Consider the following 144,179-nt stretch of genomic DNA (forward strand, 5'->3'; position numbering starts at 1 on the left):
CTAATAACATTTTAATTTTTTTCCCAAGCTCTGTGCCTCTTCCCATCAACATGGCCTGGTTGTAATAAAGGCTTTTATTCTTGGTATTATTCTTGTATTATTATTAATGTAAAATTTGAAAATTAAAGAATAAGTAGGGGATTTTAAAATTCCATTCTGTGAGGTTACCCATTTTTTTAAAATAAGAAAGATAAAGGTTTACTCTCTAGATTTCCCAACTTGATATCCACCAGATGGTTTTTACTCCCGTTCCCATTATCCCTGAATAAGCATGGCCAACATCCATACTGGCACAGTGGACAGTGGGAATTGATTGAACACATCTGGAAGGCACCAAGTTCAGGACAGCTGTTCTATTCCTTGCTATATGAAGCATTCTAATATGGAAATTGGTTAAAATACTGAGTCTCTAACATTGCCATAAATGTCTGAATGCAAATTATTTTAGATGGTCTTCATTTTGATATTGTCCATTAGCCCTATAGCTTAATCCTTCCTAAGATCCCAGTGATATACAGCAATATTACATTTATGAAAAAGAGTACGTGAAATTTAATACTTTTTGCTAAAATTAAAAGAATTTGCAGTCTGGAAATGCAGACCAATAGTAGATATTTCTAAGGACTATTTTATATATGTATCTCCGGATAGTACACAGGTACCAAATCAATCCCACCAAATGTGAAGTTCACAGCTGAACTGGTCTCCCTAGAAGACTCCTACTATAGAGTTGCTTAGGGTTGAAAGTTTTTATCTGTCTTCTGGTGAGAAAACCAGAACCTCAGCAAACCAGCCCAACTCACCTCACAGGGTTATTGTTGTGGGGAAAAGAGGAGGAGGAAGAAGTATTAGCTATGTTGGCTACCTTGAGTTATTTACAAAAATAATAAAGGCAGGATAGAAAATAAACAAACAAACCAGCCCAGGCTGGATTTTCATACATTCTTGTAGGAACTTTTTAACTTAGCACGTAAGGGGTTTTTGTATTCTCTTACTTTGCTTGCACTGTATCTGGCCTGCATCTTTGACCTAAAATAAACGAAGGAGTATCTAACACGGCCAGATTAGACGACCACAGCACTGCTGCGCCGCAGTGTCAGAAGCCGCAGAACTCAAGCGTGTGTGCGCGCGTGTAGGGAGCGTCAGAGTCCTCCAATCGCTGCTGAGTTCCCTGCCCCAAGGGGGCGGGTAGATCCTTTGATGTTGAGGGTCCCGGGGTGGTCACAGAGTCAGCGAAATTGCCACTCTTTCCTTCTTGTGTGGCACTGAAGAGAGCGCGAATCTGGGGGTCTGGCAGCAGGCAGCAGCGAGCACAGCGCAGACAGATCGAGCGGGAAGGAAAAGAAGGGGACGCCGCGGATGCAAAAGAGAACGGGGTGGGCGCCACAGGAACATGCAGAAACCTCGCACTCCGGAGTCAGCTCAGCCTGTGGAAAGCTGTAGTCGCTGAGGCAACATAGTGGCCCCCACCAAAAGCCACGGCGACGGGGAAAACGTGCAGGTTTTCTTCCAGAGGAAAGTGGGGAGACCATGCGGGTTCCGGAGGGGTTGGCGCCTCTGCTGTATTTTCTCTCCCTTCTTGCCACCAAGACGTGGGAAGTTCGTCTGCACCCCAAGCAAGGTAAAAGCGTGCTCGAACGGAGAAAATAAGAGTGTCTACGTGCGCGCAAACGCTCGGGTACCTAACGCGGAAACTTGCCCAGCTGCCAACAGCAGCTTTCTAGGAACCCGGGCTTTCGGCGCTGGGGTGGAGTAGCGACGTGAGGCAAGCGCGCGCGCGGTACGGGAGAGGGCTTTGCACGTGCGAGAGCGGGGAACTGTGAAGCTTGGCCAGAAAGCGCGTAACTGGTTGCTTTTCATTTCCTAAAATAGAGCTTGTGGGCTCCGTGCGCTCCCTTTTGTTCTCGATTAGATTATTTTTCCGTTCAAATTGCACCTATCCTACTGTAACGTATTGCCCTGAATGATAAAATAATTGATGTTCCCACGAGTATGATTAATTAATATATACATTTCAGGGCTAACCGTTTTCCAGCTTTAGGCTTAGCTTTTTGGCCGTTTGGTCAGTACAGTAGATGACTGGTGCCAATCTTCAATTGCTAGGCAGCAGTTAAGACTTTGTGCAAATAGAATCAGACTCCTATGCTATTATTTGTAATTGAAATTTCTGTTTGTGGGCTGGACGGATCAAAAACTTGACAGTGATTTATAACAATATTATTAACATATGAGATCCTTTCATTACCCATACTTGAATTTTCCCATAGGAAAAGATGCAGGAAATCTACAAAAACACATTTTTACTGTTGGGAAGATCAGACGTGTGTGAATTGGAGACATTTTAACATTTTTTGTTTGCTTCTCCACATACCCTCCTCAAAATAAGTCCTAGAAATGCAGTGTTAGAAATAATCTTATATGTTAAGCTTTGTTTTGATGTTGGGTACTATTTCTTGAATGTGTACAGCTTCAGTTTAATTTAGGGCGAGAAAGAAAAATAGTGTGCAAATGTAAGTGATGGGTAATACATGGCATTTGTGAGTGTCTGCATTAAAACACACATACCTATACACAAGTTGGATGGTACTAATTCACCAAGTCAAAGAGCAGCCTTACCTGATGTCTTTTAATGAGCTTTACAATGCAGATATTTATTGTATTTTGAACGATTGTTCCTTTATGTGTTGGTTGCAGAGACTTTGGTGAAGCATCTGTCATCATATGAAATAGTGACACCTGTACGAGTAAATGAATTTGGAGAAGCTTTCCCTCACACTCACCACTTCAAAAGGAGGAAAAGGAGCATGGAAACACTACTGGAACCCATTCCTTTCAGAAGCCATTACCAGTTTAGCGCCTATGGACACATTTTCCTGCTGAATTTAAGTGCTGATACCAGTTTCATTGCTCCTCATTACACTGAGGTGCACTTGGGGAATATAAAAACACATTCTGCCTCAGAACTGCACCATTGTTTCTATCGTGGACATGTTAATGCGCAAGAAATACACACCGCAGTCTTCAGTATCTGTGGTGGCCTGGTAAGCACTACACTTTCAATTGTTATTTACTTTAGGTGCCTTTTGCCAGAGAAGAAAAAGGAACTTTACCAATGAAGAGCTGATAAGTGGAAGCTTTCTGCATGGTATTTGACCCTATAGGACAGGGGTCCCCTATCCCCGGGCTGTGGACCAGTACCAGTCCGTGGTCTGTTAGGAACCGGGCTGCACAGCAGGACGTGAGTGGTGGGCGAGCGAGCAAATTTACAGCCTGAGTGTTTCCAGCCGCTCTCCATCGCTTGCATTACTGCCTGAGCTCCGCCTCCTGTTAGAGAAAGCAAGCCCATTGGCTGCTATCTCCAAACGGCGCGAAGAAAAAAGAATAAACGGTCAGGAAAAAGGAAGCACTTGAATCATCCCGAAACCATCCCCCGTGGTCTGTGGAAAAATTGTCTTCCACAAAACCGGTTCCTGGTGCCAAAAAGGTTGGGAACTGCTGCTATAGGATATATTGCTGTTGGTAGTAATATGGATGCCTTCAAGCTAGAAATTTTTTGAGATGCATATGAGACATGCGTATGAAATATCTGTGTCCAAGATAGTACCTGTATCTAAAATAACAGTATTCTTCTGAATAGAGTAAAATGAGAATGTCACTTACAAGTGACAAATACAAGTCACGAAACTGTACAGGTAGTCTTTGTTTAGCAACCACAATTGGGTTTGGAACCTGGTTGTTAAGCAAAGCGATTGCTAAGTGAAAAATCACATGACTGTAACTGTGCTTATGATTTTACTTCAGCTTTCCTTCACTTTACATCATTGAAGGATACAACCCCAAACAGCCAGGTGAGCCCAAATGGCAGGGAAGGTTTCTATAACTTGACTCACAAGTAAGCTGGGTGAAAGGGCAAATCTTATAGCTCGTTTTCCCCACTTCTCCATTGTTTGGAATGCTCACCCTGGCAGTGAGATAATCAGCAAGAAGAGAATGATGTTTGTATTTACATTCATTGGAGGGGAAAGGATTACAAGTCAATAAGCAGGCACATAATGGGGAATATACATAGAAAGGAATGCGCTAGCACCAGCTGTTAGCTTAGTGTTCTGCTTTGGAGGCAAAAAAAGCCTTTAGTGAGAAACTGATTAGGGTCTTGTCAGTGTCAGGCAGCAGCACCAGCCCACAGGAGGATTCTAATCATCTAATTTAGGTCACAGAGCTAAGCTTGTGAAGGTCATAAATGTGGACATTGGTCACAAAGTTACCTTTTCATCTCTATCGTAACTGCAAACAGTCGCTGTCTGAGGCAGTCGTTAATCAAGGACTACCTATATTGTGATTTTTAGTTGATAGCATAGGTATCTGGTACAAAACTTGATTATACAAAAATGTCAAAACATGAACCATGATGTGAGCCTTTTGTAGTTGCATTCCATTTTCAGATGCATATATAAGTCATGTAATTTGTGTCGTGGCACCTGTTTCATAGTTTCCTCTTGATATGCTCCAGAAATATCTATGGTCTGAAGAACGATGTTGGAATTTAGCAGGCTGTATTGCTAACTTCTAGCCTTTTCACTTTTTCCTTACTCTTCCTTTCCAGCCACTACTGCCACTATTTTTTATAAGGATTTGAAGGAGTAAAGCTTCTCATAAGTCTCTTATAGGAGACATGGAAAAAAGTAATTTTCACACCTTCAAGTCTTGTCCCACAAGGCAGACATTAAGAATATGAAGAAAAAATTAAGATTATAATTAAAAATTATAAAGTGTGATAATTAAATCAATGGCACATATAATCAAGCATTTTATTTTCATAGGGGCCAATAAGATGAGAAACCCACAACTTGGGTGTGAGCACAACAGTAACCTCCCACTGTTGATCTCCAGCAACTGGTATTGAAAAACATAATAGGTGTGATACTGTAGGTGATACATTGCAAGATCATGCAAAGTGTTCCATGATTTTTTTTTAATTGTATGGCATAGCAGTTCGGTGTTCATGCTGCTTTTTCTTGCTGGGAAATCCTTGTGAGGTCCAGCAGCCAGATGTGTAGACTATTTAGCCGTGACAAGTCACGTTGCCAGGGGTGCACCACGAGGAGGCTAGTCTACATTGCACTGAGTTGGGCTGAGAGAAGGTGACTGGCCCAAGGTCACCAGCCGGCTTTCATGCCTAAGGTGGGACTAGAACTCACAGACTCCTTGTTTCTAGCCCAGAACCTTAACCACTAGACCAAACTGGCTCTCAGTGTTCCATGACGTGTTGTTCTTACTTTGGGAAGGGCCATTCTCAATGCTTCAGAAGTTCTAAGGTTGTAGTTTTGCACACTCTTGATATTTTTATGGGAAACCAGCAGGGTTGTAGGTTGAATTGAAAACACAATTTCCAGAAAAAACAATTTCTAGAAACAGGCAATGACAAACCGCTTCTGTATTGTGCCAAAAAATTATGTGGGTATAAATGTGTCCATAAACCATCAGAATTTGAGCTTGATTTAATGGATCCTTTACTTCTTTAAATAGTATCATGATTAGTAGCCATGAATAATCCCATTCTCTGTGAATTTGTCTAAACACTTCTCAGTACAGTTTAGGTAGGTAGCCATCCATGTATGCTATTTGTGAATTGCAAATTGGAAGGCTAAATCTGTATGTTAAAGATGGAATTAAGTAGTGGCATCCCCAATATTATAACACACATAGAAGATGGATGAGGCTTGCATTACGGCATCACACTGTTGTTTCATCGCTGTGGCTATGTACCCCCTCCCCCGTAGACACCACTGTAACAAAAGCTGGATTTATGCAAGTTTATGCAATACACTTGACTACCTAATGTGTAATCTAGGATGGAAGTACTTGAACAGTTTTTTTTTACAGGCAGTTGATGGCCACTTGAAACAGGATTCTATTTGGGAGTTCTGTGTATCAACAAAATAGATTAAAATTTGTTGTCATTATTAAAGAGGGACAAAAGTCTTCTGAATTTTGGTCTGAGTTTCATGTTTCCAGAAATAACAATATATACCCATATATAGGTTTTGTATTGTCAGCAACATAGGTAAATTTGAGTTCTATGGAAGATTTGATATACAGAAACTGATTTTCTAAGTCTCTGATTATTAGGAGCTTGCAAACAATAGATTTCACAATACATTTTAATTGTGAACTTTTCCAAAAGATATACCCTGCAAGTCACCTAAAACAGCAGAAGTATTTTTAATCCAAGACAGTTTGACTGATTGCAGTGGCATGTGAGTTGGCTTGGTGTATTGGGATATCATGTTAACTTGCTTGGATAGCCTAATCTTGTTATAATTAGAATTATTACCACTCAATTTCCAGCTGTGTTTCACTATGCTTGTACTCACTGCACTAAAATATATTGAAAAAGTACCACATCTAGCTGATTGCTTATGTACACTGGTGGGCATGAGTAAGTGCCTGATAATTCAGATTTTTGCCACAGGAGGCTGGTGAGAGAATTGTCCATCATCAGTAGAAAACTCATTTACAATAATAGTATGTAAGGAGAGGAGGGATATGCAAAATAACTAGATTTACATTTTAAAATTTAAATATATAGTAACCAAACTTATTTCAGATTACCTATTTCATTTATTAATACAAAGTATGTAATAGAGTTCTCTCACTGCTATACTGATAGTATTGACAAAAGGTATTTCTTGCTCAGAGTGAATCAGGGTTCATAATTTGCATTTTAAGGACCTGTTAAACATGGAGACAAAACTTGAGAATTAGTCCTTAGCAATAATTTAAGAAATGTAATTGCCTTCCAGGTAGGATATTGTTTTGGTGGTTTTAGTTTGTCTTATTATAATTTAGCAAAGGTTTACTTTGTGGTTTCATTCTTGAATTTTCTAATTTTGAAGCAAGACAGTATGAGAAACTGGATCTGCTACACAGCATTACTTATGATATTCTGTGTATGTAATCTCCCGTCTGGACATGGAATTAGATAAAAAATGTTTAAAAAGATTGTTTGATGTGTTTATACAAAGATGCTTTTTACTACCTTATTAAGCAGCAAAAACATTCTCAGTTTAAGGGTTGTTCATGCACCATGTATTATGACTGCAGAAAAATGGAGGACTCTTAACTTTGCAAGCCCACAGAGCAGCAAGCTTTGTTATCGCCATCCTGTGCTTATTCCCAAGTCCATGTTGAAGTCAAAAGGTGCATCCAAGCTGTTATCCTCATTCCATAAGCCCCAAATAAGTCCTTGCAATTGCTCTACTGCCAACTGGAAGGAAAAGCTAATTAGGCTTGTTTGATTCTCTTTAGACAAGAGGATTTAAATTTGTATGGCAATATATTCCTAATCATTTAGAGAAAGACCCAGCCTTAACACATTTCTTCTGACTGTCAGGTAATGAATTCACAGGAAGGGAGGAATGAAAATATCTTATTTATATTCTCTAATTCTGTTCCAGTGACTTTCAAACAAGTATCACATAACATTTCATGTTTTATTTGAATGTATTCCCTTTCAGAAATACAGTATGTATTTCTTTATATTTCCATCATTTGTATTTATATTTTCCTTCATTCATGTTGAGTTCCATCTTGGTTGTGTCTCTGCTGTTACTTCCATAGGCAAACTGTGGCTTTTGTAAATCAAATCAAGATTTCAAGAGTTTCATTACATAGTGTTACATTATATCCAATCCAAGTTATGTCTTCATCATTATAAATTCCCTTAAAATAAGCCATTGAAAAGCAGTGTCATCTTTTACAATATATCATCAAGTATAGCTCCCCATACCTCAACACCAAAAGGAAAAAATATTTTATTTTTCTATGCCAAATGCTGATACACAAGAGAATTGTTTCTCTTCCATTATTGCTCACTATAAATCAAAAGCAAATAACATATGAGAAGCTTCTTTGAACCATGTGATGACTGTTATGTCATCCAGCTTCACATATCTGAGGGGGAACTGCAAAGGATCAATGCTGTAAATGTCAAAGGAAGAAGAAAAACAATACTACAGTACTATCCAGGCTACAGAATAATTACAAGTTAAAATTTAAATATTAAATAAAACTTTGATACAGTTTGCCTGAATGAATGGAATATTTATAATCTAAGTACTTTAATTTCTTGTCAGCTCAAGATTATTGAAATATAATTTACACTGAAATGAATAGAGCTGATATTATGGCAAGATTTAGGCATTATGGCTGCTGTCCTTTATCAGATATATGTGCTTACATTGAAAAAGATGAATATTTGTATTCATGCATATTCATTTGTCTATCTAGGCCAATGAAGTCCAAGATTCTAGTTCTATATAGATGTAACAAAATTAACTAGAGATATTGTTTAAAGCTACAGTAGGTTTTATAGTATATAAACATACATAGATGCAGGTAGCTCAGAGAATAGGACAGTTGATAGACTTAAGTAGCAATGGAAATTTTTTACCTATAGGTGTTCATATTCTAAGCATATGTTAGTAATTGAAAATGACACCTTGAAAATAATATATGATCATTTTCAGGCAAACATACAGTAGAAATCATTCTAGAGATGTAAACTAATGACATTTTTTCTAAGTTCTATATTTTTCTTTTACTTTCACTTCATTGGTCAGTTTTAGCTTCCTACAGACATGGGCAACCTGATCTCCTGAGGATTTCACAGGCTGCCGGTGGATCAAAGTGGTCTCTCAAACATAGTCCAGACAGAAAACGAAGAGGTAAAATACATTGATTGTTATTTAATTCAGTTTTTACCCAAGTTTGTTAAGAAATGCAAGATGTAAAATAAAAATGGACAGAATATTATATTTTTCAATTAAACAGTAGATTTTTATTTTGTCAAACCCTTAAGACAAGTCCTAGTTAAAGAAAAATAAGATTTCTAACACAAAAACTACAAAAGCAAAGGGCTTGTCTTGATTCATAGAATTTTGATGGATCATCTGTCTGTAATTAGAACAGCTTTTTGGCCAAATATTACCTCACTTCTTCGTGGCTCCAGATGTTGTAGCTCTTGTTCTGTTGTATATGGTTAAGATATATGCAATCCATGCCTAAATGTCTCTTTGAACCCCTGTTCTTCAGTAAAGAACTAAAATGACTATATTACTACTACCGCCCTTCCTATACTATGTAATTGAAATGCAGGTCCTGTAGTTTGCTAGATCATGAATAAAATGAAACAATGATACAGTCATGCTCTAAGTACTAATAGACTGAAGTAGATGGATGTTTGGGTGAATGGGCAACCATGTATGGGGGTTTGATGGCCAGTTAGGCATGGTATATATGGTAGTCAAGTTGGTTGTTAGATAAAAGTGTAATCATTCTTCTCATGAGTGTCATGGGGGGCTCGGAGTCCAAGTCAGAGGATGAGGAAAGGCAGCTGGGCCCTGGGGCAGCCTTGGAGGGCGAGCAGGCAGCGATGGGGGTGCCGGACAAATGGCCGCCTGGGCAGGCAGAGAAGGCAGGGCTGGCCAGCAAGCAGTGGGGACAGGCGCTGCTGCTCAGTGAAGATGAGGATGTGGAGTTGCCACCCCCACCCAGCCTGAGAGCAAGGAGAGTGGAAAGGAGAGCAGAACAGTGGAAGTTGGCGAGACGTCTTGCGAGAAAGCAGCCCCACCCTCCTAATTAAGCTCTACTGGGGTCTGCTCCTATTTAAAGGGAGTCGCAAGCCCAGAATGGTCATTGAAAACAACCGTCTGTTTACCCAGACTCCATGTGCCTTCACTTCTGATTGGAAACCTTGTGACTTGACTCGACTGGCTGACAAACCTCCTACAATATGTGGACCCTTGGACTTTGCTTGACTACTCTTGTTTTGGACTTGGAACTCTCTTAAGGCAAGCTCGCTGGACTTTTGGGGGCTTGTTTCATGTAGTGTGCGTGTGTTTGCGCTCGCACTTCCTTTGCCACCTGTTTATTTGCTTCACAAGTTCCTCAGCAAAGTTTGCAACTGCCTCCCTGATGTATTGTGTGTGACTGGCCTGGGACAGGACAATGAGCCAGTATGATGGAAAAAATGTAATATAGAGGAGACTTATGATTGGAGTCTTAGTTTGCTTTTCCACCAAAAAAAAAAAAATAACATGTCCAGTGATACTCACTTTTTAGTTTACTTATCTAAAGGATAGCCAGTGCTTAGCTATCCTTTTTGGTTTTCTAGTATTTTCAGCATCCTGGACGATAGCCACAGAATCAGGATTTTGTTCATTAAGCATAACAATAAAATAAGGACTGGCCTCCGGGGGGAAAGAATAGTGGTCTGAACAGCTGTGCTTGCAGGCTCCATGAGCAGAAATGACAATGTGGCAATTTTTGGGCTCAGTCAGGTTTTTCCTGAAGCCCAGGAGTGTTTTTCCAGAGAAAGGAAAACACTCGGAATTACCCCATCTGTCCTCGGGAAGGCTGCTTGTAGCCAGAAAATCGCAAACAGCATTTACAGTGAACTGGTAAGAGCAGCCGGGAGGCTGGGGTGTCACCATTTCCAAACTGCTCTGTAGCCTTAAAGGGACATTAAGACTGACCACCCCATTTCTAAATCACCCAATTTTTATCTTTCTTTTAAGTTTATGTACCCAAAGAGAGGCTTTCTACAGCAAGGAGAAACACGTTCTCTTGGTGCTTATTATTTTTGTGATTTTTTTTTAAGTTTTGGATTTTGCTTCCCATCCAAATATTAAGGAAGGTTGAGACTTTGTAATCATCTCCCTGCTATTATTTTTGTACTAAATTTGAAGTTTTTAGCATTTTCCTACACATTGAATCTGCTGTTTTGAACTTTCAGCTTCCTGTTGCTACTTTCCCTGGGGAACTGCCTATTATCATACTTTGACTTCTGTAAACACATTTTGGAATTTTTCTATTTCCTCCCACTTTTGCTGGTTAAGTACCTAGGGGGTGACATAATCTACTGTGTGAAACATGGAGGATTTCAAGCAGACTTTCTTGGATTTTCACAGAGACTTTAAACAGATGCTTTCTGAGTCCTGCCAAGCTTTTATGCAAGGTATTCAGGACATTGTAGAAAACAGGAAGTTTAAAATGTGTCATCTGGTTGGGGATGTCGTGGAAGAAATTGAAGAGCTTAACACCGATAGAAATGTTTCTTCTAATAGCGAGATCAGGGCTTCTGTTGAAATGCTGGATGAAGATCGGATAGTTGAGTTGAAGAAATTAAAGAGACAGATCAAATTGCAAGACATAAGTGGAATGGAATTGCTGATGGAATGTTATGGAAAAGAAGGGGTCATTATGTATGGGAGGCTTTTTGTTGAGAAATTGGAATTCTTGAGGGGGGCAGTGGGCTGTCTGATTTCCTTACGAAAACAGAACTGTGTGTACTGTGGAGATATGTAAATGCTCTGGTTTATTTTGAAGTGGGGTAAGGCTTAAGAATATCTGGATTGCTTCTAGGGCTGGTTTGGCTTCATTCAACTTTAACAATTTGGATTAAGATTAACAAGGTATAATAATAAATGCTTGGTTTTAGGCTTAATATGATTAAGATTATTATAATTGCTATTAATTATTGTGTTGGAGATGGGGGAGAAGAGAGTGCATTCCAGGCTGCTAAATGTTCTCACAGCTTGAAGAGCATGGGGGTGCCAAGGAAGAAAGTTAATCTAGACCCGCCCTAGATTTCCAAGAGTATTTTGCCTTTTAGATCAGTTAGGAGACCTTTCATCTGGCAAGATTCTGTATGTGGGAAGAACAATAAAGAAACTAGAGTTGCAAACCTGACTCAGCGTGGTCTCTTCACCAGTTCTCCTGACAATTATAATGGCAGGCATTTATATGCTTTTTAGTTTGATTTTTATTATAGTAGACAGAAATGTGTAGAAGTAGGAAGGAAATAAATAATGTTTTCTTTGTGGGGAAGTTGATTTGGATGGATGGATGGATGGATGGATGGGTGTGTGTGTGTGTGTGTATTCTTTTTCTTTTAATATAAGGGGAGGGAGCAACTGCATTTAGTGATTTTTGTAATGTGCCAATGGAATGACTTATAGAAATAATGCGATTTTGGTTTAATATAGTGTATGGGATTGATTATGGAAAATTCGTGGTATATCCTTGCTGTTAAAAGTCGGAAGTCAGCTCTTCTTGTAATTAAAAAATTTTTTTTCTCGTGTTTTCACTCTTCTTTAGTTTTTTTCTTTTTTCTTTTTGTAGTTTTTTGCTTTTTTGCAGTTTTTATCTTTGTCTTAAATCTAATAAAATTCTTTTTAAAAAACAATAAAATAATGACTGAACTCTTAAAAAAGTCTGGTGGAAGGTAGTTTGAGATAACAATTCCAAGAACAGATAATTACTGATGTTGCCTTTAATATTGAGGAATTTGATATATAAGCATTCACAGAAAGGCAGGAGTTATCTGTATGGAGAAGGGCAACCCAGGACATTGGGTTTGATAGCTTTTCCCTGTTCCATCCCTAGATATCATCCAGCCTATCAGGATTTGGCTTCCACCCCACTGTACAATGAATAAAACAAACTTTACACCATGCTGACATTTGTATTTATTTTTAAACCAACGTGAATATAGCTATTCGTCACACCTGCCAGCTGAAAGTTGAAAGCAACGGGAGTGGACACAGCTGTGCAACTTCACACTCTCCCCATTTAAATTTCTCCTCATTTAAATGGCGGAACACTGCTGTGGTTGAACTCCTGTTGTCTAAGAAGAGATACCGTTGGTCTGCCTCTTGTTGAAAGACCTTATAGTATAAGCCTTATATAAGCCTTAACTGTATTCTAAAAGACAGTAAACTTCTCTATGTCTGTAAACTAATGCTAAATAACAGTAATCCCAAAATTACAATGGCATTTACTTTTTGGCAGTTGTGCAGTTCTGCACATGACTTATCCTTTTGGTGCTTAACCTATTTTAGGTAATAATTTGTCTTTACCTTTTAAAATTTAATACTGTCTTAATATAATACAAACCTGTTTAATTCTGAATTCAAACATCACATTGTCAAAATGTAAAATACTTGAATACATCATTTTTTATTGTTGCTGTCATTCAGAGATTTAGAAGACATGCTTCTATTTAATATATTGTATATCTAAATCAAAGGGCCTTTGTCCTTTTTGTGCTTATACAACTTCCATTCAAGTAACCGAAATTTAAACTTGTTGATGGAAAGTCACAATTTGACCTCATGCCTTTGTAGTGGGCTATAAATGGTCTTTGATAGTCTTGGTCTGTTGATCTACAAAGGAGTTTTTGACTGATTCAGCTGATGATTTATCCCGCAGGGCTAAATTGATTAATGATGTGTGCATAGTTATTGCTTATTTGTACTTAGGGTTTTATCACAAAGTGCAATTATTTTAAGTTAGCAGAAATAATATTAAAAGTGTATTTGAAATGGACACTTTGAATACACCCACATACACACATAAGCTTCAAGAATAGAAAGCCCTTATCCTTAAGCCAATGGCCAAAAGAGATCTTAGCTCACTTGCTATATAGCCTTTTACAGAGTGACAATTTCTGTTAATTTTATCTTTTCCTTTTCTTTTTCAGTAATTCTATTGTCTGTCAATGTGGGTTGTGTCACTCAGGGATGATAATTTCTAAGAGACACAGACAGTACTTGACTCATTCACGTTTTTTGAGGAAAGGGCCTGGCTTTGTAAGCAGTTTTGATTTGCTGCCAAAGGACTACTGAGTCAGAATTCACCAAAATTCAGAGCTACTATTGAAAGCATGCAGAACTTTTACTACACTACTACTGAAAGCATGTAGAGAGTAATTACATGTGTGTATTTGTATAAAATAAAACAATGCAGACTCTGAGGTGAAAGGGACTAACTAGAAAGGGGGGCCTTGGAGACATGGTGGATAGCTCAGTGAAAACTGTCAGCCCTGTGTACAACAGTTGTAAGAAAAATGAATTCCTTGCTAGGAATCATCTAGAAAATAAAATTGCCAATACAAATTGTGCACTTAAATAAATTTCACGTTTGACTACACTTGGACTAATATATACTGTCTGGGTAAAAAATATTGTTAATCTGGAGGAAGAACTCAAAAGAAAAAATCAAAAAGTTGACCTACAAGAAAAGACTGCATGTATTTGTTTTAGCTGATTTGGAATACGTGGGAGTGCTCACATAGCACATGGCTACAATTCTTTAAAGCAGCTGTGTTTTTTCCTGGATTTGCATGGTAGCAAACCCCATGCTCGGAAACATATTTTTGAATGTAACCTACTGTATAGCTGTGATAGAGCAATGTACCTTAAATATCAACCTGCTAAGGAAGAAAAGTAGAAGGGATGTTCTGGATACATCTGATTGGCCACTCTGACATAATGCTAGACCAGACAGCTTTAGACCTGATCCAACACAGCTCCTTCTTGTTATGCTTCACATTGCCTATTGCCTGCTGCTTGGGGTTAAAAAAACAAACAAACAGTCTGTTTGTCCCACACCATTCCTCATATCAGGATGACTTAAATATTTTGCTAACTGGTTTTGATTTAATTTTTTTACTAATATCTTCATCCTTCCTATATTTGTACATGGGATGTCAATGTTTGTAAATGCCAATGTGTTTATACAGTATGTGAGTGCATAAGTGAAAGCTACCCATTATTTTACATATGAAGATGACACATTTGATATAACTCATAATAATACTATGTCAAAATATGTGAATATTTTTATATCTTAGAACCCTTGGTCTTTATAGCTGAATTGGAATTACATAGTTTACTTGTTGCAGACTTGATAATGATACTGTGTTCTTGTCCCTCACCTTTTAAACCTCTTTCTGAACGATTTGGCTCACGCCCTTAGCAGAGTTAATGGTCACCCCCCCCCAGTCTTGGCGGTCTTCCCACTCCACTGTTACTTTATGCCGACGGTACTACAGTCCTTTCTTGTTTGAGAGTGGGCTTACAAAGATAGTTGGAGGCATTTTATAATTATTGTCAACTTAACTCACCATTAACTTCTCTAAATCAAATATTCTCTAATATTTGCCAAAAGATGGCATTCGCTGAGAAGGTTCATGGGTAGTACAGAAATTGAATAAGTTAAAACTTTTAAATATCTTGGCATTACATAACTACTGTGGTATATGTTCTTCCACGGCTGTTTGCTTTTTCTAGGAAACACCCTATGCTGAAGCTTCACCCAGTGTTTGAGACCTTTTGTTTGTTTGCTTTCAGATGGGCACGTTTAGATCACATGATGGAGAATACTTTTTAGAACCTTTGATGGGAGCAGGTGAAGAGGAATATGAAGAAGAACACAACAAATTACATCTTATATATAGACATGAAGACGTGAGGAAAGATTACTTTCAGAATTCCTATATACCTTGTGAAATGTCAGGTATAGATGAACTCTTAACCTTGTTGTGCAGTGTATGTATAGCATTAAAATGATATTAGGAACTGCAATGGTTGTAAATGCAAGGACCAGTCACAAGTCACTTTTTTCCAGTGCCATCGTAACTTCAGATAGTTGCTAAATGAATGGTTGTAAGTTGAGGACTACCTTTATCTCTCAACTAGATTGTTTTAAATCTTGGTTTGTTAATTAAATCACAGTGGGTGTGTTCACACAGTATGTTTAGCTATATACTAGGGAAAGGTTTTTTTAGTTTATATAATTTGATTTTTGTGATACATGTAAACCCAGTGTTATGAAGAAATTTAGGCACAAATATATTGAATCTGAAGCAAGGCAGAGTGATCAGGTCTTCACTGGAGAATTAATAGAGTGGAATACTGAGCAATCCAAGCATAAAATTAGTACCAAATTAAGGACAGCACAGTTATATTAAAAGATTAATAATAAAACAGATGTTGGAAATTGAGTTTTTTGTAATCCTAAATAATCGTGTGTTGTAATTTCTTAGTCAATTAATATTTCATAGTCACATCCCTACGCTTTTGGATACTTAGCTCAAAGCAAGCATGAAGTGGATGTAAGAGATGAGCTCATGTTGAAGCTGTCTCATTATTATGGGTGAAATCTTCTAATCATTTTCATAGGACAAAGGCTTAAATACAGAATACAAACACAGAAGATACTATGGCATAATACACAGTACAAACAAGGCTGTGATTAGGTTGGCATCACCACCATGGCTACAAAATATCAAGTTGCTTTCTTTCTTTGCAAACTATCCCACCTTTCACTATGTCCATATACTGCTTCATACTTTGCCTTTTGTTCTTCAAATGTATAGCCTCTTTTTTGAGGATCTCATTGACTCCAACCAATCACAACCTTTTCAGTCTTTCTCTTTGTCTCAACCATTCACTCTTTTTTTTTTTCAGTTTTCAGTTTTCAATTTTCAGTTTGATCTTCATTCTGTCTAATCACCAAACCACGTATGTCTTTTGTACTGGCCATTTCATTTTGTGTTAAATTTACATTTGTTCAGAACTCATTCATTCTTGACGCTATCTCTTCCTACTTTGTCACAAGTTCACTCCTGGTACATTCAATTTACCCTGAAGGGCTGACTGTGCCTGGTTATTGGATCCTTAGGTTGGTTTGTAACAAGGCTGCCCTTGACTGTGATCTTACCATGGATGAGGGAGCCACCTTATTTTGTTTTACCAAAACCTGACTGAGCCTAGAGGAGGGTATTCCTCTCTTGGAACTGTGCCCACTTGGGTTGTGGGAGGGTGTGTGGCTGTTGTTATTTGTGAGTTCTTGAAAGCTCTCAGATAACTGGATGTGATGCACAACCTAACTCTAGGGAACAGTTGGGAGTGCTGCTGGTGTACTTCCCTCCCTACTGCCAAGCAGGAACCCTGCCTGAGTTGCTGGATCCATTGCTGAGTTGATTCTTGTGGATTTAAATTAGCTACCTGGTGGCATAGAGTCTAGGGTGGCTCAGGGGTTTTCCCTGAGGATCTGGTGGGTGGTTCAGCTGAGGCCTTAATCACTGCCTGGAATGGGTGGGTGGCCGGGCCTTGGACTACATTGCCCCTATGCAGTCTCTCCCTGCATGCCTTTCCTGGGCTGCACCTTGGTTTACTGAAGAGCTCTGGGAGATGAAGCACCAGAAGAGATGCTTGGAGTACTGTCAGAGGAAGACCTGGAGTGAGATGACCACACGAGTAAGAGGCCATATTAGGGACTACCTCATGGTGATAAGGGTGGCAAAATGTCAATATTTCCCCACCCTTATTGTGTCTGCCAATAGCCATCCAGCAGCAGTACGTGGGCTGCCTTTGAAGACCACTCAGAAAGTTCAGCTGGTCCAAAGTGCAGTGGCATGAGCAGTGATGGGCATGCCCATGTGGCGCCTTTGTTTTGTGTGCTGCATGGTGGCCAGTGTGCTTCTGGATGTGATTGAAGGTGCTGGTTATTATCTGCAAGCGCTATATGGTATAAGGCCTGGTTATTTGAGAGACCACTTGTCTCTCCTATGGTTTCTGCCTGTCCAGGATGATCCAGCAGGGTGGGCCCATTCCAGGTCCCCTTGATTAAACAGTGCCATCTTTCAGGACCCAGGAATCACACACTTTTGTACTGGGGCTTGCCTTCTGGAATGAAGTACCCCCTGAAATCCATATGGCTCCCACCCTGATGGCATTCTGGAAACCTTGAAAAGCTGGCTACTGTCCTGGCCCTTGGGATAGGATGGATGGGACTCCCCCATTTAAGATGCTCTGTGATTTGATATGTTGTTTGGATTGCAATCTTGCAATTACTCTGTAGCTGTTTTTGAAATATATTTTGGGGTTTGGGTTGCTGTTTATTTTTGTAAGCCATTGAGAGTATGCTAGAGTTGGGCACCATCAAAACTGAACACACAAACACACACACAAACAAGTAAAATAGCAGTTATCTTCAAAAAGCATTGCCTGCAGATCTCAATAGTAGGATTTGTTTATTTCTTTTCAGTTTACTTTTGGTGTCCCAAAAAGACTTCCAGATGATTTCTGCCATTTGTTTCATGTAGAGGTTGAACCATTTGGTGGACAAGATGGAACTCTATGAAACAGTATAGGTAGAAATGCCGAATAGTATTCCCCAGCATCACCTTCTGAATGTGGCTGACTGAAAGGACCTGAAGAATTGCAAAACATCCCAGAACGCAATCCTTCTAAGAAATTCAGAAGAAAATTATGATCAGTATTGAATGCTACTGAGAGATACAGGACAGCTAGAAGTGTTGCATTTATGCTTGATGCAAAATACCTATAATTATTTAAACACATCAATGAAGTATGCATTGATTATTTTAAGTCTGGCAGTTTCTAAATATTTGAACAATGATGCAGAATTGCATATTGATATGTGTTATCTTGTTTGTCCAGGATTTATACATTTCTTGAATGCTAAATAGCAGTGTTTCAAAGTTCTGGTGTTTTTTATATGAATCCCTACTGAATTATAAACAGTGTCTTATCTCTTCCCTAATGATGTGAACTGAAACTATATGCCTCAATTGCAGTCCTTAAAACACTGTGTGTCTAATCAGGCTTGTTTTATAGAGACTTTTGGAAGTGATGTAGTGTTCGTGAGTACTGGCTCAGATTAGTACTGGCTCAGAATAGATTTAACAATAAACTGAACCTTATGGCATACCTTATGGCAGACCAGACTTTCATATTTTTCCATATTTTCCACGTGAATGTTACCTCTCTTCTACTTTCAATATTTCTGTTCTGTATTCAGGCACTCAACCTGTCTACCTTGAATCAGAATCATAGAACTGAGTTCTTTGTGTTTCTCTGAGTAAAATATATACAAGTAAATATTAATTCTAGGCAACCAAGCAAGGCAAATACATAGGATTGAAAAGATTCTTGTGGGGAAATTCTGCTTTTTTTCTAAAAAAAATACTTGACTCCAAGTAGTTGGGGAGTGAGATCTATGCATTTCTACTATGCAGATTATTGCAGTGATGTTGGTAGCAGAAGACAGAGTATCAGCTGTCAGAATGTGAAGTACAATAAAGCAAATAACTTATTTGCTTATTTGACTTGACAAATGAAATATGTTATGATTAAGATTCCTGTCAGTTATCAGCATTATACTAGTTTCTCATTTTATTTTGCAGAAGAGCCAAAGAAAAGCACTTTACTATTTCCACATGAGAGCAGCTTTATGAAACATAGAAATGTCCTTCAAGATCATCCAGTTTTAGAATATGCTCCAAAAAACCTGTCTATAGGGGATAATAGAAACAATCCACATTCCCGAAGAAAACGTTTCCTCTCTTATCCAAGATATGTAGAGGTGATGGTTACAGCTGATGCCAGAATGGCTCAGTATCATGGACGGAACTTGCAGCATTATGTATTAACACTAATGTCAATAGTAAGTAAATCTATGTTTCTTGAGTTCCCATAGGGATTAATGTAGGATGACATTCAGCCAATATATAACTCAGAAAAAATGTTTTTGCCTTTTACACTTTTCTTCTGCTTCCTTCAGAATAATGATCAAGGGGCACAGAATTGTGAAACTTGTTCTCTAAACACAAAGAAAACTATTCCTCATGATACAGTAAGTGGGACTTGCAACAAAATCTTACAGGATAACCTTGAATCATGAGATTTCCTTGTTCTTCCTTGGAATTAGGAATGTAGACCGAGCACTCAGGGCTTGGCAGCCTTGCAAGGCAGAGATTTAACAATCATGGAAGAGAGTAATTCCACGAAATACTGCCCTTTTATACAAATATCTCATACAAATATCTTTTCATTTCTGCATGTCTCAGGCATGGATGACCTTCTGTTTTCTTTGTGGGTGGCCCCATGTAGGACACCACACCCTACTATGTGAAAAATAATATATATTGGAGGTTCACTCTACAAGGAAAAAGGAGCTACACATTCCCCTGGGATAGTGAAATAATCTGGCACAAACCCCAGGCGTCTCTTTGGAATATGGCCCACATTACTTTGTGTCTGAGTCCATTGACAAATTTCTTTTCATAGGAATCTGGCTGAAAATATGCTGTCATAGCTGATTTGTGAAAACTCAGATATAACGCTACAAATACATGTTGTGCCATATTTGTTTCTATAAATCTGGTGTGTATAAAGGGGGTGAATGTTTAATATCATGTGATGTTAAAGAACTTTGACTTAAGCCGATTGTGGATGAGATAAATTGTGAAGACGTGCTGAGAAGTTTATATTGAATAAAAACACAAAATAAAAGGGAAAAAGCCTTTGTTAATTGAGGAACATGAGTGTAAGCATCTATAAAGGTCTATTAAAAGACTTGCCCCATTAGCAAATGCATCAAAGAATTCAGGGAAAATAGGAGACCTGAACTGCTGTTGTCAGCAATTTGTAACAGCATGATTTGTTATTGCTTGGTTCCACTAGCTTCTCAAGTTTGTAAGTTGGTCCCATTGTAGTTTAAGGGTCCATAAATATTACCATATGTCTTAGAAAGTAGATTGTGAAATAGTCCATACATTTAACACCTGCAACCTTTTATAAGTTTTTGGACTCTAAACACCATCACTTCAGTTCAGGGCTAATAGGATTTGTAGTTTAACATAAAATGGCTTAGTTTTCAGACATACACATGCCAGTACATTTTTGTATTAACAACAGATGGTTTTTACTAGCCCATTAAAAAAAAAGACCATGTATAATAATATATTAACATTTTGGTTTTTATTTATTTAGGTTGCAACGATCTACAAAGATTCAAGTATAGGAAATCAAATCAATATAGTGATTGTAAAGTTAATTGTAGTTCACAATGAAGAGGTAAGAAAAATACATTTCATTGCATATTAATTATGTTACAAAATTATATTTTAAAGTTCAGATTACTATTTTGCTAATGCTGTAAAACAGGAACGTGCAACCTTTTTTGAGTCAAGGATCTCAGTTCACTGTTGAGTGGCGCATTTCAAAAGTGAGCAGGGCCAGGGAAAAGAAATGAGCAAGCTGGACAAAAACAATTTAATAATTAATTACATCAAAATCAAAATTTGATTTAAAGTAATTAGATTAATGTGGTACTCTCTCTGTATTTAATACATTTCTCCTTGTGTCACCTTAGAAATTACATTAAGCAGCAAATTTCTCAGGGACTCCCAGCCAACATCCGTGGCTTTTTGTGTCTATGGGGACTGTTTGAATAGTTGTGCTCCTTTGCTTTAAGGTCCAAGAAAATAGTTTTCATTTAATTTAAGGCTTGTATTTCTGAAAGGAAGGAACAATATATGACCCTTGATGAGTATCTCAGTTAGTATGAGTAGGTTTTGCAATATTGAGATAGAATTTAACATTTTGTGTCCTAGCAAGAAAAACTACTGCCAACCTAGCAGTTCGAAAACATGCAAATGTGAGTAGATTAATAGGTACCGTTTCGGTGGGCAGATAACAGCGTTCCGTGTAGTCATGCTGGCCACATGACCACGAAAGTGTCTACGGACAAACGCTGGCTCTTCAGCTTTGAAACGGAGATGAGCACCGCCTCCTAGAGTCGGCCACGACTGGACTTAATGTCAAGGGAAAACTTTACCTTTACCTAAGAACAACTGCATCTAGTATTTGTATCCTTTTCCCATAACCAAGGAACACTTTCAGTGTGAAGTAGATTTCTTTTGTCTACTCAGAAACATTTTTAATGTGGTTAAAACAGTACTTGCTATCTGGCCTTACAGCCTAAAGTTAATGTTGCTTGTTTTTCAGAATTTTTTTAAAATAAAGATTCCAGACAGATAGGTTTGTTCAAATACTTAGAATTAACCTGTAGCTGTTTATGCAGAATAAACTGGATATTTTTATAGCCAGATTTAACTCTGAACCTGCCGTCAATTTTTGTGGTAGAAATAATTGAGTTCATGTTATATTTATTTTCCAGAATGTGTCTTACATGAAAATACCCTGTAAATAACTACATTTGCCATTACTGTTCTATCTTCAAAATTTCTCTACAGGAAGGACCAGCTATCAGTTTTAATGCTGCAGCTACGCTTCACAATTTCTGTTTCTGGCAGCAGGCACAAAACATTCTGGATGATGCTCATCCTTCTCACCATGATACTGCAGTTCTTCTTACTAGGTACAATTCTGAGATACATTTCAACCTGTGAATTATTGCTAAATGTAAATGCTATTCCATTAATGAACCATACTGAATAAGTTTAGATATAAAAATCAGGGGAAAGAGAAAAAGAGAATTTGGAAATGGAAAAGAAGGAGCATTGGAAAATAATGCCATGGTTGTCTTGCTCTCTATGACAGTTGAGGACAGTTAACCCTTTTCAAATGATAGTAAGAATCACATGCCACAATATATTTTGGAATTATGTGCCATTCATTTTAATGAAAATCCATTTGAAGCACTGTATTTAGGATTACACTCAGCCAACCTGATCCTAAGGTCTAAGACTAACTGCAGAGAAACCTTTGACCAGTTACACAGGCTTTTGCATTCAAACTGTAACACCTATAGCAGTTTGAATGCTATAGTTGTTACAGTTCAGTTTCTTGTGTTGCTTTAACAATAACATTTTCATAGAAAACGTTTATTTTTATTTTTTAAGGGAAGATATATGCAGAGCTAGAGAAAAATGTGATACCTTAGGTAAGTTAAATATGATTATGCAACCTTTCAGTAAATAATTATATTCAATAAATAAAAGCAGAATCTGTACTGTAACTACTCAGTGGACATGTTAAAATATAAATACGTCCTTAATGGGCTTACTTTGTTATGCAGAAATTCTGAATTTTGAACATAAGCATACATACAATATATAAACATTGTGATTAACAATACACACACACGCACGTGCACACACACACACACACACACACACACAAACATAGAGGCTTACCTGTGGAGATAGTATGGCTACTGTAGAATGTTTTTCAAATTTAAATAATTTCAATTTTCTAGGTTTAGCTGAATTGGGTACAATGTGTGACCCGCTGCGTAGTTGTTCTATCAGTGAAGAAAATGGATTAAGTGCTGCATTTACAGTAGCACATGAACTTGGGCATGTGTAAGTATACCTTTCTTGCAAGTAAATACTATATTTGTCTTAAAGACACAGCATAGCATAATGTTACAGGTTTGGGGTTTTATTGGATGAGAGCATGTATTTCTAAATAGATGCTATATTTTCATGTTGTTTTTTTTCTGTAGTGATTTAGGGTTTTCAAACTGTAATATCCCTATAAGATCAGTAGTACTGCCAATGAGTGAAGTATTGAGGCTATGTGTAGTGCAGTATAAATCTTGGGCTTTCTTTTTCATACCAATCTCTTACCTAACCATGCTATTCCATGTTCCTTTAATGGGACAGTAATGTGAGATATGGAACAACCATATTTTGAATAGAATTTAAGTGGGCATGTTCTGTAGTATGCAAGCCTTCAAACTTACTAAAATTTTTACTTTTTTTTAAATTTCAACCATATTTTGTTAAGTTCAACCATATATTGAATAGGATTTAAGTGGGCATGTACTGTAGCATGCAAGCCTTCAAACTTACTAGCATTTTTCCTGGGGTTTTTTTTAGTTATTCATTTATTGGTTTTAATTTGTATTATTTTAATGCCCAGATTCTAAAACCATTGGTTAGCATGTAAATTTCATTTTATATAAATGTTTTCATATGTGCCATAGCTGAGTTGTTAGAAAACCACAGAGAATACCAACATATCTTTGTAATATTCAGGTATGCTTATGATTATTATATATTGGTTTAACTTTGCTTGCATGATTATAAACATTTGCAGTGTACCTCGCTGAACTTGTCTTGCATTTTTTGTTGTACCCTAGGTTCAATATTCCTCATGATGACAGCTTTAAATGTAAAGAAGCTGGAGTAAAGCATCAATATAATGTAATGGCCCCAACTTTAAATTATTATTCAAGTCCATGGACTTGGTCAAAATGCAGTCAGAAATATATTACTGAATTTTTTGAGTGAGTATGTTCTTGCAACATTCTTAAAAATAATATATAAATATTATTTTTCATAAAGGGTATGTACCTTATTTCTTTATCTTATTAACATTTTGAAACTTCAGATTATTTAAAATTCTAGGATTGCCTTTTAAATAGTAACACCATTATGTTTTCAAATATAATTAAAATGTAAGGCTATGCAAAACAGTTCAAATACAAATCTTTTTGAGCTTAAAATAGTTGTTTTAAATGTTCTGTGCTTAGAACAAAACTCATGCTTTCTACGGATGTTATTACAAGCACAAAACAAATCTGCCCATTTTGAGTGGTGCTGTTTTGAGTGCTCCATGTAGTCCCACAATATGATTGGAGAATTATCTTCCCTTTTGTAAATGGAGTGCTGCCTTCTGAACTGTTTTCTGCCTGGAGCAGTACACCAGCAAGGACTAGTTTCTGGTGGGATAATCTGGGTGGATGGAGTTTGGGAGTGAAGTAACAAATAATTCAGACTATCTAGAGCCATTCTGGATATGTCTGATGTTGGCGAGAGATTTAGAGAAGAGGATCGGGGACTGTTGCAACGAACCTGAAAGTGGATTGGATTCAGTGCTGTACTTCTGCCCAAATAGGTGAATACATCTGGTTGCAGTCCCATCAACTTTAGACCCAGGGTGATTCATTAGATGGGAAGAAAAAGAGAGAAATTCCCACCTCTCTTTGATTTTCTTGCTTTTCAAATCAGTTCTCTTCTGAGTTTAAAAGGACACTCCCTCCCTTGAAACTTCCTCCAAATAAGTCTGATTTTCTTGTTCAGGGAATTAATTTTCCAATCTGTTGTGTGTAAGCAGAGATTATCAATGGTCCTTGTTAAATGCACATGTACATATTAAATAGAGCTATTTTTTTTAATTTTAAAAAATACATAGCGCAAGCATCTTTCCAGCCTTGGCAATAGTATGTAATCCCTGGCATCAGCTAGCACCAAGATGCCTGCTCTTAAGCAGAGCCAAATGCCTGTAGAGCAGTTGAAGCACCCATAAATAGGGCAAGCACAGTGTGGTCCAAAGCTATCAGATTTTACATGTGCTATCAGGCAGATGATAACTTTGGATGAGCATGGCATTTAGCATGGTAAAGAATGGCTTACTGACCTTGACTACTAGACTGGCATGACCTTAAATAGACACCTGGTGCCTTCCTGGATCACTAACACATGGAAGAACCATCAATACTGCTGCAAGTAGTAGACCATAAGACATACATCATTTCACTTAAACCTTTGGTCCAATGAAGACAGAGTTATAACTTCTCCTGCACTGAACATGGGAGTGTAGTGAGGCAACCCCTGCCATTATAGGGCATTGAAAATGATGAGGAACAAGACATAGGTTCATGTCAAATTGCTGGTGTGGCTCACACAGCAGACAAGGTAAGTATGACTCCAAACAGACAAAGGAAGGATACCTGAATAGCTTTATGGAAGAAAACAAATTGTTTCAGTTTCTGCAATGGGAGTGTCAAAATATTGTTTAAAATAATATTCTATCAAAGCAAAACACAAAATATTTGAAGTGTTCCAGCCAAGTGAAATAATGAGAAATTAGAAAGTCCTTTGCTCCTTTGTTTTTCACCCTAGAATCACAATAACAGTGGCAATTTATGATGACCTCTACTAGCCATCTTGCAAAAAAACCTTTGACAATAATTCACAAAACCATGGTGTTAACAAAATTAGTTTGATTCATAGATAAGGTATCTAATAAGAATTCTGCTTATTTAAATGTGTTACAGTACTGGATACGGGGAATGCCTTCTAGATAAACCAAATGGAAGAATCTATGACTTTCAGTCACAGTTGCCTGGCTCCCTGTATGATGTGAACAAGCAATGTGAACTTATGTTTGGTCCTGGATCACAAGTATGTCCTTATATGGTAAGTTATATACAACTGCATAATGACTAGGTAAAGGTAAAGGTTTCCCTTGACGTAAAGTCCAGTCGTGTCCGGCTCTAGGGGGCGGTGCTCATCTCCGTTTCAAAGCCTTGGAGCCGGCGTCCATAGGACACTTCCGGGTCATGTGGCCAGCATGACTCACGGAACGCCGTCACCTTCCCGCCGAAGCGGTACCAATTAATCTACTCACATTTTGCATGTTTTCGAACTGCTTGGTGTGCAGGAGCTGGGACGAGCAACGGGAGCTCACCCCGCCGCGCGGTTTCGAACCGCCAACCTTCCGATCGACAGCTCAGCGGTTTAACCCGCAGCGCCACCGCGTCCCTATGGAGACTAATTTCTTAACAGTTCAGAGTTGTGTTTTTTCACGAACTTTTTAGAAAGTTGATAAAAGTTTTTTGACACTTCATTTTCTTGATAAATTTGTTTTCCATATGAGACCGTCAAATTGTACTTAGCTTTTCTGAGTATTTCCACTTTTAGGGGTCCAAACAAGAGGTAGAAATATTATTTTTTTCCTGAGTGAAATGAAATTATATTGCATTTTTTACAGCGGATGCATACTGTCAACATCTTCATTGAACTGTTTACCATTTCTCCAAGATCTCTTCCCTCATGAGTCATTGCTACGTCTGATCCCATTAGTTTATACGAGGAATTAGGATTTTTGGCACCAGTGTGCATCACTTTGGATGCAATGCATATGTTAAGTTTCACTACCACTGTGTAAGCAAACCATACCCAGATCATAACATTTGTCCAGGGATATCATGAACACATGCAGCCTTATCATTGTTCAGCAACCTCTTAGAGCATTTATGACAATTTTCATCATGGTTTCTTTCTTGGACAATAACATTTATAACATTAATTTCAATTCCACTCTTCAACAGATTGCTGTCATTCCCATACAAATCTCTAAAATACTCCCTGAAGTATTGCCTCACTTCTGAGTCATACTAAATCTTTTAAGTACTTCTCTTCTTAATTTCATTAACTCTGAAAGCTCTTTAGTCACTTCTAAAACCTTTTTTAAAAAAAATTTCTATCAAATTCCTCTTCATTTTCTCCTTTCCTCTTTAATGTTAACCATTCCTTGCTATCTTTGTGCTTTGCTCCCATCTGCAAAACGGGAAAAAGATATGCAGCTTGGAAAATTGCTGCCCCTGTAGTTCTTAACTCCACTGCCAAAACAAGGATAGAGTGAGTCAGCCTACAAATTAGACAGATCAGGAAACCAACTCCACAGGAAGTTTAGAGCTATACTTTATTGAGATAGGCTGTAGTCTTGCAAGTTTGCCCATGTTTTCCTTCCTCCTCTACTGCACCAAGGAGTTGAGGGATTCTGTCTGAGTCTTTGTGTTATATTCTTCCCCTCCCCTGAGCTTAACACATGTTTCTTTAGCACCTGCTGTTGTTCTAAAAAACTTCTGGCTGCCTTCTTCAAGGTCTTCTCCATGGTTCCCTGCATTTAGAGAACCTAGTATAAAATATGTGTCAATTAGATCAGGAATGAATGGTGAAAAAGTGTTTCAGACATGGCTCTTCCTCTTGAAAATATAATTAAGAGCCTAGTAGAATTTTTTTAAGGCAAAAGCCCCATTTAAAAATACAAGGATCCTTCAGGTATTACCTTCTAGGTTTGATTGCTAAACAAAGTTCAAATATCTTGAAAAACTTGGTTTTAATTTGTATCCTTCCCTATGTCAATTTTAGTTACAATTTAAAACTAGATTTAGGCAATCCCCAAAATGCTATAGAATGGGTTTTTTTCCCCTGGCTGTAAACCTTCTGAGTAATAGATTGGCTATAAACATTTTAAATAAATAAAATATATTTGTATATTACTTGTGTTATAACAAGACTTCTGTTTGACAGAGACAATGCAAACGTTTATGGTGTACAAGTGCAGAAGGTATTCACAGGGGTTGCCGTACACAACACATGCCACTGGCTGATGGAACAGAATGTGGACATGGAATGGTAAGATTTCACTTCTGCTACTACTACTGGTCTCTCCTTTAACCTTTGCATGTTTTTTTTGTCTAATCCCAGATTCAGCACACGTTTCTTCTTGGTTTGTCCCTACAGAAGCAAATAGAGCATTTTTAACACCATACCCCAAAGGTTTACGTATAATGATGGCAGCCAGGACTGCCGGAAGTGCCATTGCTAAGCGGCACAACCATGTAGTTTTTTGACTTATGACCACATCACTTAACAACAGAGTTTCCAATCCTAATTAGCTTTGTTAAACAAGGACTACCTGTAGTTAGGCTAGAGCAGAGATGATAAATAATGTTGAACAAAGTTGCTGTCACATAGAGAAGAAAGAAGAATCCAGAAGAAAGGATAATACTGAAATAATTGAGAACATCTGAGAGATGATTAAAGAGAGTTGGAAGTATAAGAAGAACTCCAAATTAAGTTCAAATATAGGATAAGTTTTAGGATAGCTACTAAAGAAATTAACATAAATGAAGTAATTGTGTAAGAAAGAGAAAATGTACAATAAATAACATTTCACTGTTTTTTGTTAATAAGTAATGTTTATTTTGTTTATTGCATATTGCTAATAAACACAATTGCTCAAAATAAGAGTTGTTTGTGTCCTGTCTGGATTTGTTTGCATTATCTCCACTATCTCCATGTCAGATACTTACCACCATTAGTCTTTAAATTTTAATTTTGCTATGTTTGTCATTTGAGCAGCATTGCCGGCATGGGATTTGTGTAAACAAGGAAATGGAAAGGCTTCCTGTGGATGGAGGATGGGGATTGTGGGGACCTTACAGTTCGTGCACCAGAACGTGTGGAGGTGGTATCAAAAGTACAACAAGATTGTGTAATCGGCCAGAGTATGTATTTATTCTGTATTATATATAGAGAGAGAATATTTTTATTCTGCCTAACAGAGTCTTTGAAAGCAACAAATTAACAAATACTTGAAATCACATAAGAAACAACTATGAACAATGTACTACTGGATTCTTCCATTCCATTCCTAGATACATTGAATGGAAATACGTATATATACAGTCATGTGAAAAAGAAAGTACACCCTCTTTAAGTTCTATGGTTTTACATATCAGGACATAATAAAAGTCATCTGGTCCTTAGCTGGTCTTAAAATTAGGTAAATACAATCTCAGATGAACAACAACACATGACATATTACACCGTGTCATTAATCATTTTGCAGAAATAAAGCCAAAATGGAGAAGCCATGTGTGAAAAACTAAGTACACCCTTGCTACTTCTATAGGTATTAAGAGGCTAAGTAGCAGCGAGGTGCTGCTAATCAAATGCCCTTGATTAATTGATCATCAGCAAGTGTGACCACCTCTATAAAAGCTGAAGGTTTAGGGCTTTGCTGGTCTCGAGTAAAACCATAGAACTCAAAGAGCGTGTACTTTCATACACACATTGAATGATGCTTGAAACTACATGAAAAAGCAGCTTATTTTTTCTTAATAGAATTTTAATCTATTAAAGAAAAACTGGCCATTTCAGTCTAACTAAATAGTATAATTTCAGTGAGTTGCTTATATTTTAAATGCAAACATTATGGAAGTTATTATTCAAAGACAGAAAAAAATGCACATTTAATCTTTCTTATATATGTAATTGTGTGTTATTGTAGTAAAATTATGAAGTAGGAATAGCACAAGCTTAGGAAAATACTGTAGTTGTTATCTTGATTATTTGGCAGTGCACCAATGTAATTTAATATTTTCATCCAATTTATTGTTAGTAAAATCACTTCCCATTATTATGGTTGTTTTTATTGTGTTTTATTACTTGTTATAAACTAATATAAGGTGCTTAAAATAATTTAAAATGTCACTATAAGTTAGGTTGAAAATAATGTTCATTTTTGCTGATAGTTATCTGTTATTAAATTGTTGTAGTAAGTCCCTATTCAGAAAGCTTGCTTTAAATAGTTATGTTCTTAACATGTAATAATATAATTTTCATTAGACCAAAATATGGAGGAGTGTATTGTGTGGGTCGCAGGATGAAGTTTCGTTCCTGTAACACTAACTCATGCCCCAAAAGCAAAAAAGGTTTTCGAGATCAGCAGTGCTCTGAATATGATGGTAAACATTTTAACATCAATGGACTAACATCTACTGTACGCTGGCTTCCAAAATACAGTGGTAGTAAGTAGTCCTAAGCTTTCTTTCTCAGCTAAATTTTCATGAAGCTTTGCAAGTAAATGAAAACATACTTGATTTTTTTGCCTCAACAGTTTCTATGAAAGATCGATGTAAGCTTTTTTGCCGTGTTTCTGGCACAACGTCTTATTATCAATTGAAAGACAGAGTTGTTGATGGTACTCCGTGTGGAACAGACACTCATGATATATGTGTTCAAGGTTTATGCAGGGTAATTAATTTTATAGTGCTTTATATAAATATTACAAATTCAGTGAAACTGTCTAGTAATCTTGCCTACATTGATATTCAGTGCATTGATTCAAATCAGTTTAGACTACATTCTTATGACCATATTAATTGAATAATGAGTAATCACATACATTAAGTGAGCAATAACTATTGGAAGAAATAAGCCATTTGATGAGATTATCACCGTGACTTAATGCAGATAGAACTAGTTTTCACTAAACAATGGTTTCATAAGTGATAGTTTCCCATGGCATCATCCATTTCTGACTTGTGCAGGTATTACCCTAAATTTCAATTTTGAGATACCTGTATATAGAGTTTGTGTGCACTTTTATTTTCATTCATAGTGATTAGCATTGAGACAATTTATAACCAGAAGTACTTTGGCATTTAATTATTTAATGATTTTGATTTATATGGCCGCCTATTTCATAAATGTGACTCTGGGCAGTTTTAATTGAAAATTCTGTAATTAATAAAAAATGTTGTAGATCAAACAATACCCATGAGCCAAGAAGAAACACAAATTCATGGTTGATCTTGATTTGGTATTTGTGCAGTGTTAAAATTTCAGCAATTCTAGATGAATCAGTTTCCAACAAGTGTCTCAATCTAATGTAATAAGTATGTTTACTAGTACTAAATAAGCTTCTGTAGATTGGTTTGGAAATATGATGAGTTGCTGCTCTGTGATATTGGTAAGTATCTTAAATAATTTCTGAACCTTGCTAAAGCCACAGCAAGAGACAAGGAAAGAAGTTGCTGCTTCTCCCTTGTCTTTTTTGTTGCAGAGAGCTAGTACTGTTTCAGGAGTTATTGATAAAAATTCCATTTCACAAGGGGTTACTTGTAGAGTGATGCGCAACTGAACAATGCTAGCAAGGAACAGGGTCTTATTTCTTCTTTTTGCTACTTACCAATCCATGAAAACACAACCAGTGAGTAGGGATGGGATATTTGTGGACTGGAAAATCCTGAAATATATTTTTGAATTGTGTTCAGTAATTTTTATATTCTATTCAGAAAATAAGATGGATTGTAAATGAAAATTTCTCACTTTTCCCCCTATTGCTCTGTAAATCTTATCCACAAAAATGCATATCGAAATGCAATTTAACCCATTTTAGCAGCATGCTGTTAAAAAAAAACTATGAAGAAGCCTGATTTCGGCATATTTATTTTATGTATTTATTTATCAAATTTAATCACCGCCCATCTCCCCCCAAAGGAGGGACTCTGGGTGGTTTACAATAAAAACAAAATTTAAAATTCAATACAATTATAAATACAATAAATGTAAATATAAATAGACAATAAAAATATAAAATGTGATAAAATCCAGATGGCTGAAGATTCGTTTAGCATTCTACTTGTATTGTCACGTAATGCTCACTTTTCTTGTAAAGCAGTCTGAAATAATTAACTATAAGAAATGTTATACTTAGATTCAAATAAGAAATTTAAATTACTGTTGCTTTGAATTCTGTTATGTGGTTGTAAGTTCTTTTTGATATTACATTTTAGCAAGCTGGCTGTGATCATGTTTTAAACTCCAAAGCAAGAACAGATAAATGTGGCATCTGTGGTGGTGATAATTCTTCATGTAGGACTCTTACTGGTACTTTCAACAGCGCTCATTATGGTAAGCTTTTTTATACTGTATGTGCTGCATGCAGCATTCAGTTTATTAATGTGCCTTAATGTGTTCATTTATAACTGGATATCTGCACAGTGAGTTTTTTGAAACAAGTTTTGAAGCCATTTACTGGCCTGCTAGAACCACTGAAATGGAGCAGAGCTTAACACAGCTGAGAAGCTGGCACAGAAAAATATTATCTTAAAATAGCTTTAATGAGCACGCCAGAGAAACACAGGTTATTGATCTTACACACTTAGCCCTCCCAAGCCTAAAGAATCACACGCTTAGACAGATTAGGTTAAGATAAGTAAAAGAATATCTTACTGACTTTATTCTTTGGTCCAGTTACATCCATCTTGGTGGAAAAGATGAAGTTTCTTGTTTCTTCTGTTCTTTCTAAATACTAAATACTTGCCCTAAACCCTCAGCCCTAATTGCTGCCAAGGGCTGTGCGAAAGAAAGGGGCAGAATCCTTCATCAAGGCCCTAGCACATGTCCCTGATGAACAGAGAGCAGAGCAGCATGCTTGCTTCTCCCTGGGTGGAAGAAGGAAGGGAGAGAGAGAGGAAGTAGGAGTGGCAACAAATAGCTTCCTCAGAGTTGCATCTTGGGATGAACTCAATTTACATGCTAATGAGGAATGCTGGATTTTCTAACACTTCCAACAAGTTTTAGCATAAGAACATACTCCCAAAGTAAGTGAAGTTTGTATCTTTGCAAAGATTGTCCACAGTCCCAGGAAGCTTTTGCTTTAAACATTTGTGAACACATATCATAAATACATTTGGTTCCTAACATTAGTGTAACATTCTCAAGCCCGGTTGTTGGCAGGAGGCACTTTGAATGTCAAAAAGAAACTTAGCGTAGTGTCACATATTTGAGGGGTTTCATCAGTTTGTGACACTAAGAATATTGGAACTGTCTGAATTTTTCAGGACCATGCTATCTGGAAACTCTGTATACATTTGGATATATAAAATCTGCTTTTATATCCCCTGTGCAAATGATATGAAAATGCCATTCAGACTGCCCATCTGACATACATTTTGGAAGAAGTGATGGAAGTGTTCCTCACTTGTATTATTCTTATGCGCAAGTCACAGTGTAAATTCTGTGATTTTTTTAAAGTCATGATAGCAACTTTTCCCAGTAGATATTCTAATATACAGTCTCATAGTCATAAGTGGCAAACCTAAGCACTTGTATTTATAAGACTAGTAGAATAATATCATAATAGTTACTACTGGATTATGCAGTCATGTTATATCTGCTAATTAGTAGTTATTGTTCTGTAATCTCTGTTAGAACACCGTGATCTTTAGGTTTTATTAATCCACTATATATTGTCATTATGTTTAAATAATTAAGAATTTCTTTAATAAATAATAATTTGTCCAATACAGGCAATCATTCAGAAGATTGCCTTGTTTATTCCCACGGCTTAATTGGTATTTCCATGGCTCAGTTGATACTTGTTAAAAAGCAAACTAAAACTTTGTCCTGGAAATAGGGAAGGGATGAATTAACTGTTAAGGAAGAGGACATAGAGAAAAGATTACTCTGTCCTGGGAATGAAGAAAACATGAGAAAGAAACCAAAATAATCCCACCTTGATTTTGTTTGACATAAGATATAATACAGAGAAACTCTGCTTTCAAGAATCTGTTGTTATACCTTAAAACAATAAAGAACATTCCTGAAACTCCTACTGCTTCTGTTCCTGACCTTGCCTACCTCAAATAGCTGATGTGTCCTAAGATGAACAGAAATTAATAAAGTAATTAAATAGTGCTCTTATTCTTAGAAACAAATGGTTGGATCCAGATTTTCCTCTTCAGAATGATAGAGCTCCTTCCATTCATATGAAGAAATAGGATCCAACTGAAGCTTGAAGGAAAGGGACAAGGCAGTGATTTTCTTTTTCTTATTTTCCCTGATTTCTTTTTTCGTACTACTTTTCCTGATTTTTTTTTTCCTTACTACTACTTACGCTGGTCCAGTATATTGGAGATATCCTTTGTAAAAGTACATGAAGTGTATCAGTGGTTTTAAGAAAGGGAGAATCTGTGGACAAACATTTCTTCAGAGCATCTGAAGCCTGTTGTGCGTTAGTCTGTATCCATGATTTTCTTCTTACAAGTCATTGTCTGCAGATAACGTTCTATTTATTTCACTTTCGAATACACTCTTCCATAGAATTAATGTTCAGTTTTGTTTCAGGCTATAACACTGTAGTAAAAATACCCAAAGGAGCAACAAACCTGGACATACGTCAGCATAGCTACTCAGGGAAGCCAGAGGATGACAACTATCTTGGTAAACATTTCCGATGTATTCTGAAATAACTGCAGATAATTTACTCTTATTTATTCTTACAGAGAGAACAAGCTAAAATAATTTATTTTTAAATGTTTAAAACATTTCCTTATTTTACAAAAAATAGTAAAAGTGTATTTGAATATGTGTTAGTCACTGATGGGATAACTATCTGTGTTTGTCTATAGAGTTGAATTGAATTGAATTGAATTGAATTGAATTTTCATTATGGTCACCGACCAGAATTGCAAATAGAAACACATTAAAAATAAAAATGAAGTAAAAGCAAAACAAGATAAAATATTACAACTGGTGATGGGTTCATTGGTGGACAATCATAGTCTGCCTAATTTTACAGGCAGTATAACAAAATTTAGCTACTAAATCATATTGATCTGATAAGAACAGCTGTACATAAAAAGATCAGAATTTCCCAGGTGTTATACTAGATATATAGATCGCTATCAAAATAAAATTGAATAAATTGAATAAATGAAATATCACAGCTTCCCTCTGGAAAAGATTAACAGGGAAAACAATGCTAAGCAAAAACAACATTGTACTTACACACACCATAAAGACACAGAACTCAAACATCAACTTCAGTCAGATTCTCTTCCGTATGGCAGCCATCCCCCTTAGACTCTTTCCTCTAGTCAGGGAATTCCAAAAAATAATTGGAATATTTGTGCCAACACAGAAAACCCCAGAATACACAACAGAACTTGTTTAAGCCCAAAAAGTGCCAAATATCTGCCCTGCTTTCTAGCAATAATGGGAAATCTTCATGCAATTCATATATCAAGGAAGATCTACCTCTTCAGTTATTTTTTTTTCTTCGTACAACATTGTTTTGTTTAGATGCTTTATTGTTTTGCTTGCACATAAATAATAGGTAAATGGAAGCACACTGTTTACATCTCCATTTTTTAAAGAATTCTGCACAAAAAATTTAATTATCATGACTTACACATTGCATATATGTGTGAAGTAAATAGGCACTAATGAAGGCTGTCTTTTTTAACATTGTTTAGCGTTATCCACTATGCAAGGGAATTTCTTTCTGAATGGGAATTTTGTTGTAAGTCTCTCTAAAAAAGAAATCCGTATGTATGGAGCTTATTTCGAATACAGCGGTTCAAACAACACAGTGGAGAGAATAAACAGTTCTGGCCGACTAGAAGACAACATTCTTTTGCAGGTGAGTTGTTTATATTCAAAAAAATATAAGCATTTATATTTTTGACGCAAATAAATTGAAGGAAAATTTCACTGATATCTTTTTAAAAAATCTGTTTAGGTGTTATGTGTAGGGAATTTGTACAACCCTGATATTCATTATTCATTCAGTATTCCTATAGAAGAAGGAAATGATCTTTTTACTTGGGATCCGTATGGACTTTGGCAAGACTGCACCAAACTGTGTAAAGGTATCATTCTTTTCTTTTGTGATGGTTAAAATACACAGAAGAAGTAAATGTTCTTCCATTATAACTTTATATTTCAGCTGGCCATGGTTCAATTATGGCAGTAAATGCAGGTATGCAATATAGCTTTTGTTATAGATTAAAAACTGACATATTAATTCCATTATTTCAGTGCAATGGTGTTACTATTAAAATATTAACAATAAATATAATAGCTGCTTCTCAGCTTAAAATAAAACAATAGTTTACAGCCTTTAATGAAAATATGAGTGCAAATGAAGCTTGCACTCTAAAAAAATGTAAGAAAGAACTGTTCATTAGTTCTATTTATTAAATTCATTATATCAACAGATGGCCTTGTTCATTATATCAACAGAAATAATTTTTAAAAGCCATGGATATTCCAATCAACAATTGAAAGTTTAGTTTAAAAGATGTATTTTAGGTCTTTTTAAAAGCCCACAGAAGATCATATCCTCAACTCAGGAAGGACTCAGAGCTTCTGAAAAAATTATAAAATGTTTTAATACTGTCAAATATTCAATTATTAAAAACCTGAAATCTAGCTCTAAGCCTCTAGTTGCATTAAGCTAAAATGCAACTGTCTTTCATTTTTTTCCCCTTTAAATTCTTAGGTTGTTCTAAATTTGTAGTTTCACCTTTTCGGTTTAAGGTATTCGCAGAAGGAAAGTTTCCTGCATAAGGAAGAGTGATCACTTGGCAGTATCTGACCAAAGATGTGACCATATAACACCTCCTGTAGCTGTAACAGAACTGTGTAATACTGAATGTGAATTAAGGTAAATAATAAAAATATTTATTATAAATAGGCTAGTTATAGTAGTACTTCTATGATTTTAGGAAATTGAATGCTTAACAAATTCCTTCATAATTCTGAATATTTAAATTTACTTCTGTAACTTGGAATTAACTTTCGTAAACCTGTTTAATTTTCTGCAGTTGAACTTTTCATGTGATTTGCTTGAACGATTCTAAAATACTTGAATTTGGTGTTTCTTAAATGGCATCATTACAAAACAGCAAGAATGCTTACTTTTTGTTTTAATTGTTCTTAAAAGCTATTTAGAATTAAGTTACCTTTATACACTAAAATATATTTAGTTTTATATAATAGTTTATACTTGTAGGTGGCATAATTTTGGCAAAAGTGAGTGCTCAACTCGGTGTGGCCAAGGGTTTCGGTCTTTAGACATCCACTGTATGAAGTACTCTGTTTCTAAGGGATTGACTGTTCCAGTGGATGATAAATACTGTGCTGATCAGCAGAAACCACCAGTCCGAGAAGCCTGCCATGGAGACTGTCTTCAAACAAGCTGGCATTATACAGGATGGTCCAAGGTACACATTTATAATCTTCTATTTTTAGAACGAAGTCTTAAGACTGTTTAAAAAGTTGGATGTTAAATATACACAGTTATGTGCACGAGTTTTGGCATCCCTGGACAGATTATGTTTCAATGAATCCCTAACTGAAGAGAAGCTAACATTTTTCTACAAGTTTGTATGTATGCTTACTATTTATGTGCAGGTGTTTAGGGATTCAGAATTAAAAAAACAGTGAGTGCATCAGATGTGGAAATTTGAACATTTTTTTTTTGCTGTACATTAAAGTTATTAATAAGGCCCCAAAAGTATACTGTTGCATAGAAGTATATGTGTGAGTATGAGTGTGTGTGTATATCTCTGTATAGATATATATGCATGTGTATGTGTGCATATAGCATAGGTGGGCAGAATAATTTATGACAGCCATAGACCAGCTGAAAAACAGAAAGCAAACGAAGTTTGAGACAGCAAATAAAAATAATAGTAAAACCCAATAATTATAAAACCAGTATGATCAAGGTGTGATCTATTTTACAAATAGTAAAACAAAACTTACAGTAGCTACATTAAGAGAAATAAGATCACATTGATAATCTAATAGCAACTGTAAATAAAATGGATCTGGGTGGTCTGCAAATCTGATTAGATGCATGTTATTAACTGCAACTGGGCATTTTTTAAATAGGAGCAATATAAAAGGACATGAATTAGTATTTCAGGGACTCCTTCACGACAAGGGCAAAATCTTTGTTCAAATGTATTTTACCCTGAATAACAGTTTTGGGGAGGCATTAAATATTGCCAGAGTTAGGGCTCTTCTGAATTTAGGAGCTGTTATTTGGCTTAAATATTTAACCACCTTGAAAAAAAGGTGAATGACTGAGAACATATCTCTGAGTATGGCAACCAGATTTGATTTGGTTTCCAAAACCTTGGTGTGCTCTTGAAAGGGCTGCACGCTCATATTCTATCATCAGGATCCATTATATTATATATTATTATAGTAATAAACAATTATAGTGATAGATTATATGATTTGTTTTCCCAAAAATCAGTGTTCTAGGACTTGTGGAACAGGTGCAAGAACAAGAGAAGCTTTTTGTATGAACAATTTTGGCCGTCGGCTTACAGATCAACAATGCCATGGGCTTCCAAAAATCATTACTCAGAGTTGCAGTGAGTTCTTGTGTCCCAGCTGGATGGCTAGTGATTGGAGTGAGGTATTGTATGCAGCTTCATTTCACATGGTTTTTTCACTCTGAAAAAGTGAGATATGGTATGCTTGGAATACTGCCAAGCCATGCTAATGATAACTAAGGGAGCAGTTTTACACTCTTACGTTTAGTGGAGACATAGGCATGTTGGGTGCCCCACCTAGATTTTACTTTCTGAATTGGTGTCTTTCAGATATGTTGGATTTGAATCACCATAATTCCAGCTAGTTTGCCTCCAATGAATATTTCAATTTGATTATAATATGCTGAAAATTATTGGCAGGAGTATATAAGAACATTTCATGTCTAAGTAAGATGCCTCTAACTTTGGATTATAGGTCCTTTTACTGCTTAGAAGGCAGAAACCATGGGATATCAGATGTCAAATCCTAAGCTTTTTCCTATATGGTTCCCGCTTCACCAGCTTCAGACCTTAGATGTGACGTCTGTGAGTAGTGTGTTGGAGCTTAGTGCCCTTGTAATCAGAAAACAGTCTTCTACGGGATGGGTGGTCTTCAGAAACTCTCAAAGGTCGACTCACAGATTTCAAGACCTGGATTGTTTCTCCTTTTTTTCCTAGACCTATCCATTTTCCAAGCACAGCTAGATAACAGAATTACACCCAAAATATACATATAGTAAAGTTTGGATAAAATAGTCTGTGGGGGTCTTTTATATATACTTCTAATTGAAAGAGGTGGGCTGTAGTACTCTCGTGTCCTGGATAAAAGCTTGCATTTTTCTGGCATACACATTTTATACTGAGGCAGCCTTTGGAAGAAGAGTTCGTCCACATCACCTATATTCTCCAAGGCAGCCACCTAACTCAGGGTAGTAGACAGCAATTACAGAACCTAAAAGTAAAAGGAACATTGGTTCTCACCATAAAGATTCCTTCTTGTGAAATGCAACAACATCAGACACAAAGCAATAAATAATTATTTTCTGTAAAACATGGAGCACCTTTTGTGATCTTGAGAGCCTACTAGATGCAGTAATGAAATTTTGTGGCATGTTATGAAATTATCTTGATGCATTTTTTTCCTTTTTCACAAATATGCAGTAAAGTAAGTTAATCAAATCTACAATAGGTTTAACAACATTTCTTCATGAATAAGAGCCCCAAAATTCCTAAAATGCAACAATGATAACAAAAATGAACACACAAACCCAAATAAGGTTGAAAATACTAGCCGCATCCTGGCTTGGGGGCTAAAATATTGCTTAAAAGAAGAGTATCTCCATGGTGCAAAATGGTTGCCTGCATTATCTTAACATTGCCTTGCACTGTTAAGATAAAATCCACACTCTCCATTTCTTTCCACAATTCTTTGTAACTACTTTTTCTACAGTGCTATAAAATTAAAGTGAGGAAAATTCAATAAGGTTGAATAATAGAAAAATGTGTCACTTTTAAAAATAGAAAGACTGTAATCCAAATCTGGATGTGATATTTAAAAAATACTATTCTTCACAATGAGAGAAATTTTACAGCCACGTTTCCACTCTTTAATAAATAATGCAACCTTCTTTCTTTGAAAGTAATTTTATATTTTTATACAGTGTAAATGTAAGATGATTTAATTTGCTGTTGGCGTGAGAAAAATTAATACTTAAAAATAAATTCCATTAAGTTTTTTTCTTGTTTAAGGATATAATTTGATACCAGCTGTAATTCTATTGGAAGAGGTGTTGCCATAAACAGTGTTTGCCATCTCTCTTGTCCTAACCATACAGTGTCCTGTGACTTGTGGGAAAGCAATAAAACATCGGCAAGTATGGTGCCAATTGAATGATGACCAACTGGAAGATCTTTTCTGCAATCCCAACTCTATACCAGAATCAGTGAGACCATGTGAACTTAATGAATGTGCAACTTGGCAAGTGGGGCCATGGAGTGCAGTAAGTACATAGAAGTTGTTACATAATGTTCTTTTTCAGCATTTGTGGTTATCATTAAACTAGTCTTTGTCAAGATGGGGAACAGTTACAAAGAAGCACTTCTACAGAAAAAGCTTTATTACAAAAGCACTCAAGAAATCTTAAATATTTTGAGAAGGAACCAGTGTCCTAACAGTGAGACACACGCTGAGACGAGGAGTAGTTCTCTAATGTTTATTACTGCTACATAAACAGAATCCTAACAAACTGAATAAGCGTGGGAAAAACCCAGACATATAAACCCCAAAGGCTAAGGCGGGCCTGATCTGTGTCTCTTTCAATGGCTGCTTAATTCCTCAGTACTACGCATGCGCTTTACAGCCTGGATGGGAGCCCCCTGCTCGCTATCCTTAGTCATGACACCAGTGCTGGAAAAATAATTGAGGAGGAAACTATGCTGTTTTTTAAATATATTTTAAAGTTATATACTATGATTATAATAGATATCCTGTGGTAGTTTTATAATGAATTTTGCAGTTTGCAATGATTGTTTAGAATTCTATTTTAAGCAAAATAAAATAAAGTATAAAACTAATTAACTAGAATAAACAGATGGAACATATAAAATAGAAATTTAAGCAGCATCATTATAAAAAAAGATCCTGTGTGTGGAAACTATAGCAGTCTTCCAACATTATTTCAAACTGCATAATATTAATATATCTGATATAATGAAAAAGCTTAATAGCATGAATTAGAATATGCAAATGTAAGGCTGATGATGGATGAGTTTGAACAACTCTTAACTTGAGTAGAGCAGAATGTCACGAGTGCACTGCCATGGGGCAAATGCATGGCAGCGCACACATGACAACAGATAGCCTCAAGTAGAGAGAGGAAAAGGAGAAGTAGTTAGAAAAACAAAAGAAAGCAATAGCCTGGAAATGTCCTACCTGAGAGGAGCTGGCACTCGACCATCAACGCCATTGTCCCGACAACGAGCAGGGCAGGAACAGGTAGGGTGTGGTTGAGACATGCGCAGTCATGGCTCGATCACACCCAAATAAGGAAATCCGGAGAAGGGGCGGAGCAAGGGTGGGGGGGAGGAACTCTGGTGGGAATGAGGGGATATATTTGAAATCTGTAACAGGCTACGCTACTCTCGGCTTTTTACTGGACAAGTACCTATCTAAATAAACCCTGAACCTGTTTGCTCGAAGCAGCGTCTGCGCGTTATTTATAATAGGATGATCCTTACACAGAATAAATTATAGGAAAAATATATAGATAAAAATCCAGAGGTGGACAGCTTTGAAAATAAGAACTAAACCCTTTAAATTAATTCAAAGTCTAGTAGAAAGCTGTCATGGAAAAGTGACTTAATTACTACCACAGCTAAAAGAATAACTTTTCCATTATTGGCTTTCAGTGCAAGTATTATTATGACAATTGTGTTCCTTTGAATTTGTTTGTATTTAGTGCTCTGTTACATGTGGACATGGATACCAAATGCGTGCAGTTAAATGTCTTACTGATGTTTTTGGAACTATTTTGGATGATGAGAGAGAATGCAGTGCTGCTACTCGTCCATCTGACAGACAAGTAACAGAAATAAGGATTTCTTAATTTTATTTTGCTTGAAGTGAATTTGCTTCCATATACTATATACAACTATTGAAGATTTCCAAAATAATTTTTTTCCTAAAGGAATGTGACATGTTTTGTCCAGAGATCAGCAAAGTGTGGTCTACATCACTTGCCGTCATCCAGACTGACAAAGAGACTCAGTGGAGATATGGATCATGGACTCCAGTAAGTAATATAGAGAAATGGAGAATAGTGGGGCAATGTAAAATGCTTCATCATAGAATATTTGGGCCTTAGATATTATGACTATTCCAAAACTGCCCAAAATAGGCAGCTTCAATACTGTAATAGTTTGTATTAAATTGAACACTTTCAGGGTACTCAGAACAGCCCATTCAGGGCTGGAATGTTCTGTTTTGATATATTTTGGATACAACTAGATTGTTGTACATTTGAATACAACTAGATTGTCTTGTGGCTCTTCTCAAGAAACAAAGACTATATGACTATTTCATGACCAAACTGACAGATTACCTTTAGCTTTTTTATTATATATTGATAATAAACACTATTTGCACAGTGGCATTCCTGTTTTATAAATATTTGACAGTATTTGACCAAGGAAAATAGGGAATAAATTGAACTGTATGCCAGCTATGCTACATTTGCCACACTATATTCAGGATTCATGAAAATATAGATACATTTGGTCAGAATGTTATGATTTTGGTTTTGATTAATCTTTGCAGTGTTCTGCTTCTTGTGGAAGAGGAAACCGTGCTCGCTATATAAGCTGCCAGGATGGTCATGGCAGAAGAGCAGAAGAATCATTTTGTGCCCATTTGCCCAGACCAGAAGAACTTTCAAGCTGCTTCAGTCCATGTGGTGTTTGGCAAGCTGGAAGTTGGTCACCTGTAAATATATGTTTTTTCTATTATGTTCTTATTTTCCAATACTACATATGCACCTAGATTAAAAAAAACAACCCTACAATGCTTAATTCCTGAAATGACATGCATTATTTGAACATAGATGATTTTTTTCTTAGTTTTGTTTTATGTTCTCATTTGTTATCTATTTTTCATGTTTTTTATGTCACATAAATGTTGGGTTAATTTTTGGTCAGTGCACAGTTACATGTGGTAATGGAATAGTAACAAGACAAGTGGTCTGTGTCAACCACCATCAACAAATTGATGAGAATTATTGTGATCCTGAAGGCCGTCCTGCAAAAGAACAAGAATGTAACATGCCGCCCTGCCAACCAATTTATCTCTATAATCCGGATTTGCATGAAGGTCCAAGCCACCAAGATTATTCTCCAACACAAAAGGTCCATCACTCACAGGACCATGTAAATTCAAAAAAGCACCATTCCCCTTCGGGAAACCAGTGGCGAACAGGACCGTGGGGAGCAGTAAGTGAACTACTATCTGTTATATTTATGTGAAGCATTCTGTAAATGCTAGAAGGATTTTCTTGGTGTTAAACAATTTTTTCTACAGTATAACGAAGTCTAAGATATATAATACATTGTAAAGGACTACATTTAAAACTTCCTTAATTTAAATTTAGATGCACTGTATTATAATCATCATAATCAGATTGTTTATCCTTGTTTTTATTGTGAATTACTCTTTTAGTAACTCTTCTATTAATTTCTGTTAAAATAAGTGCAGAGAGAGTTAAGGACAAGCACAAAATAACTGGCAGTGATTTATGTATTTGTGGAACTTTACAGACCACTCCTGTCATTTTTTTCTTTTTCACTGCCATTTTTCCTATTCTTCTGAGCTTTAAGCACATGAACATATTCTTAAAATAAGAGTGGATGCCCATATAGTCACTAAAATGCTGTCCTGCTTCTCTGACTAGAAATAGGAATGTCAACAATGGGAGAAGACTAGAGAAGGTTAAACTCATACAATGACAAGAAAAATATATAAGAATGCAAGAACACCCCTACCAGGTTAGGCTATAAACCTATCTAGTCCAGGATTCTGTGTCACTCAGTGACCAACTGAATGCATTTGGGAAGTTCAAAAGCCTGGACTAGAGGGCAATTCTCCAGCAATAGGTACTACAGGGGGTAGTAAATAGCTATCAAAATTAGTAACCACCAATAGCTTGATCCACCATGAATCTGCTTAGTTCTGTTTTAAAACCATACAAATTGGCTGCCATTTCCACAACTGCTGCCAAAGAATTGGCAGTTTAATTATGTGCTGTACAAGAAAGTCTTTCCTCTTGATAGTCCTGAATATCCCTGCATTTTGTTTCAATAGTTGACCTTGAATTCTAACATTGTAAGAGAAAAATAATTTAGGTGGATGGTTTTTGCACCTTTTCTACTCCTGTAACATCTCTCTTAAGAAACTCTGAGAAAAGGTGCTTTCCAGAGTTGCAAACCAATATTCCATTTGTATTTCTGCACACCTTGAAATGCATTTCTGGAATTGAATCCAGAGCACTGCATAATTCTCATAATTGCCAGTCATTGGCAGTTCCCTTCCTAATTATTCTAAGCATAGAAACTGTCTTTTTGTAGGAGCTGTACAAAGGGTTGACATTTTCTTTAAGCTGTTCACCATTGTTTCTGGTTCCCTTTCCTGGTCAGTAATTACCAGTCAATAACCAATTAAGAGTCTACAGATGAAATTTGTATGATACAAGAATCAGCCTTCTAGAAAGCTTATTCATCTTGTTTTTTAGCAAGCCTCTTTTTCTGTTTTTGCTTATTTTTCTTTAATGATATTTAACTGTTTTTCCCAGGACAGATGTTAAGGTAACTGTCCTGCACCTTCCTTTATCAGCTCTAGATCTCCGTTTTTAAAAAGCTTTTGGAGTTTTTTAAAGCAATGTATTACACTATGTTGTATTCACAGTTAGTGTGGTAAATATGTGTATGTTGGCTTTCCAGTGCTCAAGTTCTTGTGCTGGTGGATTTCACCGCCGTGTTGTGGTGTGCCAAGATGAGGATGGAAGAAGTTCTACCTATTGTGATGAGACACTGAAACCACCAGACTTGACCCATTGTGACTCTGGTCCCTGTCCAATTTGGAATTATGGGAGCTGGGGAGAAGTAAGATAACTTGATTATATATACATATACATATACATATAGATAACGATAGAGGTTCCCGTTTACCATGTCTGACACTAGGGGGCGGTGCTCATCTCCATTTCATGGCCGAAGAGCCAGCGTTGTCCAAAGACACTTCCGCAGTCATGTGGCCAGCATGATAGTCATGGAACACTGTTACCTTCCCGACGAAGTGGTACCTATTTACCTACTCACATTTGCATGCTTTCGAATTGCTAGGTTGGCAAGAGTTGGGGTGAGTGCAGGAGCTCACTCCGTCATGCAGTGTTCAGATCTTGAACTGCCAAACTTGCAACCTTCCGGTCAACAAGCCTGACGTCTTAACCACTGAGCCACCACATATACATATATATAAAATGTATTCATTGAGCATGAATAGGAAAATGAAGATAATACCATATATTTAAATTAATGTTTTCTGCCTTTTGGGTCATAATAGTTTCAAGACAGAAATCCCAGCAATATGATTGTTGGTTGTCCAGTTAATATAGCATTTATTGGTAAATTTGCATCTAAACTAAATTCTGATGTACGCATTAGACAGCCATCCTATAAACCTTTGTTTAGGATTAAGCTCTTGTGAAGTCAATGCAAAGTACTTTCAACAGCCATATGTAGATTTTCAGTAGGATACAGTGTGAGTTGACTGATGGTGATGCAATATATCTCTCAATGAAATCTTAAACAACATGCTTATTTTACTGATGCTTTACATTTCAGCAGCTCCCTGTGACTCATTCTTTTCTCAGGCTTTCTCTCACTGGTTATCATCTGATATCCTTGCAAATTGTCTGGTGCAATGCACTTCAAAATTTACATTTCCCATTTGTAAGTCTGTGGCTGTGATTGGTTTTTTGCACATTTAAATCAAGCTGTCTATAAAAATCTCATTTAATTTTCCAAAATCTAGCAATTTAACTTTTGCCACTTCTGTATAACTAGGTACTAAAGATGGTTGTTAATGAGAAAGGAGTGTCTGCATAGAAGGCCAAATCCTACTAAAGCCACAGAGTAGATGCTTGCCTTAGTAAAGAAGCAATAATGAAAAGGCCATTCTTTGTTTTTCTTACAGTGTACTCAAACATGTGGCAGTGGATTAAGGACACGATTAGTGGTTTGTCAGCTGCCAAATGGCCAAGTTTTGAATGATCAGAATTGTGAAATATTAGAAAAGCCACCTAACACAGCACAATGTAATACACATTTGTGTCCTGGTGAAGTTTCATGGCGTCGCGGACCATGGAAATCGGTACGATAGTATACAAAACCATATTTATCTTTTATCTTTTCCCTCTGAAATCCTTTTCATTATATAGATTTATTTAAATTTAAGAAAAATGGTGCCTTCAGTTATATTTTGTATTATAATCCAGTGCAAGATCTTATACCTCTGTTCTGTAAATACTCTACTTCATCATGCTCTGGGAAAGAGATAATCAAGGGCAACTGTTCCATTTCCCTTAACAGGAATTAATATAGTCTGTTAAAAACATTCATATTTATGATCAAGCATTAATGAAGTTTTTCTTACAAACTGATTTTTAAAATGTAGATTCTTGGTTTGGTTTAGAAGCCAGCATGATGTTTTTAATAATATCTGTATATTAATATTATAAATAGAAATAAATACTCTAAAGTACTTTATATCTAGCTTGCTTCCCTGAATTCAGTAATACAAAATGATGCCATTTATAGTGTATGATAACATTTGTATATTAGGGATGCAAAAATTCCTTAGAAATATTATTTTTATTGTAAAAAATGTATGTGATTATGACACCTCCTTGGTTTATCAATGCCCTTGTTGAATATGGTGAACATCAGCCTAGAATTGCATGCTTTCCCTTCCTGCTTGTGTGAGAAGAAAATATTTTAAAGTTCTCTTCCTGTACCTATAAAGCAGAGTTGTCCAGGTTCAGATTAAATTAGAAGCTTTAAATCAACTCTGTCACCTATAAAGTATTAAATCCAGAGCATGTATGGACACTTGTTTATTATTACATTTAAGTATTACCAAATATTTTGGGATAGTAACACCCCCCCACCGTTGTGTAATTTGGATTGCAGATTTTGAGCAGTTTTCTAGTTGCTTTTCTTTCATTTATCGATATATGGGTCACATCACCCTTCTTCTGTGTTTTTAGATTTCAGCCTCTTTCAATAAGAAGTTAACTGCCACCTCCTGTTGGTTTCATTAAGCAAAAGGGTCAAATCAGGAGTGTACATATGTGTGTGTTTGCATGTTTGTATGTAATATTTATTTGATCTGTGTTAACATAAAGATAGAACTTTGTGTCATGGAAGTTTCTTCTTTATCTTTTTTATATATTGCTTAAAATATTTATATTTTTATAGAGTTTTTATACTAAAAGGGAAATCAGGATCCTGGCTTACAGTACCAACTACAATTTTATACCTCTTCCTATGCTGCTGCATTTGGTTACCTCATTAAGGAATTTGTGAAGTGGTTTGGTTATTAACTAAGCTTCTCTATGTGAAAATATTTATTACTGTGGAATAACTCACATGATTCAGTTGACAAGAAATTGGAACATCTGACATAGAATCCAGCATGATGATATTGGAAAAGAATAAAAAAAGATTTCTCAAGCTCCATAACACATTTAATACGTTTATTGTATCACTTTTAAAATGCAGTGTTTATGTTGATGGTTATATTGCATTGTCATGAACAAAATAAACAATTACTAATTTATACCTAATAGCATAATTTAATTCTATGTATGTGATTTGATATCTGTGGAATAATATTGCTTTTCTTTGTTTTGTGGCTTCATTGTTGTGGCTATGTTTATAATTAAATGTGCTTTTATTAATGCACCCTTTGTTTTGGATCCCTGCTTAATCACAATTAACTATTGATGTTTTTTAACCTTTTTAAAAGCAATACATGTTTCCAGTGTCATTATTTTTAAAGATGATAATTGTTATACTGTACCTGGCGTGGGCTGGTCCATGAAGTCATGAAAAGTTGGAAGCGACTGAACGAATAGACAACAACCTAAACAAAGATTTAAATACTGGAGTTTGTTATGTACTTCATGGGTGGGCTTAATATTCCTTTTCCGAAATATATTCTGAACCATGGAGATAATTCCATGCAAACGTATTTATACTGAATGCTATTTATTGACTCATTTTTGGTAGCAGAATTAATATTTTAACCAGAATTGGAACATTTACTGCGCTGTCTTCTGCACGCTGACCTAGAAATAAATGTCATTGAAAACTCTGGGATGCTGAGTACCTGTGCAGAGGATGTTAACAGTGTTAAATTACTTTTATTCCACTTGCAGCCTTAAGGCCACATGCCTGTGGCACAGTTTTATGTCCCTAGTGACAATGTCACTATATGCTGAAAACTGAGTAGTGAAACTCACGAGCATAAGCCTGAAACAGGCAGATAATGGTCAAGAACAAATAAAACCTATAAATGACCCTGAACACAATTTTCCCATTTTGCAGCATTGACCCCCTCCCCAAATATTGTGTGTAGCCCTTGACTACCAAAACTTTTCCCATCCTACCATTATGAAGTATATTTGGTAGTAACATCTTAGATATTACTAACTGTAAAACTGTATAAGCCATGAAACTGAGCAATGAAAACATTCTAACGTATCTAGTTATGATAAGCCTTTCAGTGGAAAACGTTGGTAAAGAATGCACTTAATACTGTGATACATAATTCTTGACTCTAATGTATAACCAATTATACATCCAGTGATATTATTTTGCACTGATAGAGCACGGTGTTTTAAAACAATTTTTCCTGGAAGTATTGCTCACAGTAGTTTTGCCTTTTTTGTTTGACCACGTGCACGCATCCAATATTTGATTTACCTGACTTAATGACTAGCATTGAATTATGATTGGGAAGGGCACTGCACAGAGAGCTAAGTTCCTGAAGTAATTGGAATAGGGGGATACATAATAAACTATCCAGCTAATAATCAGATCTAAACAGATAGCACTGATCTGAGTTAAAAGCAAAAAACTGTAGTTGCCTTTTCTGTAGTAGAACCTTAAAATAAGACTCTATTAACTATTCAGCTCATAAAGCTCCCTCTAGATATTGCATTCATAGATTTGATGCCATTTGGAAGTCTATTATTATTGCATGAGAGAGAGGGAGAAAGGGAGATTAGGAGTTTTGTAAGGTCTTTTTTCTCCCATAGGCTGAAAACTGATACTAGAGTTGCTGAATTTAAAAACCTTTACAGAGGCAGACACTCTTAAAATTAATTTCTGGGTCCATTTTTCAAAAATATCCTTCAGTATGTCCAATGATAAATATTTTGCTCCATTCTATATTACTAAATCAAATTTAATTGTGTTTGAAATACAATTCCTTTAACTGTAATCTTTAGTTCCTTCTAGTTCCCTCTAGAGTCCAACCTTCAAAGTCTCATCCTATCATGGTTTTTTTTAAAGAGAATTCAAAAGGAAAACATTTTGAAAAGTTTTTGGGGGAGATGGGCGGTGGCTAAATTTGATTAATAAATAAATAAATAAATTTTCCCATGGGAAGGATTCTTAAAATTAATTCAAATATCTTATTTCAAATCCATCTGGACCCCTTTTTGTAACTTTTCAAAATCAAACTTCCAATCACCCTTTTTCTGTTTATTCCAAAAGACTTTTTAAAGTCCTTAAACTTGTATTTAAAATTGCTTTTGCTAAGGATTGAAGGAAACTCACCTGGTGCTGTAAAACTTGTCAGTCCAAAGGTTCCTAATAGCTGAAAAGCAGTTAAACAATTTCCAAAAGTAATTAGAAAAGGAAGTATGTTAACCTAAAGTGTACTTTTGAAGGCACCTACCATGGTTTGAGCAAAAAGAGCAAGAAGATGGCTTTTCCCTCATCTCCAGAACACTAAACCCGCTGGAGACCCCTGTCTTGCTGTTTCCTCATGAGGAGCAACTGTGTGGAGCACTTGTGGGCAATCTCTAGTCCTCTCCTTGTCCAGAGAGCAATTACAAGAGCTGGTCTACTCACTGGCTCTTCATTCTGCTGCGGTTGTTGGCTCTGCTTTTAGCAGAGCTGTCTTCAGTTCGCCATTTCTTCCCCACCTGCCTCTATAAATAGACTGTGTTTAAAAGTTGTTATGGAAGAAGTTGTTTAGCGGACAAGACTGAGACTGATCTGAAAGTGGATTTAAAAATGACAAGCTACAAGAATGATATGGAAAGAGTTCTAAAAGGTTTTGAAGACCACTTTTTTATAGTATGGGAACAATACCAACCATGTGGATAAAAATACTTTTAATTCCCATCATTTTCTAATGGGAAATTCTCCTTTTTGATCCCTGGCATGTTTCTTTTTTTTACTAGCTATTGGAAATGTTTTTCCTCTATCTACAGTTTCCTTGCATTCCTTCCTTTGATGGACTGTCTATCCACACAGCCTTCTTGCTCTGGCATGAAAATGACATGTCCTCACAATGGAGCATCCACCTTGTAGACAGCCCACTGCTGAGGCAGGCTGAAGCTGATTCAAGCTGTTCTGGCTCATGTGTTATCTCAGCTATTCCTGCAGAAGACCTCCCATATGGACATTTTAAGTCATATGGGGGAGGAATCTTCATTGCTCTCCAGTTGGCTTGCTACAGAATTGCCCTGTTCCATCCAACCACTGGGCTGTGCCCCTCAGCGACCATTTCTGCTGTGGCTGCCAGAGACAGCAGATCTTACCCAGCAACATTTTTCTTTTCTCTCTGTTTGTATGTGTCAGGGATTATCAGCCTTGTGGAAGACCATCAGTGAGCAAAAATAAAGAATATTTACCTAGGACTGCCTTGTATTTTCCATTTGGCAGGTTGCAGAAGGAAAGGAATTGAGGTTGTAGGGAGCAAAATAGAAGCAATAATTCTGAAGCAAGATGCTTCCTGCTGTTAACAGTTTTGTAGATGTTTTTAAAAGATGAACCACACAACCCAGTTCTGCATCCCTGCATTCCTTTCAGCTGACTCGGGTCCATTGAAGCAGTGTTTCTCAACCTTAACAACTTGAAGATGTGTGGACTTCAACTGTCAGAATTTCCCAGCCAGGATTTTCAAGTTGCCAAGGTTGAGAAACACTGCCTTAAAGCACCTTTGTTTGTAAGTAAGGCTGAATGACTAGTTGACATATAGTTGCTTGTCAGCATCTGCTCAACATCCTTCCTAACATGGTTGAGACACTACTGTTGTTTAAGTCTTCTAAGAAAAAAGAAAACTAAGCCTTCCAGTAGTAGACAATCCATATTTACTTCTTTCAAAACATGCCTAACCTTTTATTTGAGTGTTACCATTTATCAAGTTCGGTGTAAAGGCTTTAACATAGAGCTTATCATTCAGACACCTTATATTTAATCCCTCTAAAGCTTACATTTGGAAAATATAATGATACGATATTATAATGACAACATTTGCAAAAGTATCAAGTTCTCTACCTCATCTGATTCAGGGGCTTAGATAAAAGAGAAGAATGCCTTGCAGAAGATCATAAAGCTTTTCCCTTCATTATAAAATCCTCTAAGCATTTGAACATCTAGCAGAAGATTATGTGCCATCAAGTCGTTTTTGACTCCTGGTCACCACATAGGTAGATTTTCTCCATGATTAGCATAAGAAGTTGATCATATTTACATCACCAATTCAAGCTACAGTATGTATACTTAGAAGGAAGCTCTATTATTTTCAGGTGTTTCTAATGGAACCATGTGCAAAATCTTGCTTTTCATTGAAGTAATAAGGATTAGTGGTGAAAAACTACTACTGTAAATTCAGATATACAGTATTTTCATTTTCTGAGGATAAGAATTTTATTCATCAGTACTTTCTGGAAAAAGTTATTACCTTGGGTATAATTATTAAGTTCCTGGGTTTCAGGCAACTGTAGTCAGTGCATTCACTGGAAAAATTCCCTCATGCACTGATAGCCCCCAACAGACAGCAGTGGCCTAAGAATTAAGCATTTAAATTTAACCATTTTAATACCTTTGACATGGCATTTTTCTAAGGCATTATGGAAAATTTAAATAGAAGGTAATATGATTTGCTAGAGCATGAGAAAAAAAGTTTAATGCCAGCTCTTGGATTGATCTTAAAAGTCCAGGATCTGTATTAGTACTGGATCAATTATGTGTCATCAAGTTATTGTTCACTCTTAGCAACCACATAGATATATTTTCTCCATGATGATCTGTCTCTAAGTTGGTCTTCCAGGTCTTCCAATGGTGATCCATCACCCCTGTAAAGAGTTCATCCACCTTGCTGGTCATCATCATCTCTTCCTTTCTACTTTTCCCAGCAGTAGAGACTTCTCCAGAGAGCTAGGTCCTTTCATAATGTGTCCAAAGTAGGATAATTCGAGCCTGGTCATTTGTGCCCTGAGTGAGAACTCTGGGTTGATTTCTTCAGTGATCTTAGTACTTACAAGTACTGTATTCATGCATGCTTGGGAACTTTTTCTGACACTGGATTCCATTGCGCAGCTTCACACAATGGTTCAGGACCCCCAACAAAAATAAAAATTGACTGAAATTCTCTGGAATCACGAAACCTTGTAAGATTTATTTTTGTGTTTAATTTTCTGGAAGCTTTGTTCTTCCAGCTTCATCCTTGTATCTTCTTTTATGATCTAATACATACAACAGCCTTTCTTAAGATCTGATTCTTTATTAAAACTTGGCATACATACATACATACATTCTTTGTGTGTGTGTGTGTCTGTGTGTATGCACTTCTTTTTCTCTATCTCCTGGCCTTGCTCTATGAAGCAGTGGGCCCAATGAAAGAACTAAGGACAAAGAAGATGATGTTGGTACTGGCCTAATGAAAGTGAAGGGATGGTCCAATAGCCAGGTAATACAAGTCCAGGAGTTACCTTACTTTTTTGGACTCTTGAGCAGAGCCATCTTAAAATTGTAATTGTATGTACAGAAGAAGACCTGAAGCAACCTAATAGTTCTTGCCTTCTGAAAACTTAACAGATACAGCATAGGAAAACAGGTTGGTTTTCCTTCCACTGAGATTAGGTACAGCTTCAGATCTCTGGCTACTTCAAAGTGGGCAGAAGCAGTCATCTGCCAGGAAAATTTTAGTATTCTCTGATCTTCCTAGCTTAGGTACATAACTGTAGCAAAAGAAAGAAAAATCCTTATCATTTGGCAGGACATTATCTATGAGCTAGTTTTCCCCAAAAGATTAAAATATACCTATGGTAATTCCCAGTTAGCATGGTGTTATTTTCTAGCATAGTGATTCGCATCCTGGGGTCCATGAATAGGTTTCAGGGGGTCCACATAGAACTTGGATAGAAAAAAAAATACGTTATTTCCATTAACTTCTAACTGAACTTCAGCTTGTCTTGTTATGGACTTAATTCATTAATAAAGAGGTACATATATTGCTATATTACTTATTCCTTGTTTAATATTTTGATAGCTGTACTTGAGCATAATTGGTTTACAATCTATATGTATTTTATTTATTTAAATACATTTCTCTGAGAAGGGGGTCTGTAGGTTTCATCAGACTCTCAAAGGGGTCCATGGCACAAAAAGGTTAAGAACTCCTGGTTAGCATACCTACAGGTAACAGGGTAGGATAACAATTATATAATATATAATATAATATACTCTGTGTGTGTGTGTGTGTGTGTGTGTGTGTCTATATGTATGTATCTGTATATATGTATGTTTGTGTATGTGTGTATATGTGTATGTGTATGTATGCATGTGTGTGTGTATATATGTGTATGTGTGTATGTGTGTGTATATATATGTGTGTGTGTGTGTATGTGTATGTATGCATGTACGTATGTATATATGTGTGTGTGTGTGTGTATATGTGTGTGTGTGTGTATATATATATATTATAACTATTAGTTGTGGAGAAAAAAACAGGCTAGGAAAAAAATTTTTACACAGTGTTTAGTAACAGCTAAGCATATGACTTTTCCTGAGCCAAAAACCATAATTATCTTTTGGGGAGTATGCACTGCAAAAGCTAGTTGGGAGCCAGATAAAAGTTGTATTATATGATACAAATTAATTATATTTAATTAAAGCAAACTGGATTTAATATGATTACTCACTGGTCATATACTGTATTTATATATTTTATCCTTCTGTCATACCAACAATTACAATTCAGTAGGAGCTTTTGTCCACATCTATAACTTTGAGAGGCTGCATATGACTTTAGAGCCTCAAGTTTAGCACCACTCAGCTAGGCAAATGGCTATCTACATCTAAAAAAAAGATGAAGATAGATCTTTTGATAACTATTAGTTGTGGAGAAAAATGGACTGTTAATTGTCAAATCCTGGAGATTGGAAAAAAAAAGGCATGTTTAGAGTCCTCTGCTGGCTACAGCTGGAAACACATTAACAATATTATGTGTGTATTTTTATTTGAGCCTCGTGTGGCACAGAGTGGTAGGCGGCAGTTGCAACCAAAAACTCTCCCCACGACCCGAGTTCAATCCCAGCGGAAGCTGGATTCTCGGGTAGCCAGCTCAGGTCGACTCAGCCTTCCATCCTTCCGAGGTCGGTAAAATGAGTATCCAGCTTGCTGGGAAAGGTGATGACTGGAGAAGGCAATGGCAAACCACCCTGTTCTATAGTCTGCCAAGAAAACATCGCAAAAGCGGCATCCCTCCAATGGGTGCTTGTACAGGGGACCTTTCACCACTTTTTCATGTTTATTTGGAAATAAGTCACATTATGTTCAGCAGAATCTATTTCCTTGTAAGTATTTGTAGAATCAAGCCCAATTGGAACTGATCTGTTGTTGTTTATAAGTTTAGTCGCTTCCAACTCTTTGTGACTTCATCGACCAGCCCACGCCAGAGCTTCCTGTCGGTCGTCAACACCCCCAGCTCCCCCAGGGACAAATCCATCACCTCTAGAATATCATCCATCCACCTTGCCCTTGGTCGGCCCCTCTTCCTTTTGCCTTCCACTCTCTTTTGCATCAACATCTTCTCCAGGGTGTCCTGTCTTCTCATTATGTGGCCAAAGTATTTCAGTTTTGCCTTTAATATTCCCTCAAGTGAGCAGTCTGGCTTTATTTCCTGGAGGATGGACTGGTTTGATCTTCTTGCAGTCTAAGGCACTCTCAGAATTTTCCTCCAACACCACAGTTCAAAAGCATCGATCTTCCTTCTCTCAGCCTTCCTTATGGTCCAGCTCTCGCAGCCGTATGTTACTATGGGGAACACCATTGCTTTAACTATGCGGAACTTTGTTGTCAGTGTGATGTCTCTGCTCTTAACTATTTTATCGAGATTTGTCATTGCTCTTCTCCCAAGGATGAAGCGTCTTCTGATTTCCTGACTGCAGTCAGCATGTGCAGTAATCTTTGCACCTAGGAATACAAAGTCTTTCACTGCTTCTACATCTTCTCCCTCTATTTGCCAGTTATCAGTGGTTTATTATGGTTGCCATAATCTTGGTTTTTTTGAGGTTTAGCTGCAAGCCAGCTTTTGCACTTTCTTCTTTCACCTTCATCATAAGGCTCCTCAGTTCCTCTTCACTTTCAGCCATCAAAGTGGTATCATCTGCATATCTGAGATTGTTAATGTTTCTTCCAGCGATTTTAACTCCAGCCTTGGATTTCTCAAGCCCAGCATGTCGCATGATGTGTTCTGCGTACAAGTTGAATAGGTAGGGTGAGAGTATACAGCCCTGCCGTACTCCTTTCCCAATCTTAAACCAGTCTGTTGTTCCGTGGTCTGTTCTTACTGTTGCTACTTGGTCGTTATACAGATTCTTCAGGAGGCATAAAAGATGACTTGGTATCCCCATACCACTAAGAACTTGCCACAATTTGTTATGATCTAGAACTGATCTAGTAGAGCAATATTTACTGAACAGTAACACTGAGAATCACTTAAATTATTGCTATGAAATGAAATTAGAATCAAAATATTAAGATATGTCTGTTATGATTCCTATTTATGATACGCTTATTTTACAGTGCTCTGTGTCCTGTGGGAAGGGTTTAAAGGAACGTGAGATCTATTGCATTAACAACTTCCAAATTAAACTAGAGGAGAATGCTTGCAAACATTTAAGGAAGCCTCGAACTCACAAAGTTTGCAGAACTATCAGATGCCCAGAATGGAAGACTAACAGGTGGAATGAGGTATTTCGGTCCTGCTTTCATGTCATGCTATGGTTTCTGCAGTATAATTGAGAGGATGTTTTTTTTTTTAAACAGGATGTGCAAAAATCCCACTGTTATAGGCAGTGTGGAATGAAAAAAAAAATTGTAATATTGTAGTGTAACCTCCATTGAAATCAAGGAGACATTGTAATCAGTAAAATAATGTTGGTTGCAAATGACCTGGTCCAATATATCTGAATATTTAGTATTTTTAGAAGATACATATTTTAAGAAATGTACCATGGAGAATTACTTCAAAAGGCTACAGAGGATGACCTGGCTTTAAAAAAATCATAGGGAATAATATTTAAATATTATTTAGTTATTTTTGAACTCTGGAAGATTTTAGTAAGGGAAATATTAAGCTGTTTAAAAGTATTTATTCTTCCATTTGTGTGCATACACATCTGTGTATGTATAAGAATAAAAGAGCAAATAAATAAAATCAGTATGTGATTTTTTTTTTAAGTTATAAGAATGCTATATCCAAGTGACAGAAAAGCAGAAAAATGTTTTGTTGATTCTCAGTTCTTATTACTGGAACAGAATAAGGTATTGCCTTGAACTCCCTCCCTCCCTTCCTTTTTTGGTAATTTGTAAGATACAAATCTTTTCTGGATCACCACACATAATGTGTTGGTTGGTCATAAATAGTGTCTGCCCCCTTTTTACTAAACATTCTTTCTTTGCTTATATGCAAGCATGTATTGAGATTAATAAACAAATATTTCTAGTTATTACTTTACACTCCAGTTCTCCAACTGGTGAGGACACTTGAGACATGCTCTTTTTCAAGGACAGGAAAAGCTTATTGAAAGACTAATTTCTAAGTCTCCTGAAAGTCCAGTTACGTTGAAATCTCCTTATCTCTATTTTACCTGACAAAAATTCACTTAGCCACTGAAGCAGATCTTAACTGCCCAGTTATAGGTTCACCAGGTTGGAAAAAAACACCCATGATCATGCAGCCATCCTATTAAACCAGTGTTTCTCAACCTTGGCAACTTGAAGATATGTGGATTTCAACTCCCAGAATTCTGTAAAATGTCAGGTCTTAAAGTTTCGGGTACATAAAGGTGGTGTTACACCCATGCCAGACTGTTTTCAAAAGAAACAGTGTATTTATTAGCTAGCAACCAGGTGTCAGATTTCAGCGCCTGGAGAAAGTCTTTCTGTAACTGGCAAGGAACTTGCACTTTCCGCTTCCCAGGGCAGGCTGGGGGCAGGGATCCCTGCGCACGGGTCTGGCTCTGGGTGACAGCAACTAAGCCCAGTTGTGGTTCAGTCCCAACCACATCTGCCACGTGGTCAAGGTCCTGAGGTAAACGTGACAAAGCATCGGCCAGAAAGTTTTTCTTTCCCGGAATAAATTTTAACTGGAAGTTAAAGCGACTGAAAAATTGAGTCCAGCGAATTTGTTTAGGACTGAGATGCCGGGGTGTGTGGAGGGCTTCCAAATTCCTGTGATTGGTCCAAACCTCGAAAGGGCATTTAGTGCCTTCCAGGAGGTGACGCCAGGCTTCCAAAGCGGCTTTTACGGCAAAAGCCTCCTTTTCCCAAACATGCCACCGGCGTTTGGTTTCAGAAAATTTTCTGGACAGATAAGCGCAGGGTTTAAAGTGATTTTCAGAATCTCTCTGTAACAATATAGCCCCAACTGAGGAGTCGGAAGCATCAACTTGGACCACAAAGGGGCGTTCAGGATCGGGGTGCTGTAGAATAGGCTCAGCAGTGAAGAGGGTTTTTAACTTCTCAAATGCTGCCTGGCATTCAGGCATCCAATTCAGCACTGCCCCAGGGTTTTTTACTTTGCGTGTCTCCCCCAAGCCCTTGGTACGGAGTAAATCAGTGAGGGGCAAAGCAATCTCAGCGAACCCCTGGATAAATTAGCAATAGTAATTACTGAACCCAAGGAAACTTTGCAATTGCCTCTGGGTGTGGGGACGTTCCCAACTTAAAATCGCCTGAATTTTTTCAGGGTCCATTTCAATGCTCTTGTCAGGCACCCGATAGCCCAGATAGTCAAGTTGGATTTTGTGAAACTCACATTTGGAAAGTTTGGCATAAAGTTTGACATCTCTAAGCTTGCTTAACACTTGTTTGAGGAGGCGTTTGTGTTCCTCCTCGGTTTCAGTGTTAATTGAGAACATCATCTAAATAAACCAGGACCCCTTTAAACAAATGATCATGTAATACTTCATTAATCAATTGCATGAAGACTCTGGGCACCCCTGCCAACCCAAAAGGGAGGACTTTGTACTGAAATGAACTCAGTGGGCAATTAAAAGCGGTTTTCCACTCATCTCCAGCTCATATGCGGATGCGGAAATAGGCTTCACGAAGATCGAGCTTGGAGAAAATCTTGCCCTTAGACAAGTGAGCTAACATGTCCTTTGTGAGTGGAAGAGGGTACTTGTTGCAAATTGAGATGGAATTTAACCCCCGATAGTCCATACAGAGTCGAAGTGTGCCACCTTTCTTTTCCCGGAATAGCACAGGGGCCCCAACTGGGGAATTTGCAGGTTCAATAAACCCTCTTGACAAGTCCCGTAATGCCTCAAGCTCCTTCTGAGTCATTGGATAAATTTTCGGCTTGGGCAATTTAGCGTTGGGAACCAACTCTATTGCACAGTCAGTTTTCCGATGGGGGAGTAGCTGATCTGCTTCCATTTCCCCAAAGACGTCTGCAAAGTCTTGGTATCGATCGGGCAAGCCTTCTCAATGTGCCAAGCTAGGGCGCAGCATGGCAATTGCAGCCCTTCCAACCCCCGCATGTGAAGCACTCTCTGCTGTAGGAGCTTGGTAAAACCCATCTTTAAAAGTCACAGTTCCGTGTTCCCAGTTTATATATGGGCTTCGATAGGTCAACCAGGGGATCCCCAGAATTACCAAGGGATTGCCAACAGGTGCTACTACGAATTTTAAAGTCTCATGGTGGCTGCCCATTTGCATTGCGACAGTTCCAGTGAAATGGGTTGCCCCCCCCCCCCACCATTGAACCATCCAACTGTGTGAAGATCAAAGGCTGCAGGAGGGGGAAGCTAGGCAGGTCCAAAGCAGCAATCAGATCAGGGTGAATTAGACACCTGGAACACCCAGAGTCAACTAAAGCCCAGACCTCTGTAGTCTTTGTGCAGGAGCCCAATTTCACTTTTACTGCTAAAGTGGGACAGTCAGCACTCACCATAGCATCCTCGTGCCCATCCTCCTCCACCTGCCCACAGGCGCTCTTCATGGCAGGTGGCTGGCGTTTCCCGCCGGCTCCTTAGAGTCATCTTCAGCCTCTCCCGAGAAGTAGAATACTTCCTCAACGTCGGCTGCGCCCTTGGCTGCTGTCATCCGCCGTGGGGGGGGGCACGATTTGGCCTGCAGCTTGCCCACTCAATCTCCAGCCTTGGCTTTTGGCCAATAAGCTGCTTGATGCCCTTCCTTTCCGCATTGGAGACACTGACCCCTCGCATAGCGCCGATCTCTCTCCTCTTCCCAGGCTCTATAGCCTGGCCAGGCAGCAGTTGCAGCACTTCAGGGTCCCCTCATGGTGGCTGGTGGTTTTTCAGGTCATCTGGTTTGCATGAAGGTATGCTGGGCGTGCTCAGCCTTGCCGGCCAGACAGATCCATTCATACAATGACTCTGGGTCGTCTCTACACAACGCCCACCATAGGATGTCCCAGTTGAGTCCCTCTTTAAACCGTTCTATTAAGGTTGACTGAGACCAGTCGGGGATTTTCCCAGCTAAAGCCTTAAACTTCAGGGCATAATCAGCTACAGACAGCTGGCCCTGGGTAAGATCCTTCAGCGCCTTCTTAGCTCTTGCCTTGGCCAGAGGATCCTCAAAATGCAGCTTTAGTGCCCCCATGAAATCCTCGAAATACTCAAGTTCAGGGGAGTCAGCCTCAGTTAATTGAACATACCAGTCAGCTGCTTGACCCTTCAACTTGGTGGCAATGGCAGTTATCTTAGCCTCTTCGGAAGGGAAGTATGCTCCAAACTGCCTCATGTAACTTTTAGCATTGGTTAGGAAGAAAGATAACTTGGTTGGATCCCCATCAAACTTGACAGAAAAGTCTCTCACCCCCACTCCTGTTGGAGCAGAATCAGCGGCTGCTTGAGTGGTTGGGCCCCAGGTTACAGTAGTTCTGCCTCTTCGGGGTGGGGACACTGGTGATCAAGCTCTGTGGGGTGGAGATTCATCCTGGAGCCGTCTCCGGCCCTGCTCGCTGGTGGTCCGGGTGGGAGGATGGGGGATGGTTGCGTGAAGCTGGGACCTCTGTTGTGCCTACCCTGCCCCCCCAAAGATAGAGACAGGTTTCTTAACATGTACTCCATCAATTCTATTTTGGCCTCCACCACTCATAGCCTTTCAGGGGTTTGAGATTCCTCCCTCCCTCACGTGTTAGGCTGTCTCTCCGTTGATACCGTGCTAGATTCTACGTCTGGGGTCAGTGGGAATGGATACTTCCAGGATGCCTGGGACGTCCCTGGCTGGGGCTCTCCCATTTCATCCCAGGTGATCAACTCTGCGGGCGATTCACTGGGTGCTGGTTGCTCTGGTTCTCCCCCATCGTCAGATTTCTCCACCTCAGGGCTGGAACTCGAATTCTGCTGGAAATCTGAAGGTTCTGGGGTGAGGCTCAGTTCTCCGCTCTTGACCGTCGACTCGGGCATCAAGCTAGCCAGCTCCTCAAGTCCCCCGGTCGTGAGCTTGGACTCGGCCATCGTTAACTATTTTCCCTCACAAGAAACTGATCTTGGTAGGAGCTAACGGTACAACTTTGGTGATTCTCAGCTTTATGTAAGGATTGCCTATTCTAAAACACCATCAGACTCATAAACAGGATCGTAAAGATATCTGATTTATTAAAGAATAGTATGCAGGATCACAAAGAAAGCTGAGAATGGAAAAAGCATGCCAAATGCAAACTAAAAAACCCTCGGTACAAACGAGATCCCTCCCCCCGTAGAATCTTCCCAGGCTCACAATCCCAGGTGCTCCTAATGGCTTCTGATGGTTCGTGGGACAAGACCTTGAGCAGAGCACATAACCCAAACACATTCCATTGTAATGAACATAGATACAGAGCTTGGTACAAGGTTTCACAGCAGCTCCCTCCCAAACAGAAATGCGCATCAGCGCCATGGCATGTGAAGCGTTACGATGTACAGTGCACATTGAAACAGTGAACATGACACCAAGTTTGAGAAACACTGTATTAAACTATATTCATACCAGCCCATACCTATGTTAGTATCATCAAACACATGACAATTGTTTCAAAAGTATGCCGTATTCAGTTCAGTGATACTTGTTCCTGGCTATGTTTGATGATTTCTGAAGCATCCAGTCACTCTTTCTTTTTCTCATATTTTGTATCTGTGTATGTGTGAATGTGTCCCTGCATGAACATGCTGTTCTTATTCTTGTTTTCTCTAGTGTTCTGTGAGCTGTGGAGAAGGTGTACAACATCGGGATGTTTATTGTAGCCTGAAAGGAAGCGGTCGAGTTAATAAAATAATGTGTAGTCACCTCACTCAACCATCTAACGAAAGGCTTTGCTGGCAGGCTGAGTGTGCACAGTATCAATGGTTGCCTGATGAATGGCAAGAAGTAAGTGTGTCAGGCTGAGACGATTTAAGTAATTTAAAATTACCTGTAGATCCAGCTGCTAGTACAAATGTACCTATACTATTAAAAAAGCTTTCATAATAGAAGTTTTTGATACTGAGCAGTCAACTATAGTTACATAAACAACTGTTATTTGTAGGCTGAGTTTTCCTCAAAGCCTCAGATAAGCTTCAATATATAAGGAACAAAGTTTGCTTGATTTGTGCCTCCTTGTTTTCCTGTGGCTGGGCTACAGATGTATTGAATTCCTTGGTGAAGAAACAACCAAGTTTCTGGTCCAGGCTTCCACCAGGAAATATATAACACATAACTTGCACCCTGGAAAGTCAAAGCATTATTCTGTCCTGGATCAATCAACTCATATTCCAATTGAAACATGTAATTCCATGGCAATTTTAATCTCGTTTAATAATGTCCTTGTAAAAAGTATGAATAGTTCTAGTTATCAAGCCAAACTTACTAAATTTGTTTCCATGTGTGGAAAAGGCAAAGACAAATCCAAAGCCACCGTTTCAGAAATGTGGACCTTCCTCCTTATAGGAAGACTAAATTTGTTCTTGTCACCCTCAGTGTTCATGTCAGAAAAAGGAAATACACCGGAAAGTGAAGTGTGTGGATGAAAATAAGAACCAGGTGAATGAAATGCTGTGTGATCTTGCAACCAAACCTCTATCCAGCAAAAAATGCAGAATGGCTTCCTGCAAATACATTGTAATCACAGGTGATGCCTCACAGGTAATGTGTCAGTTTATGAGCAGGTCTATTTTTACTACTTGAAAATAGCAGATATATTTCCATCCCTCCCCCAACGGTTCAAAGACTTGAATTTCTCAACCTCTTTCAATTCAATTAGTTTTAGCACAGAAAGGGCTGTCTTTGGGAGTTGCCTCACAACAGTAATTTTTCCCCAACCTCTGCAGAATAGATCAGTTTACCTTTTCATGCCAAAGAAATCTGCTTCCTTAGACATGGTGAAGATCATAGTCCCAAGATATAAAGGCCGGGTTATCCATTTCTGTTCATGGCTTGCAGAATACCATTTTGATTTTCATTTCATACAACAAGCTATGGCATATCTTTGTAAAACAAATAAACAACACATAGGGTTTCCCCATCAAGATCCCATCAGTTACCTTTCTGAGAATATTCCACAACTGTGGAGAATACGGCCGCAACCCCAGAGGGATTAGGTCCATTAAAAGTGGGAGTTGTAAGTATCATCCCAATAGTGCTTATGTGCCTTGTGTAACATTCATTTATCACGTTAGTGCCCAGCAGGTTGTTATCTTCAGCGCCATCAGACAATTACATACTGTATTAAAGCCGATGATGCCTGGAACAAACGTGCTTATGGCCTTCAATCAGCAACTTACTCAGGCTGCCCAGTGGTGCAATTATCATTGGTTAATGAATGCAATGTCAGGACTTGTCTACGCGCTGCAACTTGGAAAGTGGGGAAATGGAGTAAGGTAAGTGTAGCCGAGTGAGGCGCCTTTATTATTTATAAAGTCATAATAGCTAGCAACTATGATTTGTTTTATGGTCTTTTCAATTCAGTCTGTGATTTTTATTTAGTGCTCAGTGCTTTGTGGAATAGGGACAGCAGAAAGAAATGTCCAGTGCCTGATGGAAAATGGTTCCTCCAGTGACTTGTGTTTGTCCCATTTAAAACCTGTGGCTAGAAAATTATGTCATGCAAAAGACTGTAAGTAATTGTTGACAGGGATTTCTCTTTTGGGCTGGAATGAATGTGAAGCATACATTTGCTCCATTATAAAAGACTAACAACTTTTTTATTTACTATTTTCTCTATCATATAAACTCTTGCGTGCCATCTTCCATATTACATGTAATTTTTAGTATAAACATTCCTAAGAAACTTTATAGAATTTCACTGACTTTTTAAATATACTATTTCTAATGCAAATTTGTGAACCTGAATTTCCATAATATAAGCTTTTGTTTTATACCTAATTATCTTAAACACCTTATAAAAGGTGTGTGGTTTTATGCAACTTTCAGAAATCTTCTTTTTATGATTCCTCTTTCATGAATAAATGATATCTTACACAAGCTTTAGACTGGAGGTGAATGAATGGCATCATTTTCTGTTCAGAGATGTATAGTCTGTGCCTTGGTGGAATTTATTTTGGCAATTTTTGCCAGCTGAGACCCCCCAAAATCCATTCTAATAGAATATTTCATTCCTGAAAATGACTTACCTGCATCTTATTTTTAGGTGAGAGGACAACCAGCTGCAAAGAAATCCAGATTAGAAAAAAAATCCAAAAGGATGGTGAATATATGCTTAATGTTAAGGGAAAAATAATAAAGGTATGGTATTGTGCTTTTCTGGGTGGAAAGAATCTAAAATTAAAGCCATCCCATCCCAAAATAATCCAAAATTGTTCCCATCTTTCTTTGTAGATTTATTGCTCAGATATGCAGCTAGAAAATCCCAAAGAATACTTAACTCTGGCTAAAGGAGAAGCAGACAACTTTTCAGAAGTATATGGATATCGGTACTTCGTTGTATTTTAACTACTGTATTTCTCTGTTGATGTAATAACAACCTAGTTAGAGATCTGTAAATTAAGCATATATGCTTAGTGCTGAATTACCACTGAAGAATTTAGGAATTGTCTAGATTCTCAGTTTTCTGTTTCAACAATAGCCTGATTCAGAAAGGAGAGGTATAGATTGACAGAATGTTATATCTTATGACTGGCCTTCTATCTCTCAAGTGAGCAGAAGTTTAGATTAGAAATTACCCTTTTTAAAAAAATAAAAAGATGTGTGCTTAAACTGGTAATTTTTATTTGGAAGAAAAAAAAACAGTTGCAGGATCTGAACCACCTTCTCTTGGGTGAGCCCCTGCAAATCTCCTGCTGAAAATTGTCTCCATTCTGGAGACAAGATCATATCATGAGTTATCAACATAAAAAATTCCGTACATGTACGTTCACATCCCCAACCAGCACATCTCTAAAAACACCAGAAGCATTAGTTATAGATTCATATTACTGAGCAGACTTTCTTTTCTTACTTCCTGCTCTTTCTTTTCTTACTCCTTCCCTAAGCATTCCATATATTCTCGAGCATGTGCTGTGTCCATCATGTACTGCTTATCCCATTAAGCAACCAACCTTAAACTCTATAGTTGCTCAAAGCATTCCATAATTCGACTTGATTCACGTTGCCATATTCTTTCCCTAAATCAATAAATATACTATACATTTTCTCACATGCATACATTTCTCAAGGACCTGCTAAAGAGCAAAAATTTTCACTTCCCCTGCCTGGCATAAAGCTGAACTGCACTTTCCATTCTTTTTCCATGTGCCTGATGAATAAACACATGACAAACTATGCATATTCAAAACAAATTCTTTTTTTCTGATCAGATATTCAACAGTCACCGCTGTCATTCATTTGTGGATTCTCCAAATGACCCAATCACTTTTTTGGTACTGTTTTATTTCATTCATTTCATTTCATTCTCATCTTCCTTTCAAGCAAAACAGTCCCCACCCCCCGCCATATCACATTCATTCAGAACGTTGCACAAAAAATCAAACTTAAATCTGTTTCCTCCATTACCACCATTCACTGGAGTGTGATTTTCAACTATCACCAGCTATGGATATCTAGTTTCACATATGTGTGCATTCACAACAACCTAAATGACACCAGTTCATATTTTCTGACATGTATTTTAGTCCTTTCATTCTTAATTAAATCTACAGCTTCACTTCCCTGCATTCCACAAGATCTGACACCTTTATTCTAATCTACTATATTGTTTTCCTTTCACTTAGTTACATTAACACTCTATTTTTCAATTTTACAAGAATAATTCATGTTTGTTACTATTTACTTGTCTTATATTCCATGTCATATGCCATTGTCATTCATCAGATGGGCCCATATATATTTATAGTATGTCATCCACCCATCATGTCTTTGGTGAATTGAGGTGAATGATTTTTAATAAGATAGAAAATGTGGAGGAAAATTCTGAGAGTGCCTTGGACTGCAAGAAGATCAAACCAGTCCATACTCCAGGAAATAAAGCCAGACTGCTCACTTGAGGGAATGATATTAAAGGCAAAACTGAAATACTTTGGCCACATAATGAGAAGACAGGACACCCTGGAGAAGATGCTGATGCTAGGGAGAGTGGAAGGCAAAAGGAAGAGGGGCCGACCAAGGGTAAGATGGATGGATGATATTCTAGAGGTGACGGACTCATCCTTGGGGGAGCTAGGGGTGGTGATGACCGACAGGAAGCTCTGGCGTGGGCTGGTCCATGAAGTCACGAAGAGTCGGAAGTGACTGAACGAATAAACAACAACAAACAAAATGTTTATTCATGCCCATGCAGCATTTTCTGCTAATATGTCAGTACCAGTCAGTTTTAGTACATTTTGGCCAGTATATCACAAATGCACCCAAGCTTATTACAAGCATATGCTATTCCATGCAAGGTAGGATCTGTAATGTGGAGACTATTTTGCAAGCTAACATATAGTTGCCCACCAACTAAGAATTACATGCAGTATACTTACATGCATTCAGTATGGAAAAAAAAAGCTTCATCCAAATAGTCAATAAAAAGCATTTGGGGAACAAAGGATGCAAACTATGCAGGACTATTCCTCATCTGAATATACAAGATCTCAAATCTAGGCATGGTGATAGGTACCTTGCTTATATCCTTTCTAGACTATTCTAAGCTTTATGCAGTTTTTTAAAAAACAATATTCAGATACTGCTGTCAAGTTTTGACTAGAGCTGGGTATAAAAAATAAATAACTTCTTCATAATATATCTCCATCAGCTACAAATTTGTTTCCAGGCATAGTTTAAAGAACCTTTAATATCCACAGGAAAGACCACTTCTTAGTTCTTCCACTGTTAGAGATGTTTAGTGAAACGCACAGAAAGCCTTTCCAGGCTAGTTTGGGATTTATTAGCAAGGAATATTAGATTAGTTTCTTCTTCAATGTCCTGCAAGCAGACAAATATATTTTTATTTAGGTGTTTGGCTTCAAGAGTGCTGTTTATAAGTATGTTTATAGCATTTATTGAGCATACTTAGCCCAGAGAAAGAAAAATGAACAACAAACAATATGCTATTTGCTTTATCAGTATATGGAAATAATGGTGTATGAAATAAGTTTTTAGCTGCATTTTTTTTAATTTTGGTTTTTTTTTACTAGTATCTTATTCTAGAGCTCCATTATGAGAAGTTATGAGGTACAAACTTGATAATCAATAAACATACAGTAAATATCCAGGCAAAGTTTTTAAAAAAAAAAAAACTCATTTATTTGTTGTGGAAGAGATAAGGAGATATTGCTTATACATACCTCCTTGAAAACAGTAAGATTTAAAATATGTTTAACTTGGTTAAAATGTATATATGGTTTTAGATGCAGGCCTACAAATATTTGTATAGTACTCTATGTACCATAAAATAATTCTATTTTCAGCCATTTTGAGGTGTTAATGTGGAATGACACAGTAATGTACCATGTTACCAAAGAGACTAAAATAAAGCTAACAATATTTCTTTATAGGTTATATAACCCATATGACTGCCCTTTTAATGGGACTAAACATCAAGACTGCATCTGCCGAAATGACTACCCTGCAGCTGGCTATACCATTTTTAGAAAAATAAGAATTGATCTCAATTCCTTAGAAATTAAAAGTGAGTTATGCAAATTTTCATTAACTATTATAACACTATTAAAGCAATATTTCCCTATATTTCAGCACACAAAGAGCAATGAACAGCTGCCCTCCTTTTTAAATTTAGATTTATAACCTGTTTTTATAAACTAAATATAAAGTATTAAAACACAAATTTAAAAGATGTGAAGTTTGGTATAAGATCATGTTTATATATGGCTATCTTTTCTATGCACTGTGGTCATCAAGGAACCAATCTAGAAACATTGTAATATTGCTGCTATTATGTATTGTATTATAACACAATTTAGTGTCATGACAATTCAATTGCTGTTCTATTTTTATATATTTTAAAGTATGTAAAAAGTAGCTGAGCCTCATGTGGTGCAGAGTGGTAGGTGGCAGTATTGCAACTGAAACTCTCCCCATGACCCTGGCTTGTTGGGGAAGGCGATGACTGGGGAAGGCAATGGCAAACCAAGCTGCTATAGTCTGCCAAGAAAACTTGGCAAAAGTGGCGTCCCCCCAAAGGGTTAGACATGACTTGGTGCTTGCACAGGGGACCTTTCACCTTTCAAAAAGTAGCTATGATTCAGATAGGAAAACACCCCCCCCATGGAACATAATAGCATGAAAGAAAATATTTAATTAGGAAAAGTATTGAGATTGTTGTTTTAGCATCTTGGATTTTATATTTTTATTTTTATAAGGAATCTGTTTTTATGATATTTTAATCTTGTATTATTTTATTCTGATTGTAAACCATCCAGAGTCACTTGCCAAGATGGGCGGTGAAGAAATGTGAGAAATAAATAAATAAAAGTAGATTGGGGGAATCATCATACCCACATGGACTAAAATCCTGATATCTAGTGACTACTATTATCAAATGTTTAATTCACCTATTTATGTATTTTATCAATTTATACAGCTCCAAATCAATGCATGACTCAGGATGACATCCAGAATTAAAAACAGCAAATAATAATAAAAAAGACATTAAAAGCACATTAAAAGCACATTGCACCAGAGGCACCATCAAACAACAAAAAGCAACCAAAGAATAGTTAAGGGAATAAAGTCCTACTGATCCAATGTCTGGAGATAAAGTCTTCAGGGCTTTTCAAAAGGCAGGCAGGACTGGGGCTATCTGGATCTAGGCACAATTCTGTCCTTTAGGGCAGGCACTGTGAAAGAGAAGGCATGTCTCCTTGGTCCTACCAGATGACACTGCTTGAGGGATAGGACCTGGAGCATAGCCACCTGTCAGATCTTATCAGGTGGGCAGAAGTAATTGGAGACAGGCAGTCCCACAGATAACCAGTCCCTGTGCCATTATATCTAACAATTAGCACTTTGAATTTCTTCCAGAAACCCACTGTTACCAGTGCAGCTTACAAAGCAGTGGTGTTACATGGGTACACTGAGGTGCATCTATAACTATTCATACCCATCGTTCTAGACCAGGTATAGCTTCTGAGAGGTCTTCAGGGGCAGCATTGAACTAATTCAGTTAACGGGTGACCAAGGCATGTAGACCTATCCAGAGATGGGAGCATTTGATGCACAAAATGGATTTGTGCAAAGTTTTGCTGGCTTTGCACATCCATTGTGCAAAGCCAGCTCTTCTCCACCTAATAATGTCCATCTGTGCTGGAAGAATTCATTGTTGGCTGCAGTGTTTCCAATAATAGCACTCCTGTGTAGCAATTAGACTAAAACAAAGTCTTCATTGGCCAAGGAAGAGGAAGAGCTGATTCTCAGTGGTGTTGCAGCACATAGGAATGGGATGATGATGGTGGTGGTGGTGGTGGTGGTGGTGATGACAGAAATTTATATGGCCGCCCAACTCACTCACAGTGACTCCAGGCGGCTAACAGAAATAAAACCCCAAATACAAAGTCCACTACACCCCCAGCCCCCCGGTGACAACAATACATTCAAACACACCACTTGATGGGCTCCACTTGATGGTTATCCCTTCTCTTTCTAGCTGTGGTTTCCATGAAAATACTTGTCTGCATAGCAGGGTTGAATATTGTAGGACTTCATCCATGTTCTGAGAACTTCCCTTTCCCTTAAAATTCCAGTTTGGTAGCAGAACATTATCTTTGTGACAATGGTGAGTCCTGTACGCTCACAGTCCTAACTGAGTTGATTAAACCTGCTCCATTTCCAATAACAACAGTTCACTTTTTTCACTAGTTACTGACTTCCAGTTTGCTCACACCATACTCGGAAAGCCGGTTCCCTTTGCCACAGCTGGAGACTGTTACAGCGCTGCTCAGTGCCCACAGGTACATTGTGGGATTATAGGAGTGGGACTGGGGCTTCTGTGGTCAGATCTGCTTTTCAGTGTGTTGTTTTTAATAAGAAACATGGCTCACTTTGATATTTTACCCTTTTCAACTGTTTTTTTTAACCTAGCCTCACAATTCTTTGCTGAAAAGTTTCAGTGCCTCTTATGACTTGCAGAACTTGAACATTTGGATTGGATTGTCATTTATTAGCCTGCCAGGAAACAGTAGCTTATATTGTTCATGGACATCCCAGGGTCTGGCAGAAATTGTCCAGGCAGACCCCTTGAGGAATGATCTTATATTTCATATTTCATATTTCATTTTTCTTTCTTGAAATCCTGCTTTCTGTTTATCTGTGATTCTCCTTTTGTCTTGTTTGTTCCTGACAACTTTGTGCTTGTGCTTTACCACACAATGCTGCCCTTTTGGGAATGAGTAATTTTTCTGTCAATAAGCCTACTTTAGGCTGAGGTTGAACAACTATTTCTTTTCCACTAGTATAAAAGAGGCACTTTTAAAGCTAATTTGTGTGTGTGTTTCTGTGTGTGAGGGGGGAACTTAGGTGTGTTTCTGTCTTACATCTGGAAAGCCTGTCGTCCGCAGATGACAGTAGAACAGCAACCTCCCCCTCCCCTTGTGTGTCTGTATGTGAATGTCTACCATACTGAATCCTGAACATCTCGACCTTGTATTTCTCCAAAATGATTAAAGCATAATATGTGAGATAAGATGATCAATATCTGCTGTGCATTCTCTGAAATTGATCTATGCTTTTCACTACTTGTTAGGGGCAATTTGGCATCAATTTGGCAGGCACTGGCCTGAGATTATCGACTAACACAACATGGAGTGCTCAGGGTAATTATGCCACTGTCCAGATACATAAATCTCAGGTAAGTGGTTCTTATTTTGTTTGCATGGATATTTCATTTGGATCATATTTTGGTGGGTGAGGGAGGTTCAGCTGAGCTGATGTATGTATTAAAAGTTAAAAGTGTGAGTTGCAAAACAGATGATGAAACTGGGTTCACACTTTGTACTTTCTATAATATACGTGGCATCTAACATACTCTGTGTGTGTGTGTGTGTGTGTGTAACCTCAATTTGAAATGTTATAATTGTAATTGTAGCAGAAAATACAAAATGGGAAACAGTCTTTGTTTTTAGTTTTCTGGCCCAGGAATCTAAGCAATGTATAGATGTACAAGACAACAGCATGAAAAGAATGAAAAGGAAGTAAAACAAGAAATTGTTCAGAACAAGCCATGCTTCCTTTCTTGTCTGCAGACTGATAGGGATGTGCAAAGCATTTAAGGGGCTACTCTAAAAAATCTGTTATGTGCTGAAAGCACCCCTAAAAATCAAGCTGTTTGGATGGTTTAGAGCACTGCTTAAAAGGTTGTCCCCAGCTGTCTGCACATGTGTGAGCATGCATACCTGTTCTCTTTGCTGGCAGCCTTAATGGACGTATTGTGTGCATGTATGCACATATAGCAAAACATAACCTGTGCAGCAGCTGTACAAGCCTTCCAGGGGATGTCGCTGCTTTAATGCTCTGTATTCCTTTTAGCTGTAGGCCTACAAATATTTGTATAGTACTCTATACAGTCTTGACATCTACTCCTATTGAAAGGGCAGTCATGGATTATATAACCTATAAATAAATATTGTTAGCTTTATTTTAGTCTATTTGGTAATATGTTACATTACTGTGTCATTCCACATTAACAACTCAAAATGGCTGAAAATAGAATTATTTTATGGTACATAGAGTACTATACAAATATTTGTAGGCCTGCAGCTAAAAGAAATACAGAGCATTAAAACAGCCACATCCCCTGGAAGGCTTGTACATTTGCTCAAATACCTTATAGCCCCTTTAATTGATTCTGGTTTTGACTTTGCCACAAATGATGGTTAATTTAAGCATAATAAAGTCAATACTACCCAGGACACTGTAACTTTTTCATGAATCTGTTAACCAAAAGCAGTGTACAAAGGTTTGAATCATTTTGCATCATTTTCCATGGCCTTGTATCATTATGTTTTTTCATTCAATTATCTTTTTTTCTTTTTAGAATGATACTAAAATATATGGAAGATGTGGAGGATTCTGTGGGAAATGTATTCCTAGTGGAAATACTGGTCTTCAACTTCAAATTCTGTAATAAAACAGGCAGAGAAAACAAATCACAAAGGTCATATTGAAGGTGCTGTTATTTTTTCAACTCGGTAGTGGTAACTCAGAATTAGTTCTTGTCTTTCTTTGTTCATAGAAGGGACTCAAGTGTGTGCTCCCACAATTCTTGATGTGCAAATATTAACTGCAGATGTCAACTGATACATTTCTATAGAGACACTAGATGGGATCCAAAGACTGCACAAAGGAAACTGGTGGAAAAGGGTTTTCCATTCTTCTCTTCTTTGGTTAATCCCACCCTACTCTGACAAGATTATTCATATGGGGTGAGGAACCATTCTGAATAATGAAAAATGTGGTGATTATAGAAGAAGGAGGAATTGCCCAGATCAGGACATTATTCACTATGCATTATTTTTGGCTAGCTCAACCAGTACATATTTTCTGGCTTTTATCCTGCTTCTATCATGATTAGCTTTAAATCTCATCAAACTGTAGTGCAAACGTCCATCAAGATCTAGTCAAACACTCAAACCTTTATGAAAAGATGAAAGATGCACATAGGTTTTAGGTACATGTACTAAGAATTATAAAAAGTAATTGTGATAACATGTGCAGAATACATTTTTATATGGCAATTTAGGGTTGCCTGCAAGATAAAGCATCCCAAACCACTTTAAATTTGTCTCTGTATAATGACCCTGGAAAGAGTTAATTTACTGCGTAGAACCAGCAGATGGGACTTGCCAATACAATATCATTATTTCACTATTTAATGTACATTATATATTCAATCATTGCAGGTTGCCTTGAGACATGGTTGAGAAAACAAACTTGAGATATATCTTTGTAGAACGGCCCATGAAGTGAATGTTTTCAGAACCTCATACTATAACAAAAGGTAAAGGTTCCCCTGCACAGTCGGGTCCGACTCTAGGGGGCAGTGCTCATCTCCATTTCCTAGCCGAAGAGCCAGTAAACTACAGTATCTGCTAGCTTGAAAGATAAGAAGGAAAGTAGTATGTTGAAATGTACCATATATGGCATAATCCTAAACACGTTTATTCAGATTTAAGCCTGGATTTAATCTCTGTTAAACTTGCATAGGGTTACAGTCTATAATTGCTGTTGACTTTATAAAATCTATCAGATATCTGTTATCCCAAATTTGAATAAGACTGGTGCACAATCAGTATGCTTTCTGCTGATACAGTTCATGTACCTTCCTGTAATTCTGTGATTTTTGTTATTATTTTTCTTGGTGCTCAAATAGCAACAGCAGATCAATTTGAATGTAAGATCTCTTATGGGTGTAAAGTAATAATGCATAGTTAAAAACCTAATTCTTATGAATTAAACACTATCAGGACACTTAGTTTTGCTTGTTTTACACACACACAGAGAGAGAGAGAGAGAGAGAGAGAGAGAGAGAGAGAGAGAGAGAGAGAGAGAGAGAGGAGAGAAACAGCCAGCCTAAACACTGTAAACATAGATGTTGACAATTAAATGCTGCTCATGCCTCTGTTGCATCCTTGAAATCTTATGTGAGAAAGGATAAAGGCGATATTTATTTGATTTAGACTTTATAACACGTTTTAATTAACCCAGTTAACATTTCTGGAATATATAAGCAAATTATTATTATTTCATTGTATATTTGATTTATATCCCTCCTTTCAGTTAGCAACTCAAGGCAGCTTATGTGAGGATCTCCTTTCATTTCATCCCCACAACAACAGCTCTGTGAATTACAATGACTAGAACTCACCCACTGAGTTTTTGTGGCTGAACTTCCCTGGTCTCCATGGTCCCACTCCACACCTTAATCACTGGACCTGCCCATCCAAGCCTTAATCAGTGATTTTCAGGATTTTATGGCATAATTCGAAATAGACACCAGATATGTATAAGCATAAAAATACACATTATATGCACTTATTAAAGAAAACTATGCATAGCACCATAGTAATAGGAAAAACTGCTTGTGCAAATGGATACTAATTTTCAGCAGTCATTTTGTAGTCTGAATTTGCAAACTGTTATGGAAAGGAAGTCACAGTCAGGATAGTAAGCAATATCAAAATAGGCAGATTCATCCACCCCCAAATGCAAGTACTCTTTGCAAGATCCCTTGTATCCATATTAGATTGGATCAGATATAAGAGAAAAGTGGGTTTCCTGCCATGAGAATGACATTCCACAGAGGACTCCTTTCCTTCACTTCCTTTTTCAAATAGAAGAGGTCTCCCCCCCCCCCCCCCCGACCTATGCTTTTAGAATTAATTTCAAACTTGGAGAATTTTGACAGGTGCTAACTAGGTTAACTAAGAAACAAGAATATCAAATGACAGTTTAAGATTTCTTTTAGTACAGAATTTGTTAACCACTGTTCCTATTACATCTGAACTCAGAGAACAATGATTCATTTTACTCATGGTTAGAAAACCTAACCAATAGATCCCCATATTTGCAGATGCTTTTCTTTTCTTTACTTAGACCAAGGAGGACAGGACATGGTATAGAGCAAGCACCTAAAGCACATGTAAGTGTCTTCCTGTAATCTGAAACCAGGGTTTCTATAACTCTATGTAGAGAATTCTGATCTCAGAATGTGTCTTTTATGTTTGCAGTATAGCTGCCTCTACAGCAGTAGACGCCATGTGTCAAACAAGGGAAGTAAATCAGATAACCAGATCCAAGAGAGCTCTTACTGATGAATGAGCATTCCATTAAGGTCTTTTTTTTTCCCTCAGAAAGTCCAAACATTCTATACAGCATGATTTAATTGTTCCTGGAGATCAGTTGTAATAGGCACTGAAATGTCCCACTTCATTGCTACATTGGAAGATATGTTTGCTTTTATGGAAATCCTGGTTATTGGATTTGTAATTTAGGATTCCAGAATTCAGAAGAGAAGATGTTGCTGCTGCTGCTGATGTTGATGATGATGATGATGATGTTTAAGGACACATTCTCGAGTATTCAGAATGCATAACATATGCTGTATTGTAGAAGGTTACTCTTTATTGCTTTTTTATGATGCTTACTCTTTAAACCAAATACCAGCCACGGGTATAATCCTTATCCCATTAAAATAAATGGCAAAAGCACCTATTCATTTTAATGAGTCTGTATTCACTCTAAATAATTAAACCAAATACTAGCTAATTGCCAGTAACGTATTTGTAGATCAAGTGGCAGCTATTCCTACATTATCTGTATACTATTAAAGGCTAGATCATCCCACATAATTTGGAAGAATTGATTTTTAGTTAATACACACTGGTCATGATTTTGTGATCTCTGTATCAGAAAAGTATTTTTGCACTATGTATAAACATGGAAAAGTAACATTATTTTCTTAGAAATGTTTACATTGACAATACATATGTTATAAATTATTTTTTAAAAATTGTGTAATAAATATAATCTCTAAACAGATTGGTGGGCTCATTTGTACAGCAAATTATACTGAGGACTGGAATTTCAGCCCTCTAACACCAGATAAAATTTGAATACGCCAGATGGACACCTGGAAATACTACAGTTCCTAATTAGGCACACTAGATAACGTAATGTCTGTTCCACCAAAGCTTCAGATGTATTACAGTTCAAGTCCTGAACCTAGTGCAATACAATATAAATAATAATAACAACGGCAATTTAAATAATAAATGACCACCCTTTCCCAGTGTCTGGTGGCTGTGGGGGCCTGGATGGGGAACAACAGACTTTGGCTGAACCCCGGTGGCTGTGGATTGATGGCTCCTCAGTTTCTGGGAAATTGCCATCTTTAATTCTGGATGGGGTCACACTGCCCCAGACAGACCCTGTGCGCAATCTGGGGGTTCTCCTGGACTCACAACTCCTGCTCAAAGAGCAGGTGGCAGCCGTGGCCAGGAGGGCCTTTGCACAACACCATGTTGTGCGCCAGTTATGCCCTTTCCTGGAATGAGAGGCCCTTTGAACGGTCACTCACGTCCTGGTAATCTCCCACATAGACTACTGCAATGCACTGTACATGGGGCTACCCTTGAAGAGTATCCGGAAGCTACAGCTGGTTCAGAACGCAGCCATGCGGGTAATTCTTGGTGACCCAAGGGTGGCACGTGTAACACCTTTACTGAGCAAGCTGCACTGGGTTCCAGTTTGCTTCCAGGTCCAATTCAAGGTGTTGGTTATGACCTTTAAAGCCCTACATGGCATGGGGCCAGGCTACCTGATGGACCGTTTCATCCCCATTACATCGACCTGTCCCACCTGGGCATGCAGAGAGGGCATGCTGCGGATCCCATCTGCTAGAGAGTTCCATCTGGTGGGGTCGCAGAAGCATGCCTTCTCTGCAGCAGCTACTGCCCTTTGGAACATTCTTCCCCCAGAGTTGAGACAGGCCCCTTTGCTCCTGGACTTCCACAAAAACTTAAAAACCTGGTTTTGTCATCATGCCTGGGGCGGGAAGGAGAACAGCTCCTCTTGGGAATGGCTAGCTCCCTAGAATTGCCCTGTTTTGCTTACAGATTGAGAGAGAACTTTGCCATCTGGATTCTATTACATTTTAGTATATTTATATTTTATATTTTATTGTTTATTTATATCATATTATTGTATAATATTTATATTCCATTGTGGTTAATTGTTTTTTACTGTAAACCGCCGAGTCCCTTCTTGAGGGGGAGATGGGCGGTGATAAATTTGACAAATAAACAAACAAACATTTTGGCAACATAATGAATCAGAATAATATTACGTCCTATTCTGTCAAAATCTACATTTAATCTTTCCTAATAAACCCATTCCAGACCATTTAATGTAAGTATTTAAAATTTTCTAATCATTCTGAGTTTGTTGTTAATTATGAATTGTTCATCAATTATTCAGTGCAGTGGGCCCAGGATCTTTTTACTTCCAATACAAGGGTTAGGGTTAGGTATGGTGGAGAAAATAAACAAAAATAAATGTGCAAGGACATGACCAGTATTTCTTATCCATATACCTGGATGTGTCTTTTTATTTTATCTGCTCCTATTTCTAGTTTATTTTGATGAGAGATGGACCAGATCTTTACACTGTTTTTGAGTTAGGCCTATAGAAGAACGTGTCCACCCCCCCTCCCCTCATGTACCAGTAATCTTTCCAGGTGAAAGTTTCTCCAATTTCTTAGCAATCTGGCATTGTTTCACAATTCGGCTATCCGGTACTGCGTTCTTTTTTCCTGTGCCATGGTCTCACACCAGATGCAGCAAAAATGGCTAGTACAGTGAACTGGCTTTCATCATGGTTTTAACTCAACATGGCCACCTTGTTTCTTGATATCAATGATTTATAGAGCAACCAACATGAGGTTTGATAGAAATATAGTACAGCAATTTAAAAAAGATACTTTTCAGTGAAATGTACATTTCTAGCACTCTCCCTTTGGTGCATTACATAACCTGATTTTTGCAAACATGGTATATTCAGAGAACCTTCCATTATAAACAGACGGTTTTGTTCATAGCAAAAAAGTGAAGTATTGGCAAATGGATTCCAAACAAGAGTTTTTCAAAAAAATAGCTCTTCCACCACAGTAATCCATGCATTATGTGTGAAAGAAATAGAAATATACTTAAAATTGGCTTTAATTCATGGGATTAATCATTTTGTATACATTATCTGTTGAACAATTTTGTCTTGAGTCAAAGATGTTAAGGTAAGCAATGTTAGATTACAAAATGCTGCACAAGGAAGATATTCTTCAGATTGTAGGATATATGATGGGAGCAAAAAAGGCAGGGAGGAAATCAAGTTATTTTAGTAGGATTGACTACTAAAATCAGTTTATCACTGATCTTGGAATAAGCAAACAAGGTAGGTGTGCCTTCTGTAAATGTAAATGTTTCAGTACTGGATTTATAATGTTGAAGATGGAAAATTTAACATTGTGATTTTCTTTTCTTCTTTATTTTGTACAAGTTGCCAGCTACTGAAAAGCTCTGTGTCTGTATATTAAACGGTCCATTCTGTGGATTAAAATAGGTTTAATCCAATATCACAGGTTGATATTTGTTTATTTATTCTTGCAGTTGGAAAATATTTTTTTACCCTGATGTCTGATTGGTTTCCCTTTGAGTTTGGTTATGACAAATGTTTTCTGGATATGCTTGGAAAACAAAATGTTAGAATTCAAACCAGAAATCACTGGCTTTATTTAGGCCTCCAATTCTTAAACTTCAATAGCTATTCAAAACTTTATCAGGTCACACTGGACTGCACTCCAATTAAGGTTATATTTCTTGTTGCTATATGCTATATGTCCTAACCTATTTTTATGCTATCATCTGGATGTTCAAAAATGGGTTTACACATTTACTTACTTACTGCAATTTTTATGCTGTTCCAATCCAGAGAATCTGATCGAAAGTTACATATATAAATATATTTTATCAGAGATTACGTATGTGTTTTTATGTATATATTACATTATGCTTATGAGCAAAATATGTGTGAGTTTTCTTTTAACTGTGCTTGATCTGTTCCTAGGTAGGAATCTGTGGGAAAGTTGATTTCAGATTCAGTGTAATATACCTACAGTGTCACTAGATGTCATGGTAGTAGTAGAATTAGTGGAAGAACTCAAACATTAGTTTACCTTACATTGCATAGACACAAATCTTGTTTATAATACAGTTTAGAGGTTCTTAGTATATGAAAGCATGTGAAAGCAGATGGCCTATCCCCACTTTCTAGGCATCAACTGGTTCTTCAGCTCAGAATTGACATTTATGAGCAGTATGCATTGACTATACTTAGGGAATAGTGTTAGTAGTGTGCAAAGCATTTTAAAGAGGTGTTTTGCAAAATGTATTAGCACAAATGAACCACTCCTTTTCAAAGTGTAAAAGCAGCCACATAATTTGCAAGGGTTGTGCGGTTGCTTCGAATATTCGTGTGTGTGTGTGTGTGTGTGCATGCACAGGCAAGATTTCTGCTAGAACTGTCAATGAAATTAAGTGGTTGTATCTGGATATGAGGCAGAGACAGGACAGAAAAACTTTTGAAGCAGTTACACAAGCTTTTTAAAAGAGGAGGCTGGTTTAATGCATCAAAGAAAGGTGCTTAATTCATAGTAAGTTTCTTTGTGAAGAACCTCTTTTAAATGCTTTGCACAACCTTAAAGAACGTTAGTATAATATTTTATTACATTTGTCTTATTTATTTGAACATATCCAACTTTTACTTTCATGCCACAAAATGGGCCCAAGCACATTCTTGTATTCAGCAATTTATGTTTCTTTCAATAAACATTATGCACAAGAAACTACCTACTTTTCTATCAGCATTTGTATGTCTCAAATTTTCTCCATTCATTTTCCTATTTTAATAAACATTCTACCAAATCACACAAATTCATATACTTGCTGTATTTATTGCCATTTATGTATAACTTGCATTCATTCACTCCATTTTCTCTATCAAACACAATCACCTTAATCTTTAATAAGGTCTTAAAGTTAAAGGCTGTAATCCTCATTGCCTCATATAATTGTCTAACATTTACTACACATCATTCAGGTTCTCAAAAACACAGGATCATCTTCATATAGAAGCACCTGTACATTCAGGTTCTCAATTATAAATACCTCTGAAAATAAACATTCTTTAAGCATATATCCCTAAATATGTTAAACAACTATCAGACATCCTTGCCTTACTTACAACTCAGTACTGAACCATTTGCTAAGTATTCCATTTATTCTCACACATTATTTACATTCATCAAAGTTCAGCAACATCTCCAATTTCATACTGACAAAAAAGATTCCACATTTCAAGCCTACTTAGTTTGTTATATGCTTTCTCTGAATCAACAAATTTGCACTAACTGTTCTTTATCCCATTCAAATATGTATCAAAGACCTGCTGAAGAGCAAAAATCTGATTTGCACACTACCTGCCTAGAAAAAAGCCATACTGTGTTTCCAAACATTGCTCAGTGTCACCTTTTTTACTCTTTCAAGCAGAATTCTTCTAAACAGTTTCCAGGCCCATTTAACAAAATAATGCCCCTGTAGTTTTTTATGTTCAGTCTTGTATTCTGCCTCTTTGGTGAGGAGAACAATAATGGCATTCTTGCACTGGTCAGGTACAGATGCAGCCTTAACACTTTTAAACAAGTCACACAGGAATTCCATAAGCAAATCACATCTCTACTTTTAACATTTGTCCCATTACAGCTTCCACACCTGCAGACTTCCCATTTTTTCAACATTCTCATTGCATTTTCAGCATTTTTTTTTCTTGGAGACTAATCTTTTTAACATTTGTTTCAGTTCCATCTTTGAGATACCGCTATCATTCCTATTCAAATTCTATCCACTTTGCCAGAGGATCTTTGTTTAGAGTTCCCTCTTTACTTCTGTTTTTAAATCACATTTCCTCTGCCTTCTTAAAATCTCTACTATTCCTTGCTCACTTTGACTACATTATCTGCAACCATCTTGTTCTCTCTATATATATCATGCAATACTTCTCTCTCTTCCTTATATTTGTAACAATCATTTTGTTATATGCATTTTTCCCTATCCACAGCATCCTTCACTTCATTCCGCTAATTATCCTTCTTCATCCTTCTGATTACCATAATTTCAAACCTTCTATGGCATTCTGTAACATAATTCTTTATACTTTGTTCCAAGCAGCTTCTCCGTGATCTTTCCTTAACTAAAGAGGTTAAAATAGAGTGGTTGGATTACAGAAGGTATAGAATTCACTGGATAGAAAACCCTGTCTTGCTACCAATATACTGCTGGAATGTGGAAAAAAAAAGTCAGGTCAATCCTGATATAAAAATGAGTACTGTCTACTCTGCCACTGAAATGGAAAGAATATAACACCCTGATGTCAAGGAGAAATTCTACAGCTGTTTATGGGAGGTGATCCCTCCTCATTCCACCTTGGAGATGCTGTGGCAGCTAAAGGCAGCAAAATGTTTGCAGAATAAAGGGATTTATTTGCTAAATATTATTGAAGAATATGTTAAATGCAACACAAGACAGTGGCCATTTAGAGACAGAATTTCTGCTTGGAGTAGATGGTTGCCAAATGGCAAAAGAGATTTTAATAGGCATATACCTACTGCAAATAATAGTAATGCTATTGCCTTTGTGGATATATGTATGTCCCCCGCCAATACACATGTACATTCACACTCTTTATCTCCCTCCCACAATATTAATAATTCTTAATGATAAACAGAATAAGTTTGGAGGGAATAATTTAATAAGGAATCTATGTAAATAATATGTTGAGAATTGATACCTTAGACTGTAGCCTCTTTTTAAAATCAAACAAGTTATAATAAGCTATTTGGCCTAGATATCTATTCCTAGTAGATCTGGGATATTCTGTAACACAGTCAATATAGTTGTGGTGGAGTTGGGAAATAAGAAATCTGGTGCAAACTGACAGAAGCTTCCCAGGAGAAGGAAGTAAAGAGCCTTGGGTGCTAAGGGATTTGCTTGCCCAGGTCTGTAAGTGAAAGAAATTAGAAACAAAGGAAATAGTTCCTCAGAGATGCTATGGTCATCAGAGATGAAGGGACACGATGAGAAGCTTTTTGAAGCTTAAAATCAGTAAGGATATCAGAATTAGGAGACTTCTAGAAGGGAGAAGGATTATACCAAAGACTAGAGAAGCAAGAAATGAAACCCATAAGAAACTGTGTCTACAAGACATGCACACACGTGGGTGGGGCAAGAAACTAGAGGAGTAGAAGGATCTGTTTGAGTTGCCCAATAAATAAATCAAATGGGAAAGTAAATAAGTTGGATTTGATTAATTTATTGGATGGCTCAATAAATAAATCAAATAAGAAAGTAAATAAGTTTAGCCTAGAGAGCAATGGCTAGGAAGAAGAGGAAAAAAACTAAAAAGAGAAAAGAAAGCAGAAGCATAAGGAGAAAGAGGGAATAAAAGTCAAAGCTTTAAGTTAAGGATGTTGGAACTGGGTGAGCTGGAAGACCTCCTCTCTGCTGGCAGATAGACTACATCTGAGTAAACAAGAGGAAATGGAGAAAAAACATGAAGCATGAAAAAGTAGTAGCATTTTTGTCCAGCTAGGATTCAATTTCCTCCATCTAAAAAGGGGAGAGAACCAGCCTGGGCTGTACCGAGGAATTTGGAGCATTGGTTGGCAGCTTGGCCAACATGTAGAGAATGATAGGCTGGCAGTTTATTGCTGAGGAAGTCATCCTGTGGATCAGCTGGGGGAACTGAAAAGAAGAAAAGCAGATTGGAGACCAGACCCAAAAGGAGGGATCAAGCTGCCAGAAAACCAGATCCATGTTTTTTTGTTTTTGTTTTTTGCATGAACAGCTGTAGCAACATGCATTATTGTTATGGGGAGTGGGGAGTTGATTTGTTTAAAATTGTATTGTGCTTTTGAAACACACTGCACCTTAAAGGAGACTGCTCTGTTCTGTACACAAGGATGAATTGGTAGCTCTGAGAAAGCCTCTCAGGACACAGGGATATTCTCCCCATTGAGTTCAACAGCTCAATGCTGCTTACAATTATTCCTATACCTGTGTGAAACTATCTGTATGGATATTGAAAGTAGTAAAGTTGTTTGTCTTTGATATAACTAGAGGTTTATATTTTCTTATTGGATTCCTGCAGTGAAGGGGAAATCCCCCTTTCCAACCATTCCTGGTAGAAGGTGTGGGCAGCAGGCTTGTTTAAAGTGAATTAGATAGAAGCTATGGTAATCCTGCCTGGGAGATCCCATGGAGAATCAGCTCTTTGAACACTGAACCAGCTTTGGTCTCAAAATAGGAGCTATAGTAATCAATAATAAAATAATTATTCCCTCTGAAAGGGACTAAATTGTGTTTCTGATGCAACATGTGAAAGAGCCAGTTTGGAAATATCCCCAAGGCCAGTACTCGCTTTAAGTTAATGCAATACACTTTCTAGTCAGTTGCCTTTTAAGAAAGAACAATTCAATCAAATTCTAATTTCATATGTAAGAAAACAATCTTAAGCAAGATTACCTAGAAATAACAAGCAACTTTCCTCCCAGATCCAACTGGGCAAAGCTTGAGTGATTCAGAGAGTTGTCACTGGCCAGAGGGGGATTCATAAGCTTGGTGGCCTCATGTATGCCTGTAGTAAGTCCTGTAACCATGGATCTACTGGTGGAGGTATAGTAGTAGACATCCAAACAAGGTGTTCTGAATATTGGATGGAGGGAGCTTGAAGCTGCTAACATTATCCTCTTCCATCCAATAAGGAAAATTTGAAAAAAGAGACTAGAACAGAAGGAGAAACCAGAATCCAGAAAGCTTTGAAACCTACCCACTACTTCACTCCCTAGCCTGGTTTCTTCTAAAAGTCCTTCTCAAACTTCAGTGTGATATTTTTAGAAATTCATCTGAATTATATTCTAAAGCGTTAATGTCTCTGTAGCTTTCTGAAGTTTTTCTAAGTCCTTCTCAATTTTTATTAAGTTGGGAACATCCAAACAGATAAAATTGGAAGTGGAGATTTTTTTTAAAAAGATGATATTCTGGCTTTGTTCATGGGAAAACAGGCCTTTTCACAATTGGAGAACTGTTTTTCTCTTCTATCAGCTGGATCACACATCATGCTAATCCATAATATATGGCGTAGCACAATGTGCATGTATGAGCATCATGGCGGAGAAGAGGCAACTGAGGAAACATGTCACAACCTTGCAATGCAAACTCCACTCCTTATATATTTGCATGTTATGTCACAGTGCAAATATGAAAGAGAGACGGTTGTATCATGATGTCATAGCACACATTTTATCATGTTGGCATTGTCATTGTGCACACCTATGTGTGTGTGAGCCAGTCATTGTGGTTTATAAACTGTGGTTATGGCTCAGCATTATGCATTTCTTTTTTTAAAAAATCATAATAGCTTATTTTTAGATGGTTTTAATTCCTATGATATGCAAACTTCACTACTCTGATTAAGAAATGTATAACTAAACAAGGACACTCTGAGTTAGCAGATTATAAATAAACAAACCATTTCTTAAAGTTAATTCTTAACTATGGCTTACTGTGCTGAAAATTACCTTTCAGTTCCTTGAAAGTTTATTGCAATTGAGAGACGCTTCTGTTTCTCTACATCATTGTCATGCTGTTTTTCAATTTTTGAATTTATATTTTGTCACAGGATGGTAGACAATAAAGCCATAGCAAAAACAAATGGGAACAGAGACAAAAACTAAGTTTTGTGTAAGTAGTTTACAGTAAATGTTTGAGGGAGTCATTCACAAGCATGAAAAGAAGGACTAGGTAGACACAGGCACCCATGGACAATATATTAGACACCAAAGTAGCTCACTGGTCTAACTTTTCCCCCCTCTCCATCGGTCCTGTTATTAATTGGCAACTGACTGTACAGTATGGCAGTTTCTCAGAGACTCGGTATTATGGGGAATCCTACTATCCAATAGCAACTGAGAAGGGAGTTACTGACAATCACTTGGAGCAACGGTCCAAGAAATGTTGAAGCTATTTTCCATTCACATATATTACATGCAGATAGTCCCTAAGTCTTTTTTAAATGTAGCTGACAAAACATTTTGCAGAGTGTAAAGTTTAAGGAACACTAGTGTTTGTTTTAGAAGTATTCCACAAGAAACTCTTTTGAATTTTGGCACTGTAGTGTTTCTGTCTGATATATTACTCCTGGCTGCAATATTCCTAAAGATGTATCATTCCTGGCAGGATTTTAAAGCAGAGGAAGTGTGTGGTTTTGCATGATTTAAAGCGGCGCCCATTCCTTTCTGCCTTAATTCCAAGAGCATTTTATTAACAAAGACAGAAACTCGCATCTGAATCCACATTTCTGAATCATGCAACTCTCTTGTCTGAATCCTTTGGCTAAAAATGCAAGGCAGACAGTCACTGCCAAGCATTCATAACTGGATCTGATGCATGGAGATTCTAGTGTAGTTTAGGGTTCTAAGGTGGAGGGGATTTGGCAGGCTGGCAAAGAGAATGCAGAAGGGAATTTCATTCACCCCAAATAAATCAGACTGCTCAAACCTTCTAATGATACCATTTTTGTCTCGTTGACTTAATGGCTTCTTTCAGATATTTGACATTTATTAAATCAAATTAATATGTTTGTTTACTTACACATTTCTTAATCAGAGTAGTGAAGTTTGCATACCATAGCAATTAAAACCATCTAAAGATAAACTATTACGATTTTTAAAAAAAAGAAATTTATGTTATATAGAGCCAGTTTGGTGTGGTGGCTAAGTCATTAGGCTAGAAACTGGGAGACTGTGAGTTCTAGTCCTGCCTTAGGCCCAAAGCCAGCTGGTGACCTTGGCCAGTCATTCTCTCTCAGTCCTAGGAAGGAGGCAATGGCAAACCACTTCTGAAAAACCTTGCCAAGGAAACTGCAGGGACTAGTCCAGGTAGTCACCAGGAATCAACACCAACGTGAAGGCACCAAAAAAAAAAAAAAAGTATAGATTTAATTATCTACAATGCTTCAATAGAGTTCATCTGCAACTGCATTCCCATTTTAAGCAGAAATGTTTTTAATGAAATAACTTTAATGAAAATATATAGATTGTACTTTATCTGACTTTGTTTAAGGGGCTTGGAAACCTGTGGCCTTACAATTGTTTTAAATGACAACTCCCAGCAGATTTCAGAGTAAATATTACTACAGAGAAAGGATTCTGAAGAGCCACAGTTTACCTAGCCTTGATTTAATTTAGTGTAAAACTGAATTCAAAGAAGTCCCTTTGGATACTTAAGAAGAAAACATAAAATTCTGGATCTAAATCATATTATAACTTATGATGGTTTGTTTCTTAAAAACAAAAACTAGACCTGGGCTTGTCTTGAAGATGATTGCCTGATCTATTTGACTATTTATTTTTCAAATTTCTATCACCACCCATCTCTCCTGAAAAGGGGACTCTGGGTGGCTGAAGTTGAAATGTCAATGCCTGCATCAGAAAGCTTCAAGTGATCACAGTATTTTTATGAATATTATGTCAGCAAGCTGGTATATCAGATTCCATTGGTCTAAAACTCACCTAGCCCTGTGATTAATATTAGGTCAAACCTCTGTTAAATCAGCAGGCAGAAATGGGTCTTGTTTTACCTAGACTGGCTAATACAGTACTGCCAAATTCCCAGGATGAAACGAATATTTAAAAAGTAAATTAATCAAATCCTTGGGATCTGTATATTCAATATACCAATTCATATTAGAACATGAGAAAATTATTAAGGGACAAACTTACAATGCAGTTTTTAAGTTAAAATAAACGCAGAAGATGTCTGTGGGCCCTGTTGCTATGTTCCAGAAAGGCCTGAAACCAAGCATGCCCTGCAGGAAATGAAAATAGGCTGGGAATGCACTTTAGTTTATCTGGTGTAATTGGTTTCAAATTTATTGACAACAACGGAAAGAAAAATTGGTTATGGGATGTAGCTTTTAATCCCCAAAGTACCTGTAATGGAGATCCTGCAACACTGGCAGATCTCAATTGTCATTTTTATACTAAACAAAGCCATATTTAACCATAGTAAGTGTAAGCACATGACTGGAAAAGTTGCCAGCTGTGTATCACACAGCAGCTGCTTCTGTTTGAAAAAAAAAAAGTATCTGCATCCTAGGGCTTATTTTTAAGATTGTGCTCTCATATATACTCATATGGTCAGGGAGTAAATCTATCCAGATTCAGCTGATAACTTACGTTCTTCATGTTCAGTTCAGCTTTGGATTCCAAGGTATTAAACAGTACTACTAATGGTTTCACATGGCCTTGCTGAAAGTCACCTTGACCTTGTACTCTGTATGAGCATGAGCACCTGGTCATAGCGGTCAAGGATTTTGACAAATGGTCCCTCTTGGTCAGGGTCTTCCCATGTGGGCAGGGAGCTATCCAGCCTTCAGTTGCTTTCAGTTATAAGAACTTCGGTTGTTCATGCTTGTGACTGTTTTGAAAATGTTGCTTAGAATACAGCATAGCCAAATGGTTAATGAGTATAAGCAGAATCAGTTCCATATTTGCACTCACTGAGTTATGTGGGACAAGGAATTGATTCTCCAGAACTGTCAAACATTTGCTTCATAATAAAATTCCACAATGCTATATAGTATTTGGAAGCAAACAAAGGAAAAAAATCACTTCCTCAGTTAACAAGGACAAGATTTTCACAAAAAGAGGGAGCGATTTAGACAAATCAGTTACATTTCAGTTACAAACCAGATCCATTTTAACTCATGTCCCAGGAGTTCAGTGGGACTTACTCGCATCCAAGAAACTGTTTACAGGACCATAGTCATAATGTAAATCAACCTGGCTTTTTGGACTACAGTCACTTGGTAGAAGTCACCTACCCTTTTTCTTTCCTTGTTTGTGTCTGGAGAACATAATACAGATAGATTGCAGTTGGGAAACTAACTTTGCCAGTGCTTCTCTTCCTTGCTCAATCTGTAATATTAAGGTTAAGAAAGTCATGGGTAGCTGGACTAGAATGTCTGATCCAATTGGATCAGTTTTATAAATCTGCTATATAGAAGGATACTTTTAAAAAACCCTTTTTCATGCTGTGCCAGCAATAGAGTCAATATTCATTTAATTATTCTACAATTAAGAGATCTTTTTTGCTGAGAAGAGAGATCAAAGTCACTAATGAAATTCATACAAGCTACACATCAGGGGCAGATAATCCTCTGCTGCTTTGTTTCTTTTTTGTTTTGGATTGTAACTCTGACAATATCTCATTTCTGGCAGGCTGGGTGGACTTAACAAAAAATTGTTCCAGAGCAAGAAGAGAGAATGGATGCCCCACTTTACATGGTAAAGTACAATTTCATATGCCCTATGCTCTAAAAATGGTATACAACTTTTTTGCTAGTAGGTACAACTGGAATTTTGAAAACTTGATTCGATGCTTTCGCAAAATGGCTGACGTTGTGGGTCTGGCTAATCACAAGGCACCCATTTACAAAAGGCAAATGGGTTGTGTTGCTTACTGCTGTCCTATGTAGTCTCTCAGAATGTTCTCTACTATCTTACTACAACTTCCTTTTTTTTTTGGACAGGTAGACACAACTTCAAAAATGCATTGGGAGCCTGCCACAAACTATTTTTGATATGCTGGCATTACAGTTTCTTAAAGAAGAATGATTGCATTTATATCCTATATTTCTTTAGGAGACCTAAACACAGTTTACATGTAGGTCCCTCCCACCAATTTTATCCCAACGATGGGGCAGGCAGCCTGATGACTGTTGCCATCCCTAACCTACATCATTGTTGTACTTTATTAAACTATCTAAATCTAATCTAATCATCTAATCTAATCTATCATAGCATCATGATCAGTTAATTTTTTTCAAGGGGGAAAATGAGTATGAATCTCATTTTATATATCATAAATAGATATATTTAATTTATATCATAAATAGAACAAAATTAAAAGTTGCTTAAAAGTCTTCTTCCTTGCCCAGTGTTTTCTTTTGTTCTATTAAGAAAGTAATATGTCAAGTAACAATATCAGCACTCCGTAGTAACAACATCAGCAATCAACTGTAGTGAACCTGCTACAAATATGTCTTTTCAATGTTTTATACTGCTTCTTTCCTTCCAAACATGAAGAGTGCAGTTTAATTAGGTCTTTATAAATTCAAAATACTGGATAATGCCATCCCAAATAATAGAAATAATGGAAATAATTTAACAAGACCAATCCATATGAGCTCATGTTCCAAATCAAGAATTTAATCTCTAATAGCAAAGCAATTGCAATCACCCCTATTAAATATTCTCTGAGATTTTAATGAAACTATTTTGTATTGTTTTAACCATGTTTTAACATGAGTCTTACATATTTTAAAAGGAATTTTCCACTGGTTTACAAAAATGGGACACTCAGGTTTGTTATTCCCAACAATTATTATTATTTATAAATAAATATTAGTTTCATTGTCTTCCTTCAACTTCTATAAAGATAAGTCATTGGTTTAAAAGACAGAGCTAATTTTTTCAAGACCACCAACAACTATGGAATTTCAGAAGCAGCCTTGGCATCAGAACCAAACAGCCAACATAACAAATGAGTAAACTACCAAGAAGCAATCTGATATAAATCAACCTTAGCTTTAAATTCTACAAAAGTTTGGGGAAAAAAACCCAATGCTTCATCACAGCTAAGTTGACCCAAGGTATCATCATCATCATCATCACCCATTGTAGACAACACAGAAGAGACCTTATCTCAGAAAGCTATAGTTTGTAGTGATCCTGTTGTCTTGTACAAAGATTACTAGCCCACCACAATGTTTTCTTCATATAATTACTAACAATTCTGTTTACTGGTCTCTTACCTTCCTTTTTTTCTTACCTTTGTTTTTTTGCTGCCAAGCTTCTACTTACATGTCTGTAACTTCAATCTAGAATGCCTGAGGACCCATAAATCATGGGTCAAGGTTCTGTTAACTTATAGTGGCTATTTGTTCTCCTTAATTAGGAAAAGGATGAAATTAGAAGACCTTAATTCTGAAGGTACAACAGCCATGAATAAAATTTAAAAAGTAAAGGAATGGCTTAAGGCAATTCTTGTGTGTGTTCCTGTGGTTAAGGTTGTGTAAGTTGTAATTGTAGTGTAGAAACTAGACCTCTTTTTTTTTAAAAAAAGCCATCTGTCTAGCGGATATTAGAAACATGGTGACTACTGTTAAAGTGCTGGGCTGTCTTTTTCAGAAAGTCAATAAAAAGAAGGAAGTGAAAGGTGGCTCATTATTTTTAATGACTTTGCTTTCCAGCAGAGTGCCTGTATCTCTCTCTCTCTTCATTCTGCTTCATTTTAGTTCATTATGGCACATTAAACTGCTTTGAAGAACGATGGCTTTGTTCTAAATCACTGAATTTATCAAGATGCCCATCATCCTGACTGTTAATCACAACTTCTGGGCCAAGCTGATGATTCAATGGAGAATCAGTAACAGCAACTTATAGCTGAGCCTCCAGGAGATTTTTTTTACTTAGAAGGCAGAGGGGTGAATTAAAGCTGTGAGATGTCTTCCTTGAAAGCATACTTAGCTGGACCAAGCAGCAGAGTCACCTCAGGCTCTCTAAGTACAAGCTAATGAAGAGGAACATATCACTTCCCCTCAAGCAATCAAGATTTTGTTTTATTTTAAATTAACTTACAAGACTGATGAGTTATACAGGAAGCACTAGATGTTGTTTTTATAATAAAGTACTTAATATAACGAACAGAGCCACTGAGTGAGATAGGCAAGGTACAAAGACCTTAAATTGTTTCCAAAGGGTTAATGATGCTTGATAAGTTGTTACAATTAAAAACAATTAATCACAAGGAAAGCACAGCAAATGGTTTTATACTGGCTCTGTGTGCACCTTCCAGTCATCCGTCTTTCAGCTAATTCACTCAATTTCATGGGCCGGCAGCACAGAATAGAGGATGACCAGGGTGCTCAGTCAGTAGCTATGTTTTTCGTCATCCCAGTCCTGTAGGCCGGAAAGCCATTAGTTTTCTCTCCACTTCCTGTATGTATGTATATATGTACTGTATATGTATTCACTCTTTGGAGTAAGAATGGAATGTGGAGTTTGATCAAACAAATAAGAATAATCTTCTCAGTTCAGCCCATGCATTCTAGTATTTCCAACAAGAAGGAAATACAGAATTCACGTTTTATTTATATGTACAACATATTGAGAGAATAGGGCTAATGAATAGATTAATGGGAGAAGCTGACTTGTAGCAACTTAATCACTCTGAGTTCAGATTAAGCATCTCCTGATTTCCAGTTCCTCTAGGACTTGAAGCTCTCAGGTTTAGGGCTGTAAAAACATTTGAAAAGATGTTTCACCAACTGTTTGAATAAAGCATTGACCTTCAAAATATTAGCAGTGCTGTTCTGAAGACTTTCCTCAATTGTCAGCACATGGGTATGCCTACCTATACCTACTCAGGATAAGATAAAGCATCAGATCTAGCCTCCTGGAAAGTGATGAGCTAAGTCCAGTCAGAAGAAATCCAGTGACCTATCTCTAGAAAGAGGTCAAGGAAGTCAGGACCACAAACAGCTTCAAGTCTAACCTGCTGGCTAGAGTTCTTCTTTTCTGCAACTACAGATCAGCCCCAGGCCAGCAGAAAACTGAAGTTGTGCAAGCCTTAGCTAGGCTGAAAAATCCTGTTCTGTATTTGATTTCGTCTTCCTCAAAGAGCTACATATGCTCTTTAAAGGGCTATTGTTTAGTGTCAACTCATTTCTGTGAGACTCAGAAGATGGTTTGCTCTTTCAGACTCATTCAGACCACAAACTTTCCCAGACTAGAAGTGTGATGAATCCATCCAGAAGTAGTTGGATTAAAAAAAGAGAAGAAATATGTATCAGTAGGCTAACATTAAACGTGTATTATACATTTCTGGGGCCCTAAATATCTGAATGACCTAATACATAATTTTTTATTGTTCTGAATTTCTGGAAATATATTATGGGAAGGATACAACAATTTATTTCATCTGTTTCATTCTTTTGAATGTGTTAGATTGCAACTTGATTATCCCAAGCCATATTTGGGACAAGTTGAATTATACTTATAGTAGCAGATGGCATATGAGGCTGCAATTCTCAAACCCTAGGTAACTTTTGAAAGAGGAATTATTTAACTTAGTCTTACATTGCTCAGTGACCTTCTCCACACCTCACATTGTTTTCTGACCTAGATAAAGAACAAAAGTAGAACCATTTCTGTTTCCATTCTGAAATCCTTTGTAACCCATTCAAATTCCCATTGTTGGTATCATTAGTCATATCCATATTATGTATTCATATTAAGTTTATTGCAAATATAATAACTGAGAGCCAGTTTGATGTAGAGGTTAAGGCACCCAGCTAGAAAGGTGATTTCTAGTCCCACCTTAGGCACAAAGCCAGCTGGGTGACCTTGGGCCGGTCACTTTCTCTCAGCCCTAGGAAAGAGGCAATGGCAAACCACTTCTGAAAAACCTTGCCAAGAAAAGTGCCTTGTTCAGGCAGTCACCAGGAGTCAACACAGACTCTAAGCAGCAATAATAATAGTAATAATAATAATAATGGAAAGTTGGCATAATCTAAAAAAGGGCTAGGATTTCACAACTGCCATCTTAATTTTTTTGACCCTCCCATTTTCATCCCTGCAAACTAGTTTCCTCCTTGAGCAGTTAAGTATGCCATGTCAATAGGAGCAAACCATAATTATATTAACTGTTTCAAATTCATTCCACAGTATTTGTAATTGCAATGTAATGTAATTTTTTTTAATCTGTTCAATCGTGTCTGATTTTCAGAAACTGCCTGGATAAGTCTCTGAAGTTTTCTTGGCCAGGTTTTTTTCAGAAGTGTTTTCCATTGCCCCTTCCTAGGGCTGAGAGAAGTGACTGGCCCAAGGTCACCCAGTTGGCTTTGTGCCTTAGGCAGGACTAGAAGTTACAGTCTCACAGTTTCTAGCCTGGTGCCTATACCAAACTGGCTCTCTAATTTAATTTTATATTAAACCAAATTAAGTTGGTCCTGGCTCCACTTCCCCAGCCTACTGCTCTAAGACCAGATATACTCCTTGTCTGAAAAAGTTTTAGACCATTTTGGCCTAAAAAGTGTTTTGAAAATAAGTAGTTATTTGAAAGGCTGGAAATTTTACATAAGTGATGTACCTACTTCAGCAATAGCCCATCCAGCTTCCAATTCAGTGCCATTTCTTAGCATAAGGTTGCAGGCTTCTGTGTAAGTATCTGTGAAATGCTTTTGCCCCTCACTAAGATTAACCCAGTTTCTGGCAGGGAGAGAAAGTTTTACAGAGGCCTGCAGAGCAAATGTCTTGACATTTCTTAAGTAACTGAATCAAACCATGCAGTGAAGTAAAAAGCATCCTGGGAGGGTTAAGAGAAAACAAACAAAAATATTATTATATTAATAATTATATTAATAAATCCTACCCTGAGATAGGATACAATCAGCAAAACAATGCAAACAATGCAGCTCAACTATTTGGAAGTCATTAATATAAATAATATATGTGGAAAAGCTTTCTGATCATCTCTTTGCAAACTTTCCCTTACCCCTACAAGCTTCATAACTAAAACAAAATAGAACACATCTTAATTTCAAAGGCCATCTGTTCCTCTTCCATCAACCCCCTGCCCCCCGTTTGTTTTGCAAACATCCTGAAGACGACAGTCCTGCTGCATGAAATTGCACAAGCGATCCAATATCAAACAGCAAGTCCTAAAGCATTCTGGTGCATTCCATTCATCAGCTTTCTAATGGCAGCTGATGGTGTCAGAATATCTTTTTCAGTTATTTTGCTTATTCATATGCAGAAGATTGCTTTTAAAAACATATCTGATTAGGTAAGATTATTATGGTCAATTATTATTATTATAAAATGTGAATTAGTTTCTACAGAAATAAAAGGTAATAGGACTGATGGCTGAGAATAGTACTTTGCACAGTCTGTATGCCCCATTATTCTTCCTTTGATGTTTAAATTGAGCATACTTCATTTATTTTCTTCTGGAAATTGGTCTATCTATTTATTACAAATACTTGTCTATATCTCTAACATTTCCACTGCTTTCATCAATTAAAAAAACCCTTCTTCTCTGAGTGCTGTACGGAAAAGGGCATTTTCCATACAGCACTAAAAGACAAAAGGGTGGGGAATAATTTAATGTCAGGAAGCAAGCTAGTGAATGGGATGTCAGTAAAAATGCTCCTCTCCAGGACCCACCCTCCTGGTCTCTCTAGAGCTGGGTATCCACAGCCTCCCCTCCTGACTAGATAGAGACTCTCACAATTCTCCATGGGGATGGTGGGGACAGAACAGATTGCCTTGTACATGCAAAGCATATGATCTGCTGCTGAGTTACCACCTTTCCTTCCTGTAAGCAGATTTGTAATAGGCTTTTCACCTCAACTACTTAATCAAGTGGCAAGGACATCTCACCTATGGATTTCTGTATTTTTAAATAGATGTAGTATGGTCTATTTCTGTTTTTAAGCACACTCTGATTAAAAATCAGAAGAGGACTGCCCACGAGAAAGAAAAGTGCTGTCAGCTGGCCTGGGTTCCTAGTTCCCACCCACATGGCTTAGGCTCAAGCTAATTACAGGACTGCCTAGTCCTGGGCAATGCAACATGCACTCTTGGGTCATCAGTAGGACACCTTTGGTAAGTCATTTTGTGGCTATGCTTAACAACTGTTTTGTAGGATCAGATGTGTCAGCTGCATTACTTCTAACACACACACACACACATGTGGCAGGAGATCCAATGAGGTCTTCTCTTAGGATTTCATTGACATGTAGAAAGCCAGGAAAACTGTAAACCTCTGAAAACAGGAATGTATAGTGAAGGCAGAACACCAACAGAGAACTGTGTGCTTTCTTGTAACTTAAGCAAGAAAACAAATAAACAACCCTGCAGCTTTACATGTGAATTTAAAAAGAATTTGAAAGCAAACTCATCCAACTGAATCAGTGATTGAATAAGAATTAATAGAAAAAATGTAGAAGTTCCATTGTCTTAACAATTTAAGACTTTCATTTCCCTCTTTATTCAGCTTTCACACTTAGTCTCATATGATTCAGTTCCTCTGTGTAAACTTTGTGTATTTATGAGTTGTTGTTGTTTTACACTTGGAAATAAATTGAAGGTACTTTAAATTCTAATACAAAATTGCCAAATGCAGCCCTAAAGTGCATTTACTAGAGAAGAAACCTTGCAGAACACTATAGGACTTACTTTCCAGTAAACATTCAGGTGTTGTGATACAAAGATAATATACTTCAAAACTCTTAGATACAAATTCAGCTATAATTCTTATACCTATTTGTGAGTGTGACATAGGTGTGCATGTATTTTTCACAAAATGAAATATCTAAAAAGGGGATTCATTTCCATATGGTTTATTAAAATCACACAAAGTAAGCAGGATGGACATTTTGATGACTTCAAGCTAGGGAACCTGGAACCAGAAACACTGATAAATATCTAAAGTCTAATCTCATGTAAGACTACTCACAAACAGCCTCACTGAGTTTAATGGGGCTAACTCAAAATCTAGGATTACTGCCCAAAGAACTAAGATGATGCATTTCCTAAATATTTCAAAAGAGAAAAATACTGTGGCTAAGACCAGGTGTAGTTCTGTGTTACTTTCCTCAGAAAGAATTTACAGACCCTATTGTAAAAAGGGAGAGAGAGAAAGAAAGAAAGAGATACAGAGGCAGAGAATGTCAAATATGCTTTGATGGATCTTGACTATTGTGGGATTTAGAAGCTTAATTTTAACACTACATTCTTGATGAATAGAGATGGGTCATAAAGGTGTTGAAAAAAGCAAAAGAGTGTAGTAAAAGAAGTTCTATTTAGGGAATTCACTTCATCCATAGGTCCCATGAAGTTTATCAGAGAATTCTTTTGGTTCTCCCATCCCATGTCCCCTATCCATTCTATAAAGATTCAGCTGGCTGCACGTAGAAAGCCAAGGAACCTGTATGTTCCATAAGGCTGCTGGTTAAGTTGGTGGTAGCAATAAATGTTTTAAATACAAGAGGGTTTGGGGAAAAATATGGATCTGCTGATCCATATAATGACTGGATAAGGAAAAGAGAATGTAAAAAAGGCATAGTTCCATGTGATTTGTGGAAGGATTTTTCCATTTAGAATATCACAAATGGAATCTACAACAAAAGGTCCATTCCCAATAATACGGGTACAAGCCTGGGTCCTTCATATTTTGGTGGAATGGAATTTGCAGCCTCCTTTACTATACAGTAATATGCTGACTGAGGCTGTTGGAAATTGTACTTCAGCAACACCAGGAAGACTCCAAATTTTTCACCCTTGTACTTAATTTTTTTTAAAAAATTCTGACTTCTGAGAAATACAGGGGAGATAGCCAGTCGGCACAGTGGTCAGTGAGATGATCTCTTAACCAGATGTAAGGCTGTATGGGTTACATCTCTGGGAAGGCTATTCACATTTTGATACAAATGACTTTGCCACAACTCATTTGGAATGAATGACAACTTTCACAGAGGGCCAGTATAGTGTACAGTGAAAACAGAGCCAGCTGATTTATTCAAAGTCAGGAAATGGATATTATTTCCATTGTTGACTTACCAGAGGTTTAGGTCTTTTTGAGTCCTAGCTAGATATGCCAGAGATTGAACTTGAGGAACTTATGCTTATAAACTATGTGCTCCACTTACTGTCACAACTCTTTTTTAGGCTTTAAGTATAATTTTAAACATTTAGCATGTGTACAATCAATACCTTTATAATGACCTCAGCAGGTGATACCAGCAGCCTGATTTTGTTTAAGCTAAGTAGCATCAGGTCTGGTCAGTGTTTGGATGAGAAGCCACTCAGAAAGACCAGACTGGAAAGCAAAAAACTCTGCTGGGTGTATCCATAAAATAATCAGGAGTTGAGCTTGTCTCAAAGGAGACTCTATGTTTACTGTTGTAATGATGCTGAGATCATGTTTAACTATTGTCCTCTGTTGAGAATAGATCAGCACTAATCTAAGGTTTGGCACCACATGAAATATATATGAGTTTACATGAGATGTAAAATGGAATTTGCTTTGTCACTCACTGGCTGCAAGTATCAGACAGCAGGAAAAATTGGCTGGGGAAAGAGCTATCCACTGTTGTTTATCAGTAAAATGACTTTCAAGTAAGCCACACACAGAAGTCATTATCTCACCCAGAAGTAGTTTTACTCCCTTATCTTTCATTGGCATACCTTGCTCAGGTGTAAAGTGCTATCTGTTGAAAAGGATTTTTTTCCTCTAATGTACATAAATAGCTAATCCAAAATATTGCATTTCCTCATATCACCACTAGACAGCTAAATAAGCAGTGCCAGCCTGCGTTCTCTTCGGAGCCCCACCAGAACTTTCTGCTAGTGGAACTTTTCATGCATTTTAAGTAATAATACAGTTCATTGCATAGGTCAGTTTCTCCTTGATCAAGGAAGTGCACCAAATTAGCCTTGTTACATCAGTCACGCTACTATATAATTCTCAAATGTCTGTCTGTCTGTCTTCCTCCCTCCCTCCCTCTCTCATCTCCAGTGCATACAGTAAACCTGTTAAAGCTATAGAAAAAGCCATGCTTTTGAACTACGTAAGAGACTGAATTTTGGGGGCCCGTTGCACCACTTCTATTTTTGAGACGGAATGTTGAGCTCTTTTAATATATAATTATATAAACCCATACACACACGAACACAATTATACACATACCACACACATACATACTTCTATTTTAGTGGAACTTAATTCCAAGTAAGAGCTATGGAGGTGTTTCTTTATTCCACTCCTGGTTTCAGAAACATCTGAAGGACAGATTTATTGCACTTTTAATATCTGTGCAGAAGAGAAAAATTAAGCAGATATAACTTACATGAGAAAGTATAGCTCCAGAAATTCCTCGTCCATGCTTTTATTAATGATGCAGAAGCCCTTACATCTGCCCTTCTTAACAATATTTATGGGTTCATACTAGATTCATAGTTTCCCTCTTCCTGATTTAATTTAAATCCTAAAATAACACTATAATAAGTGATTGATACTGCAACATTAGACATGTCTACTCAGGAGTGTATTAGGTTATTTTCAGGTAAACGAGTATCGGCTTTCAGCCTAAAATATCCCAAGAGGATGAATTTATTGTGTGTTAAAATCAAGACAAAGCAAAACAGAGATGCAGGACATCCGTAATCTTTGGCTATACTAGTTATGAATAAATGGGAATTGTACACATCTGGAGGTCATCAGCTTAGGGAAACTGGACAAAGAAAGTGGAAGGAAGGGTGGAAGGAAAGAAGGAAGGCAGGAAGGAAGGAAGGCAGGAAGGAAGGAAGGCAGGCAGGCAGGCAGGCAGGAAGGAAGGAAGGAGTTGGGATGATGCCATGACAAATGTTATCTTCTCTTTTGGACTATTTGCCTGATGCAGATTAAGTTTATAGTTTCTCTTAATCTAATGGGTGAAAGCAAGGTACCCTTATTGTAAATATCTTTGTTTCCATCTACTAATTTTTAACCTCTTGGATTTTATACTTATTTATATTGTATTTTATATTTGTAAATTGTTTTTATAAGATCTTAATTGTTTATTATTATAGTCTTAATTGTATTGTAAACCACCCAGAGTCCCTCTTTTGGGGGAGATGGGTGGTAGCAAAATTTGAATAATAAATAAATAAATAAATAAATAAATACTTCTCTTACTGAAGTTTTAGGGACTGTCACCTACTGTTTTCTCTGAATACATGTGTCTCTCAATATACAACATCAATTCTCTTTAGAATGTGTGCCAATTCTCCATGTGCCTAGTAAAAAAACAAGCACAAAACAGAAAACAAGAGACATTCATGGGATAGAGTGTCACACCATTGGGAAAAAAACTTCTGATACAGTTGTAAAGTTTTGTGCCAGCTGGAGGTCATCCTGTTATGCTGCCCTCTTGTCCCAATATATTTCAATATATTTCAGAATGTTTTCTGAGGATTGGGTGCTATTGTGCCTGAATAAGTGGCTTCTGATTAGACATAATAAGGGCTCTGCTAAGATCCGCCTGATTCAGCTAATGATTACAGAGGTTTGGCCCTGCTATTTGGTATGAGCTATGACCACATATGGAATGCAAAAATCTCATCCAGCTGATCTAAGCACACAGTGAAAATATTCTGCTTCCACCTTCCTACCCCAGGAGTTATTTGGATGATTCATAGTGAAATCAGTAGTTTCCAGAATCTCCCTATAAAAGCAATTTCTTTAAAATGTTTATTCTCTAAGTCACAGAAGAATAGAAATGTGCCTGCTGGTATTTAATGTTCCGAAGCAAGGTTGCTGCTTTGCCATATTTGAAGCTCCACAAGAAGCTCCTTAAGCCTAATAAAAGCAGGCGGAGATGAGCAAACAACAGACAACCATTTAACTTTGGGCGTGAAAGTAATCTAGTTGGAATCCTTGAAAAGAGTAGGAGGTCTATAGTACAAGTTTCCAGGGCTGGTCCTACCATCAAGCAGCAGAAGAGTTATCTCAGATGATTGCTCTAAAGGCCAGAGAGTAGTTGTTAAGCTGTTGCAGGAGATTATTTGATGGGGTATGTAGCCTTCTCTGTGTCCCCCGCATAACCTGCCCTCCAATACAGTGAAATGCTTTCTTCTGTTGCCCTTGAATTGGGGTCAAAGCGCTGTCCTTGTTTCTCTGTTCAGGAAATGTAGTTGGGTCAGTGAGTGTTACCTTTGCCATTTGTTGTGAGTGACAAAATCTCTTGCAAAATCTTGTGACCCAACCTAGGATCCATGCTCAAGAAAGATCATTTTTATGTTATAACTAGAGTGTGCATGTATAAACTCAGTTTCACTAAATATGAGAGGAACAGGAATATATCACAAGAACAAAAAGTGAATGCTTACTATGTGCAGTATAATCCAATGCAGATTTACTAACATGGGGTCTTACTGCATTTTAGACTTACTGTAATGCAGATTTCTGCCTTCTGGATATGTTAGAACTACCACTCCCATTTGACCTCTACAGTATGGTCAAAGGCTGAGAATCCAGAAGCTGGAGTCCCAATCAGGCTTAGCAGCTTCAGCAAATAGAGATATGAAAATTATAATGCTGCTTTGATGTTAGATACATTTTAATCATTTAAATTTGATGCAGTATTAGCAGGAACTTTTGGAAACAAAGAAGAAAGAAGAGGCCCATACTTAACACCTGATTTTTGTCCATATTGGATCTAAAGGTATTCCACTGATTCTCATATGAATTATAAAGACTATGTAACAATTACATTACTATATTTATGGACACAGGAATACAAATGTCATGGGCTCCTTTTGAGTACTTCAAATACAAAACAAGCTTTATGACTAAGCCACTTTGAATTCCTATCTTTGTTAGAAAGACAAAATGTGAGTTTAGCCAATTGATTAACATATTTTTGCTTGGAGTTTAATATAAGCCTGAAAAATAATCCTTTTTTATCCATTCTCATCAAATCGCTTCCTGTCTATTCCCTAAGCAAGGGAGTTAATATAGTGGGGATTGGGTGGATAGAGATGGAAGTGTTGGGTGTGGAGCGAGCCAAACCAAATATTTCTGAAAGAATGTAAATGAAAAGATGAAAAAGTTTTCTCATGCAACAGCTAAAATCTGGAGAAGAGACAATAGAAGAAAAGGGAAGAATGAAATATTGGCTGCTCCAAAAGGGACCTATAAAGAAAAAGTTTATTCTAGAAATAATGAAAATATAAAATGTAGAATCCCTAAAATTTGAGTGGTCACTTGCAAGTCTATTGCTACCTTATAGTGGAAAAAAAAATTAGCACTTAGACTTTGTATCCAGAAATACCTAAGACCTTGTGTGCTAATCTCTTTTTTGCCAGTTCTTGAGCCTACCATTCTTCATCACTGTTGAATAACAAGAATTTGGGGGGAATAGAAAGAAATGCTTTAGAATGCAAATAGCTTTAGAAATGATAAGCCATTATGTTGACTGCTATAGACTCATAAACATATTATCTTTAATTGTGGCATGGTAGAATTTGTAGCATGTTTGAACTGTGAAAACAGCCAGATTAATTACTCTCTCAGACAACGTTTCAGCAGTACCTTTCAGAAACACCAATCTTACGCACTTAAAAAATGGCAATTTGCCAACATCTGACATGCTGCCATTGCTTTGTGTGCACCAATGATGCAAGAAATTCAAAATATTTCCTATAACAGCCATCTCTTTGACAACGAAATTAATAAAAGTATAAATTTCTACAGATTTATGCAGGCTATGCTGGCCAAATTCCTTGGTTTAACATATAATATAATAGGCATTTTAGGGTTTAAAAAATAGGTCTAATCATCTCAGTACTGAATTGTCAATTGGGGTTCACAATTGTTTCATTTTTCAAAACCAGATGCAAAAGCCTCATGTTTTTTAAGTGTGGCAGCTGCTCTGATATGTTTGTAAAATACTGAAGCTCTGTCTTTATGACTGCTGATATAAATCTTACAAACTTATTTGACCAACAAAAATTATTATTATTATTTATCGTAAGGCACATTCACATCGCAGTTCAATAGAATAAAAACACAGGAGATATAGAGTATAAAATTACAGACATATGTCTAGATTACAACTATAATGTTTTGCTTCTTTGCCACAGCCAGGAAATCGGCGAAATCTCCATTATAGGCTCTATTTTGGCACTCTGTCACTATATGTTGGGTAGTTTGTTTTTCAGCCCCACAGTCATGGTTCAGTGATGTCATTTTGACACACTTATAAAGGACATCAGCACATCTACCACGGCCCATGCGGATTTTGTTCAATGTTTTCCATGTTGCACGGGGTTGATCAAATCCTGATGGTTTCTCTGAGATGCAGGGTAAGCTTCGACATTGTGGAGGACAATTTTCTAGCCAATTCTGTTTCCACATATTGTGGATGTTGAAGTCATCTTCTACAAGTGATTTAGCAGTTGAAGTGGCTGGATGTCTAGATCTCAGCCGATTACATTCCAGGTAGGTTATGCCTGGAACATAACAACAAAAACAAACTAACAACAAAAACAAACTAACAACAAAAATAAACTGAAGTAAAAGCAGTGAAATTTGCTAGTTTTAATTTGGTTTTAAATACTGGAGAAAAGAAATACTGTAAAGAAAGAGAGAAGAAACAATTATGGTCATCATACATGTCTACCCAGAAATAATGCTTACTTCCAGATAATCCATATTCTCTATGAGTAAGCCACCATCTTGTAAAAGCACTAAACACAGATGGGAGAGGACCAGTCCTCACTGGAGAACCGCAAGGGTATATCATGCAAGTAAATAAATATTATAAGTAATGAAAGAAAAATAATAAGGGGGGGGGGGCAAAAACATGGCCAGAGTTTCTAAAAGTTAGATCTATGTTTTGCTAATTTTACAATTCCCTGAAGTATAGTTCTGTAAACAAATTAACAGAACCTCACATTAATGGAACATTGCCTCTCTGTAAGTCACAACAGCAGCCTACTACATACTACTTGCAGCAAGACGTTTGAGTGACAGGCCATTATTTAGAAAATAGAGAATGGCTGAAAGCCTCTAGAGGGGTTAGGACAGAGATCTTCGGTGCAGAGTTTTCCACAGCTGCCAGCCATCATGGTTCTACTACTGTATCAGCAATCATAATGGCTGCAGAATTGGTGACAATTAATGTGCCACATTCCAGAGAGTATTGAGATAGATAGATGGCAAAGAGAAACCGAACAATGGCAAATGTCAGTTGGTGGGGACCAGGAGGCGTGCCTTCTCTGCCGTAGAGTCTGCCCTCTGGAATATTCTCCCTTCAGAGATCAGGACGTCCCCAGCCCTGTTGGCCTTCCGTAAGGCTGAAGACCTGGTTATGTGCCTGGGTCTGGGACCCTGAGAGTGTTAAGGGCCCCATTTCTTGGCTATATTAACATCCATGCATTGTTTACTTGGTGACCAGATATATTTATTTTGAACTTTTAATTTTTTAATTATTTTAACTGTTTTATGGTTTTTATGATTGTAAGCTGCCCAGAGTCACTTGGTGAGATGGGCAGCTATAGAAATTAAATAAATCAATAAATAAATTTAAAGCAAAACAAAGATTTTTTTTTATTTTCACAATAATGCAAAGTTCTATGGTAGTTTGCATAGCTGCATTCTCTTTGTACAGATACAGTTGCTTCTGTTGGATGGTAACAGGCCCCTAGAAATTATTAATGTGCCCTGGAGTTCCTGATTCAGTGCTTTTGTGGCAGAGAAGTATTTTAAAAGCAAGAAATATGATAAAAGAACCTGATTTCACCTACATTACATAAGTGGAATGGGGGGGGGGGGAGACTTAAGACTGAAAGCTACTCTTGGAAAAGGTGAAAAGCAAATTTTAAAAGGGCATGGTGAAATGTTTGAAAGGTTGCAGGAAAAAATGCGTACTGTTACTGCTGCTTTTGCAACACATGCTTGAACATGGGAAACCAGAAGTTCCTGCATGTGGAGGTAGTGATTCAAGCGACCCCAGTGATATATTTTGGAGTGTGTTGCTGTCATTGGCACAGCTGCTGTTTATGTGTCTGAATGCTTCTGGTTCATCTCATTTGTTTCCCATATGATCCAAGATACCCTTATGCTCCAAGCTATTTGTGATTAAAATACTTTAAATGTTTGCATTTAAAATAAAAACAGTGTTAAAGATCATTGAGCTATAATATCCCCAGCTATGACAATAGCTGAACTATACACTGTTTTATTATTACCAAGAAATATATGCAAAGGAAAGCTTAGGTGGATAGGAAGGCAATAGAGTGCACTAAAGTATAGTGGGGCAAGTCTAGACATGTGCCCAATTTTCTTTTTTGCTCTGTTTGAACTTTGCACATGACATGCTTTATTGGTGGAAGAGTGAAGTGACTGCTGTTTGAAAGGCTTTGGCTGGATTAAGCCATGATATCTGGCTTTGTGTCTGGACAGAGGTGTTCCAAGACATTATGCTACTGGAAATCTAGTGACTGTATTCTAGGGCGTGGGTGGCTGCGTGATTCAGTTGAGAGATAAATGCATACTAGACAAGGCATGATCTAATCTAAGATAAGAGAAAAATAGGGGAGTGCCTTAATTACTAAAGCCTAATCCCTTGACACTCCCTGACATAAAGCATCCCAGAAGCATGAATGGGGAAACAGAACTCAGAAGGTACTGGGATGAATTCTACACTGGAAACATTTGTTACTGAGGCACCATCATGCTAGAATAGATATTTATCCTATGCAGTTGTCAATCAACGATCACGTGCTCATGAAGACAACATAGAATCCATTGTTTTCATAATGTAATCGAGGGCACATGCCAATGCCTACTGTTTTAACTGCAGGAAGAGGAGAGGTTTAAAAGGTGATATGTGTTGCATTATTTGTGCTTAAGCTGCTACTGCTTTCTTCTCCTTTTCCTTGATAGATGGAATGGGCAATGGTTGAGGGAAGAGCTGGTTTCTTGTCTAGAAAATGGAAGAAGGCCACTTCCTTTGCTAGTAACGGGTATATTCAAGTGCCAGTGAGAAAGAAATGTTTCTTGTAAACTGAGCAGATCAGCATATCACTACTTTACATGTCAATAGAGAATGTTCCTTTAGTTGACTGTTTTGCTACATGTGAAGCTATCTTTGGATATAGGATTGTAATATTGTTTATTTATTTATTACTAGCCTTCCTGCTGTGTGGCAGATTTCCTACTGATATTGCTAGATGGCGTGTTTGTGTTGGCAGTGAAGTTCCCCAGACTTATGGTCTTGGTGGACTTCAACCTGCCTACCTTGGTGCAGACTTGGATGCAACCCAGAAGTTCCTGGCTACTCTGGACTGGACCTAGGTTAATAGTCAAATGTCTATTACCATTCCTCATTTGAAGCAACCAGGTGAGAGGTTGGTGATCTGTCATCACTTGAATTTCTCTTTCCCATAAATATACCTGAAGGGCTTCAATGGACCATTTTAGAGCATAAGCCTCCTTTTCAAAGGTACTAAATTATTGTTCTCAAGGTGTTATTTATTTATTTAGTTAGTTATCAAATTTGTCACTGCCCATCTCCTCCCATCAGAGGGACTCTGATGTGCCACAGGATGATCTCCATCCTCATATGTTTCTACTAACACTTTCCCTAGTCCCACATCTGAGGCATCCACTTGCAACATGAATGGTCAGTCAAAGTCCTGCTTCCCGGGCCTCCCTGTGCTCACATAGTTTGTGCTGCAGCACAGCACCCCACTCCCCCAACTTGTGTGCCTCCCAGGGCTTCCCCCAACCCCTGTGGCACCCCTGCACTCCTCACCCAGGACTCCAGCTGCTTCCCACTTAACAACCGACACATCTTGGGTTACAACGACAGTCAGGACTGCCTGGATGCCCTTGCTAAGTGATGCGGTCACATGACATCATGCTTTATGACCTCATCACTTAGCGACAGCAATCCTGGTCCCAATTGTTCTTGTAACTCAAGGACTACTTGTTCAATAATTTACAGGACCACCTTCTCCCAAGGGTATCTGCCCATCCCTCATATTCCAACATAGGAGGCACACTGTGGGTCCCTTCTCTGTAACAATATAACCTTGTAAGACCCAGAAGAATGCTTTCTCATTGGCATTATAAGCCTTGATTCCACAGGCCTTTAGAAAACAGTTAAGACCTGGCTTCTTCCCTGAGTGCTTGGGTCGGGGTGAATAGATTTTCCAATTGGCGAGATACAATATATTTTAGTCCTGACCATCATTTAATTGTTTAATTTGTTTTGGTGGTATGCACCATTTTTTTTTTATTTTCTAGTTCTGTTTAAAGGCTTTGTACACTGCCCAGACGCACATTGGTTGGGTTGGGTGGCCATATAAATGTTCTAAATCAGTGTTTTTCAAACTTGTCAACTTTAAGATATGTGGACTTCAACACCCAGAATTCCCCAGCCAGCACTGAAGTTGAAGCCCACACATCTTAAAGTTGCCAAGTTTAAAAAACTGTTCTGAATAAACAAAGATCTAGAACCCATTGAAATAAACCTCTAGTGACATGTCTACTGAGACTTGATGGGGAAGGGCTTGCTTACATGTTGCTAGTAATCACATGTTGAATAGTAATAGAACATAGCAGCTGAACATGGCTTGTGAGCTTAGAGAATGGAAAATAAAATGGCTAACTTTGCATTCCATTGGAGATATATACTTCATGCTGCTAGGATCTTAATAGCATATCTTGCCTGCAAATAGGAAGCCAAATCTTTTGTACATCTAGCTCAATCAAATCACCAGGCCCTTTCATCTCAGTTAAGTAATGGCTCTCCAGGTCTGGAGACAGATGTTCCCATCCTTTTTGAATCTTGGATCTCCATACACGTCTCATCATGACATTTATCTTATCAGGCTTGCAATTGTACAGTCTCTTGCTTAAGAGGGCAATCTGCTAAGCACTGGCTTAGCACAACTTCCATTCATCTTAAAGTGACTTGTGATAGATCAGCACTTTGTGGATTGTGCTCCAGTTGTTTGCTGTCCTACATTTTATAATATTTAACGTTTTGAGGAGACAGTAATTAAGTTTCTTTTCCCCTCCTTCCCAACAAACCACAAAAATCTACAGCCTCAGACCATTTCCTAAAATGGCCTCAATTAATAGGAAAAAAACACCTGTGTTTCATTAAAAAGTAATTCCACTGTGGCCTAGAAAGTGCAAATATAAATGATATGGTATGCAGAATGGAGGGAATAGATTGATATTCTAAAAATCTCCAGACAAGCTAGAAAGATGTTCCCCCACACAATAAAAAGCTCATGGTGAGGGAAGGGGAAAGATATCCAGCATTGAGGCACTTGAATGGCAAGAGTAATTTCTTATTGTTCTGTATGTGTATGCACAAAGCCAGTTTGGTGTAGTGGTTAAAGCATTAGTCTAGAAACTGGGAGTCCGAGAGTTCTAGTCCTGCCTTAGGCATGAAGCCATCTGCGTGAACTTGGGCCAGTCACTCTCTCAGACCTAGGAGACAGGCAAGGGCAAACCACTTCTGAAAAACCTTGTCAAGAAAACTTCAGGGACTTGTCCAGGGAGTCACCAGGAGTCAGTACACACATTTTTCATTCTCTAAAATACTTTTTTAGATATGCATCCATCAGTGCCATCAAAAAAGCCTAGCATATCTTCCTCAATCTGGAAGTGCTTGAAGTTGTAATCCAGACATCTAAACAGCATCTTTTCTCATATTGTGCTGATGGAAAGTCTTGCCAGTTTATCTACCAATTAAAACATGAAAAAGAGTGGGGCGAAGGCATGGCTCATCCTAAACTGTGTATTCCTGTTGCTGGGAAACTGTTCCTTTTCTAATACCTTCACATCATACCAACTCCTATTTCAATTTCTGCCCAAGGATTTTAGATAAAAATGCCTTCATTACATCTGTGAACAACTATTTTAATGCATATGACTGAATATTAATTAATACTTTAATGTTACAAAACATCTTAGTTTTATATTTGCCTCCATTTTCTCATACAAGAGTAAGCAACCTGATTTTTTCCCAGATGTTTTGGACTACATCTCCCATCACCAGCCCCAATTCTGCAGCTGTAATAAATAGCAATTTTATTCAAATCCTCCAGGTAGTTAAATAAATCAGATGGAAACCACTTAGCTGGGAATTTATTCCATATTAGCTAACACTACTTTCCAATATGCTTCAATTTGGGGACATTCCACATTAAAAACGATTACTGGACCTGAGCTTGAAAAAAAAAATTGGGCAACTGTTAAACGGTTAGTGTTTTCTGTCTTTTTGGTGCCATATAGTAAGTGTTAGATTTTTTTGTAGCACGCATCTGTTAGACATATTATAACATTCAGATTAGATTCTCTGCATTTCAGACAGTTACTCTGACCAAATGCATCATGTCAATGAATCTAGGGGGTGCAATATTGCATTTCCTAACGGCTTTTTCTAAGGTTCAGGCAAATTATGCTTTTCATAAGGTGACACCATAACTAATGCCAATTAATTAGGATTAATAGCACCTGATGATCCTTTTCATTTCTTCTGATAAGCGCAAGGGTGCAGGTTCGACATTTCCATGCCCAAATATTTCCCCAAAATTGTTCCAAATGTTCCTGCTGAATCATGTTTATTATTATAGAAGTGAAAAGTTGTAGAATATATGGGGAATAATGAGAATAACTTATTAATTTAATTCAATTTTAATTTACATTAACATTTAGTTTAATCAAGTCAAACTTCCTGGCCCCACCCGACTTTTAGATTGTTGCTTTCAGCACGCTATTCAAAATGCAAGTACAGCTAGTGGCCAATAAGGTTCTTCATCTCTGTGGCAAGTAGGGCTGCAAAAACCAGGCAATCAGAAATTAAGATTTTTACTTATTGTGTAATTATCATATCATAACCAAGATGGCTCAAAACAACTCACAATACCAACAGATATATCGTGCTCTATTACTATCCTGGTCCTAATGCTTGAGGGAGCAGTCAGGTCTTCACAAGCTTCTGGAAGGATAATAGATTCAGGGCCATCTGGGTCTCAAGAAGGAGGCTGATTCAAAGAGCAGGCACTGCAACAAAGAAGGCACATCTCCTGGGTCCCAATAACATTGTTCAGAGGGAAGACCAGACTATGCCCACCTTGCTGGATTTGGTAGGATAGGTTGAAACCACTGGAGACAGGTGGTCTGGCAAGTAACTGGCTCTCTGCCATGCAGCATTTTCAAAGTGATAACTTGCAGCTTGAATTGCACCCAGAATCCCACTGGAAGCCAGTGCAGCTCTTATAGCAGTGGTGTCACATGCATGAATCTTGATGCACCCAGAACTGTGTATGAGTGACTTTGAGCCTCCTGATCCAAGAATGGGCACAACTGGCACAGTTGCTCACCAGTTCTGTCTGGGGGAGTGCTATTCAATGCAGAGCCAGTGATGGAAGACCTCCATATCCAGGAGGCCCCAAACCCAACAACCACTTAATCTTCCTAGGGTTGAGTTGCAGCCTGCTTCCCAGTTGCACTGGGAAATAAACTTGATGGTCTTACTTGTATTCTGGGGTGGAGATATATAACCAAGTATCATCAACAAATTGATGATACCTCGTTCTGTGCTGATAGATAACCTCACACAGCAGCTTCATATAGATTTTGAATATGAGTGGGAAGAGCCAAACTCTGAGTTAATCCACATTTCAGGGGTCTAGGGCTGGATCTTACCACCACCACCACCACTGACTGGAACCAGCCTCAGAAAAGTAAGAGTACCACTACAAAATCATGTCCCCCATTCCCAATTCCCCAAGTCAGTACAGAAAGATCTCATGATTGATAGCATTTAAAATTACTGAGAAATCCAGGAGGGCCAGGAAGATGCATTGCCCAAGTCATGAGCCTTCCAGAGGTCATCCACAATTGTGGTAAATGCTGTCTTAGTGCTATAACCCAGCCTCAAATCTACCTGGAAAGGATCCAGATAATCTGCTCCTCCACGGCCCATTGGAGCTGAGACCCTGCCACCTTCTCAACAATCATTTTAGGGAAGCTGGGAAACTGGATGAAAATTGTCCAGTCTTGTTAGATCCAAGGATGGTTTACCGAGGAAGGGATGGACTACCACCTCTTTCAAAGCAGATGGAGCTGTCCCGTCCTGCAAAGAAGCATTCACACTGCATGAATACAGCCTTGACAAACAAGGAGGGTCATAGATCTAAAACACAGATGACAGAACTCACAGTCTACTACCACAGGACCAACAAGCTCTAACTTTTCCCAGTTAACCAAACAAGACATGCCTCAGTCAATTCTGTGGGATCTATCCAGCCAGAATCTAACTCTGAGCAGATCTGAACAACTTTGACAGATTCCTAGAATAGTGATCCAGCATGTACTCCCTCACCCCCTCCTAACTAAGAAGGGACGTAGTCACTCAAAATACGGCACTGACTGGCCATCTCCAAATGCAGTAAGGGCAGAAAAGTGACTCTGCTTTGCCATTCATTTTGCTACAAGAAATTAAATGCCAAATCATGCTGGGTCGCACAGCAATGATGAGTGTGAATCAAATTTGGAAAAACAGGGATGTCAGCTTGACGACTAAGTGTAGACTAGTCTGCACTATCGTGTTCCCCATAACAACATATGACTGTGAGAGTTGGATGATGAAAAAGTTGGATAGAAGGAAAATTGATTCGTTTGAACTATGGTGTTGGAGGAAGCTCTTGCGCATCCCTTGGACTGCAAAGATAACAAATAAATAAATGTTGAAGCGCATAAAACCGGTCATGTCACTAGAAGGAAAAATAACAAAACTTAGACTTAGTTACTTTGGTCATGCCATGAGATCAACATCATTGGAGAAAGACGTTATGTTTGGAATGGTCAGTGGCAAAAGATGACAAGGACTCCAAAGAACACGCTGGTTGGATGTAATCAAAGCAGACACAGGCCAAAATATAAAGCAACTGAAAGAAGCTGTACAAGATCGGAAATCATGGAGAGAGCTGGCTTGCGGAATCACCAAGGGTTGGATACGACTGAATGGATAATTCAATTTGACTTGAAACCCTAATAAAGGTTCTCACCTTTTTTCTGTATTTCTTTGCTCCCATCTAATGGTGATCAGATATGGTAGTCTTAAGTGATAAGCTTTGGGCTATGTCATATCACATCCATTCTTAATTATCAGGCAAAGTAAAGGATTGACATAGGACTGAACTTTCCAATTATAGGACCAACTTGATGGACATTTTCTTTGAAAATGTAACTACATGCCAGATATTCTGTCTGAAGAAGGAATATTAAAACTCTCCATTTTAGGGAGCAATGGTAATCTAGATTTTCCATGTCAGCTCCCTGAGATACATTACATTATTTTATTGGGTAAATTATAAAAATGGTGAGCCATGTAACAAGATGAGAATTAATCCTCCAAGAACTGCTTCTACTGCTGTTTCTGCTCAGCTGGATAATTTCATATGATAGAAAATGATATTATGGTTGTTAAGTTAATGGTGAAGAACTATGTTATTTAATGTAGTTGCACCTCTCATAAGCATGAGCTCCCAATCCTTGGTGAAAAACTTAAGTGGGTAATGATAATAGATTATTCCATTTTGCTTAAGAAATTAATATGGCTAGGAATAGATAACCATTCCTCATAATCTAATTTAAAGCATTATGCCTAGTAACCAGGATGAAAAATATGCTTGAAGGAAAGTTACAATGAAGAGATATAATCTGTTGTCCATTTAGTATGATTTAAAATTGAACATCTAATAAATTAAAAGAAAGTTGGTCAGTTATCTCCTGAATATTTGTTAAATCATGGTTAAAACAATGTATGAGAATTTTTTTTTTAATTTAGTGGGGCTTTTTTCTAAGCAGCTAAGCAGTATTCATATTGTACATCTATATCTTATTAAAATTAAAAGCAATTTCAAAGATACATCCCTAGAAAATCCACCCTTTAGGTTCAGTGCCACCTATTTTGTAGAAACATGCTTGGAATGACCCCCTGGAACAAAAGTTTGATGATTAATACATTCTGATGTCTACATATTCTGTAAATATCTATGAGAGTGAGACCCCCAGAATATCAGCCCATTAATAACTCAAAACTGTTTACATCCCTAAAACTTCCCAATGAGAAAGTATAAGCCATAGATAAGAATATTGCTGGCCTTTGGACATAATATATTTGGAATTTCTCTTAAGTTTTTAATTATCAGCACAAGGCTAACTTCCATAGCCTTAGAAAGATCAGAGATCATTGGAGAACCAGTCATTTTGGCATGTAAAACTCCCAAGCTTAATCCTGATATATCTAAATTGTTGTTGCTTTTAAAGAACTGAGTAGCAGATCTCTGTCTGGGATCTTGGAAAGCTACTATTAGTCACAGAAGAAAATACTGAGCTAGGTGGCCAAATGTTCTCTTTGTCTAGTTTAAATCATTTCTTGGCTATCTGAGACTTGCTCCCTGTTTCCTCTTGTCATGTTCTGTTGTTTGCAATTGGTCACCTCCCATTTCAAGAAGTAAACCTAAAAAAAGACCAAGGATATTAATATAACCCAGTTGATTTAAATCTACTAGGCAATACAGAAAAACTCAGCTGACACACAACTAGTTCTTGAGTAATGGCTACCCATGAAATGTAAGGAACAAAGTAGCAAAAATATGAAGAACATGTTGCTTCAGCTAAACTGAAGCAACATGTTCTTCATATTTTTGCTACTTTGTTCCTTAAAATGTTGCTTCAGTTTAGCTGCTCTATTGTCTCCTTTTTTAGAAAATGTGTCTGCTAAATGTGTGCCTTTGACAGGCTTTCCAGCTATAACTAGTTTTGTTATAAACCTTGTATAAATGTAAATGGATGAGGAGACATTATGCCAAACATCTGGATACTTTCAGTGCTAAAAATAGTGCAAGTATTGTGACTGGCTTTTTAAAATAATAATTCTCCTCCTTCTCCTTCTCCTTCTCCTCCTCCTCCTCCTCCTCCTTCTCCTCCTCCTCCTCCTCCTTCTCCTCCTCCTCCTTCTCCTTCTCCTCCTCCTCCTTCTCCTCCTTCTCCTTCTCCTCCTCCTTCTCCTCCTCCTTCTCCTTCTCCTTCTCCTTCTCCTTCTCCTTCTCCTTCTGGATGCAGTTTCTTACAAAACAAAGCAATCAAGTAAGACTATCCCAAAAAGAGTCTGGAGAAACAGGATACAAGAGTTTGTACAGTGATTCGTGTATCTAATATGTATATTGTGGTAAATTTAAGGGAATGGACAGAGAAGGGTTAACTAGTTAGGTGTGCGGACCTGTTCATCAGGAAAATTGCCTGGAACATTCCTCTCTTAAATGAAGGACTCTTGGGAACATTGTTCTACCCAGAACCAGGATTCCTCACCAACACACTGTTCTCAGGATGCACTCATCGCGTCATGTTGAACCCACTGTCTGCAGTTCCTTGTCTCATGTTTTTATATATTGTAGAAAATTCAGCTTTTGTAGATAAATTTCTGACATCATTGCTCTTGTTCCAAGTTCTGGAATTTCCAGAAATGCTTGGTTTGGGTTTGTTTGGTTTATTTAATTTTCTTTCTTTATTTCTATGGCCACCCATCCAGCAAAGGCACTCTGGGTGGTGAACAGAATCACAATCCATAGCATAAAAAGAAGCAATGTGAGGCCCCTAAAAATTCTCAGAAACAACAGATATATCTGCATCTGCACCACAGCTCCATCACCAGACTGGCCCAATGACTAACGGAACAGCAAGGTCTTCACTGACTTCTGGAAGACCAGCAGGTTTGGGGTCATCCATATCTCTGTATTCACATTACACTTTCACTATGATTACTTTGTACTTTACTTTTACAGTGCGTGTTTGCTCACTGTACCTACTACCCCTTCATCTTTCTCCATGCTGATATATAGTTCTCCCATTGAATCTACATCCTGTGCAGTGTGAATCCATTTTCATTTTAAAATGGGCATACCATCAAGGCTTCAGGGAATTTTAGAAGAGAACTATTCTCCACTGCTTTCATGGCAGTTACTTACTGGTCTTTTCTGCTCTATAAATTGATGGAATAGCTCTACCCTCTCTTGCTTTTGGAGCAACCAATTTCCTCAAAATCATGATATAACAGTAGAGAAGAGTGAAAGTCCTTTCATTCTTGCAGCAGCCATTTCCCAGCACATCCCATTATCACAACCAGGGGGAATAGCAATAGAATTGTTTCCCAATTCAAGGTCCCTGAGTCCCATTGGTTAAGTTTGATGGGTCTGTTTTACAACCCCCAAACAGCCATCCATCTTTTCAGCAGGGCATTAGCTGGCAGCCACATGATAATTGGGTGAATAGATCTGGGAGCAGAACATGGAATCAGACTGTAAGTAATCTCTGTAGTCCTCCTGTCCTGCAATCACTTGGAAGCCAACTGAAAGTTTGTTGAAACTGCTGCATACCAAAGCACTCTCCCTGCATCATTTTGAAGACAGCAGAGCAGAGCAGCTTCCTGCTCAGGTCTGTGCACGTATTCAGGTGCTGTAGGAAAAGAATCTGCAGAGGAAGAGCAGGGACTGTAGGGAACTGTTTAGTCTTAAATAGCTAACATCCCTTGCCTTGTAAAGGCAAACAATGCTAGACTGTTGGTGAGGACAGAAAGAGTAACACAGACTTCCACTGAAAAATAGGTTGCATTTTGCCTGCAGGAGCATGAACAGAAAAGCATAAGCAGCTGCCATTTCCATTCTACTCAGCCTGCATATTTGTAAATCAACACAAATATTGCAAAATTCCAAGAAGCCACAACTGACTCCCATGCAGAGTAAACAAACCTGGACAAGCACCATGCCCCTAGAATTTCTGACTCTTGGAGAAATGCAACAAGTGCTACTTTCCCCCCCTTTTGAATAGTGCTGTGGGCATCTGCAGGGGTGGGGTGCCAACATCTGCAAGATGTCTGGCATGACTTTGCAACCAAAGCCCTGCCCTTTTGTATGTGGATGTGACAAAAAAGGTAGGCCTTTGACTATGAAGCAGCACATGCTGTCTTGCAGATTTTTAGCTCCCCACGTACAGCATCATCAGAATGCCTGCAGGAAAAATGTCAAAAATAAATGTTCTGGACACAAGATAGAAGTAAAATGGACTGGTGATTTTAAAACAGAGAACCAAATTCTGCCTGGAGTTTTTGTATAAAACTGTGTCTTGAAAAAGACTTTGGAGTTCAATGTTCTGGCACAATGACTTTAACAGCTCTCCAAATGAGAGCAGGAAGAGGAAGAAATCAGTTTATCCATAGTGGTTTAACTTACTTTAACTGTTATCACATCTGCCTGTTAAGCACAGGAAAGGATTCTTTCCTCTAACATTTTCTCCATCCTTTTGCTATCTTGCTTCCAAAGGTAAAAAAGTAATCTATGTTTGTAAAAAAGCTCTCAAAGACAATGTACTTTTTATGACTGCTGAGATCTAGCAGTAGTAGCAACTTCTTTTTTCTGCCAAGTCCCCATGACATTGTCATCAGTTGCTCTCCAACCCATATCTGAGGTAACAGTCATGGTAGCTTTGCCACTGGTCCAGCTGGTTGCAGTCAGGTGATTCCTAGGAGATGGCATCAGCCAGGCACCTACTGGCCACTTTTAACTGATGTAGGCACACCCTCCCCTTCAGCTCCTCCACACTGTCTTCCAGGATCATTCTGCTATGGACAATGGGATAGCTTGTTCTTTCAAACTGGCTTCTCCCCCTATCTTTAGGTCTCTAAGCCAATCCATGGCTCAAAGTACTGACAGCAGTGGGGATGGCAAGGCTGCCCAGTGAAGTGGGAGGGACAGAATTGCTGTTTCATGACACAACTCTCCCAACTATCATCTGATAATAGCCAGTAATGAGGCTCCTTGCAGATATGCTATTTGAGGAAAGTGTTATTCCAACATTATTCCATAATAGTTTTATGATCTGGATGCAGGAACTGTGGAAAGTCCTGGAATGTCCAGTAATGGAGGGGCAAGTGTGGTGGATGTGTTTGTGCACTGAGGAGTCAACATGAGAACAGAAGCCAGGGAAGTGTTAGGTGTTTGCTTTAATCTGGAGCTGCTGCATGAACAGCAAGGCACAGGAAGGCAGGGTGAGTGTTTTGGTACCTGGAGTAGTTGACACAGCGAGTGGGGGACAGGAGATGAAGTTTGCATGCTGAGTTCTTTGGAAGCCAAAAGAGAAGATGCAAAGGGTAGTCAGGCAGGTCAAGGTGTGCAGGAGTAGTCTTTTTAATGTTGAGGATTAAGTCAAATTCACCATCGGAGCAAGCCTGGATTGAGAAACAACAGTAACTGTAACCAGGAACACAGGATAGGAGCCAGATGCCAATATTGTTCCCAACAACTGGAAAATGGGAGCAGTTGGGTTTAATTACCTTCCTGTCTAGACTCACACAGCTGTGGAACATTTTTTCCATTTGGGAATGGAATTGTCTGCTATGTGGCCTTGCATTCATGCATATGCAGGGGCATGACGATGTGCAGGAAGATCCAAGCAATACCTCTTGGACTTGGGTAAATGGAGGGCAACTTGGCATCCTCTGTACCCCAATCTTCCAGTGCCTTTTCCTCCTGGGAGGCTGCTTTTGCCCCTTGGGGCATGACAAACATTGCCAGTGCTTTTAGTGTCCAAAAGGAGCCCAACCATAAACTGCTATCAGCTGATAGCAGATACCTTTAGAAGAGCCCATGTAAAACACTTGCACAAAAGCAGAGCAGGTCTTTACCAGATGTCTAACTCTACCAGACTAGCCATTGTCCAAACTTGCCTCATCTCTATTCCCAGCTCCATCGCACATTAAAGATTGTGACTGGTGGATATTCTTCCACCAGATGCTTATATTTGGTGGAAAGGGGGGGAAAGAAAGATGGGCAAACCTACTAATTCCTCTGCTTAATATGCTTGTGCACTATAAATAAGGACAGCTCCATTGGGAAGCAAATCTTATGCCTCACATGAAATTTGGATCTTAAAAGTCTGCCAATATTGTGACCAGTTCAAGGAGAAGAGTTTCCATGTTATCATACCTCTGCAAATTGTTCACAGACATTAAGTTACCAGTGCAGAACCAGTGCAGCCACCATGTGGGAGCAGCTTCTTTGGTAGCAAACATATTGTGCATGTCACATTTGAACTGACCTTTACTTTACCACAAATAAAAGTTGTCACATTTAATTGAACTACAGAGCAAAACCTCAGTTCATATCTCCAGTAGTTCCTTACCAAATGAGACATGGGAAAATCTTGAAGACATGTACAGGGAGGAGGAGGAGGAGGACGCTCTGCAAACCCAAGCTTATTTTTAAAAAGAAAAAGGAAAGAAAACGCTGATAGTTACTTTTGCTACATGTGCTGCGCAGCTGTTTGTCACAGTCCAAGATGTAATTATACCACCATGCATGGTTAAGGTGGCTTTCAGTGTTCTCTGCAGGGCTTTCTATTTTGACATTTGGTCCTCCCCACTATGGAGACATATACTCATGCAGAGCACAAGATCGTTCCTATTTTTTCCCATGTCCTGCTGCTATTCGTTGCTCTTCAGTGGCTCTGAAAATCCTCTCCCTGTGCTTCTCCATGCTAGAGAACATATTAACCACATCAGCCTACTCCAACCTGCTGCCCTCCAGAACTGATGGGCTACAACTCCCTTAACTCCCAGCCAGATAGCTGCCTGGAGTCTAGTACTCCTTGGGAGCTCAGGTTAAAGAAGGCAGCTTTATACAGAGGAGAAATTAGATGCACACAACTACTTTCTATCGCTGTGCTCTAGAAGCAAGGTGGTTTTATCCATAATCATCCAAAAATTGGAATCCTTTTCTGAATCAATACCTCTTCAACAGAATGCCCAAGGTCACACTTGCACTTCACAGACTGAATACAAAATTGGCTCTTGCTGCTTGCATACATTTTTGTTTCCTGTCTCCCTGCACTTCCCCTGCTATGTTTTCATAAGATGTTTTAGTTTGCTAGGAACACTCCCTAGGATTTTCTTCTCTCCAGAAAAGCAGCCTTCTTTTTTCAGTTGCGCCAGCTGTGGTATTTAATTACATCTCACTCCATCAGTGATTTCTGTGTGTTTTTCAGGACTAAGCACACATAAAAATCGCAAAGAGGATCTGCTGCTTGGGGGGTTTAGTCAGTATGTGTATGTGTGTAAAAAAGCTCTCCAGTGTGCCCAGTTCGATGTACCCCTGGGGTTTCTCCTTCTGTGTTTAGTTTATGGCCTGTTGCTAAGGTGAATTTCCCAAGCTGGAGAGTTTTGCAAAAGTCTGGCATGTGCTGCTTAGCTTTGCTTTCATGACAAAGCTTAGCAGGAAATACCCTATTAAGATCTTATCATGTGTACAGCAGGGCCATAGCGAGTGTAATACTCACTAAAAATGGGGTTTTGCCTTCCTACCTCATCCTCCCAGAAGGATATAATAATCTATACTTTCTACACTGATGACACAGGACTTGTGTGAAGGATGTTTCACAGGCTTTGAGCCAGTGGAAAGCTTCCTCCCCTGGATGGGATTCATGTGTTCTTCACTTTCATATTTTTTACTCTATCTGGAGTTTGCCATATTGGTTTGAATACAAATCTGTTGCATGACGCTTCAGTGCATAAGGAATGTGACAGCTCATGTTCTTGCTGACAGTAATGCTAACCAGAGGCCTGCTCATTTTTATTACATTTCATCGTAGCCTCCTCTTTAATATAGCTTTTCAACCTATGCTGGCAAAATAAACATGCACACACATGCATGCATGCACGTACACATACACTAAAGATTGGTTTACTGTTCTGGGCTGCAAAAATACAGATAATCATTAGATGGGAGCAAAGAGATACAGAAATTCCTGACTCTTGGCTGCTATTTAGTGTCCAGATTTCTGCAGCCCAGATCTGGTCACCCTGCCTTAAAGAGGTCACTATGAAAGTTAACATGTTGCTTAAAGCAGTGGTATCTTTTAACAAGTTCACCAGAAAACCTGAAAAAGGCCAGATTGGTTTAATGAATTTGAGAGATATACCATGCTCATGTTTCCATGAAACACTTCTTCAGAATCAGTTTTGAAATGTGCCCAGTCCTACTAGTGAGTAGAGGAAGTAGAACATGAGCTAAGCTGATCCTAGGAATTTGTATGTAAGACTAAATAGTTCTGTAAGCAACATTTGTTACTAGCAGCTATATCTTTCATATTGACAGAAGATGCCTCCCTCTTTTTCATCAAGAGTACAAGTAGTTACTCTGACAGATATATTTATGATTGATCTCCTTTGGATAGCTTCCAGCTGATTCTCATAATAATGTTGTTTTATCTGAGAAAGTAGGAACTCCAAGGGATACCAAAAACTGACATTGGTAGAAGGAAAAACAGAGATGGCTGTGGCAGTAACTGCAGTCTTTAAGGAGCAGTCCCATATTGCATCTTTATTCTGTAACTGATGCATTCATAACACCATCTAGTATGCCATTGTTTTCAATGGCATCAAAAAGGGTTTGTCCAATTTGTCCAACCATCTATATCAGCCTTTCTCAATCTTTTGACCCTGGAGGAACCTTGAAATATTTTTTCAGGCCTCGGGGAATCCCTGCACATTCAAGCTCAAGTATAGGCCAGAAGTTACAAAATTATTATACTTGTTTCATGTGTAGGCCTGTATACATGCATTAACAGTGTTCTTAAACTAAAAATAAAGAATGAAACTTACCTCTTTAATGTGAAGTTGCCTGGATTTGAAATAATGTTTTAAATAAATTGTAATCTCCCAGGGAACTCCTAGTGACCTCTTACAGAACCCTGGTTGAGAAACCCTGATCTATATAGTTTGCAGGACCTTTTTCAAATCCATGTATGCCCTTAACATATAAGGATAGAAATGCAAAACACATAGCAAGGTGAAGACAAAACTAAACTTGATTAAACTAAATCTGGATTGATTCTATTTAATTTTAATGCAATCAAATACAGTTTAATAGAACTGCTTCCCATTTAATTATTTTTCCCTGTTAACACATTAAAAATTGTGATTTGGTAGCAACATTAGGAGGGGCTGTTTGCAGCCTGGAGGTTGCAGGGTGTGTGTCCTGATTGAGATAGTCAGCTGGTAGCTATTTAAGTTAATAATACCTAGCATAAAAGATGAGTTGGGTGGAGTCTGCCTTTAGTAATGTCTTTATAAAAACAGGAAATTATCCCAGATGTTTTGAAAAATGCAGTTGTATAGACACTCCTTAAGAAATCCCCTCTGGATCCAAAATTCTATAATATTGATTTTAATTGAATGAATTTTATTGTAAACTGCTTTGGGGGTATTTTCCCCCAGTGGAGAGCAGTATACAAATGTTTAAATGAATGAATCAATGAACAAATGAATGAACAAAATGGTTCCACAAAATGGAACAAATGTATGAACAAAATGTTACGTGGTCGCTAATATTACCTGCTTGGGCAAGTTGGTCAAAAAAGCAGTGGTTATCAAACTGAAAGTTCATCAGATGGAACAGATCACCAAAACTCTTCTCAGTGAAACACCTGATTGCCCTTGTTGCATTTCTACCCAACTGAAGAGTCATGAAGAATGCACATCTCTTGCCTTGATTTAACAATTTCTGACATAATCAACTATGGTATCTTTCTGAATGGCTCTGTGAGTTCAGAAAATAGACATAACGATATACTATTTTCTTTAGCTTTAAAAGTTCAGTTTCAGTATATGAAATTGGCAGTCTCTTTCTCAATCCCTTGGCATCTGTACTTCGGAGTCAAACAGTGTTCCATATGATTTCCCCTGTAGCCATCTGATGTAGCCTTCCATGGTTTTGGAATTAAGAAGCTGAAAACATCAGACATATTTCTCCTTGTTATTTGAATCAGGTGAAGCAATAGAAATGCAGAACTCATGGTGGGATTCAATAATGGACTGGAAGAGGTCTGTAATGTTATGTGGGAAAGACCTTGGGAGACAGGGTGAAGAGATGCTGCCTAGAGAATGGTCAGATAATGGAAGGCATAGCCCGCAGCTGGATAGTGGGCAGGGCAAGAGGGTCAGAGGGGCCCTTCCTAGTTTCTTGGGCTGTAAAGGAGATAGCAGGAGAATTGTACTTTCATACTTGCAAGATTCTGTTAAAGTAGCTTTACAATAAAGTAGAATTAGCTTATCTGGTTGTGTTTCCTGTCTGGTCTACCTTGTAAGGCTGACATCAATCTTGCAAGTCTGAAAGTACAATTCTCCCACTGTCTCCTTTACAGCCTGAGAAACTAGGGAGGGTCCCTTCTGAGCCTCTTGCCCTGCCCACTATCCAGCTACAGGCTATGCCCTCTCTTATCTGACCGTTCCCTAGGCAGCATCTCTTCACCCGGTCTCCCAAGGTTTTTCCCACATACCATTACAAGTTCTGATCAACTGATTTGAATATTTATAAGATAAAGTTACTATGGGTTTTCATATATGAGAAGATGGCATTTCGACTGTTTGATGGGTTTCCATTTTTTCTGCAGCAGCAGGCTTGTAGCTTTATGGACTATCTTTGAAACTCTAACAGCATAGGGTGTCTTTTACCAGGAATGACAGATTCATTACATCCAATACTCCTTGATAGATATTGCTCAGCCAATGGGATCCATGTTGTCGTAACTTCCCAAATGAATTACTTCTGGAATGCCTTAATGTCCAGATTTGTTGTATTATGAGTTCTAAAATGATTAAGTGAAATTATGCAAACTCCATTTCATCCCTTCCCCCCACCCGCAAACACATTATTTCATTAGCAGTACCGTTAGGCAAGAAGTACTTATTTCCTTACTTTCAAGAATTTATTTTTTATCTATATATCAGATAAAACAATGAAAGAATGTTACAACTTTATAAAATAGAACTATTCCATTCAAAATAAAAAAAAACCCAATACAATTTAAAACCGTATCTTTTTTAATCGGAAGGATCAGTTTGCTTACTTTTGCATAATTCTTGAAATCTGGGTTTAATTTTGAAGAAAACCATTCTCATTCCAAGAAATCAGAGAAAAAGAATGGGAGTTTACTTGTCTCAAATTAACTCTTAAACTGCTCTTAAAATGCTGCAGCTTACAAAACAGTGGCAGGCGCTGAGCTGGCTTTGAAATTCTCTCACCAGCACAGCTGCACTGAAATAACCATCACAGCCAATCTTCTCCCCACTCCACCCTTCCTCCTTTCTCTCCATTGTAATTCCCTGTTCAGAGTGAGTTTCAAGGAAGGTAGTCAGAGCTTTGCATAGAAGTCTCATGCTTTCTAGGCATGATTACATTTCCTATGAAAAGTAAACACAGTGTGTTGAAAAAAATGAGCAAAAAAACTCTTAAAACCCTCAGGGCTCAGAAATAGTTACACTGTTTTGCTTTCAGCATATTTTTGCACCAAACTGCTAAGCCTACTTGGAAAGACTTGGGTGACCCTCCATTCATTGTCTTATGATCCCCCATGGGTCACAACCCCTAGTTTAAGAACACTGTCATAATATAATCGACTGAGCGTTAAAGAGTGGACAAGTTCAGCCTGGGTTTGATAATGAGACCATAATGAGATAGTACTTTTCTGAATAAGATATACAGTATAAAGCTATACAAATACGAAAGCAATTGCAAATACAGTGAGAGAGAGATGCACATAGACTGCCAAAAAGGAAACTTGATACCAAAGTGTCTAAAGCACAATATGCCTGTGATTTAAGTGCTATTGATTTATGTGATGATGGCGAAAGGTCCCCTGTGCAAGCACCGAGTCATGTCTGACCCTTTGCAGGGAGACCGCTTTCGTGACGTTTTCTTGGCAGACTATAGTGGGGTGGTTTGCCATTGCCTTCCCCAGTCATCCCCTTCCCCAGCAAGCTGGGTATTCATTTTACCAACCTTGGAAGGTTGGAAGGCTGAGTTAACCTGAGCCTGCTAGCCAAGAATCCAGCTTCTGCTGGGCTCAAACTTGGGTCGTGGGGAGACCTACTGCTCTGTGATACATGAGGCTCTATTAATTTATAACAGATGATTAACACATACTTAATAACAAGATGCCATTTTCTTTAGTGTTCTCAGGAATGTACACAATAATGTATACACTTACATGCTTAAATGGAAGCAAGATTGTGCCTTCCAGTATAGTCCATGTGACCAAACAGTCACAGCTTCTTTATTTTATTTATGGTAGACATTGCTATGCTCAGTTACAGTGGTGATAAATGCAGCATTGTGAGATCTGAAAGAACAGGTGAGGAATAGATCTTCATGGAGAAAAGTGGCGGTCTATCTATGTGGTCACTAGGAGTAAAAAATGACTGGATGGCACATAATCAATCAATCCATCCATCCATTGCTATGAAATGAGATCTGATGTGGAAATAGTTTTATACAATAAAATAAATAATATACAAGTAAGTCCTCTATGTGGCAATCCTCCCAACTCCTATTTTCAGATCCAGTTTATTATTTATGGTCCAATTCTGATGAATTTGTTCCTACTGACTATATCCTGATTTCCCAGGATATATCAATAACCTCATTATCCACATTCTTGAAAGCGCAGGTTTAGTTTCTGTGCTCTCTTCAAAAATGTAAGGACATGACCAGTGAGCACACTGATACTAAAAATGGGGTAGGCAAGTATAGTCCCACTATCTCCTCTTTTGCACAGTGAACACATGAAGGAGCTTATTTACCCAGCCCAATTTCATTTTGCAATTCTAGTTGACAGGTATTTCATGAAAACTTTTACCCCCACAGTCCTAAAAACAAAGTAGTCATAGTGCTAGACTTCATATCATTCTAAGCATTGCAAAAGCCTTTTCTACTTTTCTACCAGTCAAGGTAACTCAAAGTGCCATGATAAGGAGAGTTATATCCTTATCATTTCCTTTATTCAATAAAGAGAACTGTGTTACTTCCATGACACATGGTGTAGTTTCCTCACACAGCCCTACTACTTGTAACTTTTCTACCATAGCATCTTACCCTCTCATTCAAGCTTACTTATCGAATTGATAAATAAAGGTAGCAATTCCAAGCACCAGGCACTTTTCCCTTTTACTGGCTTGATTTTATCAGATGTGAAAAACTTCTAAAGAACTGCTCAGGAAAATGTGCCACAGAGATTGTCCAGAGGGGGAAAAATATCACTTGAAGTTGAAACATAATTCAGTGGGTTGACTGCCACAACTTCCCAGTAGTTGTAGAATAATTTTAAGCCATAATTTTGGGGGGGGGGAATTACTCATAGTTTTTTTCCCCTTATATGTGTCTTTGATTTCCATTAAATGAGATAAGATTACAGGTTTATTCATAATACATATTGTAAATGGGTTGAATATCACAAATGGCTGTGTGCACAAGTATATGGGTTATCCTATTTTGTGTTCCATTGGGTTTGGTGGGTAGGGACAGCTAACCAAGGCTTCAAGGAAACAGATGAAATAGTTATATTAATATCTTCGATGGATGATCCATAAAGACTCACAATAATTGTATAAGTAATAACTAGAATAACTATAAATTCTTCCAGGGGCTATCTTGGTCTTCCCAGTTTTACTGCTTGTTTGCCAATCATTTTGACTACTGCCTTTTCAACCTTGCTTTGAATACTTGCTAGGTCTGCTCAGCAAGACTTGGACTACCATGTTCAGGTCAGATTCCTCTTATACCCATAGTATAAGGTCTCCAAATTTGGACATTCTCTCAATTGGCCTATGGTAAAGGCACTGAATTTCCCCTACTGCTGTATGCATATTTATGGCCCCTGATGAACTGGTAACTGATATAATTAAAAGCTCTGGAAAAGCAGGATACTTGACTTCTCATCCCTCTCTCTCTCTCAAAAAACTTTTGCCAGTGTAACATTTACCACTCAGAGTCCCTCTTTTGGGGGAGATGGGCAGTAGTACAAATTTGAGAAATAAATAAATAAATAAATGATCTCTTCCTACTTGTTTTTATTTCCCTCAAGTTTGCCATTAAACACACACATACACATTGCACAATATGTCTGCTGGCCAACTTCACCTACATATATGTTCAGCTTTTCAGTGATTGACTTCAATATTCCTCCTGCTTAAATGCTCACCTGTATTTGTTTCTATCACTCACCATATGTCATCAAGTTATTACAAAAGCATGTCTTCTAATTTAGAGATTTGGATTAGCAAGGTTCCCTATGCAAAATGGTTGATACATGCACGCACAAATATGTATCACCACCATCACCATCCCTGCACTATTATTCTTTATTTTCTGGAATAAAAACCAAAAGAAATTGTGATGCAGAATCACAATCAGTAGATGGCAAAGTCCTTAAAAAAAGAAAAGAAAAAGATGGCAGGTAGGATATCGCCAAGTCCAAGAAAATGGAGGATCAATGTAAAGTGGACACTTGTGGTATTCTAACAAGTAGGTTAGACTAAGCAGGGCATATTAAAACATCTCACAAAGAGATGTGAAAGGCACAATCATGAGGAGCTTTGCAAGCAAGAAGTTTATAACCAACTCAGGCAGAAAAAGGAAGTCGGTTCAGAGGGGAAAAAATTGATCAGAATGACCAGATAAGAGACCAAGACAACATCTGAGCTGAAAATTAAAATATACAAAACATTCATAGCATAATTTCTGAAACTCTTTCCAACAGTGGCCATAGGAAATGTCTGTATTTTTTTCCCTGAGTAGTGAGGTTATATATGTGTGCATTTTCTCTCCAGGGATTAACTAGGTTATGTGCATATGTGATGTCTGTATATGCATGTGTGCATATAGCTCTTCAGGGTTGGTGCTTAGGCACTGCCTCTGTTGTATATGCCTGTGAGTGAGTGTGTAATCAGGGTGGATGAATATGTGTTGCCTCTGCATGTGTTCCGCCATTGCTAGCATAATAACTTTAAGGACATTGGCTTCCTGCAGACATTGTTGCTCAGTGCAATTATCATATTCCTGCAGCAAAGTCTGGACTCTGCAGTGTGATTGCCTGCAGGAAGTGACATGACTTGAGTGGCATCAGCTGGGAGGGGATAAGACTTAAACGGAGCACTTATAGTACATGGCAAACATCCTGAGTTCAGTAATGTATACATGGGGTCACCAAGCCTAAGAAGTATGCAGATGTTCATGTATTTTTTGTCATGTATTCCTTTAATAGAAGTGGATTAGTTTTTAAAAGAAATGTTATATTCTCAGATGCTCAGATTAACTACTTAAGGGTTAGTTGCTCTAATAATTTGCTCCTGAATTTCATGTGATAATTAGGGCCTTTCTGTATTTACCACCTGCTTCCTTTTCTCTCCCTTGCTCTCACTCTTACCTTTTTTATTAGAAAAAATAATCTAATCTGCAGGATGTTCTTTTCCAAAATCTAGATTCAGAACTGGTATATCCTACAACAATTAAGGAACAGGCAATATTCTGGAGGTTGGGGCTGCACCTTTTTCATTTGGCCACAGATAGTCTGGCCAATCACATCACCAAAATGAGGTGACTAACATTTTTCTTCTGTGGTTTCTGTATTTTTGTAGGATGGGAGTTATTTCAATATAAATAGATACTTTCAGATTTGCAGAGCCCTAACAAACCCATTTTATCCTCCTGTCCCCCAATACTGGAAAGAAAAATCTTGCCATGGAAATGCATTCAGTTTCAGTAGTGCAATATCAAGGTATTTAGGAGCTACAGATATAGAGGCTGAAAGTGCAGAAGATGTGAGACCTGGTTGTCCCACCTTGCAATTAATGAATTCTGTGTAATGGGTAGGGTGGTGGTAGCTTGGTGCCCATTTCAGCAATTATGGATCATAATTTTAATATGCTGAATGTATCTTGAATATTAGGTTAGCTGCTGTGATTTTCCATCTATATCTTTCTCACACACATGCACATACAATGGCTAAAGGAAATGTCTGTGTATTTCCTCAAGTCATTATCAATAGATCTTCCAATATATATGAGGAAATCTTAAAAGAAGAACAGCTGATGGTTGAGAAGTCATAAAGGTAAAGCCTGCTCATTAAATGGTATGACTCACCAGAAGATGTCCTGATACAGCCTTGTGGAACAATAGATTACAGCCGGTTTCTAAGATGACCATGGTGTCACCTCTTTTGTGCCCTTTGCTATCAGCTTACCCATTCTCTCTACTCATTCATTACATTCTGTCTTAGCCCTTTCACCTTTAGCCTGATTGTTTTATCTTGAGAACTGCAAGCCTGTTTTCTGCATTCCATATTTTGCCTGCAGAGAAAAATATTAAATAATAGCGGACTGTAACATTCTAACACGTAGTAGATATAAAATGTCACCATTAACACAAACTAGGAAAAATAAATAAATTGCTGCTAGAGCATAGGGTGTTTTGTGTCAGGGGAAAAAAGAAAAACAAAATCATGTTACTTCCCACCAGGATATGAGAGCCCAGAGAAGAAAACTGTCCAGTTTGAGTAGAAAGGAAACATGAGAAAAACAAAACAAAACAAAAAAAACCCTGGAAAATGGGAAAGATGGTTCTTCTCATTTTTCCAGCTTTTTCCAATATTTCAATTTTGTTTTTATTTAAATATTTCCAGCTTTTTTTCTGATCCTTCACATCAATTGTTCAAAATAGGTTTTATTCACCCCCTGTAGCCCCTTGACTTCTAGGTATTACTGGGCCATAATTTTCATATATATATATTTTTTTGCAGTGAATGCAATCTGTAGTCCAGTATCATCTGGAGCATTATAGTTTTTCTCTTCTGCATTATGAAATCCTATTTCCATCTATGTCCCATCTTTTTACATTTTTACAGATGGCAGAGTGCAGCTAATTCATGAGTAGGCCTTCTGTGTCTTATTTCCATCACTAGCAATTCCTCCTTAAAACTGCAGTGCAATAAGAAAAAATAAAATGGGTCACTGCCAGCATAATAACTGAAGTTAATATTATACATATGATGGACTTTGACAAATATTTAAATATTAAAAGGTGAAGCCCTATACCTCTCATTATAATAAAGGAGTAGATGCTCTGTCAAAATAAAGCTGAAATGGGAAATAAGTTTTCTGGAAGAAGAAAGAGCATCTGTTTTTTTCAGTCATAATGACTCAGACCATGTTTTTTCCACAGCACAGTCAGTTGAACTGAATTTGTGGTCAGTAATTATCAGCTTATAAACCTTTCTTTCTTCAGGCAGATTCAGAAAGCTGAAAGTTATGGGAAAGTTACCTACATTCTTCTAGAGTTTGGATATGAGCCTGCAAGGATACTGAAAACAGGGATTCAGTATGTCTGTAAAGTGAAAATGATATGATTTTATGGGTATAAGGATCTCTTGCCATCATTATGCAAAATCTCCACTTCACTGCAAGTTGATCTATCACTGCATTCTGATCTTGGAAAACTTTGCAGTACTGTTGATAAGGGTAGAGAACATGTGATGGACTCCATACAAAGCCTAACACAACTACCTTGTTGTGTGCTTCCTTCCCATCAATTCAGATTTTTTTTTCAGAAGTTCTGAGAAGTCAAATGAAAAGAGGACAATATATGCTTACCCCTATATCTAATATTCATTCAGTTGATCTCAGTGATTAGAAATCCTGAAAGCTTAGTGAATCCTTTTTCCATGGAACCCAAAAGACACAGTGATCACATCATGAAGTATGTCAGTCAGTCAGTCAATCTATCCATCCATCCACAAACTCATACTCATGCAAACATATACTGTACACATATATTCAAATATTCAAGAAAATGTTGCCTTAAGGTACTGGCTTGCTGCTTTCTCATAAACTAAAGCAGTCACAGAAGCAATGCTTCCCCTCTTTCTAGGAGTTAGTCATGGTATTGGCTGAATTTTTTCATGCTTTCATAATTGATTTCAGCTGCTTGAGCTGTTGATAGATCTCACTCAGTGTTTTTCTGGCTACTTGGTTCAACACTGTGAATGAAGACTGCATACTGAATTTGGAAAAATAATGGAGTTGTGCAAGGACTTAACACAACCCACTGTGATAGTCAACTTTCCCTAACAATATCTGAATCCAGAACAGAGGAAATTGCCAGGGCAAGGCAAGAGAATGAGAATGAGGAAAACCTATTGGTAAGTAATCAGTTTATAAATAGCAAACTTTTAAATGCCCAGAAACAACATGACTCCAGAGACCACCTCCTGTGATCTCAGAGCTGTCTTTGTTCACAATAGGAAAGTATTCCTGGAACACTGATGAGTGTTTTTTCTGAGAATTTAAAATCTATCCCAAGTCCTCTATTTGATCTCTATTTTTATCTGCCATTTACAAAGGCTCTTCAGCTGCAGTAAGGCTAGCAGATGAAAGCATTCAACCACATGAAGTACAAACTGATCTGTCCTTCGTGGTTAACCTGAGATTAACCAAAGCGCATTGTCAAAATATCTGCATGAACCCTTTGATGCTTAAATATTTATAAGGTCACACTTATCATGATAATTCCCTAGTCTCCATAGAAAAATAGAATCAGTGGAACTGGACAACTATTTTGCATAAAATATAGGTGTTGCCATATTCATGGCATTCAGCAGGATACAGCCTAGTGCCAAGCACAATTATTAGTCCCATTCATTTCAATAGGAGCTACTTCCAAAGAAGATATTTACAACTGATCCTTTCACAATTGGTTGGAGCTATCCTGTGTTCTGCTTATATGAAGGGATGGTGTATGTGCAACATATTAGTTCTTGGCGGAACAGCTCCAATATCTTTTACATCAGATATTGTGTACCTGCAGCCTTAGAGTTACATGCAGACATCAGAATTGCTTCTGCAAACATTAAGGTCCTTGATAAGAGCAATGAGGTCTTTATCAGAAGAAGGCCTCCCCACCTTTAGATTTTGGCTTCATTTACTGCTTGCTGTTGCCCTGCCCACTATTGAGCACTGGCTCCCAAACAGATTACTCCTTAGGGCAGTGCTTCTCAAACCTCGGTAAATTACCCAAAATGGGGTAAAAGTGGTTTTTCTTTGGGTAATGACACACGAGCCCATTAAATCGACTCAAAGTGTTTTACCTACATAGGGTAAACAGGACTTTCTGATAAGTGGCTTTGGGTAATGAAGGAAAAAGTCTGGGAAGACTGCCTTAGGGAATGAATTCTTAATAGAAAAAAGAATGCTCACCTCTGTTATATCTGTTCATCGTGGCAAAGGAAGGAAAGCACAACCAGAAAATAAAGGAATAAGGGTTCAAGCCCCATGCAGAGAGGCAAATAATATTATCTTCATGAAATATATATTTTGAAAATTATCTATAACCACCTTACTAAAATGGAATGATTGGAAAGGTATTTCCTGCCCATGATGAACACATGGATGTTGCAATATAAAATTATAGAGGATGCCATTATGACACACTTTCATTTAAATGGTATTTACCATACTTTTAAAAAAAGAGTCAGAAAAGTGTTTAGTGCCCTTGGAAAGATACATTAAAAATGCTTTCTTTAAAACATGAAATTGCATGGCAAGAAGTTCCAACTGACAGGCCTGAACACAAAGTCTGTCTTTATGCTCTTTCTGCTTGTGTTCCTTGCTCGAGGGACAATTGACCATATTCCATTTTTTTATGATACTTCCTTAGTTTGGGACTCAGTAATGGAAGAACGTTTTCAAATCTTTGGCTCTGGGATGCTATTTTCAGAAACCTTTAGTCTTTGTTCACCATGTAACAAAGGAAGCAAATATGAAAACCTGCTGTTCCTACAGCTAGCTGTTTTGCAGGCAAATTTTCAAAATGCCAGTAAGTCTTGGAATTATGGTACTGCTGTGAGACCTCCTCTCTTTGTTACTATAGACTAAAGGGAGAGAAAATGAATGGGTGGTTGGGAGAGTTAGGTAGCACCCAAGTTGTATTTCCCAAATCCACAGCTCAACTTGAATGCTCAATGAGATAGACATGTACAGAAACAAAGGGATCTGCCTGATATCAATTCTTTGCATTTATCCATCTAGTTCTAGAATAACAAAGATCCCCAATTTTCTGGGGCAGGGAGCACGTTTGGAATTTTGTCTACATTCCTATCAAGGGGAATTTGCACATTCACACAATGACTTAACACTAACTGGCAGTGGCTCTCCAGGGATTCAGATGTGGAGATATCAGTGACTGAGTTGAGGGTCTATGGAAGGTTCACAAGGAGCAAGTTTAATCTGGTGTGTGTGTGTATTAACTGAGTGATAGCTTCAAACATTACAATAATTATCAACTGTCCATATGGAATACCAGAAACAGTGAAATAACCCTTAACAAATAATATATGCTGAAAAATCATGGTGTAACTGAGCAGTTTAAAACTGCATTGTTCCAGAAACTTAGTGAATTTCCTATGATATGATATCATGTGATTTACAATAAATATTCTAATAAATGAAAATATTCATTTGGATGATTAAGTCTTGCAATCTCAACCCTATATATTTTTGAAATACTGTATATATCTTATGTCAGATTTCTCCAAGGAAAAAGCTTCAAGTTTACATATTCACTAATGAGATAATAATGGGTAAAATGGTGTTATCTGCTTTCAACAAGTTAAATTCTTTACATAAACAATTGTTTCTTTGAAAGTGAGATGGCTTGAACATGCAGTATTTTAGGGCCTTCTGCCATAATAGACAGTTGGACAGGACTAGAAAAAGCATCTATATTTTATTTATTTATTTATCAAATTTTTATTACTGCCCATCTCCCCCCAAAAAGGAGGGACTCTGGGCGGTTATCTATATGCACAGGCATGAATAATCTCTAAATATTTACATGTGTAAATTGGCTTAATAGGTACATAGTTAAACTTTTGATTATGAAACAATGCATTTTAATAAACTGATTTGTATAGAGGCTATTCTAATTAGGTAAAGAAAGGGCTTGTCTTTGCAGCAGACACTTCTGGCTGTAATGAAGAAATGAAGTCTGAGATTGCTGGAATTACATTACTGATGGAATGTGATCTACCAAATCCATGTGTGCACCTGCAATTTTGTAATTCTATAATGGTACGGTTTCAACAGTAGTGGATCAAAGGAAAAGGCAAATACAGGTGCTTCCACAGGAATTCTCAAAAGGGCAGTCACTCCCGCTCACTGTGAGCATACTTAGAGTGGACAGCACAGACCATTTTGACTCCTCCATCTCATATCCCCATTGGCAAACTATCCAAGTTTATTGAGTATTTGCTGAACTAATCAGCTGCCATTTGGGAAAACTGCCAGTTTCAAATTTAAACTTCCATGCATATATTCTGCTGTCTAGCAAGCTGTTGTACTGCATGTGGGACAATCTGTATGAGCATCTTAACACACACAGATTCTTGAATGTAGACCTCAGGATTAATCATTGTTCAGTTTCCTGGATTGAAAGGTTACTCCAAAGGAGTGCAGCTGAAGTCAAGCCTTGTTGCACAACAAAGATTTCTTGTTTAAATAGGATTCCAATTTATCCCTTCTGAAATTAGTAGAGTTACACCGCAACAGTGCTTGGAAAACTGCGCTTCCCATGAACTCCTATGTTGCGTTTGAAAAAGAGCTCCTTCTCTGTGATGCAGAAGATAAACCAACTAAATCCACAACTGGGTCTTATTTCTGCAAACATGCCTCATAATCAACTATTTAAAGGTACAGTAAATCATCAATCATTTCTAATCAGGTAAAAATGTGCTTTGCAAAGTAATCTTCATGAGGTGGCCAGCTTTAAACTAAAATCAAAGCTTCTGTTACTGAATATACGATGAGATTAATTGCATGGAAGAGACAGATGGAAATTGCTCAGGGTAGGGCAGGAGAAAACTCAACTGAAATTACAATACTGGGTTTTGTTTCAAAAAGTAATGTTTGTTTAATCTTCATTGCCCACACAAAGAATAAATTGTTAACTGGAAATTAATCTTATTTCCTAATACCTTTTTTAACTGTCACTTTTCAAAAGAATGGAAAAATAATTGTCCAGATCAACAAGGATCAATAATCCAATAACAGGGTGACTGTTAATGTAACTAAAATGTTACCCAGCCAATTTGATTAAAGAAGACATACAGTCCATTGGCATGAATTTTTGGAAATGGGAATTTAATGTGGTCTCTTGGCCATCAGCCTGCAGTTTCATTACTGTCACAGGACTTCGGATGGAAAATATAATAAAATAACAAGGGCTCTCATTTATCTGGCATATAAGTATGTGCTGCAATCAAACACCGAAGAATCCAAGTAGGCTTTGTACTGAAACTATACTTGATAGACATATGCCTAAAGCAGCTGATGATGGCAAAGTCTACAGTCCTAAAGCTCACTCGTTCTGCAAAATTGCCATTCATTTCCATTTCAGCCTGCCTCCAACTTCATGGTTCAAGTGCTTGTAATGTGTTGATCTGGAGATCTACTTGTTGATGTTGTTGCAATGCTGCTGCCAGTTGTTGGATGGCTTGCCGAATTTCCTGGTTTTCTGAAGACATTTTCCCAAATGTCTCTTCCTTTTTTTTTTTGGTTCCTCCCTCTTTCAATGGGAATAGTGGAGTTTGTTAGGACTGATGTCCTAACAGTCAGGAACCACGCTGAGACAAGGAATAGGTCTCTAGTGTTTTATTACTGCTACATTAGACAGAAAATCCTAACAAACTGAAGAAGCGTGGGAAAAACCCAGACAGATAAACCCCAAAGTTAAGGCGGTTCTGATCTGTGTCTCTTTGAATGGCTGCTTAACTCCTCAGTACTATGCATGCGTTTTCCCCCCTGGATAGGGGCCCCCTCCTGCTCACCATCAGTACTCATGACAAATATTGCACATATGCCTAACACATGCTTAGCTGGATGACCCTGAGAATATTATAACTGCTTATGGGGTTTATAATATCATGATAAAATTTTAAAATCAGAGGGAGGATAGAATAATTTCATGTGTTCACCTAGCTGGCAGCAACACATCTATATATTTGATTGAAAGTTGACTCTCTGTTAGTATTTAAACCTTGGGCTTTCACTATTCTCATCTTGTATTGCCCCACTCAGCTGCCCATATAGAAGAGATACACTGTACTCACATGGGATGTGTCCATGTAATCCCTAAGAACCAAACCCAGCTTGAAGCATCTTTACTTTAGATATATGTTTATATGTTGCTCTGGATTTTACGTATTTCATTCATCAGCATTTTTAAAACATTCCAAGGGTTTTAAGTAATTGGGAACAAGCTATCCTATGATGATGTAGCATCATGCAAACAAACACATCCTTTGCAGCTCCTAAAACTGTCACATATTAAGAAAGTGGCTGGTGTGTTGTACAACATGACAACTTTGGCCAAAAATAATAATTTGATGGGGATTAGTCAGGCAGCTAAGAAGTCTCTTTATGACAGCAGCTAGAGTGGTTCCTACAGTAACTGTACATATACCATAGCCAATCCACATGAATCAGACATAGTTCTCACATCTTAAGATACCAGTTCAGCAGGCCCTTACGTGTGATCGCATGCACTACCAAAACCTTCATGCATGAATCATCTAAATATTTTACTATTACAAATTAAGGAGTACAAGATTAGCAGCCTCAGAGTACAAAGAGGTTAGAGTCCTAAGCCACTCACATTTGTAACTACTTGAGTTTTGTGAAGTGCCACAGTTGATAAAATAATTCATTATCTGCCTTCTTATCTGATTAACTAGTGGTAGACACATTAATAAAACAAAGAACTATTAAGAATTTCTGAATGAAGTGTTACCATGATTTAATTGGCATCTCCTTTTTTCAATAAATCAGTAAAACAAGATTAGTAAAACAAAATTGTTCATGGGTCAGAATAAAGCAGATGAGGCAATGTTATATAAGGAAAAGAGATAATTAACAATTCAGTGCATTATATGCAAACTTTCCGAGAATCTATAACATATATAAATTTATATATTGGAGTCATCAATAAGACTTTTACAAATCAGTTGCCTATATTAAAACCACAGGAATGCTTTCTGGAATAAGCCAAAATCTGAGCTTCAGTTTCTCAAAAAGAGGCTTGTTTTCTGTATGATTCACATATTTGAGAATTTCAGTTGTAAAAAACCAATGCCATGCTGTTTTTTAAAGAAAAAAAATCCATATTTATCAATACTTTGGGATCAATTAAAAGAGTACAAAAAAATGACATGAATTATCACTGCAAAGTGGCTGAGGGTCTTTGTGCTTTTTTTTCTATGTAAAACATTTTCCCTTCTCCATTTTCTTTGGCTACCTGCACTTCTTAATCTGAAAAAAAATCTTGTAAGTATGGTAAGATCAAGAACCCTTGAATAACCCACCCAAAATCACTGAAGTGTTCAATTACTTTCCTGTTTAATTGAATGAAAATGGGAAAAAGACTAGAATAAATTGTTAGCACAGCATTAGATTAAATCACAGGCTTATCTGAAATAGCTATAAAAGGCATTTGGCCACCAGGCCACAACATGTTTTTGGTACAAAGCAAGACAGTAGATAAATCAACAGTCTATACAATCATTTCCAAAAGAATATGCCTTTTTATAGTTCATGTTTTATATGAGACTTCAGCTTCAACCTGAAGCATCTCAAGAAAAAAATATCTCAAATGATCTTTGGAGAAATGTGACAACCAAGGTAGGAATATCTTTTTCTGAGATTTTGGAGGGAAACCATTTGAATATATACATATCAATTCTGTAGTATGACTCTGTAGAAGGAACTCATTATAACAAACAAACCTATATTGTCCATCACAAACCTCTCTGTTGTTCTTCTGATGGTATGAAACTCCCTGCAGTGGAGGTTCATATCTCATCGTCCTCCATTTGCTTGAAGATTAATTCTGTTTGTGGAAGCTCCTTTCCTCAGAGAAAGGAAATCTTTCACTCCAACTCATCATTTCTCAACAAATGCTGAAAATCAAAATTTATCGTTGACCTTCCTTTTCAGTCTCCTTGGTAATCTTTGCAGACAGTTTAAATTCAAGTTGTTCTTGACAGTTATAACACACTGCAAGTGGTATATCTTCCAGTGAAAGAATGTATGGCATTCACAGTGCTGAAAAGAAGATGGAAACAGGCTCATCTTCTGATACAACAAAGCTCAGATCTGGGCTAATTAGGAATTTGGGGAAAGTTGTGCCCTGATGTAGTGATGGTCAGGAGATACTGAAATGGGCAGTCCTGTGGCACTCCAGTCTATCTTCTGAAATCAGCTTCTCATTACTAAAAATGACTTGCAGGTAGGACCTGCAAAAAATAACAAAACTAAAACATTGTCATGTAAACTTCTGTTTTACTGGATTTTAGACAGCCAGCCATATACTTTTTCCATTTCATTCCCTCCCCTCCCCTCCCCTCCCTGCCCCACTTCACTCAGAGTCAGCATTTCATATTCATTGAATTTTTTCAGCTTTTACTGAGATTTTATAGATCATTATTACTCTTAGGGTTGCACAAAGTTTATTTTTTGCTTAGCAAAATGGTAAGGATAAAGTTTGCTCTGAGGAAAGTTCATTCCTTGGGGATCCTCATTCTTTGGGCAATAAAATGGTAGTGGTTTACCAGTGACTTCTTCCTGGTGTTGTTATGCAGGTTAAGGAATACTTATAGCTCTGGTATTTCCTTGTGATATCCTATTCAAATACAAACTAGCTTTTTGAGATTAGCCAAGATCAGTTATTTGGTAGCACCCAGTGAAGCAGCAAAACCTTTCACCAAGCTTTCTGAAGCTACCTTTTTGGTTAGAGAGCCATACTTACTTTTGGAATCCATACTCAGATAACTTATGTGATATTAATATGTAGCAACTGTGACATATAATATCCTACATCACAAACTGCTTTATCAATTTTATAGTGTGTGCACCTGTGTGTGTGTAGTAGAAAAATTATGTCAGAGGTAATCACATTTTCATAAGCATCCTAACAGAGCCTAACAGGATTCTAACGTCTTATTCACAGGATCATATACTAATTAATAAGTCTTCTATTTGCATTCACCAACCTATCCCATGTCCTAATCAGCAAAACTTGCATCAGATTCTGCCCTTGAGTATTTCTGATCTAGGGACCTTAAAAAATGTTTGGGAATCTAAAGATAAATTTTTAGCAGTAAGAATGCATATTAATGTTTACTGATGACTAATAACATGTTCACATTGCACTCACACCTCATTAAGTACATTGCAGAGCCATACAGCACCTGCAATCTATTCAGTCATAAACAATCTTCAGATTTAGAACCTCTTTAGAAGTGGAATCTATCTGGAGTTTGAATAATTCTTAGATTTTTTTTTACACTGCCAGCAGCTTTCCAATATTGGTAGCTGCAAAATCAATCAATCAATCAATCAATCTATCTATCTATCTATCTATCTATCTATCTATCTATCTATCTATCAATCAATCAATCATCTAACTATTGGGTCATTCAATAGACTTGATAAAACATTTTCTGATGAATTAATCTAATCCTAAAACTGTAAGAAATATACTTAACAGTAATCAATTTCTGCATAATTGCTTTTAGGTCACTTCTGCTTTTTGGTACCAGGAATGAAAAGTATAAATACAATTTTTAAAAAAGACTTTGATTCAACTTCTGCCCTTCTGCCCCATTATTGTAAAATGAGATTGCTCAAGTGAATTCATCTTTTGGTTTAAAGTAATAAATTTAATGAGTAAAAATATACCCGTTATTGACTTTAAAGTGATGCATGAACTTTCCACACACATGCCTTATCTTTTCATCATATAGATAAAAGGTTCTGCATCTTTATTAATAGACATTTTCCATTTGGGCAATAAAGTGGACAAAAATCTCTGTAAGTATGCTCCTAATTGGGGCTAAAGAAACAAGCAAACCAGCAACCTAATTTTTCAACTATATCAAGCCAAATATACAGTAGTGAAAAAATTATTTTATTTCTTTTTGATGATGAATTGTATCACCTAACTACAAGAATAGAGAAGCATGGTACCAAATTGTATTTTGTTCTAATTCTCTAAGAACAAAGCACTTAATATGAGTTCCTCCCATAAAACAATCTTAGTCTACTTCTTTGGATTCCCAGCTATAGCCAAGATTTATACTGAGATATAGATACAGACATAAATATAGGTAACGAGATAGAAATACACACACATAAATGCTGTGACTGTGATGAAGCACATGAAGACCACTGAACATCTTCAAAATCAGCAGACAGAGAATTATTCCTGCAGAAAACACCCCCCCTTAAAAAATGTTCAGAGAAAGGGGAACATAAGGAAGGAACCAAGTTATTCAAAACCACCTATAGGGAGATACTTAACAGAGCTTTCTCAAAGTTAGCCAAGACTACTTGTAGTTATAAGTAAGCTCAATATGTTGACTAAAATAGGAACTGGGGGTGGGGTGGGGAAGCTTTGGGCATAAGGGTCAAGTGGGTAAAGATTAGATTAGTACAGATTGAGTCAGTTCAGCCAGGCCTTGGCTATTTTGACCACTTACAGCTGGTCAGCCTCATATTTAAAATTCCAGTTAAAACTGCAAAATTTCAGTCATGATTGCTAGTAGATGTAGAAGGCAAACTTTAAGATCCTTAAGGAATCTTAAGCTGTTTGACTTATGTATGTAAACTGGCCAGAAATAAAGCCTCTTTAGGAAATATCTTTCTAGATTTCACCTTCCACTTTGATCATGTTGATGGCCTGATGTTTTGTGCAGACTGATGAACCCCTTTGTTAAAAATGAATATTCATTTCATCAGTGCACTAGTGAAACTCTAGACCAGTGTTTCTTAACCTTGGCAACTTTAAGACGTGTGGACTTCAACTCCCAGAATTCCATGCCCCCATGCTGGCTAGGGAATTCTGGGAGTTGAAGTCCAGACATCTTAAAGTTGCTAAGATTGAGAAACACTGTTCTAGATCTTCTTTTTATATGTTTATTGCTGGAAAGATGAAAAGATAGCTCCCCCCCCCCTTGTTTTGTTTCAGGTCCCTGATGAGATAGTGAAAAGGTAGATCTTTTTTATTTTCTTTCTTTTTAGCCAAGTGTAATTGACAATAATAGTTTAGCCAGTTTCCCTTTTCAGCCCATGTGATTAGTAGAATGCCAAAACTTGACTTTTCTTTTTTTCTTTTCTTTTCCAGTCAATAAGCAGGTGTTAAGTAGGGGAAGGGTGGGGCAATGGACAAGAGCTATCATGGAACTGGATGTTCTCAAAGGCCTGAACATAGAATGGAAGGTGCTTTCTTGCCACAGGTGGCAGAGAAAAAACAACAGCAAATCCTCCATTTGGAGCCTTGGTGCTGTATGTGGAGCCAAGGTCCCTTCAAAAGGGGCCTAGCAGCCAAGGACAACATGGTCATGTAGGCTAGTGACCAGTGATCAAAGGGAAGGGGTATTCCTGCCACAGTGCCACCATAGCCAGTAGGAATGGAGGCATTTGCCTACAATGAAATGAAGTGCAGTAACTGCATTGGAGCACAAGCACTGCTTGTGTTGACACAAGTTGGTAGACATTATTTCTACCCATAGCAGGAAATGATGGGAAGAAGTTGACTTCTCAGTAGGTTGGAAGTGCATAGAGGATAATGTTATGCAGCCCTGATCTCAAGAAATAATTAGTGGCCCATACACATCCTGGGCGAGCCTGGTCATGCAAATTAGCTTTAGCTTAGTTAAAATCAGATATAGTATAATTAAGAGAGGTGAGCCTTCTAAAGAAGCTGACTATTAATAGAAGGGATTTGGTGCTGTGTTAATCTGAGGCTGGAATCTATTTTAGGGTCACTTGCCAAGGTTAAGACTAACTACAGATATCCTAATGAATACTTTCTGCATTGTGGAAGATTATTACTTATTTTATGCGGCAGAGAACACAATGGTTCTGATCAAAGACATTGCCAGGGTAAAGGAAGAATGGGGGCAATTGTCCAAGGCCCCACATGTGGAGAGGGTTCCCACCCAAACTATGGTTCATTATTAGAAGTTACTAGATAAATTGTTACTTTTAATTCAACATGGAAAAATAAATCATAATTCCAAGAGTTATTTTAGTTTTCTCAGTGTCCCCACATATTCCCATTCTTTGGGCCTTGGACTTCAATGAACTAGAACAATAAAGAATTATTGAGTATTGTGGAGGAGCTCAGATTAACATCCTGCCCGTAAGTCTTTCTTATAGTCCTTCATGGATAGGACCTTTCTGAGGTCTCAGAATTAACATTTACAGCATCTCTAGATGATAGCTCCTTGAGTCTCAGGCTTAGTATACTGCACATCTGAGGACATGTAAATATTTGCTCCTAATTGCTCACTGTAGAAAATCAGAAAATTAGACTATTCAAACTATTCTGGCCATATTATGCTGAAAGGACATTTCATGTTTGTGTTGTCAAGGTGAGCATGTCTGAATGCAAACACACAAGTTACTTTCTGATCCCTCTCTTTGTCACAATAATGAGCAATCACTTGCTACCTACTTTTTTTCCACTTGCTCTTTATAGGTTTGTAGTCCTGCAATAAACCAATGTAATATGACTTTTTCTTTCAAAAAGAAGTAAACAGAATCTCCACTTCCACAAGCTTTCCCATTCATTATAAATGTCTCATACCTTCCAAACTATTAATTAGATATTTTGGATTCTAACTCCCATCCCAGCATGGCTCATGGCAAAGAGAGAATTTTTTTGCAGACTTGGAGGAGGAAGGGGGAGGATGAAGGGGAGGGGAGATATTCTAGTGGTGTTTTGGAAGTCAAAGCTATGCCAACTGTAGCAGAAGTTTAATACAATTACTTTTGGCCTCAAAATTGACTATTTTTGCCATCAGTGCCACAGTTCTGGGATATTCAGAAATTACAAAAAAAGGTTGAAATCTGACAATCTGCCTAAAGGATGCAGATTGGCCTATAGCAACACACTGTGAGAGTAGTAAGCCAAAACATTCAGAGAATACTTGATATTGCTGCCCATTATGGGGCTTAAATGTAGTGATGCTGTGTTGTTAAAACACAGCCTAGGATTTTGCATTTTTGCCAATAGCTAGTACCATCATTTCAGCTTATGGGCGTATAATGAAAATGCTGCAACATGTATCATTTAATACCCAAGTCTCTAGTGAAGACAGATGGAGTTGAACCACTTTGTATTCTCAGCTTCATTGTCCTTATAATTAAAACCAAGATTCTTTTTAAAACTTAAAGTAGATTATAGCAACTTTCACAAAGGTTGAGGACAATTTTTCAGCAAAGTATTAAGCGGGACGACAGAAGAAGAAAAGCTGAAGTGGGCCCTACTTCTCAGGATTACTTTGTGCATTGACATTAAAAACCTTGAAACAGTTTTGGCACTTGACTGACTACAAAACGTTCCAATGCCCCTTAAAGCACTTTCATTTTCACTCAACACTAAACATAATCTATTGCTTCTTAGCAGCCGGGTGCTGGAATTAACCATTCTGGTAGCAGTTAGCTCAACAACAAGCTCCCAAATCAAGATCTGGAAAGGCTCTTCCATTCATTATGTCAAAGGAAAGGACAGCAGTGAAATAGCCAGACAAATGGTGTTTTCTCTCATAATCAGACTGATAATAAAGTCACAAACTAATGTGTAGGTTTCAAATATTTAACTACACTGAAGATACTAACTAGAAAGCTAGGGAATTAAGAAACAACCACATCTTCATTTGGACATGACTTGAATATGAATTTGAATTGAAAATATCGTGTCACCACTATTTGAGTTGCCAAGGAAGTAACTTAAGGTAACAGAAGAAAAACATAGCCTAATTGTTTGATCATATTTTTTGATCATATAATTTGGAAAATGTTTTTTGTAGTTTTATAAACTCAAGTTTGTTTAATAATAGCTTGTCTTTTTTTCAAAATGCCCTATCCTGGCTTGATCTATTCTTTTCTGGTAATTGACAGAAGAAATGGAGAAAACAACCAAATCATGACTATTCTGCCCATCCAAGACTGACTCTAGCATGTGAATACTCAAAAAAATGTGTTTTAAACAGGGTTTCCTGAATCCAAATTCTATGGATAAATTTTTCTCAGTGTAGTTACCCAGGTACCATGGACCCATTCACTGAGGAAAGCACTGAGTTATCTTTTCTGGATCTATTCAAGTCAGGCTGGAAAGCCACCTGATGGGGATGTTTTAATCTGGATTGCTGAGCAGAGGAGACTAACTGGCTATTGTATCATTATGATTCTGTAACTCCACAATTTGGCTCAGTAAATGTGCATGACACATTTAGAGTCAATGAAATCTTACAGTTATTGAAATCAACATCCGCACCTTGAGATAGCAAGGCAGTTATAATTACTATAAATAGTATGACCCAATCTTGAGTTATGTAGCTGACTATAAAGCTTCACTCAGACTGTTATTTTGCAGAATCATTGTGAGACTACAGTTCTATTTTTAACTTAGAAGAAGAATAGTACATAGGTATAGTAAGAATTATTTTTCCAATACTCAGGTAATTTTAATAAATACCAGCAATCACATTTTTAATTTGAAGATACCCTATATAATGGAGAGCTGTGGTATATGTACATAAATGCTTTATTCCAGGACTTGGGCACCTGTCTTATTATAGATCCACAGGACACCCAGTCTGTTCTTCTAGCACAATTCCCTCTTCATATTTTTTCCTCTGCCCTCTAATATAATGTTTCTATTGACCAATCCCTATTTCTTGTGCATCAGTGAGGAAAATATATATTTCAAACTTGAGATATTTAAACTTTCAGGTAGGAATTGTTTCCCCATATATCTAAGCGAAGGGACAGAACATGTAACTGGGGTTCAGGAATCAGAATCTTATTTTTGTACCATGAAGGAAGATGCTGAATGAGGAAACAAATAAGCAAAAAAATTAATTGTATAGCTCTCAAGGGCTGAAGGAATCAATGGGTAGGAAATTATTAAAATCTTTAAAGCTACTACAGATATGAAGCACCAGAGGTTGGAATATATATAAGCACAGCACACTATGATTACTTAGAATATTTTATCACCATTTGCAGACATTTATTCAATTTAACAAACAAATACGGCAGCAACTTAAGTATCTAATCGCAGTGAAACAGGTTAGCAATTGCAATTGACTTTCCTACCAGTTCTAATTTCTCCCACAGTTCTGACATTTACTGTGGTGTCTCATACTCAGATACTAAACATACTGGGTGTTGTTGTTTATGCTTTCTGGTGCACTTACTGAAAAGCAATTGCATTTTTGAAAAATACTCCCTCTGTAATGAGTCACAGATGAGCGAAATAAAGCAAGTATTGGCTTAGATTCTGCAACTTGTGTTCTTAGTTGTACTTAGTTCTTTCATTCTCTTGCAGAGAAATGTGTCAGGTTAAAAATGAAAATACAAATGACTCATTTTGCAAAATGTGTCAAGAAAGCCTCTGCATCTGTTTGGCTGCTTGAAGTAATTTCTCTTTCAGCTTATCAAAGCTGAGATTTTTCTGAAACACATCAGAAAGCATCATTTATGCTGGCATTGTTATTCTTTTTCTTTGGCAAGTTTTAATCTCCTCTTACTGATGGCATTTCTTTCCCTGTGTCTAAAGCTTACACATATCAATAGATAGGAAGCTCAAGTGAAAGTTTCCCCTCTACCTGCCCTCTACCCCTAGCTCCAACATTCTATTTTATGAGTTGAAACTATCTGAAGAAACTTCCATTTTGTCCTGTCTTAAATTATTATATAAAAAATGCAAACGTAAGAATGCATATATGAAAAAAGATAATATGGGTATCTATTCTATAGCAAGGTGCAAAACAGGTTTTAAAGGGATTAGAATAAAGGAATAAATTCATTCTGGAAACTAGGAATATGCACACTTTAGAACAACATGCTGATGCTCTGAAAGAAGATTATACAAATGTCTTTCCCAAGAGAAATCAAGTCACTCTTCAAATATGGGTCAAGGCTTCTGGCAAATGTGCATAAGCATTGAGAAGATACTCGAGAGGTCATGCTAATTCATCAACTGTGTATAGGTCTGCAGTAGAGTTTATGCAAACAATAGCTACCAACTATTAAGAACAGCTAGATAAGGAATAATGTGCTTAAGTTGTGGGATATAGCATTTAGGTTGAATATTATGTTAAGAAGTCAAACAACAAGAACACTAGGATAATTTTTAAAAAAAAAAGAAGAGGCAGAATCATATGAATTATAAAGAAGGAAAAGAAGCTGAATATAAAATTTTTAAAGTACAAGACGAACTTTATAAAATGAAAGGGTCCAGAGTCTAAGACCAAAATTATTGATATAATTCAGACAAAAACATAGTCTAACTCCTGGTGGTTTTCTTGTGAACACTACCAAATATGAAATTAACCTGGCATATAATAGTGTAGACACATATTGAGAAGCCCTAAATACATAGTCTAACTTTCTAGGCAACTTGTGAAACAACAGAGACTATGGATATTCACTCCCAGTGTACAGAAACTGCAAAGTCTATATTTATTAGGCCCCAATGGGCAAATCCAGTCATTGTGGAAAAGTGACAGTAAGTAAATACTAAATTGAATTTAGGTCTATTTGTTTATCCAAGAAATACCTTGAAACTTCTTAGCACAAAACTAGGGCAGGAGCAAAAAACCTGACATTCTTCATATGTTTTGGACCACAAGCTCCCATAATGTTTTGCCACCAATGGTGAACAGAGCTAATGGGAATTAGTCACATGCATCTGGAGGGTACAAAGTTACTTTCTCTTGGACAAGGAAAATTACTGCTCACAAAAGATAAAAAGAATGGAGAAAGGAAGAAATAAAACATGTACACTGGGGTCAGAGTATGCATACTGGACAAGTGGCTTTAATTAATGATTAAATACTGAGTTAGATATTGTTTGCTTCATTGCATGAGGATTTCTGGTTTTAGTTTGTAATGGGGTAAGTCATATTCCTATCTGCAAATGAAATTTGGAGTGTATATACAGTATGTACTATAAGTATGTATGCATATGTAAAAGACACATATACAGAAGTAACACTAAAATTTGTAAAAAAATACTAGTTATATTTAATATATGATATGGATTAAAAACTGAGTATGGATATTAAACTTGCTTTTGTATATGTTTATTGGAAATATGAATCACATTTAAGAGTTCGTGTAACATTGAGTAGAAACGTTTGTGATGTTAGGTAGATACTCTTCATAACAATGGTATACGATCACACCGTTTTTAAAACTGATTATGTGCCTTCGAGTCAGCATCGACTCTTAGTGACCACATAGATAGATTTTTTTCTCCACAGTGATCTGTCTCTCTAACTTGGCCTTTCAAGTCTTCCAATAGGGCATTTGCCACTGTAACG

At 37.6% G+C, this 144,179-nt stretch overlaps 1 protein-coding gene across 1 annotated transcript; it reads left to right on the forward strand.

The window, feature by feature from the left end:
* The first annotated feature begins 1,405 nt into the window (after positions 1-1,405).
* On the forward strand, positions 1,406-72,099 carry ADAMTS20 (ADAM metallopeptidase with thrombospondin type 1 motif 20). Its single transcript, XM_063309398.1, has 39 exons — positions 1,406-1,621; positions 2,695-3,041; positions 15,195-15,360; positions 19,061-19,317; positions 20,646-20,729; positions 21,911-22,035; positions 22,520-22,560; positions 22,876-22,981; positions 23,764-23,910; positions 25,684-25,825; positions 27,725-27,829; positions 28,559-28,704; positions 29,828-30,009; positions 30,099-30,235; positions 31,780-31,897; positions 34,115-34,210; positions 35,245-35,411; positions 35,511-35,640; positions 36,311-36,437; positions 36,786-36,996; positions 38,040-38,204; positions 39,936-40,100; positions 41,559-41,681; positions 41,787-41,891; positions 42,416-42,580; positions 42,793-43,083; positions 44,587-44,748; positions 45,842-46,018; positions 55,756-55,923; positions 61,378-61,557; positions 62,140-62,304; positions 62,838-63,038; positions 63,145-63,274; positions 63,809-63,903; positions 63,997-64,091; positions 67,152-67,285; positions 69,472-69,563; positions 70,355-70,459; positions 71,645-72,099. Exons 1-39 carry the CDS (start codon positions 1,531-1,533, stop codon positions 71,732-71,734), a joined length of 5,733 nt encoding a protein of 1,910 aa, XP_063165468.1. The 5' UTR covers positions 1,406-1,530; the 3' UTR covers positions 71,735-72,099.
* Positions 72,100-144,179: the final 72,080 nt, after the last annotated feature.

The sequence above is a fragment of the Candoia aspera genome, chromosome 7 (assembly GCF_035149785.1).
Source record: "Candoia aspera isolate rCanAsp1 chromosome 7, rCanAsp1.hap2, whole genome shotgun sequence".
Taxonomy (NCBI): Eukaryota; Metazoa; Chordata; class Lepidosauria; order Squamata; family Boidae; genus Candoia; species Candoia aspera.

What these genes read in the sequence shown, in the direction of transcription:
- ADAMTS20 (XM_063309398.1), top strand. Translation starts at nt 1,531, where the DNA reads ATGCGGGTTCCGGAGGGGTTGGCGCCTCTGCTGTATTTTCTCTCCCTT. An exon ending in AGAAAAATGTGATACCTTAG is followed by an intron (nt 22,561 to 22,875) that starts GTAAGTTAAATA and finishes TCAATTTTCTAG; the next exon opens with GTTTAGCTGAATTGGGTACA. An exon ending in CTGCACCAAACTGTGTAAAG is followed by an intron (nt 35,641 to 36,310) that starts GTATCATTCTTT and finishes TTTCGGTTTAAG; the next exon opens with GTATTCGCAGAAGGAAAGTT.